General features: G+C 58.2%; 6 protein-coding genes and 1 long non-coding RNA gene across 14 annotated transcripts; 4 read left to right on the forward strand and 3 right to left on the reverse strand.

The window, feature by feature from the left end:
* The first annotated feature begins 13,389 nt into the window (after positions 1-13,389).
* On the forward strand, positions 13,390-74,267 carry ZNF385C (zinc finger protein 385C). Of its 4 annotated transcripts, XM_054224099.1 has the most exons (9): positions 13,390-13,496; positions 19,763-20,011; positions 59,756-59,898; positions 63,990-64,100; positions 66,422-66,596; positions 67,349-67,678; positions 69,279-69,466; positions 69,670-69,783; positions 71,198-74,267. In XM_054224099.1, the coding sequence occupies exons 2-9, from the start codon at positions 19,765-19,767 to the stop codon at positions 71,420-71,422; spliced, it is 1,533 nt and encodes a 510-aa protein (XP_054080074.1). In that variant the 5' UTR covers positions 13,390-13,496; positions 19,763-19,764; the 3' UTR covers positions 71,423-74,267. The 4 variants fall into 4 exon arrangements, with proteins under 4 accessions (XP_054080074.1, XP_054080075.1, XP_054080076.1 ...); XM_054224100.1 differs by lacking the exons at positions 13,390-13,496; positions 19,763-20,011 and adding an exon at positions 37,148-37,201; XM_054224101.1 differs by lacking the exons at positions 13,390-13,496; positions 19,763-20,011 and adding an exon at positions 37,148-37,201 and having other exon boundaries at positions 69,670-69,768.
* Positions 45,849-53,762, forward strand: C19H17orf113 (chromosome 19 C17orf113 homolog). Of its 2 annotated transcripts, none has more exons than XM_054224098.1 (3): positions 45,849-46,190; positions 49,161-49,789; positions 51,439-53,762. In XM_054224098.1, exons 2-3 carry the CDS (start codon positions 49,271-49,273, stop codon positions 52,969-52,971), a joined length of 2,052 nt encoding a protein of 683 aa, XP_054080073.1. In that variant the 5' UTR covers positions 45,849-46,190; positions 49,161-49,270; the 3' UTR covers positions 52,972-53,762. The 2 variants fall into 2 exon arrangements, with proteins under 2 accessions (XP_054080073.1, XP_054080072.1); XM_054224097.1 differs by having other exon boundaries at positions 49,261-49,789.
* A 131-nt stretch (positions 74,268-74,398) lies between the features above and the next one.
* NKIRAS2 (NFKB inhibitor interacting Ras like 2) lies at positions 74,399-76,874 on the reverse strand. Of its 2 annotated transcripts, XM_054224109.1 has the most exons (4): positions 76,468-76,874; positions 76,210-76,288; positions 76,047-76,106; positions 75,445-75,634 (listed from the first exon to the last, which is right to left on the reverse strand). In XM_054224109.1, the coding sequence occupies exons 1-4, from the start codon at positions 76,559-76,561 to the stop codon at positions 75,580-75,582; spliced, it is 288 nt and encodes a 95-aa protein (XP_054080084.1). In that variant the 5' UTR covers positions 76,562-76,874; the 3' UTR covers positions 75,445-75,579. The 2 variants fall into 2 exon arrangements, with proteins under 2 accessions (XP_054080083.1, XP_054080084.1); XM_054224108.1 differs by having other exon boundaries at positions 74,399-75,634; positions 76,047-76,288; positions 76,468-76,873.
* Positions 76,875-76,973: 99 nt separating this feature from the next.
* Positions 76,974-97,553, forward strand: DNAJC7 (DnaJ heat shock protein family (Hsp40) member C7). The gene is made up of 14 exons (XM_054224239.1): positions 76,974-77,094; positions 87,016-87,104; positions 87,628-87,752; positions 87,847-87,960; positions 88,519-88,593; positions 90,119-90,237; positions 90,605-90,758; positions 91,567-91,731; positions 92,754-92,845; positions 93,995-94,068; positions 94,628-94,774; positions 95,004-95,156; positions 95,706-95,768; positions 96,631-97,553. The coding sequence occupies exons 1-14, from the start codon at positions 77,012-77,014 to the stop codon at positions 96,666-96,668; spliced, it is 1,491 nt and encodes a 496-aa protein (XP_054080214.1). The 5' UTR covers positions 76,974-77,011; the 3' UTR covers positions 96,669-97,553.
* Positions 97,554-102,019: 4,466 nt separating this feature from the next.
* Positions 102,020-108,595, reverse strand: CNP (2',3'-cyclic nucleotide 3' phosphodiesterase). 2 transcript variants are annotated; one of them, XM_054224241.1, is made up of 4 exons: positions 108,461-108,595; positions 105,644-106,313; positions 104,913-105,055; positions 102,020-104,414 (listed from the first exon to the last, which is right to left on the reverse strand). In XM_054224241.1, exons 1-4 carry the CDS (start codon positions 108,461-108,463, stop codon positions 103,962-103,964), a joined length of 1,269 nt encoding a protein of 422 aa, XP_054080216.1. In that variant the 5' UTR covers positions 108,464-108,595; the 3' UTR covers positions 102,020-103,961. The 2 variants fall into 2 exon arrangements, with proteins under 2 accessions (XP_054080216.1, XP_054080217.1); XM_054224242.1 differs by lacking the exon at positions 108,461-108,595 and adding an exon at positions 106,503-106,642.
* Positions 107,244-114,595, forward strand: LOC128919173 (uncharacterized). Of its 2 annotated transcripts, XR_008469850.1 has the most exons (6): positions 107,244-107,385; positions 107,511-107,749; positions 110,131-111,918; positions 112,055-112,241; positions 112,345-113,193; positions 114,512-114,595. It is a non-coding gene; the product is annotated as an uncharacterized LOC128919173 (long non-coding RNA). The 2 variants fall into 2 exon arrangements; XR_008469851.1 differs by lacking the exon at positions 110,131-111,918.
* On the reverse strand, positions 109,003-120,545 carry ODAD4 (outer dynein arm docking complex subunit 4). Its single transcript, XM_054224238.1, has 12 exons — positions 120,086-120,545; positions 119,369-119,500; positions 118,889-119,042; positions 116,854-116,915; positions 115,709-115,859; positions 114,525-114,749; positions 113,241-113,448; positions 111,703-111,789; positions 111,280-111,476; positions 110,985-111,085; positions 110,088-110,166; positions 109,003-109,280 (listed from the first exon to the last, which is right to left on the reverse strand). The coding sequence occupies exons 1-12, from the start codon at positions 120,200-120,202 to the stop codon at positions 109,108-109,110; spliced, it is 1,686 nt and encodes a 561-aa protein (XP_054080213.1). The 5' UTR covers positions 120,203-120,545; the 3' UTR covers positions 109,003-109,107.
* Positions 120,546-121,258: the final 713 nt, after the last annotated feature.

A 121,258-nucleotide genomic window follows, 5' to 3' on the forward strand; every position in this document is an offset into this window, starting at 1 on the left:
CCCCGTCCAAGCCGGGGGTCAGGCGGCTCGTCCCCTGGCTGTGGAGCTCGGGCAGGGACCTGGGATGGGCACCCCAGCGTTTTAATCCGCGGCGGTGTCTCGCGTCCCCGGCCAGCCGTGGAGGGGAGGTTATTTGTGCTGCTCCGTTAGCGTGGGGGCGGGCGGGCGGCGCTGGGGGCTGGCGGGGCAGGGTGGGTGCCGACTTGGGCAGCGGGTGAGTCCCAGGGGATTTACAGGGACCCGGCAGCCACCTGCACCTCCGGGTGCTGCGGCAGTGCCCCCGCTGCTCCGTGTGGGCAGCGGGCAGCAGCGGCCAAGGAAGCGCCAAGGTGAGCTCTAGCAGCAGGTCCTTCCCTGCTGAGAAGGACTTGGGGGTGCCGGGGGGGTGAAAAGCTCAACGTGAGCTGCCAACGTGCGCTGGCAGCCCAGAAAGCCAACCGCAGCCTGGGCTGCATCCCCAGCAGCGTGGGCAGCAGGGCGAGGGGGGGATTCTGCCCCTCTGCTTCCCTCGGGGGAGACCCCCCTGCAGTGCTGCCTCCAGCTCTGGGGCACCAACAGCAGAAGGACACGGAGCTGTTGGAGCGGGGCCGGAGGAAGCCCCAGAGATGCTGGGAGGGCTGGAGCCCCTCTGCTGTGGGGACAGGCTGAGAGAGCTGGGGGGGTTCAGCCTGGGGAAGAGAAGGCTCCGGGGAGACCTTGGAGCCCCTTCCAGTCCCTAAAGGGGCTCCAGGAGAGATGGGGAAGGACTTTTTAGCAGGGCCTGTTGTGATGGGACAAGGGGTAATGGCTTTAAACTAAAAGAGGGGAGATTTAGACTAGACCTAAGGAAGAAATGTTTTACGCTGAGGGTGGTGAGACCCTGGCCCAGGTTGCCCAGGGAGGTGGGAGATGCCCCATCCCTGGAAACATCCCAGGCCAGGTTGGACGGGGCTCTGAGCGACCTGGTCTGGTTGGAGATGTCCCAGCTCATGGCAGGGTGACCTGGGTGGCCTTTAAAGGTCCCTTCCCACCCAAACCATGCGGTGGTTCTATGAGATCTGGCCCATGAGGATGGAGGCAGCTGCCTGCGCCGGGGTCTGGGGTCTCTGGGCCACCGTGACGCCACCGTCCTGAGGAGGGTCCCCGCTCGGCATGTCACCTCCGCGGGGAGGGCGACAGGAGAGGCGCTGGCTCGTGGCAAAGTGTCCCCGGCATCGCTAATAAAGAGCCGGCCCATTGGGATGCTAATTAGCACACGACACATATAGCCCCTTTTGGCTGCGGATGGAGCAAAGGGCGGCTGGTCCTGGGGGGCTACAGAGGGTGGTGCGTGGGGCCGGGCAGTGGCCGTGCGGGGCTGGCAGGGCGGTGGGCTCTGTCCCCAGCACAGGGACCCTTGTGCAGGCAGGGCAGGCAGGGTCGCAAAGACCCCTCGGGGGAGAATTTGGCCCCTCTCTGCCTGCCCTGGCCCCCGGCAGCGCTTCCACGGGGTGTAAATCAGTAATGAAGGGCAGGGAGCCCCCACAGCCCCTCTCGCCCCACAGCCGGAGCCCTCTGCCCGTTGCTGAGGCGGGTGCCCAAATTTCTGCCTTTCTTCACCTGCTTGACAAGGCGTTGGAAAAGGGAGGATTTTTTTTTTTTAAAACTTAAAACAAATAAAATTAGGTCTTCTGGTAAGGGATTAAATCGGGGCCCTCAGCTGTATTTATAGAAGGTTCAAAAGTAAATCTGTTCCCAGACTGAATAAATATTTTGCTCAGGCAGGCGCGATCTTCAGTTCATCTGTCTTGGAAAGGCTTGAGTGAGAGGGGAATTGATTTTCTTCAGCTCGAACAAGGCAAGCGACTCTCAAACCCAGATAGAGAGTGAAGTCCCATTATCAGCTACAATGGGGAAGCAGCTGGGAAATCATTAGAGAGAGAGCAAGAATGAAGCCACTTTAGGGAGGCAGCAATTCCCCATCGTCCCCCCGCCCCGAAGGCTGGGGCTGCCTCCCCCTGGGAGCTGCTTTGGGGCCGTGTCGGTCCAGCCCATGAGGGCTTCTGGTGATGCTGGGTGACCGTCTGCCATCAACGCCAGCAGCTCCCCGGGGGAGGCACTGGTCGCACTGGTGTAGGGACCACCCGCTAATGGTCCTGTGCCAGGGAGGTGGCACGGGGGGCCTGGGGATGGCTGAGCCGGGATGGAGGGGGATCGGTGCAGGTGCGGTGATGGTGCCAAGGATGTGGACCTCAACCCCTGCTCCTGCACTGGTCACCCAGGGGCCCGGGGACGCCGGCAGCTGGGTTTGCAGCGCCGGGCACGGAGCCACCCAGGGCTGGACCCGGCTCTCGCCGCGCTGGGCTTCAGCGCTCAGATGGCTGACGTGCTGCGGCTGCCCTGTCTGTAAAGATGAGAAGAAATTCATGACACGTCCCTGTCACCGTCCCCAGCCCGCCGGCACGTGGCCATTCGCGCGGTCCTCGGGCTGCGGGTACCGCCGGGGCAGGGCCGGTGCCCCCGCGCTGCTGCAGATGCCATGGGTGGATTCTCTCCGGCGGCGTTCGCCCCGGCGCTGGCTTCTTTCGCAGCAGAATTCCAGCTCCAAGAGCTTGTTAATTCGAGCCGGCACCTGGTGTTTTCAGCCGTCAGTTATCACTAAGACAAGAGCCGATTGCTTCGCTCTTGGCAAAAGCTGCTGCCGGGTCGGCCCAGCGTGGCATGAACTGCGCTGCGAGCGCTGCCGGGGCGGCACCTCCCGGCACCTCCTGGCACCAACTGGGGCTCTCGCACTGTCCTTGCCTTTTCCCAGGTCATAAAGGAAAAAAAAACAATGAAAGGGAGAATTAAGAAAAAAGCCAAAGCCCTCGGCAGCATGGTCTGTTTTCTGGAGGAGAAGTGTGCCTGATCCCCAGCCCCAGGTGGGCAACGCGACGCAGGGACACCGGGGGGGGGGGGGGGGTGGGAGCGGTGGCGGGCGAGGGTTTGCCGTGCGAGCTCTGTCCGCCCCGCGCTAAAAAAAGCCACGAGATGAACAAAATTATCCGCTGAGTCACTAATCATTCACCCGCTGCTTTAGTCACCAGCCTTCCCACACTGGGGGGACGTTTGCTGCTGAGGGGGCATAAACTGAATCGTAATCACAATTAAATAGATGTGGCCGAGAGAAATAAAGCGCTGCTGCTGCTGCACGCGCCGCTTCTGACACCAGATGGATCATCCTGGGCTCTCCGGCCACCGAAGGTGCTCAATTAATGACGCCGCCCTAACGAAACCATTGATTAATAGCGCCCGCCTGCTGCGGCGCCGAGGTGTGCTCCCCGCGGAGGTGGTGGCAGCGGAGCAGCTGCCACCCGTGTCCCATGACAGCACTGCAGTCACCGCGTCCCAGTCCCTGCCCCTTTCCACGGGCACTGCAGCTCCGGCGTGTGGGGATGTGAGCTGCTTTTCCACGGGGTGTCAGTGGGTGGGAGCACCCCCTGCTCGGGAAGGGGTGCTGGGGTTGGAGCCGTGGTCGGGTGGCCGCGGTGGCGGCAGATCCGAGATCCCGGGACTTGGGAAAGCAAAGCTGCCTCCAGCCCCCATGGCCCGAGCCAGAGGCTCTTCTCCTTCAGGCAGAAAATCCTGCCGGAGAGCCGGGATTTGCCACGCTGCTTTCTCGAGTGTGTGACCTGGAAATACAGAGAAAGGACTGAGTCGGGGCTGCAGAGCTGCCTGCGGAGGCAGACGGGGGGTGGCCAGGGCTGCCCCATAGCTCGGGAATCCCCTGGCCCGCGTTGCCCCCCAGCTTGCCCTCCTCCTGCCTGGGTGCCAGCCGTCAACTTCTCCCGGGCACCGCGGTGCGCTTTGCTCTGCCGTTTGCCCCGCAGCAGCTCGCGTGAGGAAAGAGAGATTATTGCTCAGGTGTCAACACGTTTGCAGCCGCAGGGGGACGGCTGCTGGCACCCACACCGCCTGCCAGCGCCCGCTGGGGGGGGGCCGGGTGGGTGTCACGGTGCTGGAGCCTCCAGACAGAAATAGCTCCAGCACAGCCCCATTTCCAGGGAGCCTGTGGGTCGGTTGCGGGCGGCGGCAGAGCACGGTGCCGGTACGTGGAGCCCGTGATTGCCGCGGGGAGCTTGGAGCCGCGGGGAGCCCCGAGTCTGTAAATCGTGTCTGTGTGCCTGGAGCGGGGGCCTCGCTGGGTTTGGTGTGGAACGGTGTGGGATTGGGTTATGGATGCGCCTTAATCTGCTGGTCCCGTGCCACCTGGGCTGGAGGGGACCGGCTGGCACAGGGGTGTCCCGTCCTGGAGCCCAGCCTCGCCGTGAGGGATGCCCCAGGGCAGGCAGGGGATGCTCCTGGCCGGGCACTGCCCGGCATCTCTGATGCCCATCGGTCTCACTTGGCGCTGGACCTGCCCGTCCCCATCGCTGCCGTCCTCTGACCTGCCCCAAACCAGCTTTTCTCCCGTCCCGCTGGGTGCCGGCACGGTGGGGCTGGGCCAGGCGGTTCTGCTGCACCGCGTTCAGGCCCCCGCCCCGGTGCCGGTGCCTCCCCGTCCCCCCTCTGCGCCCAACATGAAGAGCTTTTTTAGCCGAGTAACCCCCCCGTGCCGGAGCCAAGCGCATGTGAAAGGGCCTGTCTTAGAGGAGGGAAGAGCCATAAAGGGCCTATTTATGTAGCTGGCTCCTTGCAATGTTTTCAGACACAGCCCTCGCATGTTTTCATAACAGCAACGCCTCCACCTCTCGCCAGCTGCCAGCAGCGAGGAGCCTTTCGCCGCTGTCCTCCGCTCGCATCCCCACGAGCCTGGGGCTCCGGGTGGCCGCGGTCGGTGCCTGGGCAGTGCCAGGCGAGCGGGGGGCGAGCGTGGGGCACGGGCGCTGCGGGGGCTCGCTGCCCGGCGCAGGGCTGGCAAGCTGCGCGTCTCCGTTCGGCGATGCTGCGGCCCCCCTCCCGGTTAGCAGCCAGCGTCGGGGCACGTGTGCGGGGGCCGAAAGGAGGAGCCCCTCTCAGGGCTCGCCCCGGGGGCAGCGGTGAGCCCTGGCTGCTGGGGTTCCCGTCCCCTGAGGCCGCCTGTGGCACCGTGCCTTGGCTGCCACCCCCGCGCCTGTCTGCGCCGGTGGCACCGTGCCCGCTCGTGAACACACCCGGACCCTTGGCACGGCCGGTCCACGTTGTCTGGCGACCGTGCATCCTGGGAGGGGGACTTGCCAAGCGTCTCTGCCCTGGCCACCTTGCCACCGTGTTTCCCGTCGCCTGGAATTCGCTGGCGGGCAGCGCCAAGCACTGGGCTGCGTCCGGCGGCCGGCTGGAGGAATGGCGGCTCCCACCCTTCCCCCTGGCAATGCCCCAGCGGAAGAACCGGCCTCTCCTCCGGCCACGGCTCCCGTGCTGCTCGTCGGCTGTGCCCTGGGGGTGGATGTGAGCCCCCCGTCTGTGCCCAGCCCTGCCATCCCCGCTGTGTCAGGCACCCTCCGGTGACAGCGCGGCAGCCCCGGCGGTGACAGCGCTGCGGTGTCACGCGTGCGGGGCGGTGTGGGAGGCAGGTGAGCAGCAGAGGAGGGAGATCCTTCCCAGTGCCGACACGCAGGAGGGAGGCAGACGCCAGTGCCTTGGCTTGCACGGGGCTGAGCAAGGCTCCTGTGGCCACCCAGCACCCCGTGGGGACCACTCCAGCTCTCTCCTGGCCACGGGGCGGTGACGGGCTCCTTGTCCCCTTTGGGGCGGTGGTGCAGAGCTGCGGCCGCAGGGCACCTGGGGCTGGCATGGGGACGGGAAGGGGCAAAATTCCACTGAGTGGTGAGTCCCAGTGCCATCACCGGTCCCTCCTGCGCCAGCCCAGCCTGAGAAGGGACCCACGGTGTGTCACAAACCTGCCTCCCCTGCCCCGCGCAGCGACCCGGCTGCGGCACATACCACGCATGGCTCTGCATGCCCGGGGCCGGCTACTCACAGCCCGTGTCCACGTGTTTGCCGTGGCAGGGAGACAAGTAACTTTTCATGAGTCCGTTTACAAATTCCTTTCAAACAGGAAAGCTGACCCACCAGAGCTCATTAAATAACGTTAATGGTGCTGCCCAAATAAATATCGGCGCTGCCACCTGCGCTGGCAGCCAACACGTGCTGCCTTCTGGCCTTCTCGGAGCAAAGGTTCCCCAGTTTAATTGGACACACACGTGCTTCTCTCCCGACACGGGTGGCCTCTGCTGCAGCGGGGGATGCTCGCGCCGCAGCCACCGGCTCCCCGCATCGTTATCCTGCAAACGCAGGGAGCGAGTCCAGGCGGCTCGCGGGAGTCACGGGCTGCTGAGCCCGGAGATAACCGCTGAAACCAAAACAGCGTGCGGAGAGGAGGTGACTAATTCACTGAACTTATCACTGGACTGATTAAACCCGAGCTGTAAAACTCTTTTCCTCTTCCTTCTGTCCTCTAGCCAGCGAGTAACGTATAAATTCATTAGTCCATATCCAGGAGACGCTGAAAGACATGGACAATTAATTATCATCTGTCCCGTTTAATTTCCCTGCCTGTCCGTGACAGCTTCCCGGGGTTCACAGACAAGTCAGCGTTGGAAGAGGCGAGCCGAGGCTGAAGGCCGGGGCTCCTGCGGTGCAGCCCCAGCTCGCGCAGCGCTGACCGGACCCTTGTGCCCCGTTGCTCTCGGGGAGCCCCTCGGTGGCACCTCCTGGTCCTCGCTGCCACCAGGCTGGGGGGGCTCTGGCGTGCCGTGCCTCCCCCGGGCTGTGGGACCACCTTGGGCAGGCTGGAGGCTTTAGGGGCTTCCTGAATGGCAGGACCCAAAGTGCCCCCACATCCCGTCCCATCTTTCCCAGCAGCCCGGGAATGTCTCTGCGTTTCTCCCCAGGGCAGAGCCCTTCCGACACCTGTGAGGATTTGCCATGGCTGGAGGGTTCAATAATCCTTCCAGATCCACACAAACGCCGTTCCCTGGCTGAGACAAAGCCCCGAAGGGTGGCTGCGTGGGGGCGCGCACGTGGTCCTGTGCCCCTGGTGCAGCATCCGAGCCCCCTCGGGGCAGCCAGGCCACACACCCCGGGGCCACGGAGCTGCCGGCAAAAGCTGTGAAACCCACGGGGAGAACTGGTAGCTGGCCGTTAATAAAAATGAGTAAAACCAATTAAAAGGACAATGAGAGAGTCCCCCCCGCTAATGCGAGCGGCTCAGGTCAGGGGGGAGCCAGCGGTGGGGGGAACGGCCGGGCTGGCTCAGCCTGGTCCTTCGATAAACAAATCGAAATTTCTATAGACAAATAAAAGGTTGGAAAAGCAGGATGCGGATGGCGGCGTTGCCACAGCTTGATCCGAGGGCAGCAGGCGCTGGCTGTGGTCCCTCTCGCCCAGGTGTGAGCTTGGGGCGGGGGCAGAAGTGCTGTGAGGGACGGTTTCGGAGCCCCAGGTTGGGGCTTCTCTCCTCCCCGCGGCTCCGCTGCCTTTGCGCTCTGCCGTGCTCAGCCCCGTCCTTCCCGCTGGCGCTGCCGGCTCGGCCGTGTCCCCTCCGTGCTGCCGGCTTGGCCGTGTCCCCTCCGTGCTGCCCTAAGCGGGGACCGAAGGCTGTGGAGGGACCGACGGTCCCGCAGCCCCCAGGGGGACGGCAGTGGTGGCTCCCGCGGGGTCCTGGTGAGAGCAGCCCTGAGGAGAAGGACTTGGGGGTGCTGGTGGACGAAGAAGCTCAACAAGAGCCGGCAACGCGTGCTGGCAGCCCAGAAAGCCAACCTCATCCAGGGCTGCATCCCCAGCAGCGTGGGCAGCGGGGCGAGCAGCAGCAGATGCTGCCCCTCTGCTCCGCTCGGGGGAGACCCCACCTGGGGTACTGTGTCCAGCTCCGGAGCCCTCAGCACAGGAAGGACACGGAGCTGTCGGAGCGGGGCCAGAGGAGGCCCCGGAGATTCTGGGAGGGCTGGAGCCCCTCTGCTGTGGGGACAGGCTGAGAGAGCTGGGGGGGTTCAGCCTGGGGAAGAGAAGGCTCCGGGGAGACCTTGGAGCCCCTTCCAGTCCCTAAAGGGGCTCCAGGAAAGCTGGGGAGGGACTCTGGATCAGGGAGGGGAGCCATGGGACGAGGGGGAACAGTTTTAAACTGGAAGAGGGGAGATTTGGATGAGATCTGAGGAAGAAATTCTTTGCTGTGAGGGCAGTGAGCCCCTGGCCCAGGTTGCCCAGAGAAGCTGTGGCTGCCCCATCCCTGGAGGGGTTCAAGGCCAGGCTGGACGGGGCTTGGAGCAGCCTGGGCTGGTGGGAGGTGTCCCTGCCCAGGGCAGGGGGTGGCACTGGATGATCTTTAAGGTCCCTTCCAACCCAAACCATTCTATGATTCTATGACTAATTGCTCTGCAGAGAGCATTTCTCGCAAGTTCCTTTCATGAGCAACGGTAAGCGCAGGCTTTGATTTAGCTCTCCTTTCCCTTTCTTCCTGCCTTTTTTTTTTTTTTCCTCCCCTTCCTACCCCAAATGAAGAAACCCTTTTGATCGCGCCGGGTTGAGACGCCGTAACAAGCATCTCCGTTTGGATTGTGGGGTTGTCAGCCAGATAACACGGCAACGCGTCTCCTCGCCGTCTCACACACAATGAATTATTTCTTCCGCTCTTCCTTTGTACCATCTCTGGGATAAATTACTGCTTCCAGTATTAGCGGATGGGCTTGTCAACCAGCGAAGCGTCCTTAAACTCTTAGATTATATGCTGCCCAGCGCGGAGCACCGGCCGCTGCGGCTCGACCAAGGCTGCAGCACAGTGTTTGTGTGGGGAACTGTCAGGCTGGCTTGAAAGCAAATTGCTTTGCCAATTTATTTTCTTTCCTCCATATGAACATATTTTTCTTAAAGGGATGCTGTCACATTAAATATGGAACTGCCAACCGCAGGCATTAAAAAATCATGGGTCGTCCCATTTTCCTTCCTCCCACTCTAAATTCTAAGAAAACAATAAATTCGGAGTTCTTTTTACTTGTCGGCTGCCTTTCAGCTAGGGATGCTTTTTCAAGCTCTTCCCGGCAGTCGGGAGGTTTGGGAACTTCAGAGCCATGACGAGCGCTGCAGATCTGGGGCAGATGCCCCCACGTGTGGCATCACCTCGATGTTTATGGGTCTGTGCCAGGGCGGCTCAGCCGAGGGCAGCCCCTTCCGCGGTGGTTCAGCTAAGTCAGGATTTTCCCCCTCGGTCCCTTCTCTCCAAAGCTCAGGGCCTGGTGGCCAGTGGCCAGCGGGCAGACCTGAGAGCGGTCCCAGCGACAACATACCCGGGGAAGCCTTTCATTCCCACAGAAGCTGCTGGGGCTGAAGCGTGTGCCGAGAAGGAGATTTTCCCCAAATTTGTTGTCCCTGAACGCAACGTTCATCATCGTCAAGCCCGATCCTGCTGCCTGGATGCTGTGCCGCGTCGGCTCTGACCGATGCAGAACGTCCTACAGCAGCCTGGACCTTCCCAAGCACATTTTTTTAGGGAAGTTAACGAAAGCGGTTTTGTTACGTTTTGACAAATTTTCATTTTAAAAGTGTGGCTTTATACGGCAAACGTACTGCTTAACTGGGGAAGTAAATCAGGCACTTGCCAGAACTGAGCCGGCTCGCGGAAATCCCTCCAGCCCGCGTACCTGGGGGGTCTGGCTGAACGCAGGCTCCATCAGCGGCAGGTGCTTTGCCTCCTCTCGGCCGTGATGGATCCCCTGCCGCCAGCTGCCGGGCAGCCCCAGCTGGGCTGGGTTTGGGAAGGTGATAAAAAGGGGTGGGGAGCCGCCCTGGGGGGTTATCTTGCTTAACCTCCCTGCTCCTACCGTCCCTGCTCCAGCATCCCTGGGCACGGATCGCTTCGCCCCCTGCCAGCCCGGCCCCCTGCGATGCCCCGGTAGGTCCTGATGTGCTGTTTCACATGGGGGGTCCTGGGGGGGCGTCCCGTGGCTGGGAAGAACTTGCTTTGGGGGCATTTGGTGCGGCTCCCTCTGGAGTTTAAGCTCTTCCGAGCGTGGTCCTGGGATGCAGAGATGGCCTCTGCCGAGACGCGGGAATTTCAGTGCTGGGGCTTAAAAAAATAAGCCACTTGTGGTCACGGCAGGTTCAGAAGGCAGAAGTAACGCAAAGTCTCTTGCCAGCTTTAACTTTTTAATGAAAATAGCTTTCGGAGCTGAACTTTAAGGCAGGCTCGTGGGTCAGCAGGGCTCTGCTTGTTTACTGACCCCCCCCACCCACCGAGCCCCACTGCGTGGGCTCCGGAGCCTCCTCCAGGAGATCGGGTGTTTGGTAACTTTTATTTTAATAAAGCGACAGGCTTGTTTGGATGGAGTCATGCAAAGCACTGCACGGATTTTAAGCAGCTCCTGTTGCAAATGTCTTTATTCGATACCCCTGCGATGACTGGATTTCAAATGTCACTTGCTTAGCACTATGAAATATTTAATTTAAGTTGTAATACAGTAGCCCGCAAGAGCTTAAATTGGAGGTCTCCTGTGTTAGTCAGCAGCTATCAACAAACACACTTAAAAGCCTGTTTCTCCCCCAAAAATCTCCTGGCCCAGGTGTGGGAGCAAGGGGAGCCGGGAGGGAAGACCCTGCCTTTGCTGTGGGTCCGTGCTGGCCCCCGGCTCATCGCTGTAAATCTTTGCGGTGGGTGCCCCCCACCTCTGCCCTCCTGGGGCACGTGTGGGTGGGGGAACGCGACCGCCGCCACCGCGGCGCTGGTGGCTTTACGCTTCCAATGGTGGCCGCTGCTGGCCCAGCCTCCGGTGCCCGCGGTGGGGGTGGCAGCTCGATGGGAGCTGGCAGCCCCTCAGCCGGTGCCCGGTTTGGGGACGGTGCGTGGGCTGCGGCCGTGTCCTGCCGGGGCGGGTTGGGATGTGGCCCTGGGGAAGGGTCTCTTGTCGCCGTGCTGGCCTGGCAACACCTCCCAGCTTTGTTTTCTCCTTACGTGGCTCAGGAACAAACCCAGCTGTAAGCCATTCGGTTTGGCTATGCAGAGGGAGTGGCGCTGGCCCGTGCTCTCCCAACTGGGACTTTCCATGTTTAATGCAATGACCTTGTGCCGGGTCCCGCGCGTGCGCTCAATCCGCTCCTGTGGGAACTTGCTCGTGCAGCCGCAGCGAGGGGCACGAGGTGCTGCCGGGGCTTGCACCCCCCCCCCCCGTGGGTCTTTTTCCAAGAAAAATTACTCGCAGCATGTTCAGCGAGGAGACGGGCAAGGGTCTGGACTGGGACAGGGGTTCCCTGGAGCGGCACGGGAGGGACGGCGCGTGCGGGGAACTCCAGTACCAGCAAACGCCCCAACGTGTGGCATCGCCTCGTCGTTTATGGGTCTGTGCGAGTTGCCGGGAGGGTCAGGGCTCTGCCGGGGTGACGGGAGCCAGCCCTGTGCCCGGTGGAGACGGTGCCGTCTCACAAGTGGTGTCTGGATTTGATTTCAGGGGGATTTGAAAACCCCCTGCGTGTAGCGCCTAGGGAGGAGCAGCGAGGCCAAGACGTGCCCCGGGGCTGCATCGGGTTGCGCTCCTCGAGGCTATTTTGAGAGGCGAGCGGTGCGGAGGCGGGGGAGCAGCCAGAGCCTTGTCCCTTCGGCTGGACATCACTCCTCCCGCAGCCGCCCCGCGGCGGACGGTGTGCCAGGGTGGCATCACCGCCTCCTCCCCAAAACTTAGCCAAGCCGCCTGTTTTATTCCTCTCCCACCATGACATTTCAGACCCCCGCCTCGACGGCTCTTCCCTGCCCTGGATGATGCCAGGCCCGCCGGGTGCCCTGTCCGCCGGCATCCTCCGGGAGCTTTGTGCCCTGCTTGCGCTTGGCATCGTGCGAGGGCTCGGTGCCGGACGGCTGCACCAAGGGCAGGCAGGGCCTCAAGCTCGCCGCGGGCTTGCAGGGAGGGTGGCTCTGCCCTAATCTTTGTGCTGATCATACGAAACCTGAAGGATTTTGTGATCTTGCAAGCCCCGTGCCAGGCGTTCCTCAGCTGGCAGCGTGCGGAGCGGCAGCCGGTCGGGATGATGAATCGCAGGCGCCTCAGCCTTTCCTCTCCCGCTGCTCCCTTAACGCTGTGCTAACATTTACAGCTCGACCCCCGGGGACAAAATGTCACGTTCCCTGCCTGTCTTTGCTTTGATTTTTCCCTCCGCTGGTGTGAGAGCGGGTGGGTCGCTGCCGGAAGCCCACCATCGCCCACCCGGGAGGGACGGGACCCAGCCGCGGCGCGTGCCCAGGGCAGCGCGATCGCCCGCCCCAGCACCATCTCATCTGTCATTCTAAAGAGACACACAGCCCGTGCTCCCTGCCACCACCACGTTCCCTCTCTCGTTACCCCACACTCTGCCCCTTTGGCCCCTGCTGAAGGTGATAAATCACCGCGTTACCGACGCGGCGTTAGAAGCTGAGGGATTGTGGGACCCTGGGAAGGGGAGATGGGAGGCAATTCCCGGGTTTCTGGGGCGGACGGGCGCGTTCTCCGCACCGCTGGGGAAAAGCAGCGTTGTTATCTCCACGGCGTCTCCTTGGCTTCGGGTTTTAGCTGTCCTCGCCGTCCGGGAGCGGGGCTGCGATCTGCTGATTCAGGGGACGCGCGGCCCTGCGGTGTTAGTGATCTCCGGTGCGCGGAGGAGAGGACAGGCACCGCAGCACCCGCGCGCCCCTGCAATGCCCTCCGCCTGCCCGGGGGGGCTGCAGGACGTCCCGCGGGGCTGAGGGAGACCACCCCGGGGTAAGAGCCAGCCTGGGTGTTTGGGGGGGCGGGGGGGGGTCAGACCTGGGGTGTGAGGGTGGTGTGAGCCCCCCGCGTGCCCTGGTCCCCGTGCCAGGAGCCAGCCTGCAGCCCTGGGACTGGCTGACGCTAATCGTTGCGGTGATTTATGGACTGATCCTAAAATGTGCCTCGCTCCGGCATTAGCGGAGCATATGTTGGGGCTGGGGGAGGGGGGTGGCAGAAGGGGGGGGGTGGTTTGATGCCGTGTTACGAAATGCTGGAAGTGGTGTGGGCATGGCCAGGGCCCTCTGAAATCTGTGGTCTGCCTGTATCGGCTCAGCTCTTAGTCCGGGATGTCGGAGCATCTCCCGATGCCGTAGCAGGTCTCCTGGGCCACCTCCACCCCCAGGGGACAACGCGCCTGGGCCAGTTGCCTTCATGTCCCTCTGCCAGCGGCCGGTGCCTCTCTATGAAGCTGGAGGGGGGATTCTGTGGGTCTGACCTTAGGGGCAGCCCGGGGGGGCTCCCCCACCTCCCCGACCCCCCGCAGAGCCCATGTCCGGGGCGCTTGCCTGCTCTCGGCTGACGGCAGCTCCTTGGGCGCAGGCTCCTGCCAGCTGGCGCCGGCCGCCCCGCGTGACGCTGGGCGCCTTTTGGGGACTTGCTGAGCCGCAGGCACCCGGCTCCTGCTCGCCCCGGCCGGAGGCTGCTGATGAGGGCTGATTTAGTGGCGATCGAACCGCGTTCGGAGCGTTCCTTGAAATACGAGACAAGCGTCGGAAACTCTGCGGGCGTAGGGGTGTCTGCGGTGCCCTGACGGCCGCGGCACACGGGCTCGGCGGCTGCCAGGGCAGGTTCCGCACTCCCTTTGCCGGCGACCAGGTAAGACCCTCCCCGCGCTGGGCTGGGGGCACCCGGCGCTGCCCCTTCAGCGCCCACTTTGCCCAAATGGGAGGGCGGGCTGGAGACGGGCTGTGCCGGCGGTGAGGGTCTGCGTGAAGGTGGGATGGGGCGGCTGCTGCCCCCCAGCTGGGCTCCTTTGTGCCCTTGGGGGCGTCGGGGGCTCCCCGGGGCTCTGGAGGGTGGGCACAGCCAGGGGGGTCCCGGTGCAAATACCCGCCTGGCCCCTGTGTGTGGCAGCGACGGATCACGGAGCTGCTCCGAGACTGCTGTTGGTGGTGACTTTCATATGAATTCTTATACTTCTGTTGCTTTTATTTACTATGACGTGCACTCAACCAGGGATAAGGAAAGTGGATTCGAAGTTACGGAATCGTGTGAACTCAAATCAGATATTTTTATTTATTTTTTTTTTTTTAAGATTTCTTGCTCTCTTAGAGAGTTCATCCAGACTTGAGGTTCAGGTGGTAGTTTCCCTGATTCCACGTGGCTGAATGGGACACATCTTCAGATTAGCAATTTTGATGCCGCTCGAGCTCCGTGGCGACGGCGGTTTCACTTGGGTTGGAGGTTCTGGCCCCGCATGTTGGGTCTGTTGTGTTCGGGCCCAATAAAAGACCTGCGGGACACAAATTGGGGCCGATGGCAGGAAGGAGCCCGGGGGTCCCTGCCGGGGTGGGACTGGGAGAAGGACCCCAGGCAGATGCTGAGTCTGCATCAGCGTGGAAACCTCTGGGCTGCGTTTAACCGTGCTCCCAGGGAGGGCCCCGCTGGGTCTGCCCTTGTGTTATCCGGAGTATCGGAACGGAGGCGAAGGACCCAATGTGCACCGAACCTGCTTTCTCACCAGGATTTTGTAGAACCCTACCATCCCTGTGCCTTAGCTCATGCTCAGGCAGCTGCTTCTCTGTGTGCAAGCCTTTTCCCCCTGCTAAGGAGCAGCTATTTGGAGTCCTGGGGGGGGCCCCAGCATGGAGAGTGGGTGGCTACAAGACCTCTGCCACGTGCCCTGAGCTCCGGCTCCTCCTTTGCCGGCTGAGGGTGCGTAAATGTGTCAGCACGCTGCAGATGTCTGCTGGCATGACCTCCGCTAATCCCCCTTGCTCCTCCCTGCCGGCGTCGGGGGCTGCTGTCACCCACGAGCTCCTGGCAGAGCCACCCGGCAGAAGGTGGCCAAGTGTGGCCACAGGGCACTGCGTGGTCCACCGGGACTTGACCCTCCTGGGGTCGGGGGGGATGCTGCGTCCCCGTCCTCGCGGGGTGCGCGGGCAGCTCCCGGCACGGAGCCGCTCTCTCTTCAGCCTGTGCGGGACGTTGTAGTTTCTGAAGCAGTTTTGGTTCACATTCAGGAGCTGAAGTAAAGGATGTCCCAGCACGGGGCTTCTCCAAAAACTCGTCCCCTGACTGCACAGAGCAGCCTCCGGGATGTCCCCTGCAGAGGGGACCACAGGGCAGGGATAAACCTGGCTCGCGCAAAGGGAGCCTGGAGGCACCTGGGGTCTTGGGACATGGGGTCTCGCTGCTGTGTGTTACACCAAGGACCGGACAAGGCCAGGCCCTGGCTGCTCCGGGGACTGGTTGAGGTTCTGCAGTGGCTACCGTTCATTTGGACTGTGGCATCAGCTCAGCGGTGCCCAGGGATGCAGAGTCCCTGGGGTTGGTGCCAGCGCTGGGACGGAGTCCTGCTTCCCTGGACCCCGCTGCAAATGCATCTGGTCTGGCTCCTGGGGGCAGAAATCGCTGTTGGTGGGGCAGGGTGGTCCGTGGGGGCTGAACTGGGGGGGGTCAGGGAACAGAGCGGCCGCTGCAGAGGTGCTGGAGCAGGTGGAGCAGCGTGTCCTTGCCCAGCCGGGCCCCGCTCCGCCGCTTCCCTTCCACGCGCTGGGGTGCTCTCTGGAAAGGAGACGAGTTCTGCTGTCGTGCCCCCTCTATAAACGAGAGTCTTCCTTAGTTCGGATATTTAATGCCCGGATTTTAAATTCTCTCTAACGTTTGTCAGCACTTTACAGCCTTTTGCAACGTGTTTATGGTGTTATTAAAAAAAGAAAGAGGGGGAGCGACCCGAGGTTGTGGGCCACTGTAAAGAGTATAAAACTGAGCTGAACATGCTGGAGCGGCTGTGGCGAGCTGCCTGCCTGCCGCCTACTGTGCCGCTCGGCTGGGGACACCACCGCTGGCTGCCGGAGTGACGGGGGACGGCAATCCCAGGCTCAATTTGTTATTCCAAGTGATCGCGAACAGTAAAAGCAGTTGAGGAGTAGAGGGGAAAAGCTCCCTCAGACTCAGAGCTACAGGCCTGGGCTGTGTGTCTGCGGGGTGTCCGGGGCTTGGGGACCGGTGGGGGCCATGCCGGGTGGGCAGCGCATCCCGGGAACGCCGTGCGGTGGGAGGATGGGCGCTTTGACGCTGCGGTGACACCCAAGCTGCTCTGACCTTCTTTTATTTCAGAGAGATTTGGACATCTGTCGGGGAGCTTTTCGCACCCCACAGGAGCCTTTGGCCCCGCTGGGTCGGGCAAAGTAGCCCTCGGGGGCTCGCGGCAAAGGGCAGCAAGGAGCGCGGGTAGCGGGGGGGCATCGCGGGCCAGGGGAGGTGTCGTTTGTGCTGATCAGCCAGGTGAAATCTGGGCAGAGGTGGGTGAGTTGGAGCTCAGCAACCCGCCCCCCCCCCCCTTCCCAGTGGAGCCCTGCACCCCTTGGGAAGAGCCACCCGAATGATGAGGTTGCCCATGGTCCTCCATGGGGAAGACAAAAAGCTGGGCTACATCAGCCCCGGGGTGGGATGGGGACAGTGGAGTTGGGGTGCGGTTGACCCTGTGCGTGGGGCTGGGTTTGGCTCAGAGCCCCTGCGTCACCTTGGGGGTGGGGGGGGGGTGTCGCCTAACCTTCACTGTGCCTCGGTTTCCCTCCCTTGCCTTGTGCGGATACCGTGAGTACAACCACCATTGTGGAGACAGGGTGAGGGCCGGGCTGGCCATGGAGAGGACCTCTCGGGGACCTCAGCCCAGGTCAGGGGCCATTATTCAGGTGCTGGGGGCCATTATTCAGGTGTTGGGGGCCGAATAGCCCCCTAAAGGCCCTCAGTGCTTTGCTGAAAAGGTGAAATCTGCCCCAAAGTAGCCGTCAGTCAGGGAGCTGCGGCTCCTCGCCTGGGCAGTGACCTGTCCCAGCCACAAATCGCCAAATTCATGGTCCTGACACCTGAGAAGCAGAACGGGCGCAGCAGAACTTAAGTGAATGAGACGAGCGTGCGTGCAATTAGGACAGGCCTTTTAAACGCTGCAACGAGAGCCGGGACAGGGAGCCTCAGTCTAATCAAAGCAACAGCAGTTCCTTTTTTTAAGACAAGGGAGACTTTTGGGATGCTTTGTCCACATAATGTTCCAATTTTAGCTCCGCATCCCGGGATGCGATTGCATTAAAAATACCCGGGGAGGGGGAGGACGCCAAGGGCAGCCGGGGACCTGCCTCCGCTGGCGTGTCCCCACCAGCGCTCCGCGTGTCCCGCGGCGTCCCTAGGGCCCCGTTTCACATTCCCGATGCCGATCATCTCCCAGATCTGCTTTCCGGCTGCTCCGCTAATGGTTATTCTGGTAAAAACCCTCTCCTTGGGGTCCCACGGGGCTCCCCTGCCCATCCAACTGCCATGGGGCATCGATGGCAGTGAGTTTTTTGGGGAAATGCCCACACACGAGGTGGTCGGGTTGTTTGGTGAGCTGCCGGGGGGGGCGGTCACGGCTCCTCCTGCCGCTGCGTTGGCCCCGAGTCCGGGAGGTTTCATTTGAAAAAGATCAGCTGGTTTTTGGTTTGTGTAAATAAAATTTAGGGGTTTTTTTTTTTTTTTTGAACCTTTCGGGGCTGGGCTGCGCTTCTTTCGCTTGCCTCGAGCACAAGGGCGATGCATTTTCTTTTGTTTGCATTGAAAGGTGAAGCTGGAGCTTCAGAAAAAATCCTGAAGTCCCTCGAGAGAGTCCAGGGCTAACAGGTACCAGAGGGCTGCACGCGAACTTCCACCTCCTGCATCCTTCTGCCAAAAAGTAGATTTACTTATTTTTAATGTAAAGTTCCTTTTAGTTACGCTGCTTAGTATTTTTACCTGGTGAAACGGGAGTTTAAGGCTCTTCTTGCTGACGCTTTTGGCTAGCCGTGCAGTCACTGGAAGGGACTGGAGGTGGTTGGTCCAACCTTCTGCTCGGTGCGCAGGAGGCTTCAATGCTGGAGCTCGTAGCGCAGGTCCTGGTCCATCCCCACCTGCGAGCCCCCTCCCTGGGCTAAAATGACGCCGATTCCTTCAGGAGACGGAGCCGAGCGCTGCAGCGGGCGTGGGGTCCTTGAGGTCCCCCGGGGTGACACTGGGCCGTGTCACCCTCTGTCCCTGCAGGTCCCGGCTTTTGCCTCCGGCTCAATTAACAGCTCGTGGAAAAACTTTCTGCGACTTTTTGCTAAATATAACTTTTTAAGGGCGCTGCTTGCTGTCACCTCCAGGGAGCTGGGACACACCAGGACGGCTCTGGAACCTTGGAAATGCCCGAACAGCCCAGGACGGGGCTCGGGTGGATGCTGGGTGGGAGCGCACTCCCGCACCGCGGCGAGGAGGGGGGGATCCCCGCTGCTGCCCCCCGGCCCCGCAGAGCCGCCCCCTCCCTCCCCACCCCTCCACCTCCCCGGGCAGGGCTTTTCGGGACCCCCCCGACCCCCGTACGGACCGGGACGGGACGGGACGGCCCCGACCCGGCTCCTCTCCGGTTCGCGGGGACCGTCGCGGAGCGTCTGCGCCACCGCGGGGCCGCGGCCGGGACTGCAGCACCCGGAGCATCCCCCCCACACACCCCCCGCGACAGCGTCCAGGGTATTTGGATTTTGCTGATCTGCTGTTTATGCATCAAAACCCGCTCTATCGGCGCGGCTGCGGGCGCTCCCCCCGCCTGATGGGTGCTGGGGGGGTGGGCAGCTCCCGCCGGGCTCGGTGCTGAGCCCTGAGGGGCTGCTGGGCAACCGGGGACGCTTCTTGGGATGCTCAAGTGGCCGTTATCTTGTTCCCCTTGTTCTTTGGGGAGAAATTACAGGGCTCGTCCCGGAGAGGAGCCCGCGGGAGCGTGGTCTGTCCCCTCCCGCAGCACCCGCAGGCAGGGAGGACGCGCTCCCCGTCGGTGCGGGACCAGTCCGTGTCCGAGGGGGTGTGCAGGGCGTCCCCCCCACTCAGAGCAGCATCTGGGGCTGCTGGGTGAGGCTTTCCAGGCCGGTGCTGCATCGAGTCAGGCAGGAAGAGCGGTGGTTTTCGGGCTGCCCATTGCATGAAGCGAAGCCTCGGGTCTGGTCCCTGATGGCCGAGGAGTGCCGAGATGAACCCCCGTGTGGTGCCTGCGTGGCCCTTCCCAAAGATGCCGGGGACACCTCTGCACTGCGCCTTTGGGGCCACCCATGGACACCCCGTCCCCGCTCGTGGCCCCGGGGTGTCTCGGCACAGCGTGTCCGGGTGTATTTGTGACCGGCAGCTGCCAGCTCCAAGGTGGTAACTGGATCACAGGGCTCGGGTGACCTTCGCGCCTCGCCAGGGCTCAGTTCTGGATGTCCCACCAGCTCCTGGTCCGGGGTCTCTCCCCAGGAGCTGGGCGGTGGGGACGGTGTGTCTGCGAGGCGCGGGCTGCAGGACGGCCATCCCCGGCTGACCCCAGCCCCTGCCATGGGCAGCTCCTCCGCACGGTGTCCCTCTGCGGGCCTGGGACTCTTTGCCAACGTGGATCGGTCCTGCAGAGTCCAGCGTTCAGGACAAGCTTAACGCGGGCAAGAAGGTGCTCGTGGCTTGAGGTGCCTGTCCTTCTCCTGCTGCGGTGGGGATGGGCTGCAGGACACCAGAGCGGCACACCAGCCCTTCCAGTCACATTTCTTGCCTGCAGAGAGTTGGTTGCCATCCCACCTCTGCCTTGGGCCAGCTACGGGGTGACCGGGAGTGAACAGAGAGGCTTTGACTGGCCCGAGGAGTGTTGTCTGGTGCTAGAAACTTGGAAGAAGTGGGTTATTCCCTGCTCCGGCACTAACCTCCTAGGAATGCCGCTGCTGCTCGCGTCGCCTTGCCTAAGGCAACTCCTTGCCGAGATGCAAACCCTGTTGCTTTCTCTCGGGGAGCCCCCCCAGATCCAGTCTGGGCACCCCAAAGGTGTGGGACTTGTGCCGGGTTTTCCTGACTCGCCTGGTCCCCCCCATCCTGGTCCCTCTGTCCTCACGGCGGGTCTGTCCTTCCTCCCGCAGGCATGAAGCGACCCCTGAGCCCATCTCACAGCCCCGAGAGCGGGCTGCGGCTGGTGGAGGCGGCCGGCTGCCCCCCGGGCCAGCCCGAGCAGCGCATGAAGCGGGAGAAGAAGCACCAGTCGTTCACGCTCTGCGAGGTCTGCAACATCCAGCTCAACTCGGCCGCGCAGGCGCAGATCCACTACAACGGCAAGTCCCACCAGAAGCGCCTCAAGCAGCTCAACAAGGGGAAGGTGCCGGCAGCCCAAGGTAGGATCCGTCCCTCAGGTCAAGGTTGCCCAAAGGCTGCTCTTGCGCGGGGGCAGGTGCTCCGCTGGGCTTGGAGCGCTGGATTCAGGGGATGTGTGGGAACGCTGGGCTGTGTCCTCGGTGTCTGTCACTTGCTGGTCTGCCTGAGCTCTGGGGGCTTCCCCACCCCACTGTCATTGATGGTTCTTCAAGTGATTTTGGGGCCTGAGAGCCCACGGTGCTGCTCGGACGGGTGGGCACGTGCGGGTCCTGTCCATGGGCAAGTGCGTCACTGGTACTCTGTGACTTCATGAGCATCTTCTCAGGTGTCCCTAGGTGACTTGTGCGGTTGGGATGAGCGCATCCAAGGGTGGAGTGGTCATTACTGGGTTACTGGCTCCCTGCTCTCCAGGTGCCCCCTTGACCCTCCAGCCAGGCTGTGACCGTGCTGAGTTTGGCTGCTGTTGACTCAAAACGCTGCTTAGATTTTGGTGCCGAGGGTCGAGGGTGGCTTTCTCAAAAGCTCTCAAGCTTTTCCAATACGGTTGGAGGGTTTTGTTGGAAACTATGATCTGCTGAAGGTTCACCTGGATCTTTCTGTTGGGGAGCTCTGCCCTGGCAACCCGTGTTGACCCGCTGTGCCCGGGCAGCGTGCAACTGCCTTGGATCCCGCTGGCCCTTTGACAAGTAGCGTCCTTGGCAAATTGTCCCGTTGTGTTGGCTTGGGTGTGTGTTGGGGCGGGGGGTGGGGTGTCTTGCTGCTTTCTTGTTGCCCGGGGAGGGCTCCCGCAGTGCGTTTGCGCAGGGAGGTCACTGGCCCCAGTCCCTCGTGCGAGGGGAGCCGTTACCTGCCCTCAGCTCACCGGGGTCCCAGCGAGCGCTGGGTATCGTCTGCTGCGTCACCAGCGCTTGACGGGCCCCATGACAAACCAGTCGAGCTGAGCCGCCTGGGGTCGATGTGTTTTAACAGGGTCGATCCGTGCGGGTGAGGAGGAAGCACCAGCATCGCAACAAGGGCAGGGTTTGTTTTCCATTTGTTTATCGCAAAAGCCAGGTAAGCAGCGGTGGCAGCCGAGACAGCTCCGTGCTTGCCCTTGGCAGGACGTTTTCAGGTCCATGGCTTTGTTTCGCCACGTGCTCAGGTGACGACGGGCTGAGCGCGCGGGACCTCGGGCCTTGCAGCGTTAGGAGACGGAGGTGTCTTTTCTGGGATGCTCCGGTGTCCGCCCTCCGGGGGGGATGCGCTCGGTGGCCTGTTTCACTCACTGGTGGTCCACGTGATGCTCGGGGAGGGGCGGGGGGGGGATAGTGGTCTGAGGCTGCTGTGAATTGGGGACGGCTTCTCTTTTTGGACGGTGGAGCTGCTGTTAAATTGCCTAATTATTATAAAACACCTCGGTTGTGTGACGGCTGGCAAGAGAGCAGTCTGGTGTCGTCCCTGCAGGCAGGCTCGGCGTCCGCTTGACGTTCGCAGCTCCGGGAGGCGCAGTCACGTATTAACTAGTTGACGGGCTGCAGCACGAGGAAGGAGCACGTCCTCCGATGGCTGGACAAAGTCTCCGCGCCAGAGCAGCGTGGTGGACCCCGTCACGCTGACCCCGATAACCAAGTCTCTGCCTTCCTGCCTGCTTTTCCCCTGATGTCCCCTCTGAGCCCCTCTTGCTAGTTCTCGGGGGCACTTTCCGAGCGGACGCGAAGGGCTGGCGCTCGCCCCGGGGGGTGCGGCTGGGGATCCCGGCCCCTGGCCCGGCAGCGCAGAGGAGATGCTGGCGCTCGGCGGATGCTGGTGCGAGGCGAGGGCTGGTTTGCCCTCCGTGCCGTCTGTCGGCATTTACCTGCCCTGGGCCCGCGCAGACGAGCACTGCGGATTTTCTCCGGCATCGAGGCAGGGAACCGTGCCCAAAATGTCACCCGCAAGGACTGACCGGCTCCGCCTGAGCCTTTCGCTGACGGGGTCTGCGTGGGCTCGGCAGCAAACCCAGGGGGTTTGTCTTTCCTGGGGCTGGGGCAGTGCCCGGAGCCCCGTGTCCCCAGCCTGGGGGTCCCTCCGGACCCCCTGCTGCCGTCGGCGGGGGGTGGGGTGTCACTGGCTGCGCATCCTGTGGCTGGCACCAGGGACACCCCACTTCGAGCTGCGCTCGGTGGCCGACTTGACAACTGCCCTCCTTTCCTTACAGACTAATTACAAGTTGGATTAATGAGCTGAGGTCTCCAAAGCACTCTGTAGCTGCTCGATGCCTTTATCGGGTGTGAGGGCGGCGAGAAGTTGAGGGGATGGGGAAGGGGCAGGAATATGCTGGAATCCTGTGAAACGGCGTGTTGGGTGCCAGCCCCCCGCTGCCCCTCCGCGGCCCCCCAGGAGCTGCTCCGCCGACGAGCGGTGAAGGGCTGGAGTCCAGCCCTGGTTTTGTCAGAAAATGTTTGTTTAATGACATCTGAAGGGCTGGCAAACAGATCTGCAACGCAAACAGCAAAGCAGCAGCGGGTTGCAGGGTGGTAAAACCCGCTGTGTTCTCCCCCAGGCCTCTCCCCGCTCCCCCCCCCCAGCCCTGTTTCGCATGATGGGTGGTCGCGGCAGAGTCCCACGCATGCACAGCGTGATGCTTTCCGGGTACCGGGGTGGCCGCGGTGCTCGGTGCCATCACTGCTGTGCTCACTGGTGGCTTCTGGCACGTCTGCGCCGGGGGGTCCTGGGTGCGAACCTGGACCCCTGCTCTCCTCCGGTACTTTCTATCCCACCAACAACCAAATTTCCACAAAGGCAGGAAAGTGCTGACGGGACCAGGCTCGCAGCCGGGTCGGGAGGATGCTGGTCCCCAGCAAAGCGAGAGGGTGGGCAGCCGGGCGCTGCGGTCGGTGCCAGGGCCCTGGCTGCGGTGCCCTGGCCTTGGCAGACCCCTGGGGATCAACCTGTATAAATACCTGCTCCCGCTAAAGACGGGGCCGGCTGGAGCCATGAATTCCTAGCGTGGCAATGGTCATCTCGATGCCAAATCCTGCCCTCCCCGGTGGTGGTTTTGTTTGAGCAAAGGTGTCTGGGGTATGCAAAGGAGCCGGTCTGTTTATCATCGGTTACTGACAGATGGAAATATCGCCTGCTATTTTAATGGGAACAGGGCTCATAAATTCCAGCCTGCAGCTTCCAGATTCTCCCCTCCCTGGTCCCGGTTGGGGCTGGATGGGAGGCTGTCCAGGGATGAGTTTCCTACCGAGCCAAAGAATCTCGGAGCATGCGAGTGCGTTCTCTGTGCTCCGGCGTCATCCCCGACCTCCGCCAGCGTCCAGGGCCGGGGACAGAGCGTCGCAGCCCCGGGGGCTTTGCTGCGCTCTCAGCCTCGCGCGTGCTTCGCTCCGGCGTTCAAGGTGAAGTCGGCTTCTGCTGGCGCAGGGCTGCGATTTGCTTATGTGGGGAAATTACAGGCGGCATCTGCTCCCATCGCCCCCCCCCACCCCCTGCCTCCTACCCCCCCGCGCCGCCGCGGTGCCCGGGCAGGACGCTGCTCCCGCTGCAGCCCGCTCCGCTCCTCCGGAGCCGACCTTCTCCCCCACGCTTTTGTTCACAAATGTCATTTCCAGCTTTGTCACTGGCAACCTTTCCCAGCCTCCCGAGGCGTGAGCGCGGGGCGGTGGGGGGGGGGTGGTGGGCATGTGGCCGCCAATCACAAATTAGAGCTGGGAACCGGCTGACGCGATGCCCGTGTCCCCACCGTGCCGGTCGCCTAGGGTGCCCCAGCACTGCCGGTGTTCAGTGCCACCCGGCCCCGCGTCACCTGCGCTGGGAGAGGGGCTGATCCCCCCCAAAGCCACCGTCTGGGGAGGGGGGGGGACCAGCTCTTTCTGCCTTGCCTGGGTGGGCTGGGAAGGCCGCGGGTGCTGCTGGTGGGGTGGCAGGAGGGGATGCGCGGGGCTGGGCAGAGCCTGGTGCCCCATCACGCTCCTCTTGGACCCCTTCACGGGCCAAGCCAGCGCCTTTGGGTGCTAAGAAGGTGCACCCGGTCACGGCAGACGTGGCCCCATCTCGGGTGGCCCCGCGTTTGCCCAGGCAGGTCCTGGCCAAGCCGCCGCTCCGGCGATGGGCTCAGCCCGGCGCAACCCCCGGAGAAGGCGGCTACCGCGGGTCTCTGAGATCGTGCCAGCCCTGGGGCAGCCTTGGGAGGAGAAGGGTGGTGGTGGGGTGTTTATTGAAGACAATGGATTAAATGAAATAATTGAGTTAGGCAAAGATGGGATATTCCTTTGAGCTGGAATCTCTGTCTCGCGCTGACATCTACAGCTACATCAAAGGCAGCTTTCGCAGGCGCCGCTCGATCTTCCCCGTTTCCCCTCTGGCTCCTCTGCTCAGTTAATGCTGCGAAGGCTGTAATCACTCGCGTTTTGTGGAGCAAGAGCCGTGGAGGAGCTTAGCTGGCAAACAGATGCGATAATCAGTATCATTACAATTTATTAGCTCAATGCCAGAAAGACCCCCAACTTAAAACCAAAAAAAAAAAAACCAAACCCAAAACCAACAAATTATTGTTCATTAGGCATTTTCTTGCAAGGCAAATCACAGATTTCTGTTGTCTCGTGTTGAATTGCAGCGCAGCAGCAATTAGATACGGGATGTCCACAGATGAAAGATGTTTTCGTGTTGCAGATGCCAGTTCAAATCCAACTGGGTCAAGAGTGATTTAATTACTGCCTCTTAATTTTTTTTTTCGAGTGTGCCCAAGAGTGAGCTCAGTTTGCTCTGGGTCTCCTCGCGTTCCCGCAACCAGGAGCCGGAACCCCCCCGTACTGGTGCCAAATGAGCAGAAATAGCTGTGCCCCCCGCCAAGAACAGGGAGCGGTGGCTGCGGGGACAACGTCCAGTGTGGTTTTTGTGCGGGTGCAAACCGTGGGGTGAGGGCAGGGGACAAGGCTCTGCTGCCTTCCCTTCTTCCTCCTGCATGGCCCCAGGGGCTGCCCGTCACCCGTCCATGACGGGGCTGAGCTGGAGCATTTCAGGAATTTCTTGCTGTCCACTGCTCACAAAAAAAGGCCCTTCTGCTGGTGTCCCAAAAAAGTCACGGGGTGTAAAAAGCAGCCCGAGCTGCCGGATCCGCGTCCCCGGGCCCTGTCAGCTCGCATCTTGCTGAGACTCGGAAGGAAAACGCTCTCCTCCCTGGCAGATCCGAGCCGACAGCAGCTCCGACACCCTTGGCAGGGGCGGTGGGTGCTGGGGGTGGTGGGAAGGACACCCTGCCGGTCACCTCCTGCGCCAGGAGGGTCCGTGGGAGCCCCGAGCCCGCCTCAAACCGCCTTTCCCGGCTCCTCCAAACCCAGTGCCGAGGCCAGCTGTGCCCCGGGGCTCATCCATGCCACGAGCTCTTCCTCCGCTCCAGGTGTCCCTATGGCGTTTCATCCCCAGCCCCTCCACGGGGTTGCCCGCTGCCATCCCCCAGTGCTGGCCCCGGAGCTCCCCGCACCGCCGCCCCCCCCTTGGCAGCGTTGCATGGGGGTAACTGCTCCTGGTGAAGGGAAAGATCCCGGTCCCCCCCCAATTAGCCGCTGCGCTGTCTGTCTGTGCGCGTTTGTGGAGCAGAAAGGTTTGAGATGAGCAGAGAAATCGCTGTGACAGCTTCAGCATCGCTGGGTCTGCGGCGCAGGGGACAGCCCCCAGGGGGGGGACGTGGGGACCCCATGGGAACCTGTGTCCCTCCGGGGACCTGGGGGGGTGCCAGCTGAACAGACACCCCCCCCCCCCCCCCGACTCTGGCAGCAGGAGGGGCTGCTTCTGGGTGCTGGGGGGGACCCACTCCCCTCAAACATCTCCTGCGTCGCATGGAGGACGGTTTACCCGCACGAAAGCATTGGGTTGGGGTGTTAAAGGGGGTCCCCAGGGGGGTCCTGGCGTGCTGCATGAAGCCGGGGGTCCCTGGTCATCACCCAGGCCGTCGCTGGCCTGGGCCAGCTGCTCTCGGCCAGCAAAAGGGGGGTTCCCAAAGCCTTTGGCACTGGCCAAGGAGATCCATGGGCGTGCGTTCTGCGTGGCCGGGATAACCCTGAAAACCAGCCGGAATGTCACCCGGGAAAGCAGAGTGCCCTGGCGTGAGGAGGGAGGGGAGCTGGGGGGGGCTGACCGTGAACGCCAGCCGCTCCGTGATCCCGCTCTCGGGGGTCAGCTGCAGGGGGGGTTTCCTCCTGCCTTCCCCCTGCTGCTCTCTGCTGTCAGAGCTCATCAGCCGTTAATTACCAAGAAAATGGGTGCCAATCTATTTTTATTCTTTTTTTTTTTTTTTTTCAATTTCATGTTATGCGCAGAATCCTTTAATTGCCTTTAATAAACAGGGTGATGCTCGGTGGCGCTTTGTCTGCAATAAAATCTAATGTATTGATTTAAACAATATGCAAACAGGCAGGATTAGAGTCTAATTGGGGACTAATCAGGGTGCAAGGGCCATGTCGCTGGTGGGGCCGGGGCTGGGCTGTCCTCGAGGTCCGGGGCAGACGCTGGGGACGTGTTGGGCTCCTCTGGCCGGGATGACCCATCCGTTACTAGCCCAGGAACCCCGCCAGGAGCTCCACCAGCCATGCCACGGTGGGGAAAGGCGGCTTTTCTGGCTTCCTCCTTAATCTTTGCGGTGGTTTTGCTGCTCTCCTGCTTTGGGGTCCTTTTTTTTTTTTATTTTTTGAGAAATTTGGCAGGGAAAGCAAAGGATCCGGCTGCCCCGGGAGTTGTTTGCTGGGCACGGCCGAGTGGGTCTCTGAGCGTAACGTCGGATGACAGGAATAATTATAAATATCGGGGGGGAAAAGAGCAGTTGGGAACGAGAAGGAGGGATGGGTGGGTGGGGAAGGGCACGTGGGGGGTCTCGCAGGGGCTGGACCCCCCCGGGAGCAGAGCCCGTACCAACCGAGGATGTGGAGGCAACGCATAGAGTCGTAGAATGTGTTGGGTTGGAAGGGACCTCTAAAGGCCATCTAGTCCAACCCCCTGCAGTCAGCAGGGACATCTGTAACTGGATCAGGTCGCTCAGAGCCTCATCCAGCCTGGCCTTGAATGTCTCCAGGGATGGGGCCTCCACCCCCTCTCTGGGCAACCTGGGCCAGTGTCTCACCACCCTCAGTGGAAAGAACTTCTTCCTAATGGCTCATCTAAACCTGCCCTGCTCTAGTTTAAACCGTTGCCCCTCGTCCTATCGCTACGTGCCCTTGCAAACAGCCCCTGCCCATCTCTCCTGGAGCCCCTTTAGGGACTGGAAGGGGCTCCAAGGTCTCCCCGGAGCCTTCTCTTCCCCAGGCTGAACCCCCCCAGCTCTCTCAGCCTGTCCTCACAGCAGAGGGGCTCCAGCCCTCGGATCATCTCCGGGGCTTCCTCCGGCCCCGCTCCAACAGCTCCGTGTCCTTCCTGTGCTGAGGGCTCCAGAGTACCCCAGGTGGGGTCTCCCTAGAGCGGAGCAGAGGGGCAGCATCCCCCCCCTCACCCTGCTGCCCACGCTGCTGGGGATGCAGCCCAGGACGCGGTTGGCTTTCTGGGCTCGGGCTCCCCTGAACTTCCCACGAGCCGACCCGCCCCCGCCCCCTGGGTTAAACCATCATCTTTAATACTCGGCTGCGACAGACGCGGCATCTACCCGGGCGGTGATCGATAACCTCCTCGTAGCCCAACAGCAGCGGGGCTCGCGTTTGAAGCTTCCGTGCGTTTAGCCAACATTGAGCGAAGGACGAGCATACGGAGTCCTCCTGCTCGGTTGGCCTCGCCTGCTCCCTTCAGCTGCGAGCAAAGATGATTAAAAATAGCTTTTCAGATCAGATTTGAATAACCCGGAATCTCAGTGGGGGAAATTTAATGGGGTTTTTTTGTGGTGTTTTTTTTTTTTTTTTTTCCACATCTTAAAGATGTTTGCTGGGATCAGGTGTCACTTGAAGAAGTGCGGTTGTGTAATTGTACATTTTCCTTCCCTCTGCTCATTCCCAGGTTTTTCCCTTCCCCCTTTGGGGCTCGGGGATGTCCCTCGGGGCTCCGCGGGGAGCAGCCGCCTTGTCCCAGCCCAGCTCCGAGGGGCAAGAAGGGGAGCGATTTCCCCCGTCGCCGGGACCTGGCAGAAAAGCTCCGTTTTGCTGAATGTTATACCAAAAAAGCCATTTTGATACTGCAAAAGCCATTTCGCGTAAGGGAAAAGGGCCCGTGGGCTCCGTGCGAGCCCAAACCCTCCTCTCTGCACATCAGCCTTGTGCCGGCCCATTAATCGGGAGAGAACTGCTCCCTTTTTAAATCCTCTGAAAATACCCCATTAACTTGCTCTCCCTCTGAAAAGCCCAGCTATTCAGCTTATCGTGGATTAATAACTGTATCATAATTAATCTCCGATTTTTATGGAGTCGGTAACTTCAAATAAAAAATAAATTGATTAGCCGTTAACTTTTGCTCAAAGGATTTTCTGGATGCGGTTGCCTTCCCCGTTGGGGCGCTGCCCCCTCCGCTCCGCGCCCGGATTCCTGCCCAGAGGCTTCAGGGATTATTTTTTTTTTTTTTTTTTCCTGACACACTTATTCTAAAATGATCCTTAAATTTTAAACTCTCAGCCAAAAAAAAACCCAAATGACACGGAGGAGCTACCGGGCTTGGCTTTGCTTTGTTGGTGTGTGATGCTCGGAGCGAGGAGGAGGTCGGGGGGGGGGGGGGGGGGTCACAGTGGGGGCCAGGGTTGATGCTCTGCTGCATCCGCGGGAGGGGTTGGCCTTAAAAAAATAAAATTAGAGACCAAGCCAAAAGATAACAAACTAAGATACGGGCTGTGTCCGTCCGAGGGGGGCATCCCCGGGGATGGGAAAAGCGGAGAGCTTTGATCCCAACACCTGGTCCCGTGCACGGCCGATCCCTCCTCTGATAACGTGCCAGGCAAATTTAGTGCTGCTTTGCCCCCTGCCCCCCCCCGCCCCTTTTTTTTTTTTCCCCTCTTAAAATCACTCTCATCAAAAGGCTGCGGCTGTTCCTGGAAGCTGGAATAAGGGACTTTAGTCCTTTCAGTCCCGGGGAGATGCAGCATCCCGGCGTGTCCGACGCAGCATCCCGGTGTGCCGCTGCTGGTGCCAGGGGTGAGCTGGGACGAGCTATTCGGGACGGGCTTTGGGGGAGCCATCGGCTTAAATCCCAGCTTTGGGATACCCAGAGGGGTCTGGCCCTTGGCTGAGCCTTCTCGGGGGGGGTGGTGGTGGTGGTTTGTTCCCGTGGGACCCTGCGTGGGTGCTGGCAGTGGGAGCGGGGAGGGAGCGGCAGCCGTCGGCTTTGCCCTGGATGCTGCCGGGACGTCGGAGTCAGGATGTCAGAGGCTGAGGACAGAGGATGCTGCTGGCACTGGTGATTTACCCCCCCCTCCCAAATCGGGAGGAAATTGCCTCGTGTTATTTTTAAGCACTGTATTTTGTGAGCCGGTTATGCTTAATCTTGGATTTTGCTGTAATTTTCTTCCCATTTGGTTTGCTGTCAAGTTGCAACAACAGCGTTTTACGGCCACTTAGCTCAGGGATGCGCCACACGTGATCTTAATTAGAAGTGGATTAAGAGCGACGGGGAACATGTAGCCGTGGAATATTTCACGGATTCCCGTGTAGCTTCAGCCCAGCGGATTTGGGAGAGGAAAGCCTGGGATTTGTTTTAAGTGGGGAAGAAAATGGTGAAAGCGGCGGCGACCCATGAGCGTGTCTCAGCTCGTTAGATCTCACTGGCCCTGGCCCCAGAGAGCACCGAGCCTGGCGGGGACGAGGTCCCCAGCGGGGGACGGGGTGCTCCGGGGTCAGGCAGCTCCGGGCGTCGGAGCCGGCCGTGTCCTGCTGGAGGGTGTCCGGCTGCGCAGCCTTGCTCCTTCCACCAAGGTATGTTTTGCTCCATAAATGTCCCCAGGGAAAGGTGAGGACGCATGGGACCTCGGTGGCCCTGTGGGATGTGACCATGGTGGGGACTCTGCTGTTCCCGGGGTTGGGGACAGCCACTGCCTGCTCCGGTGTGGGAGGGGGGCGAAGCATCCCGCTGCATCCCACGCCGGCTGCTGTCGCCGGGGATCAGAGGTGCCGGATGACAGAGGTCGCACCGGGCTGCGCGTGCGAGGGCCGCGCGTCCCTCCGAGGCACCGTCCCAAAGAGCCCCAGGGCTGAACGGATTGGGGCAGGGGGGGACGGGACCGTGGCGGGGTGACAGGGACGTGACTCGCGCGGGGGTCTCGATGGCCAGCGAGGCTGGGAAGGCAGCTCGGCCCCCCACTGCGTCTCTGCACGCGTGTGCACACGCCTGTGCCGCTCTCCCCCAGAAAAGCGGGGGGGCAGCCAGCTTTTTTTCTTTTGTTTTTTAATAAAAAAATATTTTTTAATAAAAAAAAAGGAAAGCAAACAGGGAGGGGGGTTAGGTAGGACTGAGCGGGATAAGCGCGAGCAAAGGTTTGTGGGTAGTGTAAAGCTGTCACTGTGATTTAGGGTCGGCTGGTTAAACTGTTTTATGTTCACAGACAGTAAGTCGTAAGCAATATAAAATTTTCTATGAAGAGATGATCTCCCCTCGTCATGCTTTATGCCATCTTTCCCAGATTGATCTCTCCTTTTTTTTTTTTCCTCTTTTTTCTTTTTTTTTTTTTTTTTTTTTTTTTTAGAACCCCGCGGTGGCGCGGTGCGGTTGGGCAGAGGGAGAAAAAGGGGGAAAATGTGGTTATTTGAGAAACGCCAAGAAGAGCCCGAGCCCCGGAGCTGGGGTCTGTGCCCGAGGGGCCGGGGGGGATGGGGGGGGGCCGAGCCGCGGTCGGGGTGCTCGTCTCCCTGCGCCTCACCCTGGCGGCTGCACCCCCTTTTTTGGCTGTGTCAGGCCGAGGAGGGCCGAGGGGACTGTTAGGATTTGAGAAAAGCCATAACAATTTCTTGTCGTTTAGACAATTATTCCATCACCTGATGACCCCTCCCCACCCGGAAAGGGGAATCAGGCAAAGCAAGGAAACGCGAGGGCTGAAATATAGATAGATTTAATAGGATAAGACTAAATAATTAACAAGAATACTAATGAACAAGTATTAATCCCGATGCTAATATAAGATATACAAGAATTATCCTCAGCCCATCCGTCAGTGGACAGTAAACGTCAGACACTGCGAGCGCAACGGCTTTGGGAGGAAGGGAAGGGCTCAGGGGTCCGGCACCGGGGCAAGGGGTTTCTCTGGACCGCCGCCATCAAGGGAGAGAGAAACTACGCAGCAAATGTTCTAATTTATATCGAATGTGACGTTCACGGTATGAAATAATCCTCTTGGCCAGCCTGGGTCAAGTGCCCAGGCCTCGCTCCTCCTCATCCCTGCGCCTGGCGAGGCTTGAAAACGCCGAGACCTTGAATCCCACACAGCCTAGCTGGCTATAAAGTAAATATTTTCACAAATTCGGACACTGGCGTCTTCCAAAAGTGGATTTTCCCCCAGCATTAGAAGGGAAATTAGTCCTGTGTTGCTCAACCCGGGAAAGGGACGCAGGGTCCGTGATGCTCCGTGGCCGCGCAGGGAACCCGGCGAGGCATCGCTGTGTCCCGCCGCCAGGGACCGGCCGTCCCGGTGCTGTCGCGGCACAGCCGATGCTGCTGAGCCCCTGCGTGCCGGGGGGTGGCCGTCAGTGACCGATGCGTGCCCCGACGCGGCCGCATTTCCCTCCACACAAGGAGCCGGTGGCCCTTTCCCTGCGGCTCCCGCCGGGGCTGCAGCCGCCTCTCCGCTTCCCGTGCGCGAGAGGCGACGGTCCGTGGGAGCAGGACTGCGTTGAGCTGCAGTCATCGCACCATCGCCTTAAATTAGGTTGCCTGCCTTTTTTTCCTTCGCCTCCGAGTTGTCGCCGCTTTTTGAACGCTCGCGCAGGGCGCTGCCCCGCTTCACCTTTGGTATTTTCTACAGCCACAGATTTACGAGTAATGGTTTCATTTATTTCGCCCTTGCCGCGTCAGCGGGAGGGTCTCGGCGTGCCCTGCGCCACGGCTCTGGGAGCGTGTCCCCGTCCCCACAGTGCTGCCACGCAGCCAGATGTGCTCCCCGGCAGCGGCGGGTCGCAGGGAGGCCCCACCCCCAGGGGGCAAGGGGTTGAGGGGGGACCTCGCGGGCAAGACCAGGGCCAGTGTCACCCCCTGGCTGATTAAGCATCCGGAAAATTTTTGGGTAGCTGGTTGCCATGGCAACCCCCAGCTTGAGCCCATGTGGGGGCTCAGGAGCCCTGTGACCCCCACCCCTGGAAATCATCGCGGAGCTGGGGGGAGCCGGGATGGCAAACGCGTTTCCCCCTCCAGCCAGGAGGATGAGGAGGGAGGAGGAAGGCGGCTGCCGGGGGGGCTGTGGGGGGCAGCCCTCGGACAGGGGAAGGGGATGACGATGCTGGGCCGGCGTCGGATGCTGCATGGCCGGAGCTGCCGAGGCTCTGTGGGATTGGAGCTGGGGCTGGAGACCCGGCCGGGGGGGGACATGGTGGCAGATGCGCTTGGGGAAGGCGTGAGGGGTTCCACGTGTCCCCGTGGGCTGCTCCCGGTTAGTGCCCGTCACGTCACAAAACCTCTTCCCAATATTTCCAAGCTGTTGGTGCCAGTTACTGGAGGCCGGGTGCTGAGGGGGGCTCCGTGCTGGCAGCCCCGGGTGCCCTGGTGCCGGGGTGGGCTCCGTGTGTCCCCCCGGCCCAGCGGCGTGCGAAGAGTTTCCTTCGTGTGCCAAAGCGTGAAAATCCTCTGCCCTGATTCTTCCAGGAGGGCCCTCTGAAATTAGATGGAAAATATTACGCTCGCTCTGTGAAACTATTTACAGGTGTAATTTCCACCCCTTTTTTCCTGATAATTAAATATTTTTAGGTCATCCAGTTTCTCCACCCTGTTTGCGGACCTGGCCTGGATGCCTGCGTAATTAGACATCTCCCTGTGAAAGATGATTAAGGTGGGGGGCGGCCGCCCTGCCCGCGGCAGTTCCTGCGTTCCGGCAGTTGCTCGTCCTTGAGGCTCCTCGGGGGTATCCAGCCGGGGGCATCGCAAAGCCCCGGCCCCCCCCGGGGGTGGGGGGGTGACGATTGATGGAGCAGCCCCCATTGAATGTCCCCAGACCTGGGGACACGGGGGCCGTCCTCCGCTGTGACGCCCAGGCGGAAATTATCACGGCCTCGTTCCTAAAGGGTGAGAATTTCGAGAATACACGTTTAAGCAATTTTAAGCTGCTTTTTGGAGGTGGATACTGACTAAAACTGGGGGGGGGGGGAGGGGGGGGAGGGGTGTTTTAACGCCTTGCCCTGCAACGAAAAGGCCCTTAATGATGGCGTAGTTTCCATCAGGGTTTAAAGCCGAGACTTCGCGGAAGAGCTGGGATGAATGAAAGGGCGATATTGTTCTCCGCTCCTGGAATGGGGAAGATGAAAGTAGCCCGGAGAAGAAAAGCCGAGGCGTTGGGCTCTTTTCCTGGTTCTTAGCAACACGATGAGACCCGACCTTCCCTTCCTGGGGAAAATGGAGATTAAACCCCAGCGCCCGGCGTGGGGGGGTCATGGCAGCGGTGGGAAGTGCGTGTGTCGTCCCCCCCGCCCCCGGGGACAGCCATCACCGCGGGTCACCCCTCCACAAACACATCCTTAGCTCCCTTGGCTCTTTTTAGATGCGTAACAGCAGAAATCTTCAGGAAGAATGAATTAAAAACCCAAGATGCCCGGATCCCATCGGGGTGGGCACCTGCGCGGGGACGCGGCGGTTTGACCGGGTCCCTGCTTATTGGCAGGGGGGGTCGCGGGGCTTTGGGTTGGGGGGACACAAGCCACAAACCCCATATCCTTCTTTGTGTGAGAACCTCCCCCCCGGGCGGGAGGCTTCAGCCCTTCAAATGTTATCTTAATCCTGAGCAAACTCGGGAGCGGAAAGGTCAGCGCCCGCCTGGCCTGGGGGGGCTGAAACGCCGCTCGGCGGCTGAGCCTCTGCTCCTGCCAGGGCTCAAGTTACAGAGCAGAAGAAAACCGATACGCCTCCTCCAGGTGTATTGGTCTTGATCCTATCTGGCATCTTTCACCCCCAAATTATACCCTAAATCCTCAGTGAACAAAGTCAGACAGAAAGGCTCTGGAAGGCTCGGCAGACCTGGGCGGGGCGGGGAGGATCCTGCTGGTTTTTTATCCTTCTGTTTCTCTTCTCGTTTGTTGATGTGTTCGTTGCCTGATTCTGGTTGGTATTTGCCAGGCTAAGGCCCAGGGAGAGCCTGTCCCGCTCTCTCAGCCAGCGAGGAGTTTAGCGCTGCCCTCAGTAGGTTTCAGAGTAATCGCTCTGCGGTGGTGCCCGGAGCCCTCCCTCACAAAGAGCCTGGGGATTTGGTGGCCTTTGGGACAGCCCGTGCCCAAACTGGGCGCGATGAGCCACAGCTGGACCCGTTGTGCTTCCCGAGCATCCTCCCCACCTCCCTCCCTCCCCCTCGCGCGGCCGCTGCCTGGGCTGCGGGCTCGGCTTGAGCAGACTTGCCCGAGCGAGCCTGGGCTCCCCGGCGGGCGCGGGCGAACGCTCCCCTCTGACTGCGTATTTGGGACTCGCCTCTCCCGGGAGGTGTGCCATGAGCTGCCGGCCGAGGGCTGCGGCCGTGCCGGGACAGGCAGCCTGGCCCCTTTGCAGAGAAACCCCCGGTTTCCTCAACCGCTCCCTGCAACGCGCCGGCGCCCTGCGCGTGGCTACAACCTGCGTCGAAAAGCCGTGACTGCGGGGTGGTACGTGGCATCTGACGCAACGATGCCCGTTGGCTTTGATTTTATTTTTTTTCAGTGCCTCCCATGGTTTACGCGGGGATGGTGAAGCCGGTGCTCACGGCCCCCCGGGTGCCCTTCGCACTGGTGGGTGCTGGCGAAGATGCTCGGCAGCTGCAGCTCCGTCCCGCGGAGGACGCTGTGCGGAGAAGCGGCCCTGGGCTTTGGTCCCCCGGGGTGGGGGGGTGGCTGGCGATGCCCCCGGGAGCGTGGGGGGGTTTGTGCCGCTGCCCTGGGCCAGCGGGGGGGTCCACGTACAAAAATAGCAAGTTATGCACCGGCCGGACCCACGCTGCGCCGCTGGGAAATTCCAGTGATCCACTGCGGCCGGACAGGGGAGGGCAGGAGGCGTTAATGGCCGGGCTCTGTAATCAGTACCTGCAATTAGCCTCTGCTCCAGATGGCCTCAAAGGCTCGGCCATAAAACACGCCGTCCCACGCTGCCGTTCCTCTCCCACCCCTCCGTGTCACGCCGAGCCCTTTCGGCTGCGACGATGGCAGCCGGGACCTGCTGTCCCGCGGGGATCGACGCGGCACCGGCCGGAGCGGGGGGAGTATTTATTGGTGACGTTGATGTTCGCAACTCGAGGGGCTGCTCGAGGGCGGGCGGAGGACGGAGTGGAGGGCTCAGGGCTGGACGTTGGCCCGGGCTGTCCCTACCAAGGGGGCTGGGGGGCAGGAGATGCTCAAGGTGCCCATGGCTTGTGGTCATCGCCGGGGGAAAGGAGAGCAGCAGCCCCCGGATGGCTGTCAGCCGCCGGCTCCTCCCGGTCTTTACACCTCCGCGCTCCCCTCTGCTCGACGCTCGCTTGCAGTAACAGCAAACTGCTGATGACATTAAACAAATTAATATCGGGTTTAAATAGCCTGCTGGGAGGCTGGTAACAGGCGGCGCGGGCCCAGCTGTCAATCCCAAATTAGCGAGTGCCCAAGCTAAACTTACTGCTGCTGCTGCTAACGACCCCCAAAAGCAATACCCTGCCCCGGGGGGCGCGTGTGCCCGGAGCATCGGCGCCACTCGGGGCTCTGCAAGTACTTTTCAGAGCACCAAAATGCTAGGATTTACCCCCAAAGCGCCTGGTCTGGCTGCAGCACCCGGGAAGGGGATTTGTATCTCATGGTTTCCATCTTCGTTTTGGCTCTGCTCGCAGCTGAAGCCGGGGCCGGGGCGGGGCGGGGGGGGGGGGTGCTCCTGCGGAACTCTTCAAATTGTTTGACTTGAGGGAAGTATTTAAATCCCTCCCTGATCTCCCTTTTGGTGGTGGTGGTGGTGAAGATGGTTGTTTCCTGTTTTCACAAGCAGGTTTTTCATCATTTCCCTCTTTAAAAGGCACCATGCAATCAAGGCGTGAACTCCCCCCTCCCGAGAAGCTCTGGGGGCCAAAAATTCAGCCCCGAGAAGGTGCTGCCATCGGGGAATCCGACCGCCTCAGCCTTTGCTAACGAAAACGATGGGGAGAGCAGCAAACCCTGGTCTCCCCAATCCCACAAATCCCACAAGACTCCCATCGGGAGGAGCTGGGGCAGGCTCCCCACTCCCCCCGCGTCGCCCCACGAGGCGATGCCGTGGCTGGATCGGACCCTGCGCTTTTCCAGTGCCCGGGGCCGGGACACGCGGCTGCCCCTGTCCCCGTGGGGCTGCACCGATGGGTGCTCCGGGGCCGTCGGGGAGGTTGGACCCCTCTGGTGTGGGTGGAGGAAGCCGGGACGATGCTTTTGGGCAACCCCAAAAGCCGAGGGACGCACCGGTGGCTGGAGGGGGGTGCATGGCCGCTGTGTGCGGGATGTGCTCAGCGTTCCGGGGAAAGGAGGCAGTTGAGGGGGGTGGTCGGCCCAGCTGCGCCCCACCAGCGTGTGTGTGCCCCCCCCCACTCCCTGCCCACGGCGGGGGGGGGTTTGGGGAGCTTGGGCTGGGGGGGAGCTGCCGCCGCTGCGTCCCCTCCCTGAGCAAACCCCGCGGTGGAGACCCAGCACAGGGACATCTCTGCGGGTGCTGCCCGACCACGGCCACCCCAAAACAGCCCCCTGGGAGGGGGGGGTCCCGGGGACTTAGCTCTGGGGGGTGGGCTCCCTCCTCCCCGCTCAGAGTTTCTTCGTTTGGGGAGCCCCAGGTTCGCTCCGCGCCCGGCGGGGGCAGAGAAGGGCTGTGCCGGGAGGGGTGGACGGGACGGGGACGGGGACGGGACGGACCCCCCCATCGGCACGGTCATACCCGGCACCTCCGGCGGGGGCCGCGGCGGGGCCGGACGCGCGGGCGAGGGGCTCGCACCCCCCCGGCGGCATCAGGCTGTTAATTGGGGGGGTGCGCGGCGGAGCGGGGGCTGCGGGCGAACCCGCCCTCCCCTGCCCTTCCTCCCCTCCCGTCCCCTCCCCTGCCCTTCCTCCCCTCCCCTCCCCTCCTCTTCCCCCCCCCCTCCCCGCAGCCCAGCCGGGCGAGCGGGCGGCACCAGCAGCGCCGAGCGGAGGCAGCCGGATCCAAAATGCTTCTAGGTGGGTGAAACGCAACTTTCCCTCCCCCGCGGGAGCTGCCGGCCGGGGGTTTCTCAGCTCCATCGCCCCCCCTATTGCCCCCCACCGCCCCTATTGTCGTCGTGTCCCCCCCCCCCCCCAGTTCCTGGTCCCCTGCACCGGAGCCGTCCGCAGCTCCCGCCCGGGCCGGGGTCGCGGCAGCCCCGCGGTACCCGCAGCCCCCCGTGGCGGTGCCGGTGGCAGTGGGAAGGGGGGGTCCGGGAGGGGGCTCGGCCGCGGGGACGGTCCTGCCCGCGCGGACCCCGTCGGAGCGTTTTGCCGGCAGCGGCTTTTGCCGAGTGACTTGAGCCTTGAGAAAACGCAAATAAATCAAGGCGCGAGTGGTTCTTTAAAGGGAAAACCACATCTAATCGTTTCTTATTTTCCGGGTAGCTCTGCTGAGGTTGTGGGGAGGGGGGCGTCTTTTCTCCCCCTTGCGATTTTGACCACAGACTTTACTCTTTAATAGTGAAGAATTGAGGTTGGGTTATTTACTGCCAGCAAAGAGCTCCAGAAATGTGCGGTGTTGAAGGAGTCCGGGCTCGGGAGCGAGGGGCTGGTACCAGACTTGGCATCAAAACGCAAATATTGATTCACTGGTGGGGTCCCCATCCTGCTCCCACCAGGGCTTCAGTGTGCTGAATTACCCTTGCTCGATTTTCTTCTTTCGAAGCAAATCAGGTCGTTTCCATTCCCTATTGTCATCCTGCCCGAAAACCCATTTAAAGAGCTGTTCTTTTTCTTTGCATCGAGGAAGCCGTACCGTACACCCACAAAATGGTCCCTCCCAGCCCAGGCACACATGCAGCCTGTTTTTTCGGCTCCCAGCCTGCTAATCCTAATTACTTACGGGATTCAAGCTGAGTTTGATTCACTGCATCTTATTGATTTTTCCCAGGGCCGCAAAAAGAGGAAGAAACAGGTCGCGCGCTGACACGGCTGTATTTTGCCCTTGCTCTTCGTTTGGGGGTCAGCTCCGACTTGGGTTTCTGCTGCCCTTGCAAGGCGAATGTTTGATGCTTTTTGGGTGAAATGAGGCTGGGGGGGAGCGACCTTTGCAGGGAAAGGCTGGCGTGGGGGGGCTGCTGGGGGTGCTTTGCTCCGGCTGCGGCGCTCTCGGGGTCGCGGAGCCGCGGCGGCAGACGGAGCGTAACGCTGCTCTCGGACCCGTTCCACGGGCAGATTCGGGGCCAGTGGTTTCAGTGCTTTTTGTTATTTATTGGCATTGAACTTTCCGACAGGCTGTTGGGGCCGGAGCATCGCCCCCGGCTGCCTGCGCCGGGCAGGGATGGGGGTCCAGCGGGTCCCGCGGGCGGCGGCGCTGGTTCTCTCCATACGTGTACACACGTGTGCACATACGTGTGTGTGCATGTCTACATGCACGCCTCTTCCCGCGGTATCGCGGGCGGGTGCTTGCTGCGGCCGGGATGGGGACGTTACTGACCCGACACCTCTGGGAGGGCTCCTTGAGCGCTGGCGTGGCTGGTAGCCGCAGCTCCCCCCTGCGCCGTCAGCCGTCTCTTGGGGGTCACTTCAATTTTTCTAATAGTCTGAAACACAATCTTTTCTCCGTGAGTTGTCTTTCCCAGTCTCTCTGGAACGTGTAACGCTACTCGGGATACTTATCTGGAATTCTTGTTAGGCAAAGCAGGTTTAAAACAAAAAACAAAGAAACACTCCCCCCCCACCCCCCCCCCTCAAAGCTCGCTTTTAGCCTTGTGCTCTCAAATATGTAGGAAATGTAAAGCCACCAAAGCTTCCATTTTGAGCGCGTGGTGCCAGGGGCTCGCTGGCGATCTCGGTGCCAGGGTCGCGGTTGCTCTGGGTAGGGAACGGCGGTGGCCGCTCCCTGTGCGCGTTCGACACCCTCTGCCCCCCTCTCCCCCCCCCACCCCCCGCCCTGAGTTCCCAACGCCCCTTCAAAAAAAATGTGGGGACTCGGGGGTCACCCGGCTTCGCTCCACGTCCGCAGGGTGGGTCCTGATGCTGTGAGTTCGCTGTCGTTAATTGGGTGCTTAATGAGGTTTCCTGTCCTCTCCCGTCTCGGTGGGGTTAAGGGGGACAGAGCCTGTCCCCGCTCCTGGGTCTGGCTTTGGGGGTCCCTCATCTGATGGTGGGGCTGAGCTTCCCCTAAGGTTGTTTTGGGTGAATTTCCCCGTAAAGGCAGCAGTTGTTTTTATCGCCAGGGGCTCGCTCTGAGAAATGGCCTGGGGAAAACATCTGTCCCCTGGTTTCAAGTGTGAGCGACACCCCGGGGCGGGGGGGGGGGGGGGAGGTACGGGGGCTCTGAGCTCCTCCGACAGCCTCAGCCTTCCCTTCCGAGTATTTTTAGACCAAACTGTCATCTAATCTTGACCTCCGCTCTGATGGGGGCTAGAAAATATCACTGCGTTTCCAGCACCAAGCCGAGGGTCTAATTCACAAATTCTTTTAGACCGTGTTTATTTCTCCCCCTCCCCTCGCGGCAGCGATGGGTTGCGAACAGGTATTTTGGGCAAATGCGAACTTTTAGGAAGTTTCTGCGGGGACGATGTTCCCCAGGAGGCTGCTGGCGGCCGCGCTTTGATGGGCCGTTCCAGCGCCCGCCCGATGTCCTTAAGCTGGTCATGACCGCAGGGGCCAGGGATTTAACAGATTGCTTTTTTGTCCCTTTTCCGAGCGGGATTGTTAGCAGGAGTAGGCTGGCTGTCCCCACTCTTCTCCGAAGTGATTCCGTTAGCGCGGCCTGGGTAGGAGTGGCGGAAATTACAGTGAAATACTAGCGGTAGGAAATAAAAATCTAATTAAAAAATAATGACAGATGTGTGTCTGCTTCCAAACCCCGGGTATGACCAGCCTGGCCCCGGGGCAGTGCTGGGGTGGGGGGGGGGGCGCGGTTAGGCAGCTGCCAGCGCAAGCGTGACGGTGGCGACAGGGGAGGGGGGGGGAAGCAAAGGGCTTTGACCTTTCTAAAGCTTGGTGGGGGGGTGTTGTGTAGGTGGATTGGGGTCTGAAAGTCTCAGCCCCCTGTGACTTGCACCCCTGTGGTCTGAGCTGGTGGGACCCCCTGCAGGTGGGATGATTGCCCCTCACCCCCCCCCCCCCCAGCACCGCCGGGAGGGACTCGCTGAAGCCTCGTGTGGTTTCGCTGCTTGGGGGGTGGCATCGGGGACAGCGGTGACACCGTCACACGTAGTGGTTTGGGCCTCACCGAGGTGGTCTGCGGGCATCTCTCCGGCACTGCTGAGAGGGGACTGCCACCGGCCCGGAGCATGGCTCTGCCACCGACCTGCCGGGTGGCCCCGGCCATGTCACTTATCCTTTCTGAGCCCATCTGTCCTCTCCCGGCCCTGCGCTGGGCTCGGTGCCCTGGGGGAGGGAGGCACCTGCCTTCAGGTGCTTCAATAATAGAAATCATTAATTTTCACCGTTAATGGAGGAAACGCTGCGCTATGAGAAATGTGCGTTGGCTTCGAGGCCATTGAAAAGGCTGGGAGAGACAGGAGCCCCTTAATTTGTTCCAAATTGGTTATTGCGCCGGAACGGTGAGAAAGCAGCAATTTGAGTATCTTTTTTTTTTCCTTTTTCATTTCTGTCACTCGGTCTCTGGCCGTAATGAATTGGACTCGGCTGTAATTTTTATGATTTTAAGTGATGCCCTGGAATAAAGGCTGAACTAACCTGGGGCTCCGGTCTCCCCCCCGAGCTCCCCGTATTTCGGAAGGATCCTGACCTCCTGCCAGGAGCAGGTGATGGTGGGGAGGGTGGGCAGGGCTTTGGGGAGCGGAGCCCGGGTGGGCATTCAATGCTTGCTCCCCCGAGTCGGGATTATCCCAGCTCCTTCCTGAGCTCCCCGGTACCTGCCGCAGGGATCAGCGGGGTCTGGGCCGGGATGCTGAGCCCGTCGGGGGCTCTGCAAGGTGGGGGCATCGCTAAGTGCTCATTTTCACATAATGAGCTGGCACGTGGGGAGAGCTGGGAATTAAAATCCAAGGGGAGGTGGGCTCGGTGCTTGTGGATATGGGGAGGAAAAGCGGCTTGATAGAGCAAGACCTCCATTTTTGCCCCTCAGAAAGCATTTATTCTCCCGGTTGTGTGGGGTTTCGGCTCCCTGCGGCTCCTGGGGGCTGGATGCGGCCGTGCTGCCCGTCAAGGAGTGGGTGCATCAGCCGGGGGGGAGCTGGGGGCCGGAGATCACCTTGTCCCTGCTTCTGCTCTTGCTCTTCACCAAAAAAGCTTTGCCCTTCTGGGCTGGGGGGTAGCGGCGTGGGGGGCAAACCGTCCCCGTCTCATCCCGGCAGCGTTAGCCCGGAGCTGGGGTCGCCGGCGGGAGAGAAATGAGCACTGTGTGTGTCCCCCCCTCCCCGCCTCCCCAGCCCCGACGAATACTCCTGTCCGTGGCCATGCCCGGCAGTTTGCAGGGATGTCAGCTGCGTTTATTTCAAGGCTCGTTCGCTGCCAGCTCAAGTCACGCAGCACAAGGCTGTGAGGAGGCTGCGCAGGGGAGGGAGGCGCGAGGCAGCATCCCGCGGGCTGGGGGGGCGGCCGGGGGTCCCCGTGCTAACTGCTTGGGGTGGGGGGGCTTCCTTCTCCAGCAACGCCCCATGGTCCTCTCCCCGTGTCCCGCTGCCCACCCAAGGCCCCTTGGCAAGGACCTGAGCGTGCCCGAGCCCCTGTGCCCGCAGCGGCACAACAACCCCCCCCGAGCACCCGGGAGACGTGCAGGAGAGCTGGGACGCAGCAGGGACATATTGGGGTCCCCCAGGATGTGCCCCATCCCCTTCCCCGGCCCGGGGTACCCGCTCCTCCCCGTGAACCCCGCCATGCTGCGAAACAGCCGATCCCGGGGGATGAGCCAGCGCTGCCGACTCCGGATGGAGAACAGCCCCCGGGGTGTGGGGAGGGGGCGGGGGGTGGGGGTGCAAGAGGTATTTTTAATTTGTCTGAGCCGACACGGTGCCCAGCGCTGTCTCCCGCGCGGAGGGACGGCTCTGTCCTACGCGAGACACTGGCTCCTCGACGCCTGCCGTCCTCCGCCCCCCCCCCGTGCAGAGATTAAATTGAACTGTCACCACCTTCGGGTGCAAGGGGTGCTGCGGCGGTGGGCAAAGCCTGGCGGTGGGGCTGCTGCCGTGCACACACACCCCCCCTTTCCATCATCCCCCCCCCCCCCCATCATCCCCCCCCCCCATCATCCCCCCCCCCTCCATCATCCCCCCCTCCCATCATCCCCCCCTCCCATCATCCCCCCCCTTCCATCTTCCCCCCCCTTCCATCATCCCCCCCCCCTTCCATCATCCCCCCCCGCTTCCATCATCCCCCCCCTTCCATCATCCCCCCCCGCTTCCATCACCCCCTCCCCCTTCCATCATCCCCCCCCGCTTCCATCATCCCCCCCCCCCTCCATCATCCCCCTCTTCCATCATCCCCCCCCGTGTGCGCCCTGGTTCATTTTGGGGCCTGTCGCAGATGGGGCTTTGGGGGCAGAGGGGGAGCGGGGACCTGCAGGGCAGCGTGCCCCAAAATCCTCCCCGTGCAGAGCCCCCAGCCCGTCCCCACGCGATGGAAGGGAGGGAGCGAGGGAAGGGGGGCCGGGGGAGCCGGGCACCGTGGGGTGGGCTGTAAGGGGACGGGGGTCTCCGGGGTCAGCAGCTTCGGCAGCACCCGCAGCTCCACTTCCCTGCTGGAATAGCGTGAGTCATTCCCCGGAGCCCGAGAGAGCGGCTTAAAGCAGAGCAGGAAACCAAAATCCCATCAATATGTTTGGACTCGGGGATTTGGTGTCTTTTGGGGGTAACATGGCTGGGGTTTCAGTCTCTTCCCTTCAGCTTCTTGTAGAGGCAACGAGGAACCTTCAGGGAAACCGGTCCCCAGACGTGGGGGTGAAGTGCTGGCAGGGGGTGGCAGGGTCTGTCCCTCGGCGTCCCCGACGGGAGCGGTGCCCCTCGGCGTCCCTCGGGTCTGGTTCGGCCGCGGAAGGCGCGGGGCTCAAATGGAAAGTGTGGCTCATTGGGCAGCGGCCGCCCCCGTGCCCCTCGTGCTGATGATGAATGTGCCCGTGCAGACGGGGCACCTGCCCGCCGAGCGCTCGAGGCACGTCACGGGGAGAAAAATAGCGATGATCAAATCGAACCAAGACTCCTGCTGCTGCCGAGGGGTGAGCGGAAATATTTCCATTTTGGTTCCTTTTAGGAAGGACATCTGACATCCTGCAGGGCAGGGGTGCTCGCGAGGGTCAGGGACATCCTGCGAACTGCCCAAAATCCAGGTTAAAGCTGGAGGCTTCCAGTAGAAATGTGAATTTATGGAGGAAAGTGGCGGGGGGGGGGGGAAGGGCCATTAAAAGACTGTTTCATGTGAGGTGTTTCAGCTGTTTCCCATGGCCCCCAGGCAGAGCCGCCAGCGGGTCCAGCCATGACCCCCCCGGCACGATGCAGGCAGAGCCCCCGGCTTACACCGGAGCCTGTGGGGTTCCCCCAGCGCACCCTGGTTTCCCACCCCCCTCCCTGGGCTCGGCATGCCCCGGGGTCCCTGCCCGGCCCCTGGCAGGTTGCCCCCATGTCTGTCCCCGTCCCCCTTTTGCTCCTGCAAGGCCGTCGTGGTTTGGCGTTACCGCAGTTTGGCGTTATGCCGGGTGAGGATGCTCGGTTTGGCGTTACCGTGGTTTGGTGTTCCGGCGATGTGGTATTCCGGCACACAAGGATGTGAGGTTTGGCGTTACCACAGTTTGGCGTTACCGCGGTTTGGCGTTGCCGCGGTCGAGGACACTCGCTGGGTGGCTGATGGGGCTGGAGCTTCTCCTGGGGGTCCCCAACCCCTCCAGAGCCGGGACCCTGTACAGAGCAAAAGGGCACAGTGATTCCGGTCCCCCACCTTTCATCAGCCCGGGGCTGGGGCAGGATGTCCCAGCCCCACGCGGGGCAGATGGGGGCCGGGGGCTCCGCAGCAGCTCCTCGCCCCTCGGTGAGACACCCCACGAGCCCCTGACCTGCCCCATCTCCCTGGTTTTCTGGCCGCGCTCGGAGAGGAGGCCGGAGCGATGCCGCCTGCTGCTACCGATGGTTCACCCAGCGGGATTTTGGTGTCCTTGTTGCTTCTTTTCTTGAGCAATTTTCTTTCACTGATGCAGATTTTTCCTGCGTGGCTCCTTTTGGCTCACGATAATTATAAGCGTTTGTGTCCAGCACTGGGAAAAGCAGCGGGGAGGGTGGGCAGTGGGGGCTTTTGCCAAATCCACCCATTTTCCAGGGCTTTGCGTGGAGCTTCGTGAGGCTCCCTCTGCTCTGGTTTTCGGACCAGCCTGCGGCATCGGACCCGGCTGCTCCCTTTGGGCTCTGGGCAGGGAAAAGCAACCGTGTTCCTGGCTGGAGTCCCCCGCTCCTGCCGGTGGGTCGCGGTGCCGGGGGTCGGGGGTGAACCCCAGCCCGCGGGGCCACCGGGAGCGAGTGACCTTTGCAGTCCTGCTCGGGATGCTGCGTACAGGGGATGCGGCAGCCTCCTGCCTGAAAACTGATTAAAAGGGCTAAGTCCTCTTTTCTCGCTTGCATTAGCACAAGAATAAATAGTGCATATTTTCACCCCTGGGAGCCCGGCTCTGGTTTCACCCAGCTCCTGTTCGCATTAACCCTGGGCTGAGGTGGCCGGGCAGGAATGTCCCCAGCGCAGGAAGAGCTTCTTGCCCCGGGGACATGTCGAGGAGCCCAAAGAGAGGAATTCAGTGGGGGGCCGCCGTCCCCTCCCTGGTGCGGAGCCAGCCGGAGCCAGGTACAATGCAGCCCCTAATCCACGCACATACCGTGGGGCCGCCGCTCTTGTCGGGGCCGGATTCTGCACCGGGAGCAGGGGGAGTCGGGGCCGAGAGCATCCTCCGGCGCCCGAGCACCGTGTGGGTGCCAGGGCGCCGGGGAATGGGTGAGATGTTCCCATCAGGGGCTCCTGCGGGACACTGGTGTTTTTGGGGATTTCAGTGTTCCCGGGAGCCTTGTTTGGGGAAAGCAGAGGTGGCAGAAAATCCTAGTTTTGGAAGAAGTTGAGGGGCTCTAAATTTCACCTGCATTTAGTGCTAGAAGAAGGGGGTTTTTTTGGCATGAGTGGAGCCCCGTGCTCCTTTGGGAGCCCCAGCCGGGGAGGGGCTGGGTGCCAGGCGCGGGGGCCAGTCCCAGTCCCAGCACCAGTCCCGCGGTGCAGACCCGGAGGGTCCGGACCTGGATGCTGCAGCCGCTCGTGCCCGCGGGCAGGGCTGGGGAGCCGCTTTGGCCACGGCTGCCCGCTCACGGGGTAGTCGGGTCCTGGCTCTGCCCGAGCCCTGGGACACCCGTCCCGGCTGGATGCAGACGCTTTTGCAGCTCGTCCTGCTGCGGACGCTCAGCCCTCAGCCAAGGGACCCGGGCTGGGGGTCCCGGGGTGGCCAGGAGCCAGGCATCCGATGCCCATCGCCTCTGTCCTCCGTGCACCTTGGGGGAAGGCATCCCGGCGAAGCAGCGGCGTGTGCGGGGCTGCTCCCCTTCCCCAGGGGCCGGAGCTCATCGCCCAGCCACCGTGACCACCATCCCCGTGGCCAGGCCACCGCCACGCGGCCTTCTCCGTTCCTGGCCACCGCTAGTGGCCACTGCCGCCGTGGGCTGCCGGGAGCATCCGCGGAGCCAGACAGTCCTCGCAGCAAGATGGCTGCTCCCGTGCTCCCGTGAGCGCGGGCGGCAGCCGCAGGCTTTGTTCCCGCAGCCGCCGCGCTGGGGGCCAGTGGGACGCTGAGCGGGGCCACCGGGGCGGGGGGGTGCCCGCTGCTCCCTGCCTCCCCGCCGCCGCCTTCCTTTTCGTTTTTTTTTTTCCCGTGGCTTTGCATTGTTTGGCGGGGTTTGTGGGGTTGGTTTTTTTTTAATTAGATGATTTTTTTTTTTTTTCAATTTCTATTTTTCTTTTTTCCTATTTAAAAACCAAAATCTGGGAAGTTTGCGAGCCCCCTCGCCCCAAAGCTTATGGCAGCCTTTCGATGGTACGTATGTAGGGGGAGGGCGGGCGTGCGGGTCGGGCACGCAGGGCTGGGGGTGGCATGCTGCTCTGCTCGCCCGCTCCCCGGCGGGCGTTAGGTGGCCGGTGACCGGCAGCCAGGGCTGACGCGAGGGTCACAGCGGCGGCTCGTCCTCGTGCCAAGTAAATCCTGCCCAAACTTCCCTGCAGAGAGAGCTCCTGCCCCGGCCGGGGGGAGCAGCGGGCTGGTGGGGGTACAGCAGTGTCACCCCCCGCTCCCAAGCGGCCCCCCCCCCCGCCCCGAGGAGGCAGAGCACTGCTTTTTCCCGTGGCCGGCAGCGGCCGGGGAGCGATGTGCACGGTGAAGGGTACCCGGTGCCGGTGCGTGGCCGGGGCTGCGGGGGGTGCAGGACACGGTGCCGTGATGCCCCGCTCCATGCCGAGCTCTCCCGGCCCCGCACGCCCCAAACACTAAATGCTGCTTTCTTTCTCCCCCCCTTTTCCAAGGTAGCTGGTTTTGCTGGAGCAAGTGCCAGGCTGTGTGTAGGTGGGGACGGGTTTGGGAGCGAATGGGGTCGATGACAGGGAGGGAAGGGAGGAAACCGCCCCCCGGGGCTGTGCACCGTCCCGGCGGCAGCCAGTGCACGCCGAGCTTGACGCCTGCCCGGCACGGGGGTGTCCGGGTCAGGCTGGGCATGTCAACCATGAGCGAGGCTTTCAACGATGGCAGTGCCATCCCTGCTCCGGGGACACCTCCTCTGCCTCGGGGGCGAGCCCCAAGCCTCACGGGGGGCACGGTGGGGACACCGGCGCAATCCCAGCCCTGGCAGAGCCCGCGTCCCCGAGGAACGTCTGACGGGTGCTGGCAACTGCAGAGGAAACATTCAGCAAGACGGGTCTGGGCTTTGACTGTCGTGGCAAGTCCGTGGCGGTTTCCTAATTAACGTGCTGCCAGGAGACGCTGCGCTGGCCGGCACCCGGCGTCTGCAGCGGCTCCTGGCCCTGCTGAGGAAGTGGCTGCAGCTTTTTTGGGAACCCCCTGGCTGTGGGAATGGCTCCTTGGGTGCTCTCGGCTGCGCCATGCCAAGGTGTGGGACCGGGCGGCAGACCTGGCTCTGGGAACCAAACCAAAAACCACGTGAAACAGGCAAAGAGCGAGACGCAGAGGGAATCCGGGCGCCCATGGCAAGCTGTGAAAGCTTTGTGCTCCCAGCCCGGCCGCGTTCTGGGGTTTTTCTCCGCTTCCTTGGAAGCGTTTGATGCTGACTGTGGTTAGAGGCGAGTGTTGGACCAGCAAAGCCCTACTCCGAGCTGGGCTGGCTGCGCTGGTCCTTCTGTCCCCATCCCCCTGCCCTGGCAGAGCCGGCACGCAGCTCCCGCTTTGCTGGAAGAGCACAGGGCGAGCGCTCGCAGGGCTGGAAGCGGGAGGGTGACGCTCCGAAGACGCGCCCGTGTCTGCTGGACTGGGACAGGGCGGCTCCGGGGGCCGGGACCGTGAGGCACCTGGATGGCAGCCATGGGGAATACGGGCTCCAAGGGTCCGCACCGCGCCGGCCCCCGCGGTGCCCATCTCCGCAGGGCGAGGTGCGAGACACCTGGCTGGCACACGGGCTGTGGCCAGGCTTGGCGATGCCGGTGCTGCCAGCTCCTGCTTGGAGGCTGATGTTTTCCTCTCTGGACGCAGAGGGGGTTTCCTGGCCTCTGATGCCTTTTTTTACTAGGTTACTCTGGTTTCTGTGATGGAGGAGCAAAGTGGGAGCGCTGCTCCCGCCCGGCGTGGCAGGAGGCTTTGGTATGTCCGCTCATCATTGGGAGGAGTTTGATGGGAAGGAGAAGGTCCTAAAAAACCAGGCGCAGCCAAAAGAAACTCCCAGAGCCAGGGGAAGACTCAGGGCTCGGGGCTGGACCTGGGGACCAGCTCCACCGCCACCCAGCCAGCATCGCCCAGGGCACCCCGAGGGGAAGCCCTGCTCCGGGGAACGGGTGTTTGCCGCGCTGGGGGTCGGGTTGTTGCTCTAATGCTTAAATCATGAGGTTTTCCACTTCTTCCTGTGGTAACGGCTCTGGTGCTCGGGGCTTTTGTTCTTTAGGAAAACCCCATCCTGGTGGGTTTCTCAGCAAGTGACACAGACTGAAAGTATTCCCTGGCTCGCGCTGCTGCTAAATATCCATTTTCTTTCCTTTTCCCCTCCGTGTTTTAGTTCCCCCACACACACTTCCCCACCCTGCTCTGAGTTCTTCCTCCTCCTCTTCCTCCTCATCGCGGCTCAGTTTGGGGTTTCCATCCAGTTCATGGAAGAATGCGAGGATCAGACCCGAGTGGGGCTTAAGAGTAGGGAGGGAGTTAAGTGGATGCTGAAGTGGCTGGTTTAACTATCTCGAAGTGCTTTGCAGCCTGGGGCTCCGGTAGCCACTGGGGAGCCCTGGCTGGGGCGGGTCCTGTGCATACGCCACCCCCGGGGGGGGGATGCTGGAGGCTGGGGCAGAGCACGGCCCTGCCGCCACGGGACGCGGTGCTGCTTGGGCAGTTTCCTGGGATGGAGACAAGCAAGGGAGGAACGAACGCACACGCGTGTGCGTGCAACCCCCCGGCACGTGTTTCCGAGCTGGCCTCCGGGTCACCCTCGTCCAGCGCCGGGTCTCGCCGTCAGCAGCGGGTGCTGCTCCTCGGGGGCTGAACGCTCGTTTTCAGCCGTTTGGTTCAATGCCGGTTCCAGCATCAGCCGCAGCCTGGAGCTCTGCTCTGCTCTGCTGGGAGGCGTGTTTGGGTGTCCCTGTGCTCCCGAGGAGGCCCGTGCATGTGCGCCAGTCCCACCGCTGACACCAGTGAGGGGCTCGGTGGGATGCCCCCGCGCGGTGTCGCACAGCCCTGTCTGCCCCGAGCGCTGCCGCCCGGCCACCGCAGCCCTTCGTTAGCAGGCAGGAATAAACAATGAGCGCAGGCTGAGGTTTGCAGGGCCCTAATCCCTTTCCCTTGTGTCTCTTTCATCTCCAGTCGAACCAGGAGAGTTGTAATAGACCTTCTTACTAAATTAAGTGTAGAGGCTGCTCCTCCAAGGCACGTTTCAGTTCAACCGTAGTGTTTGATTTCCCAGCCACAGCAATATGGTGCCTCCAGGGAAAAAGCCAGCTGGGGAAACTTCCAATTCCAATAAAAAGTGTAAGCGCTATTTCAATGAGCACTGGAAGGAAGAATTTACTTGGCTGGAGTTTGACTATGAGAGGAAACTCATGTTTTGCATAGAGTGTCGGCAGGCGTTGGTGAAGAACAAGCACGGTAAAGCAGAGAACGCCTTTACCGTGGGCACAGACAACTTCCAGCGCCATGCCCTGCTGCGGCACGTCACCTCCGGCGCGCACCGCCAGGCGCTGGCGGTGAACCGGGAGCAGCTGGCTTTCGAGACCCGCGTCCATGGCCACCCGGAGCTGCGCTCTGTCATCAAGGTGGAGGTGAACCCGGCGAAGGTGGCCGTCCTCACCACCGTCTACTGGATGGCGAAGGAGGAGATCCCGGATGAGAAGTGCTCCTCCCTGCTTGACTTCCAGAAGTTCAACCTGTGCCAGGCGCTGCTGGCCTCTGAGCACAGCGAGTACTATCACCCCAGCAGCGTCCGGGAGATGCAGGTGTGTATGCCGGGCTGGGGGCTCCGCGCCGGGGGTCTGACGGCCACACGGTGCCGCGTGGCCGCCTGCCTGCACCCGCCGCCTTCAGCGGGGCAGGTGGGGTGCCCGCGCCGACCGGCTGCGGCGGGGAGCCCCACGCTTCCCAGCACCCCGTCGAGCATCGCCAGCACCCGCTTGGCTTTGTTTTGGGTGCTGCCTGTCCGAACGGGATCTTAAGTACAAGCTCCCATCCCTCAGGCCCCGGTGAATGCCTTATCGGGGCCAGAGTCATCTCCGTGCTGGGGATCGCTGGATCCTGCTGGCGGCACGAGCCCGGGAGCGTCGGAGCTGGGTGCTGCAGGCACAGGCAGGAGCCCGGCAGGGAGCTGGTGTCCCTGACTTGCAGGCAGAGCAGGGGCTGGGGCTGTTGGCTGCTCAGGAGCACCCACAGCATCGGCGTTTGCTGGTGGGCAAACCGCCGTCCCCGTCCTTGGACAGGTAAACGCGCCCCGTGGCACCAGGGCACGTCGCGATGTGCTTGGGACCACCAGCCCGGTCCACGCAACCAGGCTGTGCCGGGCGTGCTCCGGTCCCCCAGGGCAGGCGGTGGAACCAGGCGATGCTCCCCATTCTCCGGGAGTTTCAGTGGAGACTTGAAAGTTCCTCCACATGAAACATCAACGTGGCACTTTCTTGGTGCCGTTCCCTGATTTGACAGAGCAGGAGAAGGCGATGGGCTCCATCGAAGGAGCCTCAGGCTCATGGTCACACGTGCGCTTCCATTCGGGCAGGGAGGGCAGGAGCATCCTCTCCCGACGGAGCCTGCCAGGCTGCTGGGAGGATAAAAGCTCAGGAGTTCAATTAGCACACAGGCTCTGTGGGTTTTTCCTCTTTTGCCCTAAACTGGGTGATCAGAAAGATCAAGTAGCCGGAGAGTTTAGAGAGGATTTTCTTAATTTTACAAATGCTTCGCGCCTGTTAAAATCAAATTAAATTTTTAGTGAGTCTTGACCGTTTGCCAGGCTTTTTAGATCTCCAAAGAGCCTTATTTTGCCGCAGATAGGCTAAATCCACTAATTAGATTTCTCGGCCTGAAGCGCTACTTGCAGCGTTCACGCACGCCAAGGAAGTTTTCCCTTCAAACCGGGGCGTTTGCCTGAAATGGGGAAAAGGGAGGAAAGAAGGAAGAGATGCCGGGAAGTTTCGCTGCCGCTCCTGCCGGTGCGCGGCGTGTGGAGCACGGGAGCGATCGCTGAAGTTGGAGGCCCGGCAGGGGGTTGGCGGTGTCTTGCCTCGCCGCCGGCAGGGGCTCGGGGGCCAGGGGCTCGGTGTTGGTCCTGCAGAAGCCGCGGGGCTCCAACCCCCTGGCTCGGGGCAGGGACCCCCGGGTTCTCTGCAGCTTTGCTGGGTGCTCGGGCTGCAGGCCAGGAGAGGGGGGAGATGGTACGTTGGGGGAAAAAGAAAATGATTTCTTGTGTATGTAGCTGTATATACGGCTTCTTGAAGGGCTTCTCGCTGACTCGGGACCTTGCGCCGCTTTCGGGGAGATCCGAGGGGGGGAAGCCTTGCCTTTGCGCTGGCTGCTGTGCATCCCCCGCCCGCTTTTGAAGTTCATTTGTGTTTCTCTTTCCCTCCCCGTCTGCCCTGCACACCTCCTCTAACTGGCTCAGGCAGCGATCGCCAAAGTCCTGCACAACGAGGACAGGCACAGGATAAAAGCCTCGCCGTTTGTTGGGCTGGTGGTGGACGAGACGGTGGACGTCTTGGAGCACCGCAGCCTCGCCATGTTCACCACCACTGTCTCCCCCTGCAACGGGCAGACCTCCGCCACCTTCCTGGGGAGCTTCGAGCTGCCCGCCGGGGAGGCCTCCACGGTGGCGGGCAAGGTGGGCGAGGTGATGCGCTCCTTCGGCATCCCCACCATGAAGATCACCTGGCTCAGCGCCGACAGCGCCTCGCTGGTGGCCGAGCGGCTGAGCGGGGTGGGCACCGCGTTGACCTCCCTCTGCCCGCTCCTCATGGAGATGCACTGCCTGTCCCACGGGAGCTCCCTGCTGCCGGCTGAGAGCATCGGCAGCATCGAATACCTCCAGAAATACGAGACCACTGTGGATGCTGTGTACAGGCTCTACTCCAGCTTTAGGGGGGAAAGCAATGGCCTGCAGGAGCTGCGGAGCGTCCTGGACCTCTGTGAGATAGACCTCGGGAGCCCCAAAGCCATCCACTGGACTTCTATTTTCCCAGCCGTGGAAGCCATCGATTCCTCGTGGCCCACGCTGGTGCTGCTGCTGGAGAGCGAGGCGGAGCGGTCGCCTGTGGCCCACGGCCTCTGCGAAGAGCTCAAGAAGTTCCAGTTTGTGGCCTTCACCAAGATCCTCCTGGATGTCCTCCCTATCTTCCAGAAACTCAGCCGCTTCTTCCAGATTGAGGACTTTGACCTCTCCATCCTGAAGCCCATCGTCTCTGCCACGGCCACCACCCTGCAGGCCCAGAAGAGCACCAGTGGCCAGAACCTCCAGGAGTTCCTCAACGAGATGAACGAGCATCCACGGGACGACCGGGAGGGCGAGAGCCGCCTCTACTACAAGGGCGTTGAGTTGGCCAACTGCTCCAAGGTGCACCTGAAGCACTTTGAGCGCCTGAAGGAGAGCTACCTGGAGAGCGTGCGGGGCAACCTGCTGGACAGGTTCCCTAGCAGCGTCCTGGAGGCCATCAGCTCCTTCTCGGCCATCTTCAACCCCAAGTGCTACCCCCAGTCTCTGGAGGACATTGGCAGCTACGGGGTCAGCGAGCTGAACTTCCTCCTGCAGGCTTACTCCCGGGTGGTGGTGAGCGAGAGGGCCCTGAGCGATTTCCCCCTCTTCAAGCGGATCGTCTTCAGCCTCAGCCAGCTCTCCTTCAAGGACCTTTGCGTCAAGCTGGTCTACAGCAACTCTGAGATGCACGAACTCTTCCCGGACTTTGCCGTACTCGCGGCCATCGCCCTTGCCTTGCCGCTGGGCTCGGTGCTCGCCGAGAAGATCAGCCGGGGCCGGCAGCTGCTGAAGCGCGGACGGTCGCACCGCGCGAAGGACGAGGGGCTCTCCGACCTCATGAAGATCGCCATCGACGGGCCGGCCATCAACGAGTTTGACTTTGCGTTGGCCATCGAGTACTACGAGAGCATGAGGGAGTCCGGCTTCATCGTGGCGCAGGTCAAGTGAGCGGTGGCCGGCAAAGGCAGAGCCCTGCGGGCAGGGAGCCGGGTCCTGCAGGCAGCCCCGAGTGCTGGCTCGATGCCACCTTTCCCCATCGCTGGTCACCCCTGAGGCCGGGTGGCCGCTGGTGCATGGTGACCTGCTCCATGCTGGGAAGAGGAAACGGGGTCCTTCCCGAAGCCATGCTGGTCCCACGACCGTCCCTCCCTCATCCCCCAAACATCCGTCTGAATTGGCCGGAATTTAAAATCTTGGGGCTACCTGAAATCCCAAATTGCGATGAGGTTTGTTTTTTTTTTTTCCAAGGGTTTGTTATTATTTTCTGTTAGGGAGACGAAGGCGAATCTTCTCTCGAGCTCAAATGTCGCGTTGCCTTTGCACAATGATACCCAGCAGCTTTTTACTTAATCCCCTGCAAAAATATCTGATTTTTGTTGGTCTGGAGCTTCGAGAATGAATGCAGAAAAGGCGGCGCATCTTTCTAGCTCCATGGCAAGCCCTGAAATGCCTGGCGGTGTCTTGTCGGTATTCCTTGCGCACAGCACAAAGTATTTTTAGCAGTGGCATCAAGTCGTGATCATTTCAAGAGCAAGAGATTTAGAGAATGACACTGTAATCGCTGAGGAAATAGTAACTTTTAAATGCATCATTGTGTATATATGTGTATGTGTGTATATATATAAATATATATATAACTATATATATATTAAAAAGGTCTATCTTAATTTTCCTAGCGTTTAAAGTACAAAGATATCTAAAAGGACTTTTTTTTTTTTTTTTTTTTTGCAACGACAGAATAAATTATAAGCAGGGGTCCGAAAATAATGAGTGAATTCCTGGTCTTTTCCAAATGGCATCGCACCCCCGCGTTCCCTTTGCAGTCGGAGCTCTCTGCAACCTCGCGACCAAAGAAAGAGCCTTCTGACACCTGCTTTGGGGACAAACCTGGGTGGTTTAGCTTGTGTCTTTCCTTTCAAGCATTCCCTTGACCCCGCAGCGAGCGAAGCCCTCGGGGTGTGGGAGAGCCGGTGGTGGTGCTGCGCGGCGTGTCGGGGCTGGTGTGGGGCTCCTCTGGCGTGAGCTGGGAAGGGACGGTTTCTTCGGTGCTGTCGGGGTGGGCGAGGAGACCCTTCTGACTGATTGTAAGCCGCAATAAAGCCAGCGCAGCAGCCTGAAGCATCACGTCGGTTTAATCCTGAGCATCGTGTCCTCCCGCGGGATTCGGCTCCGCTCCTTCCCTGGGTAAGTTCACGCTGTCCCGCAGACGCAGGCTCCGTGTCCGGCAGGATTTGACCCCACTGTCCATAACTGTGACGGTTCCCGTTGCTCCCATAGTTTGCCTCCGGTTGGGATTTGAACTGCAGCAACACGGAAGGGCCGTGGGGGGCTTGGGCTCGCTGCTCCCCCCTGTCCTGGATCTTCCTCCACCCCGTCCGTGGCTCACGGAGCCCCCCCAGCTCTGGGAGCAGCCTGAGTGGCCCAAGGGGCTGCACGGCCCCAGCGATGGTCCTTGGCTGCCTCCCCTGCTGGCGTCCTCCATTGCTCCGGGGGGTGGGTTGCCGTCTGTCCGACCCAGCGGGTACCGCACCCCCGGACCCACGTTGTGGATGATGTGGTGGGACGGGGTGTTTGGGGTGGCTGGTGGTGCCTTGCAGGCTCCCACGGGCACGCTGTGTCCTGCGCCTGCGGGGGAGGCAGGGAGAGCGGGATTTCTGTCCTCGGGGCTGGCGGCGGGTGACCGCTGGTGGCCCAGAGTCCGTGTCCTTCGGGCTGGTCCGTAAGGTGGAGGTGGTGACTGGATGGCCGAGGGTACCCAGGGGGGGAGGCTGCTCGCTCTCAGGCATCCCTTGGCTCGGGCGTGTGGTTCTCGCGTGCCCCGGTCCCGCGAGCTGGGCTTTGCTGCGGGCTACTGGCCAAGCTGCGTGTTGAGGGGGGGGCTGTGGCTGTCGAACGCTGGATAAGGGAGGGTTGAGCAGGATGACGCTCACAACATGCACCGTCCTCGTATTCCAAGGCGGGCTGGGAAGCGGCGTCAGTGCCAGAGCAGGTTGCCCAGAGCAGCTCTGCGTCGCGGGGTTGGGGGGGTTGGCCCTTCCTTCCCGTGGGGCTCTGCTGGAGCTGGGGGGGGGTGTGGAAGGGCTGATCCTGCTGCCGGAACCACGGAGCGAACCCGCCGTGCCAGGGCAGCTGCGGCATCGCTGTCTCCAGGGCCAGCAGAGCTGCTGCGCTGCCGTCCGGGTCGGGTTTGCGGGGTCTGGTTCCTCCGGGAGTCCAACGCGGTGCAATCTGTCCGTTACTGGTCGGACTCCGCGCAGTGCCGGGGCTGCTCCGGAGCTGCGGTCGTGCTCCGGGGCTGTGACCGGGCGCTGCTCCGCTTCTCCTGCCAGCAGCCTTTGGCATCGGGGACCGCGCACGCGTCTCCCAGAAAGCCTCCTGGAAAGAGCTGGAGCGAATTCAGCCCGTGCTTGGCCAGAGACAAAAGCTTTAAAGCCCTGGGTAAGGAATTTGAGACACCACCAAAATTTGCTGCGAACACCTACCAAATGGGAGGGAGCCAGGCCGCTTCCGTGTGAATAAACAGCTCCGTCTCCATCTGTCCTGTGCAGACTCTGCGCCAGATGCTCTTGCGAGGCAGCCGGCGTCTGCGGAGACGGGTCCTTGGCAGAATCGCGTGTCGGTATGAAAACCCACAGCCTTGTCCCTGCTGCTCGCAAAGGCGTTTCTTGGAGGTTCGCACAGGCGTAGCGTTAGAGCACAGCAGTTGCTCTGATCTGCCTCGCAGGGGAGCCGGGAGAAAACCAACCGCAGGCGTGCGTGTGGTCGCTGTGCGGAGCGAAGAGGTGGGGGGGACGGGCTGGGGACGGCAGCTGGGGACAGTCCTGGGCGGGCTTGGTTAAATGAAGGACTGAAACACGTCTTTAAACTCCAAGGGACCCCTCCGAGAGTCGCGTGCCTGCGGGACGGGAGCGGGGCTGAGCTTCGGGACCTGGGAAGGGGCTGAGCTGGTGGCTCTGGGCTGAGCCCCAGGCAGGGGACGCGCGGCACCACAGCGGTGACACTGAGTGGCTTGGCGTCTTTCAGCCAGGCCTGGCTGCTCAGTGAAGAGTGTCCGTGCCCCCTCGCTGCAGAGCTGGGGGGACGAAGGGTCCCCTCTGGGCTGCAGCGGCTCAGCCCTGCCCGTGGCTCGGGGACTGACTCGGTGGCAGGGTGGCGGCATGTCCCCACGGGCACAGTGTCCTGCCTCCGTGGCTCGGGCCGGGTGCCACGTGCCGAGAGCCTGGCCGGGGCGTGGGGCCAGGAGCACAGGGCGCCTGCGCTGCCCTCCTTGCACTGGCCCCTCGCGATGCTCCGCAGAGCCCCGCGCACGTCGCGGGACCCCGGGGCTGACACCGCGGTGCCGTGTTTGCTGCAGGGGTGGGGGGTCCTTTGCCAAAATGGAGGGAGAGACAAAGACAGCACCGCGGTGGCGGACGGTCCCGCTCCGGAGCTGAGGACCGAGCATCTGGGGATGCCATTCAGCGGCAAAGCCCACCCTGCTGGTGGCCGTGCCCGTCACCTCGGGTAAGGTCGTGTCATCCTATACAGACCTGGGGGCCCTGCCACTCTCCCCAGAGCAAATCCCCTTAATTGAGTGGCTAATTAATACCTAAAAATACAGCCCGCAGCTGCTGCCGGAATCTGCCCTGCAGCAAAGGTAAGGCGGGAGCCGTGGCAGCGCGGCCCCGTAACCTTGGGAAGGTGCCCCAAGAGCGTGGTGCGGTGGCCAGTGCCCCGGCGGGGTGCTGCGGCGTGCCGGGGGGCTCGCTCCTCGCCGGGGAGCGTCGCTGGCCTGCCCTGGCCCTGCACGCCCTGCTTAGGCTTTTGTGAGCAGCTGAGGTTCAGGCAAACCGCAGCCGGGAGTGACTTTGTGCCGCGTGGCTGCTGTCCTGTCTCCCCTCTGTGGCCAGGGGCCGGCGAGCCACGCTGGCCACAGCGCGTCATTCCGCAGAGCGCTGCCTTTGCTCCTCTGCCGGCGCGTGGCCGCTCCTCGCGGGGTGCCTGGACAAGGATGATGCTGTTGGGAGTATTTCAGCCCTTTTCCTGCTCATGGGGGTCTTGAATAGTTTGATGGCAGAACGGGGAGGGAAAGGTCCTGTCCCCTCCAAAGGGTCCCATCTTGGCTTCCAGGACAGGGAACTGCTGGAGAGGGGACAGCACAGGGCTACCGAGATGCTGAGGGGACTGGAACACCTCTCTGATGGAGAAAGGCTGAGGGATTTGGGTCTCTTCAGCCTGGAAAAAAGGCGACCGAGGGGGGATCTTATCAATGCTGATAAATACTTCAAGGGGGGGTGTCAGGAGGATGGGGCCAGGCTCTTCTCAGTGGTGCCCGGGGACAGGACAAGGGGTAACGGGCACAAACTTGCCCCTGGGAAGTTCCATCTCAACAGGAGGAGGAACTTCTTTGCTGTGAGGGTGGCAGAGCCCTGTCACAGGCTGCCCAGAGAGGTGGGGGAGTCTCCGTCTCTGGAGACATTCCAACCCCGCCTGGACGCGTTCCTGTGCCACCTGCTCTGGGTGACCCTGCTCTGGCCGGGGGTTGGAGGGGATGATCTCCAGAGGGCCCTTCCAGCCCCGGCCAGGCTGGGATTCTGGGATTCTGGGCTCTCTCCTCTCTGAGCCTGTTTTGCCCCTGCACTGCAGACCCAGCCCAGAATATATGTTTAATCCACAAATTTGGGCTCAAGGACGTGCCAGAGTGACTTAGTGTGTCGTGTCCTTAGTGCGTCAGTGGGCAGCGGGCACCGTGGGCAGTGGCCATTCCCAGGAGCCTGTCCCCCCCCAGTACCCCCGGGCCACTGAGCTGCGTCCCGGGCACCAAACCCCTCTGCCGTGGGGCCGGGCAGCAGAGCCAGGTTTTGCCGGCGCGGTGGCATTTGTTGGGCTGCAAACCCCCTTTGTTGGGCTACTGATGGTGAGGGCAGGTATCCACCCGTCGTCCTCTTCTTCCTCCCAGTGGTAAATATAGTGTATATATATAGATATATTTTTTTTTTTAAGCCCAGTGCAATCAGTGCAAAATGTACTGACAAAGGCAAGTGGAAACCCCTCAATCCGACCCGAAATGCCGCTGCTGTAGCTGCTGCTGCTCCGCGGGGTCATGGCCGTGCGTGCGGGCTGGGGGTCCCCGGGGGCCGGCTCTCCGGGCGCCGGCCATGCCGTCTCCGATGATTTGATGCAGAAATACTGTTTCACGCCTCAGAAGGTTAATTATGCATCGTTCACCCATTTCTGCTTGCTTTTGCTCCCTCCCTCGTTGCTGTTGCAGTAATTTTATTTATTTATTTTTAAAACAGTTTCCCAGATTTCCCTTCTGGGCGACTCTGGAATTAACTCGATCAATGCACGCCTGATGAAGCAAACTGTAATTTTTCCCCGGAGTCAGGCCTGGCTCGGGGACGGCTCCGGTGCCGCTGCAGAGCCGCCCGCGTGCGCTCTCCCAGAAAGAGGTCGTCGGTGCCCGCGGGGGCCGCGCTCGCTGCTCAAATTCAGCAAATCTCTCAAACTTTGCATTTCAGATTTGCATCTCGGCTCCCGCACCAGCCCGCCTTCCGCCGGCGGAGCGAACAGGGAAGCGCCGGGGGAGCAGCACCCGCCGCCGGCCGGGGGTCCCCATCCTGCCCGGCCGGGGTCGGGGCTGGGGGGGCTGCAGGGGGCGGGTGCCTCGGCAGGGTCCCAAAGCGGCACTGGGGATTGTGGCTCCCGGTCGGTGTTTGTGACACCCCCCAGGGCACCGGCTGCTCCCGTCCTCCCATGAGGGGCTGGGGCTGCCCTCGGCACCGGGGCAGTGGGCTGGGGGTGATGCTGCACCGGGGCTCCACGACCGCCTTCGAGGCGAAAAAGAACCCAGAAATCAAAAATCAAACAAAAAAGAAAAAGGAACGTTGGCCTTGTCCTTGTTCCCGGTGGAGGGACAGGGCTGGGGGAGGTGTGAAGCCACGTGAGATGCGAATGGGCTTTTCTGGCTTTCAGTGTTTTGAAACCTTTTCTGATTTATTGTATTTTATTCGCTTGTTTGTTTGTTTTAGCTTTTTTCCTGGCTCTCACAGGTGCAGGAGCCCAGCCCCGGCCCTCCGTGGGTCAGAGGGTGCTGTGCCAGGGTGGGGGGGGGGGTGGATGAGTCCAGGCGGGGAACCATCACCCCGGGGCCACCGAGTGGGGCGACGCGCTGGGATGGGGACGGGGAGTGGGCTGGGGACAGAGCCCCTCTGCTTGGCCTTCCCTCCTTCCCAGGGGTGTCCCCGTCCCCGGGGGCTTCCACCCAAAATACCCCTGGAGGGGCAGAGCTGGGGTGCCCGCGCAGCTTGGATGGGACCAGGGGGCACCCAAAATTGAAGCCTGGCGCCGTGCCGTGGCAGGGGCGGCTCAGCCCGGCACTCGCCTCGGCTGCTGCCGGCAGCCGCAGAAGCAGCGGCCCCGGGAAGGAGCAGCCCCCGTGGTGCCGGTGAGGGAGAGCCCGGGGAAGGGGTTGTTTTCCCGGGAGAGGTTGTGACGCCTTTCGGGAGGTTTGGAAGCGAACCCCTGAGCGTGTCGACGCTCTGACGTGAAGGTGGCTTTGAGCCGGGATGCTGGTTTGGAGCCCAAAAGGCAGCAGGGGGCCCAGGGCCACTCTGGGCTGGGGGCTTTCGCCAAGGAGGTCTGGAGACCGTGTGCCATGTCCCCACATGCCGTGTCCCTGCGTTGCCTGTCCCCCCCGCTGCAAGCAGGGGCCACCACCGCTAACGCTGCTCTTTCCCCTCTGCCTGCCCAGGTCCCTCTGGACACAGCAGCCCCCTCCTCGCGTCGTTGCCTATCCCTGGCCGTCCCCTTCATCCCCCTTTGGACATCAAGCACTTTCTGACCTTCAGGCTCAACGGGACGTCACCGCTCAACCTCTTCCCCAACTTCAACACGGTGAGTCCCCGGGGGCGGGTGGGCATCGGCCGCCGGACCCTCCTCCCCTGCAGTGGTCCCTCTTCTACACGGCACCACTCGTCGAACCCCGCCAGATCATTTCGGCCTTAATTACTGGGATCTTTGGGTGCTGGATGACAGTGCAACGCGCCCACCCTGCCCTTAGCTCAGAGTGGTTCCTGCCCAGCCGTCGCCCGCATACACCAGAATTAAAAAGCTGGTTCGTTTTAACCGAGATCAATTGGATTTTGCTCCTGGAATCAATAGTAATAAAGTAGCTCTGGGGAGCAGTTCATTAGTTGAAAAAATAAAGAAAGAAAAGGAAAGAAAGAGAGGAGGAGTGTGACGATCCAGGGGATGTGGCTGGTGCTGCGGGTGTCGGGCGAGCCCGGTCGCTGTGGGACCAGGCTCAGTGTCCCCAACCTCGAACCGCCGACTAAGCGCTTGTGTTACGCAGTTAAACGCGTCTCGGCGAGATGCTCTGTTATATACCTAAACCGGCATGGATGTGCACAAAGACACAGGGCAGCGTCTCGGGTTGTCCCCGTCCGTGCTGCTCTCCCCAGGCTGCTGTCAACCGGGCCGGGGTCCCCGTCCCCCCCGGGCACGGCCCCACGCCTCTTGCTGTGGGAGGGCTGGGACCAGCTCCCGGACCCCTCTCTTGCCCTGCTTTGTGTCCCTGGTGGTTCAGCTGCCTGGGATTCCCCTGGGAGCCGGCTCCCGGCATCGTGGAGGAGCAGGTTTTGCTCTGCCGAGGGGCAGCGGGGAGCGGGACGGGGAGCTGCTCCCCCCGCAGAGGCAGGATGGACTTCGCTGGGTTTGGTAAATGCCTGTTTTTTTCCCTCGTGAGCCTGGAAACGGGACTTTCCTGGCCTTTTGTAAGCGGCTTTGAGATTAAACTTGCTCAGAAGGTGCGAATTATCACCGAGATCTTCAAAGTCGGCCGTAGAAATTAAGTACAGGGTTCCTGTTGCTGTTGAATGGGATTCAGCCGTCTAACTCCTTTAAGCTCTTTTGAAATCCCAGCTCTAGCCTGTCTCTCCCTGTGCTAACAAGCAGAAACACAGGAGAGGAGGATTTTTTTGATGCCATAAAGGTGGCTGCTCTTTGTCTGGGCTCCTTTTTTTAGTCGCTGGAGTCAGTAGCTGACTTGAACCAGACCCTGTTGTTTGTTCTCCCGGGCTCCCGCCTGCCCCCGCCTTGGCACGTGTTCTCCAGAGCCGTGTTGCTGAAAAACAATACTAATAATTTGGGAAACGGATCCCTGGCGCTTGCCGGAGCCACGCAGCCCCGTCGAGCTGCTGCCGTGCTCTGTGGGGCCGCGTGGGCCGCGGGGATGGAGGTGCTGGGGGAGGCTGTCCCGGCGGTCAGGGCACCTTGTGTTGATTGCTGTGAGCTCGGCCCCGAGCCCGGCGCGTGATGGTGGCTGCGGATGGAGGATGCGGATCCTCCGGGGGCGGGAGCCGCCTCGGCGGGGTGCGTTTGTGCTGGAGAAGGGGCTGAGGCTGGGGCTGCGAAGGCTCAACGTTGTGCCCGGGCAGGCGGCTTCGCAGGGACCCCGAGCAGAGTCCCTGTGCCCGCGGGGCTCGAGCATCGCCGTGCCCCAGAGCCGGGCTGGAGGCTCCTCATTTCTCTGCCCAAGTATCCGTGAGCCTCAGGGGGAATTTGGGAGGGTGGGAGGGGGCCTCAGTCAGGGTATTTCACTTTTTGGGAGAGCTGCCGTGTGTGAATTGCTGTACAGAGGAATCGGGGGGGTTTGCCTTTGCTTACTGGCGATGCTGGGCAGGATCGGGCGCTGCCCGGCGGAGCGGGAGCTGTTTGCGACCGCGCAGCAGAACGCTTTGAGCAGGTCACAAGGCTCTCATGAACCCAGCGGATGTTTTACTCTGGAGCGAGCGAAACCTTTCCAAGCTGAGCTCTCCTGCCCCTTAAAGCAACCACAGCAGGGGAAAAAAAAAATAATAATCCTAAGGCGACGCAGAAGGTGCGTTTCGTGCTGGAAGGGCCCTTGCCAGCTTTTGGGGTGTTGCAAATCCCCGGGACCCAGCAGCCCCTCGCAGAGCCACGGCAGGAGATGCAACCGATGCTGCGTCCCCGCGAATTCCCCTTTCTGACCTCGGTGGCCGGCAGGGAGCTGAGCACAGGGATCTCTATTTATATCAGTAGGAACATCCAGGGATAAATAAAGTAATGTGAGTCAATAAGAATTGCCTATAAAGCCAAGATCTTTATTCTCCACGTGTGCGGTGCCCAAAGCCTCTACTCTCGGGTCTGTTTTACTGGGAACCGCCGGGAAGAGCCTCGACCCACCTGGCTGCGGGCAGCGGTACGTACCGCTGCGGCACCGACCCTCGCCGGTGCCGGGGGAGCGCGGGGGGGGCGTCTGTCTCCTGTCTGAAATAGCAGTGAGTGCCTGCGCTAGGGAGAAGATTGACAGTGGGTTTGTATTTTCACGGGGAGCAAAGCACAAGGGCTCTCGGGTGGCATCCCAGCTTGGGATGCGCGCGGTGCTGCCGTGCCGGATGGAGCCGGGCTGGGCTTCCAGCGCCGCACGCTGTCGAGGTTGGAGCCGTTTTTCTTTTTCTTTGCGTGGAAAAGGCGGGTGTATCTCTGGAAAACGCGCCGGCCCCGTGCCTGCCTGCAGTCGGGCGGCGAGGGGGGATGCTGCAATGCTTGTCGCCAGGGGTGGAGCAGCGTCTTCGCCATCTGTAGCTTCCTCCGGGGTCTCCGCCGAACCCCAGATGCCTCTTCATTTATATGCCAGATAAGTTGAGTAAAATTTCGTAGCGAACAGGCGCTTCATTAATCACCTGCTTTTACCATTCTGCTCACTCCTGGAAAGGAATTTGGGGTCTTGATAATGGCTCCGTTGTCCAGGCATGTGCCTCCAAGACTGATGCACCTGTCTCAGCAACGAAATAGCTTTGCAGAGAAATACGATCGCCTGAAAACCCAAGGCTCTACTGACAGCAGGACTCAGATAAGATAATCTTCCTATGCCACAGGGTAGGGGAACAATACTTGCATTATAGATTATAGCCACGCTCGAACAAAGAGGTTATTCTTATTTTTCCCTCCCTTAATAAATGCATTTTGTTTAAAACAATTATGGCTTTTCGGACAAGTTTGCTGCCCGGGCTGAGGAATGACGCCGAGCCCTGGGCAGAGACAGAAGCGCCGGGGGCTGTTATCAGCCGGCAGCATCTGCCTCGCCGGCAGCCCCCGCGTGCCGTCGCTGGGCTCGGGCAGGGACGCGGCTCACGGCAGGGCTCTGGGGCCGTTCCGTGTCCCTGCCCATCCTCGATGCGACACCCGGGGCTGCGCAGGCTCCCAAGTTGTCCGTCTCGTCATTGGATTGGAGCAGGCGAAGCACACGCCCGGCTGGGAGCGGGGCAGCCCGGGGTGGCTTTGCCTCGGGCGAGCGGTGGCCGTGGGCACCGCCGTCCCTCCTGCCCCGGCCCCCGCCTGCGCCGGGCAGCATCCTGGGCAAGCAGCAGGCACACGTGGCTCCGCTCGCACCCTCGGCTTTCACCGGGGACGTTCTGGCTCCCTGGCCAAGAGCACGTGGAGGATTAATGGCCGGTTGCTGGTTTTGATCGCCTCTGCCCCCCTGTTTTGGTGGTTTCTGCTCCTGCTAAGGGTCTGGGAAAATCGCCCTGGCACTGGGAGGTCGAGGACAGCAACTGGCAGCTCAAGCAGAAACAAATTGCTGTCTGTGACATTGGTGTCCGTGATGGGGGGAGAGGGGACACACAGGGGAGTACAACGGGGCCGGGGAGGATGGGGGTCCGCAGTCTGTGCCCCCGCAGTGGCCTCGTCCCCTCTGCCAGACCGCAGCAGGCGTTTGGCCCCCACCGGTTTGGATTTTTCAGGGATGGCTTAAAAAGGACGAGAACGAGCATCGCCACAGCATCTTGCCCCGTGCGGGGGTCCCTCCATGGCAGTCGGGGCAGCTCCGCCGCCGCAGCCACCCGGAGCTCTGCCGGTGCTCCCTGGCGGGCAACGCATGGCCGGGTCGCGGTGCCGAGCCGGGGTGACCATCGTGGCGCGGCACAGCACCCAGCCGCCCTCTGCCTTCCCTCCCCTTCCAGATGGACCCGGTGCAGAAGGCGGTGATCAGCCACACCTTCGGCGTGCCCGCCCCGCTCAAGAAGAAGCAGTTCATCTCCTGCAACATCTGCCACCTGCGCTTCAACTCTGCGGTAAGCGGGGCCGGGTGGGCGGCGGGATGCGCGGGGCCTGTGTCGGTGCCAGCGCCTGGGGCTGAGCAGGGGCATCCCACGACGGGGACATCGGTGGCACAGGCGACAGCCCCTCGCAGCTCTGCCCGCCCTGGCTCTGCGGCGGCCCCACGCTGACGTCTCCTCCGACACCTCCCTGCCCACGACACAGGCGCTCCCGGGGGGGGCCGTACCCTCCGTTTGCCACGCTGGCTCTCCCCGCTCCTCGGCGTCGTGTTCGGGTCTGTTCCCTGCTGCCTTGGTCTCCATGTTTGCGCTTAAGCTGCTTTATCAGCCCGTGCAATTCATATCTGGTCCTTGGGAGCTGAATATAATCTTCCCTGTCTTGGCTTCCCAGAGCTCTGCTGTGGCAGGTGGGGATTTTTTTTTCCCTGCCTTTTATTCCAAGTAAATCACCCGCCTTGTAGGGGGGAGGAAGGAAACATTCATTGATCCCCGCAGTAATGAATCGCGCACAGCTGATCTTTTGTGGGGAAACTGATAAAGAGGTTTGAAAGGGAATTCTCCCTTCGGAGCCGGCAGGAGAGGGATGGGGGTTTGCGGGGCTCGGAGCGGAGCGGCCAGAGTCTCCTCCGCACGGGCAGCACCTCGGAGCCCCTCGCTGGGGCTGGCCCCGCTCACCCGGAGCCAGTCCACGCACTCCTTGGTGCTGTGGCTGCAGGGTGTGCATGGCTCGCAGGGTGTGCATGGCGGGCGTGCAGGGTGTGCATGGCTCGCAGGGTGTGCATGGCTCGCAGGGTGTGCATGGCGGGCGTGCAGGGTGTGCATGGCACACAGGGTGTGCATGGCGGGCGTGCAGGGTGTGCATGGCTCGCAGGGTGTGCATGGCGGGCATGCAGGGTGTGCATGGCACACAGGGTGTGCATGGCGGGCGTGCAGGGTGTGCATGGCACGCAGGATGTTCAGGGCACGCAGGGTGTGCATGGCACGCAGGGTGTGCATGGCAGGGGTGGAAGCAGGAGCCTTGCACGCTCAGCCCAGCCCACGCGTTGCCTACGGAGCTGCCAGCCTGGCAGCATCCCCTGGCCTCGGCCATCCCTTCCTGGGGGAGCGAGGCAGCGCTGAGCACCCATGGGACGACGGCCCCGAGCGCAGGCTCAGCGTTTCTGCGCTTCGTTATTCTGCCCTGCAGCCAAGCGGCTCGGGGAAAAGCATCGCTCTCCTGTTCCCAGCTGCATCCCAGCTGGAAGCGCAGTGCCGGGATTAGTCGGTCCCACCACGTGCTCCCACTGCCCTCGCGGGCACCCCATGTTCTGCCGTCCCTGCCCGGGTCCCCCCCCAAGGGCACGTCGGCGGGAGGGCGCGGGCTGGCGCGGACCCTCGTGCCACTCGTGTCTCTGCGCAGAGCGGGGCCGGGGTGACCTACTTAGGCTGCGTCCTGGCCCCGTTATCTGGGGAGGTTCATTGTGTTTGCTAATGAGGCCCCGCGCTCCGACAGGCCTCGCGCTTTCCCACGTACGTACCCGGCGCTGCCCGGCCCCGGACGCCGTTCCCAGCCCTTGGAACGCCGCGGGGGGAGGGAAGGGATGGGATGCTTCTTCCTATGAGTGCAGGGAGCCTCAGCCGGCCTCTGAGAACACCGCGCAATTAATCCGTGCTGCTCAGTGGTACAGTGTCTTAATTCATATTGGATTTGGTTTCCATAAATTGCTAAACTCTAGTTGGTTTTGGGGGACAATGTGGCATTGTCCCCAGCTGTGAAGTACACAAATGTGCGGGTGATTTTCTTTTGTGCGTGTTTTTATCGGTTTGGTGCAGGCATGAACCCATCGACGTGCACTTCATTATTCAGCGTTCGCTGGGAGAAAGAAGCCCGTGAATGTAAATTGCGTGTTAGACACCCGTTAGGTTACAATGGGAGATGTGTCCTCCCCCACCAGCATCCTTTTTTATTTTATTTTTACAGCTAGAAAATTCATTGTACGGTCCTGAAGTCATAAATTTTGCCTGAAAGCTTCTTTTGAGAGTGACTTGATGCATTTAATCAGAGCAGGGTCCTTATCTTGGCCGCGCAATGCGGCCGTGTCTTAGCAAAGTGATACCTCGGCCTGCATACATTTGTGTGCAGCGCGATCTGGCAGGAGGAGGAAAGCGGCTTTGCGCTGCACCCAGCCCAAAATGCCACCTCCGAGGTGGCCCTGGGGATGAATGTCACCAGGGGAGGTGGAAAACGTGTCCGAGCGGCCATGGCCCGGGGCTGACCCCATCACCCGTCCTCCCTCTGTCCGTCCATCTGTCCGGCCGCAGCACCGACGCGCCCGTCCCCATCTCTCCCTCCCCAGAACCAGGCAGAAGCCCACTACAAGGGCCACAAGCACGCACGGAGGCTGAAAGCCATCGAAGCCATGAAGAACAAGCAGAAGGCGGCGGCGGGGGCTGCGGTGGTGGCTGCCGGCCGGGACGGCGCAGCCGACTTGTCCCCCAGCCCCGAGGGCAGCGGGGACCCCGGCAGCACAGGTACGCGGCAGGGGGGCGGGAGGGGGCCGCGTTGGCCGCCCGGGACCCCGGAGTGAGCGACGGGGCCGGTTCCCGGGGGTGCGGCAGCATTTGTGTTACGGCCCTGCTGTGGCTGCAGCATCCTCAAGAGCCCGATTAAATCCTGGACCGCAGCAGCCTCGTGTGGGAGCATCCCACGGTCAGTCGCTGGTCAGGCTGAGGAGGGCTGTGGTTAGTGCGGCGTCAGTGCCACCGCGAGCGCTAATAAATGAGCTTTTTGTGCTCCACTGGCGACCCCGGGGTGCCTGGCCGGAGACAGCATCACGGGGAAGGGGTGGAAATCCAGCGCAGGAGCCTGGGCAGCTCATGGCAGGTGGTTCCCCCGCAGTTGGTGCCTCTGGGAGCTGAGGGCTGCAGGAGAGGGCGCGTTCCCTGTGTCCCCTCCTGATGAGGGCTCGCACATCCCCAGGGCTCCGGGGACGGGGCTGGGAGGAGGCAGCTCCACCCGAGCCGCGGCAGCGCTGGAGCTCACCGGGCTTTTGAGCTGAGCCTGGCTGCCACGAGCTGCGGAAAAAAGCGGTCATGGGAGAGACCTTGGGAAGAGCCGTCCACCACAGGGATGAGTGTGAGCAGACAGTGCCCGAGATGGGCTTGGGGGGGACACGAGGGTGATCTCTGGAATCCAAAAAACCTGTTCAAGCACAGAGAACTTTCTCTTTCTGCCTATTTCTTTCTTTCCCCCCCTGCTCCCGCTTTCCTTTCCCTGTCGCCAGCTCAAGCCGACGGCGTGCCGGAGCCGGAGGCTGAGTGCAGCAGCCTGGGGCTGCTGCCGGGCGCCGAGGAGTCGCCGTCGGAGCTGTCGGGCAGCGTGGCCCCGCTGGGCTCCCCACCGGCCTCGGAGCTGTCGGAGGGCACCTCGGATGCCACCAGCGTGGCCTCCTCCGCCGCCCCGGCAGCCGAGGCGCAGGCAGCCGAGTCGGGTGGCAGCATCGGCTCGGCCCCCGAGAGCGAGAAGGAGGGGAAGAAGAGCAAACAGCACCTTTACTGTCCCACCTGCAAAGTGACCGTCAACTCCCTGTCCCAGCTGGAGGCTCACAACACCGGTAAGGGCATCGCCCGCGCGGGGGACGGAGTGGGGACGGGCCCCTCGCGGCTCCATCCTGGGCTCCGTCCAAAGCCCCGCCACCAAACAGCCTTGCAGGGGAATGGCCAGCCTTAGCAAGTGTTACTTTAATTAAAAAGGGTTAATTAAGGTGGCTTGCAAAGGCACGCGGCCGTGTTTTACCTGTGCTGCGGCTTACAGAGTGAATTTTCGGAAGGTCAAACGCTATCTTATTGTTCATGTCTCTTAATTAAAGATGTTTTCAGATAGGTTTAATCAAGTGATTGGAGGCTGCTTTATATTCCGTTGCAGTTTGGCTTTAAGCTGATAGCAACCCGAGTGCCGGCGCCCCTGTCAGACCCAGGATAATCCCTCCAAAAGCAGCTGGGTGCTTTGGGCTCCTGCTCGTTTGGAGAAGCCCCTTGGGAATTTAACGAGGTTCGGAGCCCAGCGGCACGTGATGGCCCGTGGCTGCGCAGGGCAGCCCCTCGGGGCGGGCAGGCATCCGGGGGTGGCGAGGGTCCCCCAGGGAGGGGAGGAGGGGGCAGCCGGACCCCCCCGGGGCGGTGGTAGGGGGGTGGCAGCTGTGATGCTGGGGGTTCTGCAGGCCCTGCAGCGCCAGCTCCCGGCTCGCCCCTTTCTCTGGAGGATGCTAAAGGATGGGCACCCCGGTTTTAAAGGGAAGAGGCTCCTCTCCCCCAGTTCAGCAAGGACTGGGAACCAGTTCCCCCCAGCCCCGGGCACCCGCCGGGGCGGCAGCAGCCGCCGAGCCCAGGGGTCGGCTCAGGACACACCGCGGCTTAGCTGCAAACGTGTCCTTTTGCTTTTGTCAGCTCCGGTTACAAATTCAGGAGCTGATTTGGGGGAAAAAGAACAAACAAACAAACAAACAAAACGTTTGCAGGCTCGTGCTCCTCTGTGGCTGTCACACGGACGCGGGCTCCTTGCTTAACGCCTTAAAAAAATAGAATGAATTAGCGGTGGCTTAAATTACTTGCCCACCCACCCCCTGCCGTCCCGGCGCTGGCAAGGTCAGGACAGAGTGCCCTGTCCCCAGGTGTGCCGGGATTTCGGGTTCCTCCTTCCCCGCCTCCTCCAACCCCGCCGAGCTATTCCTGGCGCTGCGGCCGGATCCTCTCTGACCTTGGGCACAGCTCAGATGCTGCAGGGCGGCGGGCGACGCGTGCCCAGCGCTGCAGACCGCTCTCCCGCCCAGGGCCAGGCGACAGGCTCCGGCACACGCTTAAAAATAGCAATTTCTCCGAAGGTCTTGGCACACGGAGAGAGACGTGGGGGTATGTCTCTGGGAAGCCGAGCATTTCTGGTCTGCCCGGGAAGCACAGTTGGCCACGGGAGGTTGGCAGGGTTTGGAAATGGGTTGCCGCGTCCCTGGGAAGAGTCCGGACTCCTGGGCAGCTCCCTGTCCCCTCCGCCTGCGAGTGCTGGCGGGAGCGGGGGACTGGGGTCCTACGGGAGGGGGGACACATAGTGCTGTCGGGCAGGTTGCTCCAAGGGCATCCTTCTTGCTGCCGCGGCACTCGGCACGGCGTGGGGATCGTTTGCTAAGTCGGTGTTTGCCGAGCGTCCCCTCTGTCCCCCAGGCGCCAAGCACAAGTCGATGCTGGAAGGTCACAGCACCCAGATGCGGCGGGGCCGAGGCAAGCTCCTGTCCCGGGCAGGCCACAAGTCCAAGCGGATCGGCAACAAGGGCAGCATCAACATCCAGAACAAGGCGTTTCACTGCCAAGTGTGCGAGATCTACGTGAACTCGGAGACCCAGCTCAAACAGGTGACGACGCCAGGCCTGGCAGCGCTGGGACACCGGGCGCGGGGGCGTGCGGACCCCTCTGCGCGAGCACCGGGGGGCTGGGGGGGGGTGCCTGGCGGTCCCCCGCGAGGAGGTGATGGGTGTCCCCCGTGGACACCAGGCGGTGCCGTGGGTCTGCCCTCTCTGTCCCGGCTCCGGGTGAGCGGGCTGTTTTCCTCCCGCAGCACATGAACAGCCGGAGGCACAAAGACCGGCTGGCGGGGAAGCCGCCCAAGCCCAAGTACAGCCCCTACAACAAGCTGCAGAAGAACGCTGCCCTCGCAGTGAGTATTCTCAAGGTATCTGTCTGCAAATCACCCGCCCGGTTTGCTCCCCGAAACTCTCTTTGCCGTGTTGACCGTGTCCTGCAGGGAGACACAGGGGCTGCTTTTCACAGAATCACAGAGCGGTAGGAGTTGGAAGGGACCTCTTGGAGATCACAGAATCACAGAATGGTTCGGGTTGGAAGGGACCTTAAAGCTCATCCAGTGCCACCCCCTGCCCTGGGCAGGGACACCTCCCACCAGCCCAGGTTGCTCCAAGCCTCATCCAACCTGGCCTTGAACCCCTCCAGGGATGGGGCAGCCACAGCTTCTCTGGGCGACCTGGGCCAGGGGCTCACCACCCTCACAGCCAAGAATTTCTTCCTGATATCCATCTAAATCTCCCCTCCTTCAGCTTGAAACTGTTCCCCCTCGTCCTACCATTACCCTCCCTGATCCAGAGTCCCTCCCCATCCTTCCTGTAGGCCACCCTTTAGGGACTGGAAGGGGCTCCAAGGTCTCCCCGGAGCCTTCTCTTCCCCAGGCTGAACCCCCCCAGCTCTCTCAGCCTGTCCTCCCAGCAGAGGGGCTCTAGCCCTCGGATCATCTCTGGGGCCTCCTCTGGCCCCGCTCCAACAGGTGGCACAGGAACGCGTCCAGGCGGGGTTGGAATGTCTCCAGAGACGGAGACTCCCCCACCTCTCTGGGCAGCCTGTGCCAGGGCTCTGCCACCCTCACAGCAAAGAAGTTCCTCCTCCTGTTGAGATGGAACTTCCCAGGGGCAAGTTTGTGCCCGTTACCCCTTGTCCTGTTGCCGGGCACCACTGAAAAAAAGCCTTGGTTCCCATTATCACGTGGAAGCTGCTCCCCTGGGAGGGTGGGCTGCAGCGGTGAGAGGAGTTTTGAGTCTATGACGGGGAAGGAAAGCATGGGACTAACGTGATTTCCCTGGCCACAGCATTCACAATGGCAGCACTGGTGAGCCTCCCACCTGTTTCAGGAACGGGAGAGCTGGGATGGGCGTTTTGGCCGGCGCGGCGCAGTTAACTCGGTTAACGAACCCAGCCGAAGCGCTTGGTTTGCAGGGACGCGCAGCTCAGCGAGAGCTGGGCAGCAAACGTGATGCCAGGGAAGGGAAGCACGGCTGCAGGGCACGGCCCAGCGGGCAGAAACACCACGTAGGACTCCGGGTCGGGGTGGTGGGGCTGAGGACCTCCCCGGGGAGGTCACCACGATGGGGGCATCCCGGGAGCGGCCGAGCGAGGGACCCTGTGGGATGGAGCCTGCGTTGGGTCAGGGCCGGGGCTGGATTCGCTGCGGAGACGTGCAGGGAGCTCAGCGGGGAGCGAGCGTGGGCCGGGGCTGACGCGGGGGGGCTGGGGGCTCTCCTGCAGCCGGGTGCCTCACGGTGTCTCTCTCCTCCTCCTCCTCCTCCTCCTCCTCTCCACAGTCCAAGCTGGCTTTGCAAAAGCATCTCACCAAAACCCTGGCGACCCGCTTCCTGCCCAGCCCGCTCACCACGGCCGCCATCTGCGCCATGCCTGGCCCCCTCGCCCTGAGACCAGCCGCGGCCACCACCCTCTTCCAAGCCCCGATCCTCGGACCAGCCCTTTTCCGAACGCCGCCAGCCCACGTCCGCACTACGCCGGGCCCCATCGTCTTCGCTCCCTACTAGAGCTGCTCGCCCGCCGAGGGCCCCTCCGCCACCCACCGGGCTGTGCTGGGGGGTGCCCGGTGCGGGATGGCGCTCCCGGGCAGGCGGCTCTTCTGGCTGGTGGGAAACCATAGTCGTAGACATCAACCTCGGCTTCTCCTTCGCTTCGAGCAGGCGCCTGCTGGAGCGAGACGCCCCGGCAGAGCCCAGCCAGCGCCGCCGTCCATCCCTGCTGCTCCCCCAGCCCGCGCCGGCCCCGCGCCCAGAGAGGGAGAAGACGGTGCTCGAGTCACCAGGACCCTCCTGTGTCTCGTGGCTGGGTGCTGCTTGTCCTCAGCCCGCTGGTTTCTTATTCATCACCCTCCCAGTTGCCAAACTGGAAGAAGAGGAGCCATCTGCTCCCCGGGGGAGGGAGCATCCCTCCGGCCGGCCGGTCCCTGCCAGCCCAGTGGGAAGGGAACTGCGAGGGGAGTCTCATCCCAGCTCTTACTGGGAGAAACGACCCCAGCACAAGCGGAAAGTTGGCAGTTCCCTCTCGGGCTGGGCTGGCTGTGCCTTCACCAGCCCTGCACTTTCCCGTGTTGGCTGGGGGCTTCCGTGTTGCCCACCAGCCCCCTGTGCCCCACGACCCCTTACGTCCCACCAGCCAAAGAGCCCCCGCCGCGGTGGGCACCAGCCACACTGACCGTATCTTCACTCCGAGAGCAATAGCCGAAGCCCAGGGCCGGTGCCTCCCCCCTCCGAAAGCACACTGCCCCTGCCCTGGACCCCCAGAAGCACACGATGGGTGGGTGGCCGGGGACGGACCCCCTCCAGCCCAGCAAGGACGGGAGAGCGGGCTCCCCGAGGAGGTCACCCCATGCTCGGCGCCAGCTGTTTGCCTCTGTCCCCTCCCCGCCGGGGGACAGCCCTGTCCCTACCTCCCGGGAGATGCTGTGAGGCTGTGAGTGAATGTTCCTCAAGCACTTTGGGTTCTCCAGTGAAAGGCAACGCTGCTGCTCGCCCGCCAGCAGCCGCTGGGCCCCGCCGTCCAACCCCATCCCCGTTTGGAGCTTCCAGGGAGTTATCGATGACTCCCAAAAACAAAGGCGTCCGCGGCAGCCTGGACAATCAGGTATGAAGGAGCAGGCGGCACCCCCGGCCCGCGCCCGGCGTTCTCCCTGGGATGCTCCCGTCACAGCCTGCAGAAAACCAGGCTCCGAAGGGACCCCGCAGCCGTCACTCTGCTTTTCACTGTGCTCAGAAAGCCCAGCAACGGCCTGGGCTGAAAACTGTAACCCCGGCGCTCCGGGTTCCCAGCGCGCTGCTGTAAATAGAAATATGCAGGAAAAGTTGCGACCCAACGGACCTTTCGCTGGAGTGACAACCCACCCCGATCTATGCAATCCAGGGGGAGCAGCTCGCCCGCCGCATTTGCTGTCTGCCATTTACTTTGGTGCTCATGCTGTCCGTGCAGCCAGGAGTGATGGTCGGAGCAGAAAAAAATCAACGCGACGCTCAGCTCTGTGCAGGCAATTCCCTTCCCGTCCCCCGGCGCTGGCTCGGAGACCTCAGCGGTGGCCCACGTTCCCTGCCAGCCCCGGGGAAGAGGCAGGTGGGGTTCGTGCACTTGGAAATCCACAAGCACATGCACACATATCCAACATCTTGGCCATACGCAATGCCTGGAGTTCAGGAGGATTTTGCCCAGCACGCTCCAGCGATGCTCAGGACAAGGTCCTGGCAATGGGAGGTGAACGGGAACCGGCCAACGGGTAACACACACGGCTGAAATGCTTCTGCTTCCCGGCACTGACAGAAAGAGCTGGAGCCTCGGGCGAGGGCAGGAAGCCTGCAGAGAAGGAACAGGGGCAGCACGGAGCCGTACCCTGCCTCTGCAGAGCCCGTTTGTCGCGCCGTGGGCAGCGCTGACCCGCAGAGCCACCGCCACGCTCCTGCCGCAGAGGACAGGAGCGCGAGGGAGCCCTGGGGGGTGGATTCCGCTCAGGGCATCTCCTCACCACCCCAGGGGAGGAGGGAAGTGGAGAGCGGCACCAGAAGAGGAGTGAGCGTGGAAGGCTGGCGGTAGAGACAACCGAAAGGTCTTACAGTGGTGGTGGGGAGACCTGGCTCGGAGAGCAGCCGCGGGAAGGAATTCTCCCAGCAGCAATGGCTTTGCCAGGGACAGGGAGATGGTCCTACAGCCCAGGGCACGCGTGCAGCCTGGGCCCCGTGTCCCCCAAAACCCTTTGCTGGCCGGGGCGGGCGGGCAGCAGGAAGGACACGGCTCCGACAGCGTCGCAGTGCCAAGCAGCCCGTACTCAGCCCTTCCCCTGCTCATCTCACTGTGCTCTTCCCAGGCCGCCGCACCGCGCCGGTCACTCCCAGCCCTGGCCACAGCAGGGAAGGGCAACGCGTCCCCTCCTGCAGCGAGCCCACCAGCCTCAGGAGCGGGGTGGGGGGAGCCAGGAGCTGCCAGCTGTGGCCATGCTCCTGCCTGCAGGAGCCGCTTGGCACCGGTGGGTCGTTCCCCTGCGTTTTGTTCTAAAAAGCCTGTGCTGGAGATGGCAGTGGCTGCTCCCATCACCCCTACACCAGTGGAGTCCTAATACACTCCTACACTTGGCACTTTAACCCCTTGAAAGCCATTCCTTCTAATAACAATAATATTGCAACGAGCTGCATAAGAACACACTCCCTCTATCGCATCCCCCCGCCTCCAGAAATCCTCCCTGCTCCTCTGCTATCCAAAGCATTTACTGCCTTTGACTTTAGCATATGCTGTACTAGGTAGTAGGGCATAGTCCATAGCGCTCAATAACGTGTGCCCCTCTGTAAATAACCTTGGAGTGATGTGAACAGTTTGATTCCAAAAAAAAAAAAAAAAAAAAAAAAATCCCACAAAAAAAGGAATAAACAGACTCTAGGGACTTGGCCAGTACTCCTCCTGTAATGTTCATTGTATATTTTTTTGATGTACTATAACTGTTGGGGAAAAAAAAAGAAAAAAGGAAAATATTTTGATAATCGAATCTCATCGCTTTATTGTGTTACTCAGTAAATAAAAGGAACAAGTACAAACAAGCCAGGGCTTTCTTGTAATTTTTATTTTTGTCCTAGATCCAGACTAGCTGAAGGGAATGCGTGTTGCTGGGCAGGACCAGGAGACCTTTCCCTTGTCCTGTGGTGGTTCCGAGAGGAGAGTCAGCACCGTGACAGATGAGCAGTGAGCGCTGCCACAGCCCTAAGCATCAGGGTGTGCAGGCTAAGCACGGTCCCAGCCTCTCCGAGGTCGTGACTGAGCCTGCACTCAGGAAGAGGAGGGCTGTGGCGTGGTGGATGTGGGCACCCTGCCCTCAGTAACAGCATCTTGCCCTGTTCTGCAGTATGCATTCACTGGGGCAGGATGACTGCGTGTTTCTGCACGTAAAGGAGCAGCGAGCAGTGCCAGGTAAGGGGCAATCTGCCGGAGAACACGGCAGCACCGCAGAGCCAGCTGGGGCAGGACAAGGGAGAGCTGCTCTGAGAGCGGCTGGGCTGGAGGCAGGGCCAGCAACTGGGCTCTTCTCACATGGTATCAGTAAATATAAACCGGAGCAGCTCGAGAGTGAGGGAACTGTTTCCCGGACCCGGCTGTGCTCAGCCATGGAGCGGGTCCCCACCTGCTGGCCAGCCCCGGGCTGTGCCTCCCTCCAGCAGCCTGTGGCCCTGGGGTCTGCCAGCCTGTGCCCGGGGAGCAGAGGGGTGTCACTCTGTGAATCCCGGCTTTCCTGCAGCACCTCCAACATCTGCCGGGGCTGGGCAGTGAAGAGAGCGGTCCCTGACCCAATGCAGGGAGATGGGTCACCTCTCTCGTCCTCTAAGACCATCCCCAGCCCTGGGACACCCGTTCCTCGTGCCACCGTGCTTCCCGCAGGCTCCGCGACACCAAACAGGCTCAGCAGGAGGTTTGTGCAAGGGAAGTAGGGAGGTGAGGGAGAGGAGGTGGCAATGGAAGGGAAGGGAAAACAAGGCTCAGCCATCCATGGATCCGCTGCCCTTGTTCTTGCGACTCAGGGGAAAAGCAGACTTGCTTTGTGGCTGCGTCATCTTACTGGCCAGGTAGATGAACGGCTCGATCAGCGTATGCCGGTCAGCTACGGACACCTCCCACAGCTTCACCTTCTCGCCCTTGGCCCAGTGCTGGGCTGCGTCATGGTCTACCCGGCGCTGCTCCTGCAAGTCACACTTGTTCCCCAAAACCACGATGGTGACCTGTGCAAAAAAAGGGTGAGAATAATCCCTGAAGGTACCAAATGCAGAGCTTAACGGTGCTGCCTGGCTCTGCCTTGAAGACCCTCGGAGCCAGGCCCAGTCCTGGCGCTAATCCCCCCTCCATGCCAAGGCCTTTTAAAACACCACATTTCCCAGCGCTCCCCTGGGGCAGCTTCCCCTCCTGTTCAGTTCTGCGTGTCTCAAACCAGCCCCACAGTGGAAGGGGCTGCTGAGCGCTCGCACACCCAGAAATCATCCCAGGACAGCAGCCAGTTACACCCGAAGAGTCTCGGGGAATGGGGACCCCTGTCACCGCCTTGTGACAAGCTGGGGAAATGCAGAGTCTCTGGGTGAGAAGCTGAAGAAGGGGAGCAGATCCCCCTCGGCAGCCCCTTTCCCCCGGGGTACTCGCCTCTTTCTTGTCTTTGGACTTGTCAATCTCCTTCTTGAGGAGCTCCACCCGCTTGAAGGACTCCTTGCTGTCAGTGCTGTAGACCAGCACGTAGCCGTCGGTGCAGGAGAAGCAGTGCTTGGGCAGCTCCAGCCCGTCCCGCAGCCCCCGCGTGTCGTAGAACCGCACCTGCTCCCGCACCCCCCGGTCGGTCTCGATGGAGCCCACGTAAATGTCCTCCTGGGTCTCGATCATCTCGGAACCTGACGGAGAGGAGAGGCGGGCAGGGGTGACACGGGGACCCTGGTGGCCCGGGGCAGGACGGCCAGTCCCCCCCTCCCCACGGCCGGTGTTTAGGGGCTGCTCGGGCTCAGCCGTGCCCGCGGGGGGCCAGACCCTGCCCGCAGCCCCTCAGGGTCCCTCCCGCTGCCCCCGCACTCACCGACCACATGGTTCCCGTACAGAAGCTGCTCCAGGATGGACGTTTTCCCGACGGAGGCCTGGCCGCACACCACCACCTTGCAGCTCTTCCCCATGCTGTCCCACCGGGGCCCGCAGCTCTGCTCGGTGCCTGCGCCCAGGGTGCGGTGGGGACAAGGCCCGGAGGGGACACCGGAGGCCCGGCCCGCAGCCGCCGGGGGGTGGGGACAGGGCCGTGCCCGCCGCCGGCCTGAGCCTCAGCGGCGCGGAGGGACCAGCGAGGCGGCGGAAGGGGCGCGGCGGGTACACAGCGCCCTCTGCGGGCGGGAGGACAGGGCCGCGGTGTCGGCGGGTGAGGGGCCTCACCCCGGTGCCCGGTGCCCGGGCCCGTTCCCAGCCTCGCCGCGGCGGGAGGACCCCGGGGCGGGGCGGGGCGGGGCGGGGCGGAGCAGACACCGCCCCCCGCCCCGCCCCGCCGCGCGCCGCCGCCGTAGTCAGCGGAAGCCCCGCCCCTTCCGGCGCCGCTCCCGCCCCGTTGCCCGCCCCCAGCCCGGCCCGGCGGTAAGATGGCGGCGGCGGCCGAGTGCGATGTGATCATGGCGGCGCCCGAGGGACCCGGCGAGCCCGAGAGCGAAGAGGAGGCGCGGAGGTAAAGCGGCTGCCGCCGGCCGGACTCCCCCCGCCGGGCATGGGAAGGGGGTGGCCGGTGTCTCTCCCGGCGAGCGGGGTGGGGCCGGGGTTCGGCGGGCGGGTAAGGCCGGGGGCGGCCCTGGGCAGCGGGAGGCGGCCGGGGCGGCAGGTCCCGGGTGCTCGGTGCTCGGGTGGGGCCGGCGGGCGGGCAGGGCCCCTCCGGCCTCCCCGGCCGGCTGCGGGGACAGCGGCGGGGCTGGCAGCGCCCGGCCTGCGGGGCGGCGGGCAGGGCCGGCCCCTGGGGGCGAAGGCCTTTCCCAGCCGGGCCCCGGCGGGCCGGTGACATGCCTCCCGCGATGCCGGGCTGGCTGCCGGGGGACGCTTTATTTCGCGATGTCTTGGCTGCGTGTCCCATGTGGCAGCTCATGGCCTCCGCCTGTACCAGGATTAGAACACGTCCCCTGCAGCGGAGTCGAGTTGTCTCCGCTCAGCTGGAGCTCGGGTGTCCTAGAAATATAATTAACCCCCTTTCTGCCTCGGGGCCCCGCGGGCCGGTGTCTGAGGAGAGCTTTCCCCCATCGCTGAGGACGAGGGGGAAAGGCTTGAACCCGGGTGTAGAAGGGGTGCTTCAAACTCGTAGATTTGCGGTGCCCTTCGCTGCTTCATCGTACCCCGTTCCCTTCTCCCTGGTACCGTTTCAAACCTACACGCGGCAATTCTTACTCTGTCCCGCCTTGCTGCGAGTAATGGGGGAAAATGCCAGTTGCAGGTGAGTTTTTGGGCAGAGTCCTGCTCCGAAAAGGTTATCATAATTAAAGAGCTCCTTCAAGTTCCGGTAACCGCTTTATTTCCAAAGTGGTCTGGCCCAGGGGAGCAGGCGGTGTCAGCTGGGGGTGGTGGGGATCCAACCTTTCTTGCACCTTTTCCTCAAGAGTAATGAGCTGGTTCCCAGCAGCAGCTCGTCGCAGGCTCTGCCCGCAGCGAGGTGGGAAGGTCCGATGTGTAGGAAACTCCGTTGGCTCCGCAGCCCGTTATCTCACGGGGAACCGGGGAGGAGGGAACTATTTCTGTAGAAGGTGAGGCAATCGCTCTAGAAAATTATTCAGCAGATGGAATTAAAAGGAGGAAACAAAACTGAAAGTGGCCTCTGAGGAATAACGTTTTCAAAATAACGTTGATGGCCTGAGGTGGTTTGTGCTCCTTGTTTACTGACGGAAATTGAAGGCTTCAGGAGCCACGCTGGGAAGGAGCTGGCTTCCTGGTGATGTCATTCTGAGGAGTTAAATTAGATGTTGCTGAAGAGGCACCTGGATGTGGCACATAGAATACTGACAAATTGCGTGGCCTGTAAAGTTGAGAAAGCCCTGTTTATGGGTAAGTCATTCCTTGCCCTGGGCTAGTTAAATGTGGCGTTTGAAATGTTAAAAATATCCACATGTAAAAACCGTGCTGAAGGCACAGTCATCTTCTGAGAGTGACCTCTAACATTACCCTTCCTTCCTCCTTCCCAAGTTTCGTTGCAGAAGCGCTGGGCGCAGGAAACCACTCGTGAATAGGATCATCTTCTTGGGAAAGGCTGATCAGGTGCAGAAATAGAAGAATTTGTGGGCAGTGTTCGCTCCTCGCCCTGCTCTGAGGGGAAGGTTCCACGGTGAAGATCCGTCAGTCTCACGCCTCGGGCTTTTTCTTGGTGTCGTAAGGCCAGTGCCATAGTTTGCGGTTATTGCTGTGAAGCCCTTTTGTTAGGTACTTTCATAATGTTTCCTTTTTCGTTGTTGTTGGGATATTACTCCTTTCTCTTGCTAAAAGAGGAATGTGTGGGTAGGAGATGATTATTCTACTTCCAGTTATTGGTTCTGGTTGCTCAGGAAGGGCAGGCCTTACACGCTCACGCCTTTCTGCCAGCCAGGGCAGGTTTTCTCGGGGTCCTGCGCATTAATCTCTTCTCTATTTTGGCCCTTCCTGGCTTACATCAGTTGCTTAACTTCTGTGGCTCAATTGATCGAAGGTAAGTTAGGGTGGTAGTCACTGTCTTAGGGAGAGTAGTTGGAGGCTTAATTAGCTAATTAGCTATCTGATGTTTGTAAAACACCTTGAACCGTGTAAGGGCTATGCAGGTGCTCTGCAGTAGCGGGCATGCAGACATATACTCGAATCTGATTTAGTGCGGGCTTTGTGAAGTGTCTGTGGTAGCTTCTGTAAAAAAACTAGCAAAAATAAGTGAAAACCTTCTCTGAATCGTTGCTGTAAGTCAGCATCGAGGGTTTCCATGTTCTGTGCTTCTGTTTAGGAATTACAGTACGACAAGATACAGATACTTTGCTTAAGGACTCACCCTTGTCTCAGTGCACGATTCTGTTCTCTCTGGCCTAATAAAAATCAGGCAATTAGCGAAAGTGGAGGTCTGTATTTCAGAGTGATTGTAACTAATGCACTGAAACAGCTGAAGACATGCCAAATGCCTCACTCACAGGTTGTTTAAGGCCCAGGAATAGAGTGTGGTCACAGGATAATTATTGTCTGCTGCTGAATTAATTGTGGGGGTCCTTATGGAAAAGGGTTGATGTAAGCGTGTTAATTTTATCTGCCGGGCAGTGGTGCTGTTAGTGCCAGCTCCGCCGCTGGGCAGCAGCTCATGAGCAGGGGCTGGTCCACCCCCAAAAAGTCACTTTTTAAATTTTTTTAATTAATTTTAAGGGTTTCTAACCCATGGGGATGGTTTTTCCCTGTGGCCAGCCCATCTGCGAGCTTGGGGTTGCTGGAGTTTTGCCAGGGAGAATTTCCTTGTCATCTTCCTGGCAGCTCTGGGTTCTGTCTGATGTGCGTGCTTAAGGCTGGATCTTTCTCCTTGTTCTTCAGCACTGGAGGTTGTGGGAACCTCTTAGAAAGAAACATCTCAAATCGTTCAGAAAATGTCATTATGAAATGATCTGCCCAGACTGTTACTTTTACAGTGCTTCTGCTGCGGACTTCAGCTGTGTTGGTGCCTCCGTAGGAAATCCCAGTTAACCTTAGCACAAAGCAATGAATGTGAAATTGAGCACAAGGTAAATTGTGCAGAAATCAAGAAGGTTTCAGACCTTGCCTGACTTGTGGTCACTAATTAGTTCGACAGATGTTGCCCAGAGGTTGTCAGGTGTCAGTGAGTAGCAAGAGTCTTTCTGCTGCTATGTTGGACGAAATGAGTCGCATCTGGGGCCGGCTCCTCGTGAATAAATGTTGTTCCTTGACTGCTTTCACGGGGAGTGCTGGGAAGCGTCGTTATGGGACAGCCTGAAGAAGGTTCCACTGTTCCTGTTCCGCTTGTAAATAGGCACTTGAGTTTCCCAGGCTGTGAATCCAGCCTATTTTACTAATATGTAATTACTTTATAATCTTATGATAATATGAGGAGCAGCAGAAGCTGCTCGCATGGTTGTTTGCTGTCCCATAAATTTGCAGAGTATTTGAATACTCTGAATTAGGTGGTTGCTTTATGCAGTATGAAAAGATGGTCAGTACCTATGATTCCAGCCTTTCTCTGTAACATGAGACATGCTTTTCTAGGGTGAATCATGTTGGAGCGGCAGTTGTTTTCCCCTGTAATCCTTACAGCTGGCTGCTTCCTTCATTTAGGCCTCTGTGGGAAAAAAAGCAATCTCTCGCTGGTTCTAGACCCTTCTGTGGGTTCTCTGCGAAAGCGGTATGTGACCCTGCCAGAAAAGATCGCGCCGTTGCTGTGAATGAGGTTAATGGGGAGCTCTGCCAGCGAGGTGTCTTACGTAACTGCGCAATTAAAGTTCGGGGCTCGTCGGGCTCTTTTTCACTTGCAGCTGGAGGGAGAAGTTTGCTTCACTTTGATTTCTCGTGGCGTATTTTGGCTCTTGCGGCTTTTGGTCTTCTATGTCTGAGTTTGTCCTCGGGCATTGGGAACGTTCTGGGGGGGGGGTGCGTAGAGGATGGCGTGGGTTTTTGTGCGCCTTCTGGATTAAATGTCAGTTACGTTGCTGTTGTCCACTCTTGCGAGAGCCTTGAGGCAGACCTTTGCTTTTATGTTTTAGTTGGTGAGTCTTTAGACTATGCATGCAGATATTTGCATGTACAGACTCCAGATTTCGCTGGTTCGGGGCATGCAGTGAGTAAACGCCGTCATTTCCCTTTCTGTACTGCAGCTAGTAGTAAACCCGCTCTGTGTTCAGTGGGGGGTGCTGATGTGCAGAGAAATGTGGTGCCTGGTGCTGTTCTGCTGCGCTCTGCAGTAGGGTCAGCATGATGCTGGCTGGCTGCAGATGATGATCTGCATATAGGTTGTAGATGGTTTGGGGTTTTGTTTTTGGGGACCTGCTTTTGCACCCGCAGCCTTCCTCCGCGCAGCAGGGACAGAGAACACAAACACCAGTCGTGGGAGATAGATAGATATAAAACCATAGAATAGTTTGGACTGTAAGGGACTTTCAATGGCCATCCAGGCCAACCCCTTGCCATGAGCAGGGACATCGCCAACCAGACCAAGTCGCTCAGAGCCCCGTCCAACCTGGCCTGGGATGTTTCCAGGGATGGGGCATCTCCCACCTCCCTGGGCAACCTGGGCCAGGGTCTCACCACCCTCAGAGTAAAACATTTCTTCCTTAGGTCTAGTCTAAATCTCCCCTCTTTTAGTTTAATGTATATATAAAATATATATAAAAATATATATGTGGTCCCTTTACTCTTAAATCCTCACACGGAGTGTAAAACCTGACCTGGAGGAAGGGTCTCTAAAGCCTACAGGGAAGTATCCCCAGTGTAGCTCTGTGGCCCACATAGATTTTGGCTTCTCTTCTGAGTCCTGAAAGAAGGGACGGGAGAGTATCGAATGTCCAGTGGCAAATATGACAGCTAATTTTAAGCTCTAGACATCTGCCTGCTGTAAACTGTACTGAGATCACCAAACTTATTTTACCCAAGCAGCTGAATAACATCTGACAGCTGAGAATCTGGACTGGATTTCAACCCCCAAAAATGCCGGATAAAGGCACTGTATCCTGTTGAAGTCTGCAGGAATTGCTTTGTAAAGGCAGGTGTGTTCCTTTTGTCAGAGCGTCGCAAAAAAGATTACTTGGCCAGGACGGGATTATGCAGCCTTCCTTAAATCCTAGATATTTTAGGGTTTTTGAGAGTGTTTCGTAAGGGAGGCAGGAAACGAAGTGGGAGTGAGGGTCAGGAGAGCTGGGAGCGAGCGAGTCTGCGCCTGCCTCGGGGCTGAGTTTCTGTAGCTGGGTGGGACGGCTGTGGGCGCCGGTACCTGCGTGCAGGGTCTGTGCCAGCACATCTAGACCTGGGAGGTGCTGTTTGTGCAGATCCCCAAAGTTTCTGACGACTTAGAAAATGAGGTGCGTTGCGAGGTAGGTCTGCACATGCCTCCATAGGAGCTGGAGTAGGAGGGGTGGAAGCCACGATCGGCGCTCGAGCGGGGGCCGCATGTGGAAGCTCTGAGGAGGAGGCAGAAGTTGTTAGGCAAACGTGGGATTGTGTCAGTGCTGCTTCTCATAGCTCTTCTGTTCTGGGAACGAGCAGGGGCTGAGCTTTCAGCGGGGCACGGGGAATAGAAGGACCCTTGTGCTGGTTCCTTCTCCCACCAGGCCGGCAGCGAGCTCCTCCCGCTGCGTCCTCCGAGGCCCTGGCTGTGCGAGGGGAGCACCAGAACACGTGTCTTGGTGACAGGTCCTCTAGGGTGACAGGGGTTGGAGCACTTGACGAGTTAGGGGTCCTGACAAATGTTATAAAAGAGGAGAGGAAAAAAAAATATTAAATTGACTAGCTCACAGGGAGCAAACAGTCCCCTCCTTGTGAGCCCGTGGTGCAGGCAAGCAATGAAAGGCAAGCTTCTTCCCAAGACCCTTGGTGCGACTCTTCCCTGTCTTCTGCCTCCAGGATGGAGAGGCCCTGAGAAGACACTGACACCCCCCCCCCCCCCACAAAGCAATCCATTCAGCCTGCGTCGTATTTTTAGCAAAGCACGATTCTTCTTCAGTTTCAAAAGTAGCAAGTGGGGAATGCAGCCTACATCAGTGCGAGATGCAGAATGATCTCATTCAGGCTGCAGCATCTGTTTGGATTGAAACAATTACCAGTGATATCAGGAGATCTGCATTATTTTTTTTCTTCTTGTTATAGCCAGAGACCGTGGTAAACAAGGACTGTTTTCTCTGTGTGCTTTCTATGTCAGTGGGGCGCAACTGGGGAGAGATGCTTCTGTTCTGTGTCTCGCATCTCGGACCACCAGCCTTGCATTTCCAGCAACTGTCTTTGCCTCCCCGCTTTGGAGGCAGTTTGCTTTTTCTTTCAAAATCCTTTTTCGTCATCAAGCTTTAACCCGCGTGAGCAGTAGAAATACCCGTGTACTTCCTTCCTGCTGGTGTCTGAGGTGCTGTGACTTGTTGATGTATCAATCTGTGTTAAAGTATGCTGAAAAGGAAACAGACCAATAAAAAAAGGTAGAAAACAGTAATTCTTGTGTTCGTGTCTTTCCTCTAGCATCTCAGAATACCGATGCTTTGTGAAAGTTGGTTTTGCCATCTATCTGTTTTCTTTCTCCCATTTTCCTGGCTCTTCCCGGCAGTTTGTTGGCAGACGGGGCGTTTGGCACCCAGCCCTTTAGCTGTATCTATTAGACAATGCTTCCTCATAACATGACAGGTAAAATTGGTGAAAGACTTGTGAATCAGGGGCTGGTATGCTAAGCAGGTTACAGTGGTGGCTCGGAGAGATGAGTTCTGCCATTAATACTGTTCATCCTTTTCTTTAGACTATACAACAGAGAGCTTCTGAGGGAAGGAACCTTAATAGGATCTGTGATTTTTCTTTTCAGTTCCTGATTACAGAAACAAGAGAATAAAGTTGTGGTTAAACTACTTACTGCCAAGGTTCCAGAAGTGCGGAATTGCTGATTGTATTTTTTTTTTTTCTGCTGTATTTTGAGTGTTTGAGCTGTAATATTATGCAAAGTATGAATGAGTCCTGCCTCTTGTGGTACGGATCCATCGACAGGCGCGTGGTCGTTTCTGGAGGCATTCTGCCGGAGGGGAGCCGTGCTGCCCCGGCTCGGGCAGGGTGCCGGCTCCTGGGGCAGAGCAGAACAAGCACCTGCCCGGGGCAAGGCGGGGGTACAGCAGTTTCCCATCCCAGGTGGGCGAATTCATCGTTTGCTGGAACGGGAGCGGGTGCAGCAGGGATGAGCTGAACCCGGGAGCCCTGACAAGGCTCTTCTGAGGCAGTGGGGTGCGTGAGCTAAACCGTTTCATTGCCACCCTGTTACTTATTCAGCTTATTTCAAATAAGCACAGCAATATGGTTGTACGTTCTTTCCGTTGCTTGACTTCAGCAGAGTTACAGCAGGGGTGCATCTGGGCCGTTGCCGGAGTGTAGCTGATACCAAAGTTCAAAATGAAAGTGCTTCGGCTGCGGCCGCGGGCCCTCAGCTGGCAGCGCCCTGTGTCTATTGTTCTGCCAGCTGGCAAAACGGGGCTGGATCAGTGAAAACAACCCTCTGCATGAAGCGGTTGTGTGGGAATGGCCAATGGCAAGCCTGAGTGAGGTTAAAAACATGTGAACTCGTTTCAACACAATTGCCTTTGTTCTTTCTCTAGTAGGCTCGCTGAACATTGCTCTCCTTCACTGGTGGGGTCCCTCCTCCCCGCTCCAGCGCTGTCTTTGCCGAGATGTGCCCTGGGCACAGCGAGGGGCTCTGGCAGCGCTCCCCCCTCGATGAGGACACTGCGGCTTGAGTTCAGTCCCTCCTGGGTTGGCAGCTTCCAGCAGATAAACGGATTTCTCACATAAGGATCTGATCACTAGGTACTTTCAAACTAAAAGTGCCAAGTGGTGGCGGGCTCGTACCAAATCCGCTCTGCGCACTCAGGTCTTGGGTTTGTCAGCTTCTGAAAATGCAGGACTAGTCAGCACTCTTCCCTTCGGTTTTTATTTTGTAAACTGAAGGAGGCTTCTCACCATGGTACATTCTAACAGTACGACTTCTGTAGTAAGAGCCCCTTTTCCACGCTTTGAATGTGTTGTAGCTACAGCCTTCGGCAAAGACAGTCAACTTCTGTCCTGTGTAGGTTTATTAAGAATGTGATTTGTGAAAGACAAGTGTCTTTGCTTCCTCTGGGCGTGTTTCAGGACTGGGTTTTGCCCAAAGCTGCATCTAATTTTTGGGGATTTTGTGAAGGTGTACAGAAATTTGGAAGTGGATTGCTTGCATTATACTTTCTGTGATAGATGAGCCTAAATTTTTTAACCTAAGTATTATCTCGGTGTTTATAGTACCTGGTAGACTGCAGCCTGGCTCTGACTCAGGCCTTTGACTGTTACAGTAGTGTTGCAGCTACAGCGATAAAGCTGCTCAGCCCTGAGAGCAATTGAGCAGCTCGTGCTTGCTCTGGAGTTGGAAGGGAAAAAGTCCGGTGACTCTTCACTCTCTACTGCTGCGCTCACAGATTTGGTTTGCTTTTATTTACCTTGGGGTTTTCTGTAAATAGCTTTCCTGCAGCAAATGGTGCAAAGAGACGCCTTCGCTTCTGGATCCTTCTTTCAACAAAGTGCCGAAGCCCATCGTTTCAGCGCAGCCTGGAACTGCCCCGTGTTTGAGCCCGCAAGCGCAGCTCCGCTCTGGGGGGGCACCCAGCTATTTTAGCTTCCTTGGCTTCTGCTTCAGCAAAGGCGGTGTTCAGATCAGGTGGCAGTCACCCGAGAGGAATACGGTGACCTGTCATAACCAACTTCAGCTGTGCTGCTTGTGGTACTGTCGTTTCCCCTGCGCAGGTGATCCCTGCGGCTGCGCTGCTCGAGCAGAAGATTGCTCCGTGTTGGAGGAGAGAGTAGCTGAGGCTCGTAGATACGCTGGCCGCGTCCCTGGTGGGACATGAAGGATGGAGTCTGAGCTGGTCTTTGTTCTGGTGGTTAGAATTTGTCTTTGTCTGGGGCCAGAGTTCTCGTTGTGCAAGTGCTTCGGAGAGTGGACAAACAGTGTCTGTCGCTCTGGCTGCAGCAGCGAAGTCCCGAAAGCATGATGCAAGTCTCGGCTGCTGTATCTGAGAGTGGGGTGATGCTCTTCTGAGCTGGCCTCATAGTTTTTACATGGTAAATAGTCTAGGAGAGAGGAAGCAAGTGAATTAAATCACTGAATTTAACTAAATGAAGCTGAATTAAACTTCAACACCATGGTACAAGTTCCCTCTTGAACTGCTTATCTAAAATGGGGAAGGTAGATGGGAGAAGAGAGAGAAGGGTTTAATTTCCTTTAGGGGAAACTTTGCTTTCAAGAGTTTAAGGGATGCTGCTTTAAACCATATGTTGTGTGTTTTTAAATGTCCTAAGCTGTCTCTGCAAATGCTTGCTCTTGAGTGTGAGGACTATTTCTAGACCTGTTGCCAAGGCAGTGCCAAGCTTCTGCTTGAGGCTTGCACCCTTATTTCTCCTTGATTTTTAGCTGTCTTTTGAATGTAGAAATTGTTCTTGGCCCTGTTTCTTAAGTATGTGGGACTGCTTCTGAAAGATAGACAGCACGCGGTTCCTTGACTTCAACGGCTGCTGGGGTTACGCAGCACCTGGTAGCTGGCTTGACTAACTGTCTGCAACTGAGTTTTGCTGGACTCCAGAAGCCGCTGAGACTGAAGGGAGGATGCTCAAAGGTGGCTTTAGCCTGCTATCGCAGTCCTGCAATACTGGGCTAGTTAATGTCCTGGAGCATCCCTGCTCATGGCCCTAGTAAAGTGGTGAAGTGTCTGAGAGGCAGCAGGATGTGAGATGTGCTGTTTTCTCGTGAGTGGTGTGGACAGAGGAAATCTCGCGGCAACCACCCGCAAGCCTTTTGGAGCGCCGAAGAGTTATGCTGAGATTGCTTGGGGATCAAATGCTTGGCCGTGGTCAGGATCTGTTCTGATGCTCAGTTCCTCTTAAAACGTGTTTTGCTTCCTTTCAGAGAAGCAGAATCATTCAAGGAACAAGGAAACGCGTACTATGCCAAGAAAGATTACAATGAAGCGTACAACTATTACACGAAAGCCATAGGTGAGAAAAGTTGGTAATAATATTTGCTGAATACTCTGTCTAAAAAATCAGAACTGGTCGTCGATTTAAAATACACCAGCAGGGTTTCTAACAGCACTCGCTGGAAGAAAGCTTTTTGCCTGCTTTAATTACCTTGCGAAATTTCACCGGATTGATAAGGCAAGTCGGTGCCAACACGGGTGACTGCAGCAGTTCTTCGTTTCTACTGCAGCCGAGACATTCTTAACGTGAAACCAGTCCAGCTTTCCCTCTAGTGCAAGGTCAGCAGAGCTGCCAGGCTGAGGGCCACAAACTTCTGTTCTATACGAGTTTATTCCCGTGTATAGTGTGGGGAGCAATCGCTTTACAGCGTGCTGCTCAAAACAGCTGCGTGACCGTCATGCGTCATCTTAAGCCATTTGGGTGATGTTATAAATTGGGAGGGAATGTGAGTTTTTGATCCAACCACGTTTTTTAATATGTTCTACAAGTTGTCTAGCTGCTTGCGTGACACTAACGGTGGGTGCTCTTCCATCTTCTCCAGATACCTGTCCTAATAATGCCAGTTATTATGGTAACAGAGCTGCCACACTCATGATGCTGGGGAGATTCCGAGAAGCCCTTGGAGATGCTCAACAGTCCGTCAGATTGGATGATACCTTTGTAAGGGTACGTGGAAAACTTCGTACCTCTCATTCATGTCTCGATACCCTTCACTCCACGCATTGCAGCTCTTGCAACTCCCTTTTAAATGTCTTCTCAGGGCCATCTACGGGAAGGGAAGTGCCATCTTTCCCTAGGGAATGCCATGGCTGCCAGCCGCTGCTTTCAACGAGTTTTAGAACTGGATCATAAAAATACCCAGGCGCAGCAAGAGGTAACAGGTTCTTAAAATTGAAATATTCCCAGTAGACGGGGCTGTCAAAGGGGGCGGATTGAACTGCTAAGCCTTTCGCTTCGAATTTGCAAAGCGGAGTCGCGGTCATCGTTAGTAATGACTGTTTGCATGCTGTGAGGTCATGGGAAAAACGAGATGCTGTCAAAGTCTCTCTGTCTGGTTTTCAGTAGAGCACCAGGTTGCATAGTTACTTTTCGGTGTGATTGTCTCTTCTTAGCAGAGAAGCATGGAGGCTGAGCTGGGCCTTCACCCAGCACTCCAGCGGAGAAATGGTGAATGGTGGTAAGGGAGCGTGGAAATGGGTGAGGCAGCATGTAGAAGGCTGCTGCCACTTTTGTATCTCATTCACAGGGGTACGTTTTCCTGGGCTACCAGTTAGGTCACTTGATTTCGAAACGATTTTAATGCTGGCAAAAGTATTCATGTAATCTGCGTTATTGCTCTGACACTTTAGGGATTGGCTGCTTAAACGCTGCTTGATGGCGTTTCAGACCAGTGGCTGTCCTGCAACACTCGCTGTGTTCTTCTGTCTTTCAGCTGAAGAATGCCAGTACTGTGCTGGAGTATGAAAAAATAGCTGAAGTGGATTTCGAGAAACGGGATTTCAGGAAGGTAAGATTAATTTGATTGTTTCCTGAGGCATTGCGAACGGGCGTATTTTACCTGGCCGGTTCAGCCAGATGCATGTCTAATTTCCCTGCCCAACATTAGCTGGGTCCTGCTGGGAGGTGCTGTCACAACATACTTTTGCTACTGAAGCAGGGCTGACTTGTGAACTGTAACAGTTGTGAAACTGGCAGAAGTCGTGCTCTCTTAGCCCCGAACGACTGAGAAGTGAAGGGGGTGACTGGCTCAGGCTGAATGTCCTGTCACTGCTTGCTTCGCAGGGTGAGTGGGACCGTGAATGAGCTGTTTGATACAGGTTTTGTCAGCAGCAGCATTCGATCACATTTTGCTCCTAAAACGCATATCCAGGATTCTTCTTTCTCAACTCTAATTCAAAAAAAAAAAAAGTCTGTCTGCCAGTATTCTAGTGAGGGTCATTGAAGGAGGAATGCAGATCTGCGTGGGGCATTCTCCGTTACTGTTTCCAAATCTTTCTTCCCAAGGGCTGTAACAGGATGCAGCTGGTACTGACCTGATAAAACAAGAAATGACAGCAGGAAATCTGAAAGGCTCCAAACACTTCTCATGCAACTGTTCCTGTTAAGTGGGTGCATGTAAGGCCCAAGTTTGTCCCAGAAAGGAGATTGTCTGCACTCTTAGGCTAAGCTCCAGATTTTGGAAGGGTAAATCCCAGCTTTGTGTCACCTGGCTGTGAGGAGCAAATGGGATGTATGGTCCATCTGGATTTCGCGTGGAGGAATTGCCCTGCCTGTATTGCATGTTCGGGGCTTTCGCATCTGTCCCTTCACTGCTCCCGTCTCACTTCACTGGGGAGGCTTGCATGAAATGTCATCTTTGTTTCTGGGGAGCTGCTCTGGCTCCTTCCTCACCCAGAAGCCATCGGCTTCGCAGTCTGGAGCACAGTGCTTCCCACAGCGGGCAATCGTGATGTCACGGGCCGGGGAAGCAGATGAACCTTGGTGGAACAATGACCCTGTTCTCATGCAGATGTCTCCACCAGAGGCAGAGATGGAAAGGACCCATTAGATCACCCTGCCCATTGCGGTCAGAGCAGTGTAAGATCAGTCCCTGCACTGTACTTTTTTGTGTTTTGTCCAGTCCGAACTGTCTCACTCTATTGAATTGCTGTCCTGCCCACATGTCTTTATAATGCAGGAAAGAAACAGGGGCAGAATTGTCTTCCTTGGCTTTTTCTGTAGGGCCTACAATTTCAGAAGAGTTGAAGGGATGGACCTTCTATGGGTGTCCCTTGAATCCTCTGGGTAGTGCTGTGTCATAGTAACAGCAGGTGCCATGGACTTTTGTACACTTTAAAAGACAAAACAGAAAACCTGCACGAGGAAAATTTTCTAATGAAATACGTCTTTAGCGGCAGAGGAAGCAGGTGTCCACACGCTTCTCTTCCCCTTCAAAGACAAACGTGAAATCTCGAGCGTGGTAATGGTGCAGCCTTTCAGACTAGGCCTTTGGCTATTTGCTTTGCTCACATTTGTGTTTTCTCTCACACCAGGTTGTATTTTGCATGGATCGTGCTTTGGAGTTTGCTCCTGCTTGTCACCGGTTCAAAATCCTCAAGGCTGAATGTTTAGCGTTGTTGGGTCGCTACCCAGAAGCACAGTCTGTAGCGAGGTGAGCGTCTCGAGGTCCGGAGTGTGAGTAACGGCTGGTGGCGCATCCTGGCTGCTGCTTGGGTTCCACAGCCCCGAATGAATGAGGGAATATAAAAAAGAAAGAGTCATTAATGCAAACTGCGACGAGGAAGAGTGCATGAATTTATCCCCTTTTAAAGTCAGTCTAACTGGGAAACTGTATTTAGGCTCCGTTCATAACCAGCAGTCTTGCTGGAGCGAGTTCCCGTACATTTTGCACCTCTGTACCACGGACTTGGTGAGATAACTACATGATAGGTAGTTGTGGAGGAGATATTTTGGAGATCAGAAAGAAACTGGAATAGGGAAACACTTCAATTTATTTTTTTTTAATATGTCTATTACAGTGACATCTTGCGAATGGACTCAACGAACGCAGATGCTCTGTACGTCCGAGGTCTCTGCCTGTATTACGAGGACTGCATTGAGAAGGCAGTGCAGTTCTTTGTCCAAGCACTCAGAATGGCTCCTGATCACGAGAAAGCATGTCTTGCATGCCGGGTAAGTTGCGGATACTGGAGATGGGACTGCAAAATTACCAGGATTTTTTTTTTTTTTTTAACCAAGGATCTAATTTGGTTCTGCCGGATCAACCCCTTTTCCCTCCCTCCCTCAACATTATCATTCCCCAGATCTCTAGCAGCAGGTCGTGTGTCCAGCCCTTCCCAAAGACAACCGGCTGCTGCTCTGGGCAAAACTGAGTTGGTAGCAGCTCTTTCTCAGAAGACTGTGGTACTCTGAAGACTCCCTGCCTTTCATTCTTCTTTGTTCTTTGATCAGATATAGGAGCGATAAAACTGGGTCTGTCAGTTCTGAAAGAACTTCTGACTTGCCGATTCAATGTTAGTGCCTGCAGGTTGACTTGCATTTGAACACTGTTCCTTTCATGTTGCTCCTTCCCTCATTTCTACTCTGTTGTAGTTCTTAAACAGATTTAAAAACTCAGTCAACTTGTATAAGGTCTCAAAAAGCGAGGTCCCATTCCTATCTCTCTTTTTTTTTTTTTTTTTTTAAATCCAAAAATTTACTTCACTGTCACGTTCTTATCTTGAGCATTAGGCAGCGTTGTTCCTGTGGAGAATGCCTGTGACTGCCACCGGCTGTTCCTTAGCGATTCTCTCGAGGGAAAGACAAAATGCTTACAGCTTGTTCCGGCTGCCGTAGCAAGGCTGCGACTTCTGGATCCTCTAATGGTGCCTGAAACCAAATTATAACAGTTGTGGTTGAGGGCCCTCACCAGCAAAATAAGGTGCTCAGTACCCCTGAACCACTTACCTCATGTCCTTATCCCGGGTATATCTTCTTTCAGAATGCCAAAGCGCTTAAAGCAAAGAAAGAAGACGGGAATAAAGCGTTCAAAGAAGGAAACTACAAACTAGCGTATGAACTATACACAGAGGCACTAGGAATAGATCCAAATAACATCAAAACAAATGCCAAACTCTACTGCAACCGAGGAACGGTTAATTCAAAGGTAAGAAGTGGTCACCTGGCAGGTAGCCTTTCATCGTATTCCTCCACATAGTTTATAAATTGCAAATCACTTACTCTGGAAAAGCGTAGGCTTCTCCGGCTGCTGGGGCAGCTGGATCTCACTGGTGCTGTAGGCAACGTTTCAGGTTTTTGTACTTGCGCAATGATTGGGCCTGTTCCAAACAGCCAACAAAGTTGACTCCTGAAGAAACAAAACTCAAATACTTGGGCTGCGCGGAGTGGGAGGGAGAGGAGGAATGTCGCTTGGCCTTATCTTAATCAGCATAAACGCATCCTTGTTTGTTTCCTTCCCGGTAACGAGCAGATATCTTTTTCTTTCCTTATTCGTCTTGTAGATAATCTGTATTGGTTTTCTGATCTAAAAAAAAAAAAATCTTACCTAATTTAAAAACCATGGTCAGTTTTCCAGGTTTGCTGTTGTATTTTGGTCATGCGCTATCCAGAGACACAGTCGCTCATGATGGCGCTTCCAGTTTCCACCCTGCGTTCCCCCCACCGGCCCCCAGCTCTCGCTGTGGTGTTGCTCTACCAGCACCGGGGTTTGAAACACCCGCTCGGCCAAGGGACAGAGGCTGTTCTCAAAACCTGGAAAATGGGATGAGCTGGAGGCAGCAGTAATGGATGTTTTACATGGCTGTGTCTGAAAACAGACAGCCCTTTTAAATATTTTAAAGTTTATTTTCCTGTCTGGGAATTAGTTTGGACACGGAATAGCTTGGTTTTCAGATCATGCTCAGGAAGACCCGTGTTTCCAAGTGCATTTCCTAAAGAGAAGCACCAGTAGCTCTACCACTTCACTAGCCAAGCTTCTGATTTTTTTCCCCTAGGGAACAAAAGCTCTGTGGTTTTTAGGGACTGGAAAAAATTCCTTAGATGCAGACACACAAAGCAGTGAGACTTTCCGAGACTCTTTACACCGTTCAGTTGTCTAAAATCATGATGCTGCTTAGCAAGAGTTTGTTCTCTGATTGGGATTCACCGAACTTCTGTCTGCCGTTGCAGCTTAGGAAACTTGAAGAAGCAATAGATGACTGCACGAACGCGGTAAAACTGGATGACACGTATATCAAAGCCTACCTGAGGAGAGCACAGTGGTGAGTAGAGCTTTACGTTGGACGTGCTGAGCGGGTTTGCGGGTAGGAACCTCCTCCCTGCGGCGCTGGGTGACAGGGATAACAGACCTGAAACTGAACTGAATAAAAGGTTCTGTCGTAAGGGGCCTCTCCCCTGTGCTGGTGAGGAGACGGGGAAGCTCCGTGTGGTCCGTGCTGCCTGGATCTGGGACTGCCCAGGGCCTGTGGCATTGGGGCAGGATTTGCTCTAAAGCTGGATTTACGGTGTTTATAGACTCGTGTAAGACGTTCTGTCCTGGAGAGCCTCTCCCTTAAGCTTTTTCACAAGGGCTGCTGCGGGTAAGAGATCTTCACCCTGGCAGAGCTGTTCACGCTTCCAGCAAACTAGATTTTGAAATAGGATGTCCTGCTTCCCGTGAAGGAGAAATCAGCTGAGGCTGTGCGTGCCTCAGCCACAGATAAAACCGCAGCGTAGCGCAGCAAGGCCCAGCGAGTTGTACAAAGGATGTTCGAGTCTTGTCTCCTTTGTAACTTGGCACCAACCAGGGAAGCAGGCAAAGCTCTCTTCCCACGGCGGAGTTATTCGCTGTTTTCCTCAGTACTGATTATTCCCCAGTTTGTGGCAAAGCTACCTGGCTTATAGACGAACTGAACCCGTTACCGCAGCCTTTCTGGTGTGCGTTCGTTTTAATTTACAGCCTTCGGTGTTCTCAAGCTCCATCTCGGTAATTACTAAATTGCAGTAAATAGTTAATACGTGAGTAAGGCTGAAATGCCAATAGACAGGCACACGTCCCTCTCTGAGGTGCCAAGATTGTCACTTGTAACCAGCACTGCTGGCGCGCAGCTCTGCACCGGCTTCCTTGAAATCTTGCAGTCTGGTATTAGTTCCTGCAGCTGGATAAAGTAATTATCAGATCGTTAAAGTGGAACTTGTGCTGCCAAATGAGATTGCGGTCTCCACTCGGAGTCCGAAGTACAGGTTCCCGTGCCAGGATTTCTACAAACGGCGGGTGTCTGGGCTTCCAGTTGGTCTCCAGTGACCCTCGGTGGGTTCCTCTAATGATCGCTCTTTTCCTTAATTCAAATCCATCCCGAAAGCTTGTACCTGACCCCTGTTCTGATATTTCCTGTGAAGTACACCTTGGCCACCGTTGTTTCTTTCCACAGTTACATGGACACAGAACAATATGAAGATGCTGTAAGAGACTATGAAAAGGTTTATCAGACAGAAAAGACGAAAGGTGAGCATGTTGGCATTCTTCTTGTGTGCCTAAGTTTCCCTTAACTGTCAAATTTCCTGTTCTTGCGTTTGTTTGGTGTTTTTCCCCCCCCCACAATATGCTCTGATTTGCAGCCTTTTACCCCAGCAGGACAATACTGGAAAAGCCCTCAGAATTGCTCTGAAATGCCTCTCTTGGAATCTGGTTTCTCTCCCAGCGCTGAAAGCTGAGAAGATAATTTAGCTTGGAGCTGAAGCAACGTGCTAGATTCAGAATGGCTGATCACGGTTCTCATTCTTAACTCCCCTCTTGCTTTTTTTTTAGTAGCCTGAAATGAAACAGAGTAGCCTTAGTCCTTGTGGTTCAGTGGCTAACAAAGGCTGGTTTAATAGCACCGAGACATTTCCCAACATCTGGAAACAGCCTGAAGTGGACAGTGAGGCTTTAGTTAGGTACCTGGCTGTAAATCCAGGTGGATCGGTTACTTGTGGCACAACGTGTCAGTCTTCAGCCTCTTTTAAAGCAGGAGGCTGTGCCTGCCGCTAAAGCCGCTTTCCTTTGGCATTGCGCTTCTTTCTAGAACACAAGCAACTTCTAAAGAACGCACAGGTGGAACTGAAAAAGAGCAAACGGAAAGACTACTATAAAATCCTTGGGGTTGACAAAAACGCCTCTGAAGACGAGATCAAGAAGGCTTACAGGAAAAGAGCACTAATGCATCATCCAGGTACCCACAAACAGCCTGTTATTAGAGCGTGCGTTGTTGCTTGTGTCCCCCGCGCAGCCATCACTCGGAGACAGGAATAAATACGGGAGGGGTAATTTCTGGACAAATAGCATTGCTGACCTCACAAATCTAAAATACACGTGACGTGGCAGCAGCTGGGGACGTGTGGCTTTTTCCTCTTCCACTAGACGCTAAAAGCTTCTTTCCTGCCGTTTTTTTGTACCCCTAGACCGACACAGTGGGGCGAGCGCGGAAGTACAGAAGGAAGAGGAGAAGAAATTCAAGGAGGTTGGTGAAGCTTTTACCATCCTGTCGGATCCCAAGAAGAAGGCCCGCTACGACAGCGGGCAGGATCTGGAAGAGGACGGATTGAACATGGGAGGTAAGTGTTCCTTAGGATATTCTGCCACGACAGCCTTTAGAGTCTGCCGTCTCCTCTAAAGCGGCCTAGCGGTTCTTTACCTCCCATTTGTAAAGATCATATGAATTGGCTCGGTTTGGTCTCTGAACACGTTTGAACGGCAGAGCTGCACTGAATGCTTCCGGTTGCGAACAGTTTAGGGTACGTGGTGGGTGTTATCCTTGACCGAGCTGGTAGGTAGGAGCTGTCGTTAGGCAGAAGCCTTTCCTAGGAACTGTAAAATCACATCAGAGCAAGGTTCTGGGACTCTAAATGCTGCATATCCAAAATTCTTAGGCTGTACGTGAAATTCTCTCCCTGACAACTGTTTTGCCCGTTTCACGCTGCTGTTGGGGGCCCTGCGCTCTGCTGTTTGTCGCAGTGCTCAGACAGGGCTAGCTGTTTGCTGGTAGCTTTTTGTCCGTTTGTAAAGTGCTTTGTGGGCCCTCAATTAAGTGACAATTTCTCAACTGTGAAAAATGTAACTGACTCTTTTCACTCCAGCTCACAACTTCCTTTTCTTCCCTGCAGACTTTGATGCAAATAATATCTTCAAGGCCTTCTTCGGAGGGCCGGGTGGCTTCAGTTTTGAAGGTAGGTGGAAGTGTTCTCCTCGCAGCTTTGGAGACGTAAGTACCCAACCGACTTGACGGGACAGCTGAGTTTCCCAGAGCGGAGGTGCCGCTCGAGGAGAGTATTCGACTCTTCCACATAAAAGTACCGAAGCCCTGGGAAAGTTCTGTCCGCGCAGCATCCCAGCTGGTGGCCGGTTCTGGTTCTTTTGGGTTCAAAAGGAACAAAACCCAGTGGCTCCCTTTTCCAGAGGCATGTGGCAGCTTTGACATCTAAGTGGCGCTTTGCTGCTCGGCAGTAGTTGGCCGTGACTTGGGCATGGCTGCAGGCGCTAAAGCAATATGAGACGATTTTTGGTCAGAAGTCCTGCACCCGTGTGTCCCACCGCTCGCCCTGGTGTCAGGGCGCTGTGAATCCGCCTCAGGCCTCTGCCCGCAAATGTTTTAAGGTGACTGGAAGCAATGGAGGAGCTGTCACTCAGCGTCCCTTCCAACCTCGCCTCTGCTCGGGCTTTTCTCGCGCACCGGGGGGGCAGGATGGCTTTATGCAGCGTTGAGCGAGCGCTCCGCGCACGGCTCCTGCCAGGTGCCCCTCGGGGCGCGCGTGTTCCTTGAGTGAATTTTGGGAAGCCTTGCACATTTCTTCATGTACTGTTTACCTTCATCCTTGAAAATCTGCCTCCTCTACCCGTATTTTCCGTAGTCGACTCTCTTGCTTGTGGGAAATCAGCTGCTGGAAACGCCTGGCAGAGGCCTGGTCTCTCCACGTGCTCAGATACCTGTTTGAACGAAGCGCTGGCTTGGCACGGAGCTGCTGCGGGCAGGAGTTAACCGGCTTGTCTTTGAATTTGGAAAGTGCTAATATCTTTCATTTTCTTTTGCAGCTTCTGGGCCTGGAAATTTCTTTTTCCAGTTTGGCTAAAAAAACAAAAAAACCAAACAAAAAAAACAAAACCAAACCCAAACGCACGTACCTGATCTGCTATTTTAACCTTGAATACGGACATACTTAGACTCCTTCCTTCATCATGTCTCATTGTACTTAGAGCAGTTTCATTTTTCTCGGTTGGAGACCTCTGTTTTGTGTGCTCTTGTGTGTGAAGAGGAAACCAGCTCGGGGAGGGGAAGGCTTGTGAATTTTGTTTTACTGTTAACTTTATTAAAAAAAAAAAAAAAAAAAATGAGAAAAAAAAAAATAAAGCTTTGAATCTTTTGGTCCCTCCATGCTGGCCCGTACTTTCAGGCCGCTCCTGCTGCTCGGCAGAGAGCGGTTTTTCCCCGAACTCCTCCCGGAATATCGACTTGTCGGAAGGTGAAGGCATCTCCCGGTTTCTCTCGCTTGGCTCCGAAGTGCGGTGTGGCAGCATGTCTGGGCTTTGTGGTAACTTGTGAGTTCTCTTCATCTACTGAAAACATTGCCAAGATTCAATCGAGTTTCGCACCATGGTGTTGTACCTGCCAGCTGTCTCTTTTTTTTTTTTTTTTCTTTTTTTTTTCTTGCCATGGTTCTACCAGAACGGTACACATGGGCATTAACCTAAACGATAACATGTGAGCTAAACAGTGCTGTATCAGAGAAGTGAATCTTTGGATTTAAACGAGCAGCGTATGTGAGAATTCCCTGTGATGCAGCTCAGAACTAAGGGCTTTGTGTTTCCACTCCAAGAATTGTCCTGTCGAAGGGAATATTGAATTTGCTCTGGGCTGAATTTCATCACCGTATGGTTTTTGGGTTGGTTTTTTTTGTTGTGTTTTTTTTTTTTTTAATTAATCCACTTGAACTTTTAATATTTGTGCTAAAACTTGATTTTTGTCGAGCTTGATGTTTGATTTCGTGTTACTGATCCGTAATGCGGATGAGCTCTTTCTAGCTCTGAAGAAATGCAAAGTAATATTCAGGTTACTAATTGCAAACGGCGACTGTGTGCGTGCCGCGGTGTGCTCTCAAAATGTTTACAGCAACTCTGCAAATATGTTAAACGAGTCGAGTAGTTTTTCAGCTAGAAGTGATTTCCTAGTCCAAAGAAGCAAGAAAATGCAAAGTCACGCTCAGAGCTGACGGTCTGTCACTTGCTTCTCTTGCACAAGCGTCGGGACGGGGACGGGCTCGGAGCCGGGCGCTGCCGGTGCCAGCTGAGAACGGATTTGGTTGGCGGCGCTGCCAGGTAACGCCGCTGCTGGTTTGGTTTTGTCCTTGACTGTAGAGTTACAGCAAGATCCCAGCTGGGAGAGGACTCTGCTTCCAGAATTCTTCCTGTTTCCCTGCGAGCAAAGAACTCTTAGCCCAGGTGCTCCGCTCGCGTTCGGTGCTGGGGGCTCCGGGCGGCCCCGCTCCGGAGCCGGGGTGGGACAGTGTGTTGGCGCTCGGCGATGCCCGCGAGAAGGGCAGAGTCTCGGCAGCGGCGCTGCGTCCGGAGCGCTTTGAACCGGCCCGCGGTGGCGTAGGGACCTTTGGGGACGGGGTCGTGCTTGGCTGAGAAAACGGGTGTTGGCGCAAATCCCCACGGGCTCTTTCCTAGAGAAACCCGACGCTAACTTTTATATGTCGTATCCGATCTAACTTCTTACTGCAGGAACAAAAACTGCAATGAGTTCATTGCGTGAAATGATGACTCTGAATGCTGACATCTTTGTCTTCCTTCCTTTCGAGGGCTGCGCTCCTCCTGTTCGGTGCACGGTCGCTGGACTGTGACGCGAGTTCCCTTCGGTCCCAGCGGGCGCAATAGTGTCGCGGCGCTGCCCGGCGCGACGGGCCCATGCTCACGCTGTGTCAGAATTCTTGACAATCTGCTTTCATAGAGGGAAGATTTAAGGGCTTAAATTCTAGTACTGCAGAATAAAGCAAGTATTTTATAACTCGCTCGAAAGTTAGCTTTTAAAATGAGCCAGTGTTGAGTAATGTTTCCAAAAATAGACTCTACCACGTTTATTTTAACTTCCTTCGCACCAGTGTAACGTGATGGACTTACCCGGATTGCACCGAGAGCAAACCGAGGTCCTGGCGTCCTTCAGGCTCTGAAAGGGGGAATTCCTGGGGAGGTGAAATACTGGTCTATGCATTTTGGTACTTCTCCAGTTCTCACAGCACTTGTACATCAGAGTTTCCAGGACTGGGGTCGGGTGGCTTTCCGGATTCATACTGTCTTGTCCTGTGTGTGTTGATATTTCTGTACAGTTTGGACTCTTCTCGGTCTTTTATCGCCGTGCAGAGACGTGTCCTGCGTTTGTCGGTGGTTTTTGTTATTTCCCCCCCCTCCCCCACTTCCCTCCAGTTAAACTGGAGAGGTTTCCTCCTCTCCGAACTTGGGATGAGGCCACTCCTGGGAGGACAGAAGTGGAATGGCTTTTCTGAGAAAGTGTTATACAGCGGATATTTATAAAACTGTACATGAATGCATGATTAAATGTAGTTAAATATTAATATGGTGAGTGCCAAGACTTTTCTAAGGAGCGTTACGATGCGATTCAAAGTGAAGGGGGAACACGCGTTCCCTCTCGCACAGGGCACGGGGGGGTTGAGTGGCGTTCGGTGACCCCCGTTGCCCAGGGACAACAGGGCAGTGGCCATTGTCACCTCCATCGCGTCCTAGCACGGCCCGGAGACACGGGGGACTGTTTCTTTCAGAAAAACCTTCTCAGACGTGCGTTGCCCGAGATGTTGTTTTTAACACTTGGTAGTTACAGAACGTTCACGGGTTGTGTTTTGTACGGGGAACCTTATCGCCGTGTTCTTGCGGCCTCCCCGGCTTCCGCCGGCTCCCCAGGAGCTGCCAGATGGAGGAATTTGCCGTAGAGATAACGAATAAGTATCTCGAAGTGGAATTACGCCCGTGCTTTTTCTAGAGCGGTAAAGAGCTGGCGGCTGTAGGGGAAGTGCAGCGGGACGTTGGTGCGTCGAGCCCTGTTCGGAAGCGTCCCGGTCCCCGTGCTGTGACCGTAGGGCACCGGGGGAACTCGGCAGCTGGGAGCAGCCCGTGGTGAAGCCCTTCCTTTTGATGAGAGAGTTTCCTTCTGGAAGTCAGCCTTTGTAATTACCGAAAGGTTTATTTTTTTGGCGTAACGGCGAGAGCCTCGATACGTGACCCTGAGCTGTAGCTGAGCCCGGCGCAGGCCCTGCCCCGCTCTGCTGGGGGGGCAGCCCCAACACAGGGGGCTTGTGCCGTGTGAGGCACGGTTGCCCTTTGGCCCGGTAGCCCCCGTCCAGGGATTCCCAAGGGGAAGGGTCGGTGCCGAGAGCTCCGGCCCGTGGGACATAGCGGGAGGCAGCAGAGCTGCCCCGGCTGGAAGCCGGAGCGGGTGGCGTGTACGGGAGGGAGCTTCCCGCAGCCGCGATGGAGGCAGTGGCTGCGGAACAGCTCGGTAACGGACGGAGTGGCCTCCGGCTCCCGCTGTGGAAGTTGTCGAGCAGAGGGGGAACGGTGTGTGCGGGGAGCTGGCTCCGGCAGAGCGAGCGTGCGAAGCGGGGCCCCGCTGTCGGGACTCTGCGGCGATTACGCGGGGACGGGGAATTGTTTGATCGTTGCGCTTTCCCTGGGTGGTTTTTCGCCTGGTCGGGACGCTCGTGGTGCCTGAGCTGCTGCCGGGATAGTTTCAAACGGTGAAATGTTGTTGCGTTCCCGTGAAAATGGAAGCGATTTCATGCTCGAAAAATGAAAACCTGCATCAGTAACGTCAGTGCGTGGGAGGTAGTTGCATGTGCGACGGTCTGACCTCCAGACCTCAAAGCCTGGTGTGTGTTTTTGCTTGTGTGGATTTACTTTACAAATCGGACGCTGCGTCAGCCCCACCTTTTGCAGGGTGGGGGGGATTGAGGGAATCCTTTCCCGAGGCACCGGAGCTGGACTGGAATCGGCTGTAAAGACCATTAAGATGCTTCTGGCTGCCGCTTTGACAGGCGCTTCTTTGTTTCTGCTGCAGATGCTACATAGGAAAGTCCGTGGTTTCGTTTGTGAACTTGGAAGTGTTGCTGTAAAGCTGGACCCTTAGCGCTAAAGGCTTCTGACTGTTCTGTAAATACATCGATGCAGGTGGGGGGCGGGAAAACAAAAAAAAGGAAGAGATGTTGTTTCGTTTCCGATAGGGGAAACTGGCTCCGCTGCTGTGCCCCCGCCAGCGCCGGAGGCTGCGCTTGGCCGATGGAGTGACCAAAGCGTTCGGACGACGCAGCGGTTTGCTCTTCTTTCGAAATTTACTTCCTCGGTTTCAAGTAATAAGTAAAGATATTCACTTGTCTTCAAGTGGATGGTTTTCATCCCGTTTTAAATTTGTGCCTTGTACCCTCCCCTCCCCTTTCGTAGGGAAAAGGGCGGCTCGTGTGGCCCCTCCGGGCGGCGCTGGGCTCCGGCCGGGCTGCGGTGACCGCGGCCGCGGGGCAGGGACCGGGCGGCAGCACTTCCCTCACCCCCCGCTCTCCAGAGGCCGCTCACGCAGCCGTTCTGGAGGTGTCCCCGCTGTCCCCGTCCACCGGGGTTTTGAGAGATGATGCGAAATGCTTTGGCCTCCCTCGGGGTGCCCCGGCGTTCCCCGCGCCTGCAGCCAGGGACAGGATTATCCCCCCTTTGAGCCACGCTGGGCAGGTTCTCGCTCGAGCGCAGCTCCGCAGGGACGCGCCGGGAGCCGGGTGCCGAGGCGCAGCCTGGGCTGTAGCATGGGGTCACGGAGCTGGAGCTCCGGCACGGCCGGGCTGTTCGGGAAGGCAGGAGTTCAGTGGGAAAAGCGGGATGCTGCCACTGGGCGTGCAGCTTGGCTGCAGTTCTGGCACGGCCAACCTGACCTGGATTGCCCCCCCGTCCTCCCCCCAGTAGCTCGCGCTCCAAAAGGGAGCGGCGGGAAGCCTTGTCGGAGGGGTTGAGTGCGGAACAGCGAACCGAGCACCTTCCTTGCATGCGTATCGGCGGTGTTGTAACGACGTTAAGGAGTAGTCGAGACAAAACCAGGCACCGATGTGAAGCCACCTTGGAGAGGACGCGGGGCCCTGTGCTGCAGTATTTATCTGAATCGAAATTCTGAATGTTTACCTCAGTGTAAATATCTTAACCTTTCCCCTGGGAGGAAAGGAGTCTTGCATGGAGCAATCGCTGTCCCCATCGCTTTGCCAAACGCGTCACCCTCTCGAAGACGGGCTTCACGTCGGTGTGACACTGTCCCTCTCCGGACCCGTACCTTTCTAGGATGTGAATGGTAAAAATGTGAATATTTGTTGTTTACTTCATTAGGCATAATTCATAATGATGTGTTTATATGAAGAATATCACAGACTGAAGCAAAACCACATGCAATTGGTTTACTTTATTATAAACTGTATATGATGTACAAACTAATAAAAACTTAAATGACGACAGTCTCACTGTTGTTCTTGAACAGGCAAATAAACGAGATATTCCAGCCGTGCATTTTGGTGCTGGATGAGACCTGGAGCACGGGCTTGTTCCCGGGGCGCTGGAGGGAGAGGGGGGAGCGAGCTCCTGCACTGCCGCAGCGGCTGCTAAAGGCGTTTCGGGAGTTTCCGTGGGACAAACCGCTGTGAGATTTATTAGGAACGGCCCAAGCCGAGTGTCGGGCGCTCACCCCGCTGCCGCTGCGGAAGCCAGCAAGGGCTTCTCTGTTGGCGGCGAGGGAGGATACAGAATTTTTTATGATATAACGAGAATTTATCATCTGTCTTTTTGAAGCAGCAGGAATTGTTTTGCTTTACTGGCAAAGGTGCGGAGCGTTCCCCAGCTTCGTGTGTCCGTCCCCCCCCTCCCCAGCGTTCCTCGCTTTTGTTGTAAGCCTTGGGAGAAAAGCTCCTGGCCCAGGCAGCGCTGGGCGCCCCGAGCAGCGGTTGGCGCAGGGGAGCTGCGCCCACGCGAGCCCAGCACATGCTTGTCAAACACAGTAAGTATTTACATCTATTAATACGGGATTAATTTCACTACGCAGTTCACCAAACACGGAGCCATAGCGTGAGTTTAAACTGTTGTCCTGACCTGAACCCGTTAGTTGAGCGTCGAGTTACAGTAAAGCCGTGACCACGCACCCACCGACGGGCTGGCCAACGGGCAGGCTACGAGCGAAAACAGAAGTTTCGATAAAACAGACTTAATAACAGAAGTGCTCGGTCAATAACTTTTTTTTTTTTTTTCCAGCCAATGGTTTAGGTTTGAGCAGACGTAAGTTACGCAGTTACGGTACCTCCACTTACTTCCTAAATTACAGTGTTACTGCCATCCTAACTTAACATTCAAGTGCATTAGAGAAAAGTAGTAAAATCTTGCATGAAGTACAGCTCTATACTTCAGACACGATTTTAGTTTCTATAAAACGAGATGGAAAAGACGTTAGTTCATCTCTTCCACTCCCTGCCGAGGCAGGATTGTTCCCTACAGGACAAGGACACGACGGGACAGTGCTTGGTCCGGCCCGCTCGGACGTGTGAGGGGAAACGGCTGGAGCCGCGCTGCGCGAACCGCCTGCCTCCCCCGTCTTCCACTGGTTTCCCTCTGGGTGATTTTTTTTTATATATATATTTATTTTTTTTTTTTAAAAATCCACGATCGCTCTTTGGGACATCATCTGGCCACGCACTTTCTTCTGTCCGCCCACCGGTGCCTCTTCCCCGCGCGTGCAGCCAGGGACCCCGACCTGGGGTAGCGCAGGGCCGCACATTCTCCTTTCGGGCTAAACTATTCGTGCCGCGCTGGGCAGAAGTGACCCACGGTTGGGTCTTTACTGGTTTTTACCCAGTAACTCAGCGACCAGAGCGACCGCTGTCGGTCCCTGGGGTGTGGGAGAAGGGGGAGACGTCGCGCAGTTCACTTTGCTCGGCTTCAGAGCGGTTACGTACCTACGGGCTCTGCTCTGCCGCCGCTCATCGTGCTGACGGGTAAAGAGCTAACGATTGTGGTTCGTGGGGGAGTTAGGAAAGAGCGTAATTGATCTTCCTCCGAGGAAGAAAACAAGCAGAACACCACGGCTCGTTCTTGCCAAAACTCTTGCTTTCAAAGGCCGTCAGTTGCTGGTGCCAGCGATGGGAGAGTTTTCCTTTGTCGGGTGGGAGTTGCTTGTTTTCTTCCTTGTTCTGAGGCCGATGAACTCTCCCCAGAGGCGTCACACTGGGGCTGGCAAAGGGCTTACTTTAGTAAAGGTAGAATTATTTCTCTTTACAATTTTAAAGGTTACAGGAGTTACTTGCCTTTTAAAAACAAACCAGCCACCCGGCCGCCCTGCCCTGGCCCTAGATGATGGTGCAGGAGCTAAAAGCAGAGCCCCGTTTGTTGGTGCTCTGGGTCGGCACAAGTTTTCCTTTTCCGTAGTACCCTGAGAATATTGCCTTCACATCCATCTTTTTAGAAAGGGTGAGCATCCACATACCGTTATCAAAATACAGCAGTTTCCCTCCTCCAATTTCCCCCACTTGATCCCCTTTGTTCCCCGCCTTTTCCAGTTTCACAAACTCCAGCAGATCCAGCCCGGTCTGGATGGCTTCCACGCCGTTGGCGCAGCCGAGGGTGATGTGAGCCCGGCTGCCTTTCGGCAGGTTGTCGGTGGGCAGGATCTTGTCGGCGTCCCCGGGCCACAGCAGCAGCTGCTGTTCGCTCAGGTCCACGCGAGCCCCGACAGTTTTTGTGGTGATGAACAGGGCAGAAACGGCCAGGGTGAAGCCTTTGCCGTAGGAAGCCTTCACAGCCTGGGAGGAGGGAGAGAGGAGCGCGGCGTGAGCGGCTCGGGGGCCTCGACAGGTTTGAAACGCTCCGTACAACCGGGGAGATCATGGCCTGACCTTCCTGCTCCGTGAATCCGGAGCCGGTTACATCTTTTTCCCTTCACAAATTCCGATATTTAACTCGGGCTTCTCTGTTTTGATACACTTTAGCTGGAACCGCAAATACCTGAATTTATCATCATTCAGATCACGCTGTTGGGGCCGATGCTGGAAGTTTTGGGGGGGGGGGGGGGGGGGCGGGGGGCAGGAGGATTTTGTTTGGAAACCAACAGGGAACAGTCACCAGCTCGCCCACAATTACGACTTTTCTATCGCACGGGCCGCGTGGACGCAGTTACTGTCCCTCCAGTCCCCCACCTCGGCAGGGCCGTGGCCTCAGCCCACCCCGGGGGCTGGGGGGTCCCTGCCGGGAAGGGGGGAGGCTGGGTGCTGGGGGGGGGGGGTCGCAGCCCCCGTACTCACTTCTTGCTGGGCGTATTCCTCGGCTCCAGCTGCTTTTCCGAACTCGGTGTATTTTGTGGTGCAGTGTAAGACTCCAGGCGGCCTCTTCACGAAGTAGCTGGTGAGATCGATTTTTATTTTGGGATCGTCAACAGCGGAAGCAACTGCAAACGCAGGTAAATAACGTCAGTGTCGTAAACCTCAGCCCCCAGGGCCCCCCCCCACGAGCCTGAGCCCCATCTCCCCTTTCTTCACCAGCCCGTCCTTCGCGTTTCGTCTTTGTTGCTGCTGAAAAGGATCAGATGGGTTAAAAAAAGCTCCTCCTTCCACCCAGGCTAACGGTGGATGCGGGTAGAAAACGGGAGCGTCTGCGCATCACCGCGGCTCGTCTTAACCCTGCCCTTGCACGAACCCCTTCGGGGACAGGAGGGCTCAGTCCTTCCCTTCTGCCTTCGCCCCACGGCAGCACCAGGGGCTGCCCGGCCCCGCCGTGTCAGGCGGCTGCCGCCCACCCCCAGCTCCCCACCCTCTCACCGCTAAACCGCCTCCTTAGCGAAAACGGCCTCGTTTGTTTTCACTTACAGCAGCGACTTTGTCAACTATGGGAAATGGATTAGTATCTTTAAACAGTTTTTCTTGGGGCTGACTGTAATGAGAAATTCCCTTTAGAAGCTGACCGAGCTCTTTCTATTTGCTGCACGTTAACATTTCATCGACAGAGTAAGAACGCGGTAAGATCCTTCTATACATACAGTATTTGCTCTCCTTTTTGAAGGCTTTCAGACTCCCGAGCTCATCTAAGAAGGCCTGGCCAGCCTTCCTCAGGATCTCGGAACTTCTTTTGCTCAAAAACCACCCAAAATACATGGGTAGGAATTCCTTCTCCAGGCTGGGCTTCATCTTCTTCAGCTCTTCCACCGACAGTTTCCATTGATTCTTGTCCTTCAGCTGCAAACAATCCAGTCGCCACTGGGTTTTGGGCTCGGCAAAGATGACTTTGTACCGGTATTTGTCAGCAATGTCAAAGAGTTGGTCCAGTCGTTCCCTCTCATGGTGAGTGTCATCCAGAACGATGACGCTGATCTCTCGTTTGCAATAGTCAACTAGATCCTCGTCCACCTTGGAATATTCTTCAGGAATGGTGCTTCTTACTACAGGTGTGATTTTATAGTTATCGACAGAGATGACCTTGCAGGCGTCTTTGTACCGGTCTTGAACGGCCTGGGCGAGCGTGGACTTCCCGCTGCCGGGCAGCCCTCTTAAAATCAAAAAGGTTTTAGATTCTTTGAGCGTGGAGATGGTGTCTTCATCGTCAAGGAAGGGGAACTGCAAGCTCTCGGGTCTTTCTTTCGCTGACTGAGTAGACATCTTTCTAAATATTTTAGGCAGGAACGTGTGACTCTTCTTTGAGAAGCCTTTGTTCTGAAACGCGAGAATAAAAGAGTTTTGCAGGTGAGCAGCCCCCGGAGCCCGCGCGCTCCCACCGCACGAGCACGTGTCGCCCGGCCCCTCTGCAGGGAGGAGGCGGCGCAGGGAACGGGGGCTGCCCCGCGGGGCTCAAACAGCCTCTCGGGGCCGCCTCGGCCAGACCCCCGGCCCCGGCCGTCCCACCTGAGGAGCTGGGGGTGCTGCTCCGTCCCCTGCTCCGTCCGCTGCTCCGGCCTGGCCGCTGCCGTCCTCCTGACCAGGAAGGGGAAGTTTTACCCGTCACATGGCAGCAGCAGCTGCAGTTTCACGGGCACCACAAGCTGCCGCGACCCCGGCAGAGGCTCCGACTGTCGCATTTGTGTCTGAGCATGTCAATAAACCCTCGGTGAGGAGGGTGCTGCGGGGAACTCCGCCGCCAGATGGGAAATGAAAGTCCCAGCAGGTTGTGGCGGGTGCTGCCGTCTCAGCGCTGCAGCTGCGTAAACAGGCTGCAAAGGGCTTTCTGTCCGCCCGGGGATCCTCGTCCCCGCGGGAAAGGCTGTTGCTGAGCACAGTCCGGGAGGAGACAATCTCTCGCATGAAGAACGGCTGTTTCTTCCCGCTGTACTGGCCACCAGCACCCCCAGTGCCTCCCAGGAGGGAGTTTGGGCTCCTCCTGTGCTAAAATCGCTTCCCGCAAAGCCAAGCCCCGTCCCAGCAGCGCTGAGCTGAACATGAAACCGAAACCAGCCCTCCCGGCAGACAAAGCAAGGCCAGAGCCGGGAAATGCTGCTGGCACTGCCTCTCCCTCCCCTCCTGCCAGCAGCTCCGGTAACTGGAATTCCCAGATTAATTCCCAGAAGGGCCTGGGAAAACACGGGACTGGAAGGAAATGAGGGTTTTCTCCAACTGTGTGAGTTTTCAATAGCACCATCGGGGCAGCTGCTGGTTTTTGGGTCCATATGTGACCTCTCCCCTTCCCATCCCGGCCTGGCCCAGCCCATGACCGGCTCCGGAGCGGAACGCTGTGCCGGCAGCCCCGGAGCAACGCTGAGGAGTGAGCTGTGCCTCCGAGGCAAAAATCGAGGTGGGTTACAGACTACATAGATGCTCTGCCCACGGCAGAAAAATACAGCTTTCCTGTCTGCGGAGTGAAGCCATTGTTTAAAAAACAACTATTCAGTTGATTAACTTTCCTATCTTTTATTCCAGAATTCGGAGATGGGTTTTGGTTCCAAAGCACCCTAGGCCCAGGAGCTGCTGGGATGGGGATGTTGGGTCAGCTTCCCCCCGGAACGGTGAGCCCCGAGCACCACGGGGTGGCCCTGCGCGCTGCCGGCACGGTGTGGCATTCCTGCCACGGGAATGGATGGACCTCTGGGAAGAGTGATGCCCGGACGGTTCTCCCGGGACCCCCGACGTTGGCTTCCCCGTAGATTCGGGGCTCCCAGGTACAGGGGGAAGCAGACGGCGTGAGCCACCTCCGAGGGCTGCCCCTCGCAGTGTGGGGGTCCGGCGGGCTAGGAGGGCTGGCGGGGCCGGGCTGGCCTTGCTGCCCTGCGGCCGGGCCCGTGGCCCAAGCGAGGGCTGGCCCAGCCCCGCTATTTTGCTGAAGGCAGCTGCTGGCAGTGGCAGTAACTGAGGCCGCTTTTCAAAGGCGCAAACAAAAGAACAATAATAGAAACCACCCTCCGGCCCCATTGTTTGGGGGCCAGCTTGGAGGATAATAGTCGCCTTCATGGGACGGGGCCACGCAGGGCCCGGCCGGACAATGGTCCCACAGAGGCCGCCTCGGCGCAGCGCGGGGCTCCCGGGGGGACAATCCCCCATTGAGCCCGCGCCCCGTCCCGTCCCTCCCCGCCGTCCCCACAAAGCTCCCGCTGTCCCCGGGCTCCCCGAGGGCCGGCAGGGACCGGCCTGGAGATTGCGATGCTCCGGCCACCGGGGCGCCGCAGGTGCCCGTACCCCGGCTGCCCCCAGGGAGGGAGCCGCTGCGCCCCCCGTTCCACCGCGGGGTCCCGGGGACCGGAGCCGCTCCCGGCTGCGCCCCGGGCCCGGCCCGCACGTGTCGGCGACGCCGCCGGCGCCTCCTCTCCCCCCCCCCGGGAACTCGACCCCGCGCCCCCGGGGGGGGTTCGGGGGCTGCCCCGTCCCGCGCTTACCATGGTGAGGGCAGCGGCTCCGGGGCGGCCGCCGGTGCGGAGCGGCGCGGCGGGGAAGCGGCTCTGGGGCGGGCACGGCCGCGGCCCCTTTCATAGCGCCGGGCCCCCCCCTCCCGCCGCCGGCTCCGCCCGGGGCCGGGCCGGGCCCGCCCCGGGGGCGGAGGGGGGTGTCCCCTGCCCGGTTGGGGGGCGGACGTGGGGGGTGTCCCCAGCCCCGTTGTGGGATGGAGGGGGATGTCCCCTGCCCGCGTGGGGGCGGAGGAGATTGTCCCCAGCCCTGTTGTGGGGCGGACATGGGGGGCGTCCCCTGCCCGCTTGCGGGGCGGAGGAGGGTGTCCCGTTGCTCGGGGCGGGGGGTGGGTGAGCGGAGGGGGTGTCCCCTGCCCGCCTGGGGGGCGGACATGGGGGGCGTCCCCTGCCCGCTTGGGGGGCGGAGGAGGGTGTCCCGTTGCTCGGGGCGGGGGGTGCGTGAGCGGAGGGGCTGTCCCTTGCCCGGGTGGGGGGCGGAGGAGGGTGTCCCCTGCCCGGGGAGGGAGGGGGGCGCGGAGGGGGGGCGGCGGCGCCCTGGGCAGGCAGGAGAGAGCCGGCTGCGGGCAGAGCTCGTGTTTGCCGCACCGGGACGCTCCAGCGGGGTTCGGCGGCGGCTCCTACGGCTTCGGCCCGGCTCCGCTCTTCTGCTCCTTCCCTTCTTTGTTGTTTCCGAGCTCTTTATCCTTCCTGGCCTCGTCTTTTTGCTTTTCCTCCTCCGGAGCCTCGGTGCCCTCTCTCTCCCGCTCCCTCTCCGCGGGCTCCAGCGTGTTTTCGCTGGTGAAATCATAATCTGGGGGGGGGAACGACAAAAGCGACCGTCAGGCAGGTTCCAGCAGCGAGCAAACGGCGGGGCACAAAAAAAAATAAGACACACACACACACACACCCCTCCCCGGCCTCCATCACTCAGTTACAAAGCTCCCCTCTATTTTCCGTCCGACGGGGCTCGGTTTGCTGACGGTGCCGGGTGCTGAGCGCCCCCCCCGGGCTGGGGAGGCCTGGGCAGTGCTGCCACCTCCTGCCCGGGGGCGACACAGCCCCGAGATGAGCGCGGCGGTGGGTGAGAGTTCCGTGCTTTTTACAGCAACGGTTTTAATTCAATACCCGTAAAGAAATCAATACTTTTATACCCTGGGGCTTCTAAGAGGCAGCCGATGTCTCCGAAGGCCTCAGCGCTGCGGATCTCAGGGATTCACGGTCACGGTTTGCTGCTGGCTGCGCCCACCGCGCTGCACGCTGGGCGCTGAAGCTGCTTTCAGCATTATTAAAAGCAACTTTTTAAATGGGTGGCACTGAAGAGTGAAACCAGGCTCCTGGTTATCACGGTTGGCGTCGCTTACTCTGGTTTAGACCAGCTCAAAGATTAAACCTTTGCTGCCAAAAAACTGAAGTCACAGATTATAACTACGCTATAGCTTCACGTACAAATTAACTCCTGCAACTGTGGACTAGTGCAGGGGATGCACCATGGGCCAGAAATTTGGAAGTTTCTACCTGGAAACAGGGTGGTTTGTTCCCATGCCTCGGTCTGTGCTACAGAGAAGGAAAGTGGGGAATTTTTATATTTATGGGGTGCAGAGGTCTGAATGACAACTACCTTTAAGAGAGTAAACTCTTGTTTCTTTTCTTCTTTCGTTCAGCTCTTCGATGAAGCTTTTGCTCACGTAATCTAAGGCCTGAAAGTGATACAGCTTATTAAGAAAAGCTCCAGAAATGCAGTTACCTATCTGAGTTTTTCCTGTTTTCTTTTGATCTGTGCTATCATCACCTGGTCCTTTCCTACCATAAAACTCTCTGCAACGATATGTTTCCTTTCTCCCTGCAGTGGTTGCTACCTGTTAGTATCCCTTGCCAAATGTCTCCTCCCCTGAAGATCCCAACTCTCTGGCGCCGTCGTTTCTCTTCCGGCAGAACAGACTCTGCTGAGCTCTGGCCACCCCAGAGGGACGAGCAAACAGGGAGGTGGCGGTACTGCAGCTGGCGCTTGGCCAGCCGGGCGCCCCCCGATCCCCCACAACCTGCTGTCGGGTAGCACAGGCTGGCTACCAGGCCATGTGGAATGCTTGACCTGGGCCACGGGCCGTGCCCAGATGTTCTGCCACTGATGCCAAGTGGTTTCTTTGGGACACTTTGGAAAGGCCAGAAAAGGGTGAGCTGTGATCAGCAGCTGAGCGCAGAGACGGCACCGCCGTATTCCGTGTGTGAAATCCGTGCCCCAGGGAGGTCAAAAGAAAAATTTCCCTTGATCTGCGCAGGGCTGGGCTTCACCCTTTGTATGTTGTACTGGTCCATAAACTGGGGTTAAGTCTCCTGAGCCAGGAGGTTTCATAACTTTCAATACGCAAACTGCTTCAGAGGCTGCATTCCCCCCACCCCCCTTAACCCACTAGCCACGTAGTGAGGTCTTCTCAGCTCACAGGAGGCCAGACAATAGTTACAGCTCACTCGCTGGTGCTGCCCCACACTCCTACCCCCTTCACAACAACCCACTTACAATGATGATGGCCTTTTGAGCAGCTTCATCGTGAATAAGCTTTGCCTTCTCAAGTGCTTTTTCAAAGTTCATGATTGCAGGCTGGTAATTCTTTAATTTTACTGCAACAGACAAATGAAAATATCTATTTTAACCCAAGATCAAGAGAACGACGACAGTTAATCAAGCAAGTCTCTGATGAGAGGTCTTGACCTGAACAGGGATTTGGCTGTTAAATCACAGAGATGTTCCCACTAAGATGCGGAACAGACTGGCGGTTCCCTCCTTAGAGCAAAATTTGTACCAAAGCCTTTACCTTGTGCTTGTGCCACCAGGACAGTGGCATGGAGCTGCCACTCAACGTCTCCTTCCTCATCTGCTGACTGCAGGGACTTCTGTCCATAATTTTGGGCTGCTTCAGCTTTATTCAGCTCCAGGTAACATTGGCCAATTTCATGGAACAGCCAGGTCTTCTCCAGGCTGGATTTTGCCATTGGAATCTTCTCCTCCCAGCTTCAAGCAGAGAGTCAGACAGACAGACATTTACCGACTCTCACCAGATGCCGTTGTAATTTCAACCACTGATTCTATAAACAAAGGGTTCCAGGTACTATTGGTATGAAAAATTTCACAGCCCTCTCCCCCCCACCCCCGCTAGCAGTATGAATAAACAAACTGAAAAGACATAATCTATTAATTCAAAATACGTTACGCCTTTTTTGTTACTAATTTTACATACGTGTCAACGGCTTGCTGGAATTTGCCCATTCTGGCATAAACTCTGCCGATGTTATCAAGGGCTCTGGATACGGCATCTGGCAGGTTGCTGCATTGAAAAGAAAAAGAAACTGTAGGAGCTGAAATAGTCTTGTTCCTTTTACAATCGTGCTTTCTTCAGCAGGTGTGTTTTCTTTGGTGCTCAACGTGACCTCAGGCTAAGCGTTGAGAATTAGAGGTAAAGGACCAGTGTCAGACCGAAAGTCTTAAAATCAAGATAGATTTTTTTGGTTTTATCTACAGCTGTTGCAACTGACACCCCATAAGACACAGGGGAAAAACGGCTCAGTTTTGTCTTTGATTATTTTTTTTAGGTGCAACTCTGGCAGTCCGTGGGAAAGTCTTTCCGCTTTTCTTTGCCTCAGTTTCCCTTTGTTGCCTTGTGAGTGCTACGGGAGCGCCCTACCAACTCCTAAGCCCCTAACACCGAGACACGATCCCTGTCCGAGAAAAGAGGGAAGGCCCAAACCCGTGTCTGCAGGCTCCTACACCAGACTCCTGGTAACACCCAGCTCCTGGGGCTCTCAATGAGCCTTTGCCCCATGCCGGAGGCAAGTCCCCGTAATAACGTAGCCTCTGGACTTTAATTTTTTTCCTTAATTAGGCCTCACTCCCCTCTTCGGAAGTGGCCTGCTTTGACTCGCCTTCCATTACAAATGAAGAAGCTGATGAAAGGAGAGGACAAATCGCCCGCCAAAGGCTGGGAGCGATGCGGGTCCCGAGCACCGTCTCCTCGCCCCCGCTGTGAAGTGGCCACCAGAGGGCGAGCCCCCCCCGGCGCTGCGCTTCTGGCCTTTCACGCAACTTCACGGCGCTTTTACCGAAGTACTGAAAGGACGCACCGCGTTCCTGCCCCTCCGCTGCTAATCCTTAACTTCATTTGGCGTCACTGGGGAGTGGAGATCACCCGGCGAGAGGCAGAAATTTCTTAGGCCAATATTAATTTCTAAAAGTGGTTTGTGAAAACGACGAACGATGTCAGTGTTTTCTCACGTGCTTTGCAAAACTCTCGCTAAATCTTCAGACTCCGTTTCGCTCCGTTCCGTTTTAGCTGAAAGAGCTGCAGAATGTGTTCTGTATGGGCAGGTAACTGTACCTCTTAGATAAATATTTCAAGCCTGCTATCCTGGTTTGAATGCAAATGATTTTAAGAGAAAACATAGGAGAAAACTTGTACAATTTAGAGCCTGACCTTCCTGAGAGGAAGGGCATAGTAGAGGCTAAAGTGCTGAGACTGGAATTTTTGTTCTCTTTTCCTTGCTTCAGCAGAGATTTAGATGTGCCACGTGGTCCAAGTCCCTTACAAATCTGCTTCAGGCTTCTTATTTTTGGAATAACAAGGGTAATAAGTCACTAGAGACCATGACACTCGGGCAGAGTCTGAATGCGTTGCCCCGTTAAATCTCCTGGTGAGAATTACAACGTTACCTGACGCTCAGACACCTTAACAGAGGTACTTTCTCCTCTTTCCCCCATCCACCTGAACTTCTCAGCACTTACCTCTGCCTGGCACATTCCAGATCCATTTTATGGCTTTGCAGAGCCGCCTCCAAGTGGCCCATCTCCAGCTGAGCATTCCCAATGCAGCTGTAGAGGTTTCCAATCAGCTCGTTCTTGTTGGGAACTTCATCATCTGACCACCCTTGTATTGTTTTTAGCACGCGCTCAGCTTTCTTGCAGCTTTCTTCAGGGGCATCGCCAGACAGCACTAGAGACAAAAAGGAGAGTTTAATGCTAGTGTGTGGACACAGTGATATCAGGGAAGTAAAAACTAAGTGCAGTCGTGCAAGTGTCGTGGCTTGAGCCCTCAAACCAGGACAGCAAGCCTCAGACAAAGCTTGGGAAAGGTTAGAGCTCCAAACTCTTCATGCATCTCCTACACTCCTCCCTCCAATCTCCAAGAAATCCGTCCCTGGGAGATGGAGCTTCTGATCCTCCCCCTGGCACTGCTGGAACTCACTTTCATCCCAGCAAGCACGGGGAAATGACTCTGGTAACACCTCACACTAGCTGAAGAATAATAAAGGAGAATGATGCTTGTTGTCTGAGGCTTTTGAAAGCTCATAGTTATTGCAGCAGGGCAGCCTGGTCTTGGAGATGAAGTTCTAGCTACAGTACTTAGGGGTTTATCTCCTAAATCATCCCCTGGCACTTTCCTGGTGAGCTCTGTTCATCGCGCCCAGCTGGGCTACAGGGCTGTGGGAATTAGGCTGCAGGATATTTCTGATGATACCTTCATGGAGCTGATGCAGCTTAGAACAACTGAATTGCGGTAACAACAAAATTCTTTTCCCTAGGCTGTAAAATATGTAGCACAGGAAGAGAGAAAGAAATCAGAAGTGGCTGAATTCCTCCTTCCTTCTAGACCACTGTTTTTCAGCTTCTTCATCTCTCTACAATGGTATTTTTGCACTATAGAAATGATTAATTCCAGCGGCCTGCATTCTCTCAATAAAACAACTTCTGCTTACCAGCCCAGGCAGAGGCATTTGCTGAGCATGCAGCAGGGGCCCACCTGGCTTTGGTGTCTAAGTGGTGACCTGAAAACCAGTCAGCAAGGTCTCGAGTACAGAAAAAGATGAGAAAAAAAAAATATGTTTGGATTCTCTATCTAAGAAACTGTTGGGAAAGGCGAAGAATACAAAAGCAAACGCTTCCCCAAGACTGCCTACCAGTGTTTGTTAATACTTGCATTGCTTCTATTCTTCTGGTCTGTAATTACTACAGCAAATAATTACATGTGCCAACCATCATTTTCTTACTGCTTCCAGCCAGGACACCTACACATATCAATGTCCTCCATACTCTTCACAATGTATCTGCCAACCTCAGCTGGTTTTTGCTTCTTGTCCCGGATCCACCTTTGTTGCCGGAGCTTGCGCTCTCTCACACGGGCATAAATGGGCTTCTGCTGCTGCCAGAATTCACTGCGTGCGTCGAGGTAGGAAATGCCACTCAAAACCAGGTCTGCTACTTTGATCCCCTGCTTTGTGCTGCTCTCCATCAAATCTGAAAACAAGACGGTAGAACCCAGGAGAGTATTAATGTACATGAGGGATGAAGGCGCAGCGCAGTGCGGGACTGCTTATGAACAGTCTTTGCTCTGAGAGATAGTCCTAGAAATAAAAGCCAGCAGTGCTCCTCAGAGCTGACACGATTAGGAGGGATGTTATGGAAAACTCTCTTGCTGTTATCCATTCCGTGTGTTTTAGCCAGCCAGCAGCCCCTGTGGCTGCTGCCTCCTCTGCTGATAGGAGCCAAGAAGGAGCCTGATTAATGGGGCCCAGCTGCGACGCGTGAGCCCCCCCCCCGTCCTCCTGGGCAGAACAACCGCGTGGGGCACTTGTGCTGAAACAGCACTTGGAAAAGCGTTGGGGATTAGATTGCAAAATGGAAATTGAGGCGGCTTTTACATGCCTGGAAACCAGGTAGCCCACATGTATTATTATTGCTAGTAATACCATAAAACCTGTGAGTAGACCGAATTCTTAATTACTTCTTAGTGCTGCTCTATTACTGGGTAGAGTTCCCTAGGAAAATGACTAAAGGAGAATCACCTTTCTGCCTAGTTTTAAAATAAGATACTTCTCCAAATCCCGCATCTTGATCTTAACAGCATTTATAACGAAACCACAAATGAGTTACAGTCTTATGAGCAACACTTTGCACTTAATTGTTAGTGGAATTTATCGTTATGACAGAAGTTAAGTAATTTGTAATGATCCTGCTTCTGCTGTTGATTTCATCAGCACAGATTGCTTTGAGTTGATTTATTGTTCGCTATAAAAGCCTGACATTGAATAGGGAAGGAACTATGCTCATACTTGTGAATATTGGACCTGGCTCCAAAAATACCTGTACTCTCCAGACACTCTGCGAGCTCTGATACACGTAAGGAAGAGTAGCCATAGGGATATAAAAGGAACCTGCTTAGAAGGAACATTTAGTTAAATACAACGGATAAAGACCTTTGTCCTTGAGCAACTTTTCTAGGTAGGCCTTGTCAGCGTAAAGCTCTCCAAGAAGCTGTCGCTCTGTTTTTGGGTTCCTCACAGTCTTCTGTTTCCTTGTGCATTCCTTAGGCAGTTTGATTGGGAGTTTCTGATTTGCTTTTTTGACCTACAGCAAGAAAAAATAAAGGAAGTTGGGCGAGATTAGTGGGGAACATTAGTATCAGCAGAATTCTGTTTACACTCCGAATAAGCCAACTTATTTTTTAAATAAAAGCAAAAAGTCGGTGTCTCTCCAATCACTTTGGTCACGAACAACCGAAATTTTGCACCTAATTGTGCTCCCTCACTTCCAAGAACAGGAGCGGGCACTATAGTAAGAGCGAGAATTAGTTCTGCCCCAGAGCCTTGTCCTGTTCTGGAGGGCTCCCCGGTCTGCGCTGGGGGAGAGGCAGGTCAAGCTGTCCACAGCCAAAGCACCAGAGACTGAAACAGCCAGGGCTTCTGAAACACCGGGAGCATATTTCTAAAGTTTCACATCCAAAATCCCAACAATTACAGTGCTAATGTTTAGGCTCCTTTATGCAGATTATTTTTAGCACTGACTACCCGTAATTCCAGCTGAAAGAAGCAATGAACGCTCACTGCATTGACTTCAAAGGGAAGTGTGGCTTGGCATCTCAGAGGAACAAGGCACTACTTCAGTGGACCACCCCAAAAATTAAGCAACCGAGAAAGTGTCCATTATCAACAACGTGAACCTTAAACATCAGGTAAAACCAAAGTAAATATTGTAGATAAATGTACGCTGGCTCCGACCTCAGTGCTGTTACTTATTAGCCTTTGATGGGTCATCAGCAACACCCAACAGAAACAGGCTGGTGGGGACATTTCAGACTGGGCTTTGTTTCTCCTTGGCTGCTCTCCCCTGCCTCTTCTTTAAATTCTGCATAGCTTGAGCCAGAACTACATTAAAAGCAGGTGCATAAATACTCTCAAACAGATCCGTGGGCTTCCTGCGCTCAGGAGGCGCTTCACTAGACCCGCCGTATCCCCATCCATGTTGCCGCAGAAACTGTTAATCCTCTAATGCCTATTTCAGAAAGTATTAGCCCTGTAATAACTCCAGTTAGCTTCTAAAGCAAGAGCTCTTCAGACTGTACCTCTGCCTGCCTGCTTATAAAGCACAGATCCTCTTTACTCTCCAGTTTAACTGAGGACGGACCTGCAAAACCAGAGAAAACACTCGTTAGTGCTCAAGAACAGCAGTGCAGAGGCTTCAGAAATTAAAATGACCGTGAACGTGTCAAGCTTATAATGTCCTGTTTGAAATAAAGCTTTCTACTAATTATCTCGTATGAGATATGTAGCTGTTGGTATGTTCTGGAAGCCGGGAATAGAGCTCACAGATGCAGCTCCTCTCGGGATTTTAATTACTGGTTTCACAGGGCAGCAGGGGGCTCCCATCACAGCGCAGGTTTCCTACAGAGACATGCTACATCCTGCATGGAAACAGGGAAAAAAAGGATGGCAGGTTCTTCTGCAGGATCACAGCTGAAGTTTAGGGTGGAAGGAATGCTCTCAGCACAGGGATCTCCAGCAATCCAGAGAACTAGTTTAAAGCTTTTATGCACTGATATTAGGGCACAACTGCCATTTCATTGTCACTCTGACGTCCAGCTCTGCTATTCAGATTGCACTCCGGCAGCGGAGGTCAGAGTGAAAACCAGCTCTTCGGTTTGGGCTGGGCAGAAGGCAGGAACGAGCTTCACTTGCTGTAGGAAAGAGCTTTGCGGGCTGGCGTAGAAGGATTTTCTTCAGCGAGGCACCTGCGCCAAGATCAGCACTGCGAGTACACGTGTACCATGGAAGGTGGGTGTTCCCGAATCTGCCAAGCAAAGCAGATTCAGTAAAGCAGTTTTGGGGATGTGCCCTGTTAATGTGTGTGCATTTCCCAACTACTGAAACATCTAGATCAAATGCTAACATGATTCCTTCCTTCTTTTCCCCTGCATCTAGGAGCTATCGCTTGATTAAAAAAAGGTATTCTTGGGTTTTAATCTGTTCATTTGCCTACAGCCCAGATGCTTGAAGGCATTTAAAGCCCTTAGCTCAGTATATCAAGCATGGCAAGCATTTCAACTGAGAGTTGCAAAGATATCTAGGCGTTTCTACTAAGCTAAGAAAGCAGCAGTAATGGAGGAAAGCAAGCCAGAGCTGGAAACTTTCTCTGGTTTCTTAAATAACTATCACATCTGAAAGAGCTTCAGGCTTTTACGCCACTGGGGCATGAAGTTAATCTGTGGTGCTGGAGGTTTGCTGAAATTTGGAAACTGATTTCAGGGAGAGTAAGGCAGTTAGAGATGTGGGGGCTGAGGGCCAGGTGCCGGGGTGTGCGGCAGGGCGTGCCCGGCTCCGTGCGGGGACAGGCGCTGCCGATCCACCTGCGCCATCTCTCACCGGCCGGGCGGGTTCCACAGCAGCGTTCCCAGCTGCGCACAGGCCACTCTGCGCACCCCTGTGTGCCCGAGAGCGGTGCGTGTCCTGTCCGTGCTTGCCTGCGTGTGACAGCGTTGCTAAGAGAAAAACTAAGGGGAAAGGGACAAGTTTTCCATTTGCTTTGAACATCGCTGGGTCCTTGGCCTTTCCTGTCTCCTGCAGGACTGTGTTCTGTGATCTAAGCCAGCAGTTATGAAAGCTCCGTTGCAAGAGTCAACAGTTTCACTGGTCTTATGCAATGTAAATTGGAGGAAAGTCAGGATCTCAGGACGGCCAGTCTCAGGTAGCAAGGCAAATTTCATTACGAACTCTGAATATTAGGATAAAGATCTCAAAATGCATTCTGGAATCAGCAGGGCCGTAAGCAGATGAGCTGCTTTATTCTGTATTACCTAGAACATTTTCATGGTGACTTTGGAAATTAGTGTCATAATTTACGTACATAACTGAAGTTATTAGACACTGTATATGAACAGGCATTGGGCCAAAGAAAGAAGAAGAAGAAAAGAACAGGGCTGTGCTTTTTTTTTGGCACTTCCTTGTTTCATCTGAGAAGGGCCACCGAGCACATGAGCGCAGAAGCAAAGAGACTGCGTTGTTGCAGGGTCCTTGGGTCACTTGCAGACGTAATTTGCCACCAGCCATCCACCGAACGGCTTCTGGCTGTGCTTGTGGGCACCGTGAAATGAAACATCTTACTTCCAATGCAGTTAATGATTGCCTCCTGGGACTTCTCGATACCCAGCCTGAACTTCTGGAGCTCTGGACGTAGTCTGTTGCCTCGATGATAAAACACTAACGCAAATTCAAAATCACCCATGGTATATAACGTCTCAGCTTTTTGGTAAAGCCCCTAAAATGACAAATGGAGGGAAAAAAAAAAAAAAAGAAAGAATAAAAAAGAGAAAAAAGAAGAGTTTCGGAGATCTTAATTAACTCCCCACTAGGCAGAAGTGAGAGTGCTGTGCTATCGCAATCTGCATACAATAAAATCCAGCCCTGGAAGTCTTTCTCAGTTGTTGACTAAGGACCTCCACTTCTCTGACAGCAATACAAACGTCAAGGGGGTGTTAGAGTTAGCTGCTTCTACACGGTCCTGCCTCCCAGCCCCTGCAGGGTTTCACAGCTAACAGACCGGTCCTCGGCCACCCCACACTCTTGTCGCTTCGTGCTGTTTACCTTGGAGAAAGTTTTGTCACTTTGGAGGGAAGCTTCGGCATCTTTCAGGGAATTTTCCGTGTCTCCAAGTTTCAGGTAACATTTTGAGCGGGCAACCAGACAGTGCTTGTCTGCTGCCCTCAGCTTCAGCGCCTGCAAGACAGCAGACACGAGTAAGTCACCAGTGCTGTGCTCAGCAGCACAAATACATACAAGTACATAGATTTGATGCGACCTGCTCTGTCCTGACACGGATTGTGATGGTGGATGAGGATAAAAACACAACATTTTTACTCCAAAGAACACTCTCGTGATGTTCACACGTGGCCTCTGCCGCAGCCACCCCGTCTCTCCAGGCCATGGGTGCTGCAGCCCTTCCAAGCACCCAGACAGGAGCTGTGCCTCCTGGCGCTGCCCCCCTGTGCCACCTCCCCCCGCGCACCGCCCCTCCTGTCACCTCCCTTCGTCCAGTGCCCTCCAGGCGCCCTTGGGGACACTTCCCTCCGTGCCACCACCTCGGCGGGTCGCCTCTCCTCACGCTGCCGCCTCCCACGTCCCTCCGCGTCCCCCTTCCCTTCGTGCTGCCACCCCTGCCAGCCACCCCCACGTCAACCGGGTGCCACCGCCACCCACCTCCCCTTCGTGACCGCCACCTCCGAGTGTCACCTGCGGCCTCCGGGCCCCCTCCCGCCATCCTCGCTCCCCCCCACCCCATTCCGGGCGTCCCGCCGCCCTCACGTTGTCGAAGCAGCCGAGGGCCTTGTCGTACTCGCCCCGCCGGAACAGCAGCGTCCCCTCGGCCATGAAGCCGAGGAAGGTGCCGGCCGGCCCGCTGCCCGCCGCCGCCGCCGCCATGCCCGCCCGTCGCCGCCGCCGCCGTCGCCTGGCAACCGTTGCCGGGCAACCGCCCCACTTCCGGCGCGGCGCCAAGCCCCGCCCAGGCGGTGACGTAGCGGTGGCGCGCCCGGGGACGTGTCCCGCGCCCCGGCAGCGGTTAACGCGCCGCCGCCGCCGCCCCGCTGCTCCTGGGAGCGGCTTCCCCGGTCCCCGGGCTGGCGGCGCGGCGGCGGGGCTCGCTGGGGCGGGGGGTGCGTCCCTCCGGCCGCGGGGAACTGCGCCACGCCTGGGTCCCGGGAAGGGCCGCCCGCTGTGTCCCCGCAGCCGGGGGCGCCCTTCCCGGGCGCGCCGTTCACGGCGAGTCCGCTCAAGCACGGCGGTGCGGGGGAGGCGGGGCACGCGTGGTTGCGCGGCTGGGGTGGGGAGAAGGAAACGCCGGTTTTCCGCCCAAACGCGTGCGAGCCCTGACCGGCGGCGCTCGGGGCTGCACGGTGGGGGCTGGCAGCGAGTCGTGCTTCGCCTCTCCTGGCCCACCCCGACGGACCGACCGACCGACCCAGGATCTGGCCCCCGTGCCGGGGTTTGTTCTGGCACCTGTGTTCCCAAAGCCCCGCGCTGGAGGCATGGCCAGAATCGGGGTGTGGGAGCGCCTGGTGAAACTGCTTCACAAGAGCAGCCCGGCGAAGGCCGGGGTTGCTGCTGAGCGTCAGGTGGAACAGGTTCCTCCACTCAGCCAGGCCAGGAGCTGCTGTGACCGCGGGGATTTTGCCCAGGAGCCCCCCGCCTCCCTGGGATAAGCATATCCAGAACTCTCTATTTGCTGGTGGCCCCTGTGACCAGTTTCATCACTGCAGTGTCCAGTTCCAGACAAGCAAATGATGGATGAGAGATGCTGCTGGTTCTCTCTTCCTATCAGCGACTTTAGTCCTGACTTTATTTTGGCCTTGGGTGAGACCCTGCCAAGAGGAATGTCTGAAGCAGTTTGTTCCTGCCAAGTGAGTCAGAGCGGGTGTGACGTGCCTGTGCTGCTCAGGGACTCGGAGGCTGCTCCGAGCCTGTAAGACTTAACTTCAT

Source organism: Rissa tridactyla, chromosome 19 (genome assembly GCF_028500815.1).
Source record: "Rissa tridactyla isolate bRisTri1 chromosome 19, bRisTri1.patW.cur.20221130, whole genome shotgun sequence".
Taxonomy (NCBI): domain Eukaryota; kingdom Metazoa; phylum Chordata; class Aves; order Charadriiformes; family Laridae; genus Rissa; species Rissa tridactyla.

What these genes read in the sequence shown, in the direction of transcription:
- ZNF385C (XM_054224099.1), top strand. Translation starts at nt 19,765, where the DNA reads ATGAAGCGACCCCTGAGCCCATCTCACAGCCCCGAGAGCGGGCTGCGG. An exon ending in TCTTCCCCAACTTCAACACG is followed by an intron (nt 59,899 to 63,989) that starts GTGAGTCCCCGG and finishes CTCCCCTTCCAG; the next exon opens with ATGGACCCGGTGCAGAAGGC. An exon ending in GCTGGAGGCTCACAACACCG is followed by an intron (nt 67,679 to 69,278) that starts GTAAGGGCATCG and finishes TCTGTCCCCCAG; the next exon opens with GCGCCAAGCACAAGTCGATG.
- C19H17orf113 (XM_054224097.1), top strand. An exon ending in GCAGCGTCCGGGAGATGCAG is followed by an intron (nt 49,790 to 51,438) that starts GTGTGTATGCCG and finishes TAACTGGCTCAG; the next exon opens with GCAGCGATCGCCAAAGTCCT.
- NKIRAS2 (XM_054224108.1), bottom strand. Translation starts at nt 76,561, where the DNA reads ATGGGGAAGAGCTGCAAGGTGGTGGTGTGCGGCCAGGCCTCCGTCGGG. An exon ending in GTACGGGAACCATGTGGTCG is followed by an intron (nt 76,289 to 76,467) that starts GTGAGTGCGGGG and finishes CCTCTCCGTCAG; the next exon opens with GTTCCGAGATGATCGAGACC. An exon ending in AGTCCAAAGACAAGAAAGAG is followed by an intron (nt 75,635 to 76,046) that starts GCGAGTACCCCG and finishes TTTTTTGCACAG; the next exon opens with GTCACCATCGTGGTTTTGGG.
- DNAJC7 (XM_054224239.1), top strand. Translation starts at nt 77,012, where the DNA reads ATGGCGGCGGCGGCCGAGTGCGATGTGATCATGGCGGCGCCCGAGGGA. An exon ending in AGAAACGGGATTTCAGGAAG is followed by an intron (nt 88,594 to 90,118) that starts GTAAGATTAATT and finishes CTCTCACACCAG; the next exon opens with GTTGTATTTTGCATGGATCG. An exon ending in AAGCATGTCTTGCATGCCGG is followed by an intron (nt 90,759 to 91,566) that starts GTAAGTTGCGGA and finishes ATCTTCTTTCAG; the next exon opens with AATGCCAAAGCGCTTAAAGC.
- CNP (XM_054224241.1), bottom strand. An exon ending in CAAAAAGGAGAGCAAATACT is followed by an intron (nt 105,056 to 105,643) that starts GTATGTATAGAA and finishes CTGCGTTTGCAG; the next exon opens with TTGCTTCCGCTGTTGACGAT. An exon ending in AGGAATACGCCCAGCAAGAA is followed by an intron (nt 104,415 to 104,912) that starts GTGAGTACGGGG and finishes CCCTCCTCCCAG; the next exon opens with GCTGTGAAGGCTTCCTACGG.
- ODAD4 (XM_054224238.1), bottom strand. Translation starts at nt 120,202, where the DNA reads ATGGCGGCGGCGGCGGCGGGCAGCGGGCCGGCCGGCACCTTCCTCGGC. An exon ending in AAAGTTGCTCAAGGACAAAG is followed by an intron (nt 114,750 to 115,708) that starts GTCTTTATCCGT and finishes TCTTGTTTTCAG; the next exon opens with ATTTGATGGAGAGCAGCACA. An exon ending in CTCAAAAGGCCATCATCATT is followed by an intron (nt 110,167 to 110,984) that starts GTAAGTGGGTTG and finishes TATCACTTTCAG; the next exon opens with GCCTTAGATTACGTGAGCAA.